Genomic DNA, 144179 nt, shown 5'->3' on the forward strand with positions numbered 1-144179 from the left:
GATTGATATTGCTAAGTGATGACGAAACGATGCTTCGTCTTGCCGCAGGAAACTATGATAAGACGGGGGGTATATTGACGATGGATAAAGAATTATATGAATTTGATTACTTGCAGACAAAATAGTGCAAAGCAGCTGAGTGACCTCCAAAGTTATTGTGTGTTTTGAAAGTAGGAAGTATGAAAATAAAACCTGTAATCTCTCTATGACCAAGAAAATAAAAATCTGTTCACATGATATTTATATGATTAATAATAATATTTACATAAGAATTTCAATAAAGTTAAATGACCTGTAGCAAGAGAGGCAATTATCAAAATAAACAAAAGTTATTTACAATATTTTTTTAATGCAGACAAAACAAATAATAGATTGAAATTACATAAGAGTATGTAATATGTCATATTAAATTAAAAAAAACCACATGTTTATTCAATTAGAGATAAAATTATTATTTACAGATGGTCCTGATCTATGTCTAAGCATAGACTCATCAACAAAGTAAAAAAAAAATTTAAAAGGTACATAAGTGAATACTAAACAAAAGGCTCCCAAGAGCCCGAATTGCTAACCTGGTAAGAATGTGCCATCTGATATTTGTTTTATTTAATGCAATCAAGTATGTTTGCTTTTTTGTAAATATCATTTCGTGGAGTTGTTTTAGATCTAGTATTGCTGATCATTAAGAACTATCTATGAGAGTTTTTCAAATAATTAGCAAAACTTTAGGAATAAGGAGGGGGGGGGGGGGGGGTGAATATAACCATAATTTTTTTCCTCTTATTCCTATAAGTTTGCTAATTATTTGAAAAACTTAATAAATACTTGTAGATCTTATTTTGATGATATGTTTTGCTTTTAAAAGTCTCTCTCTCTCTCTCTCTGATTATATGAGTGAATTTTTCAAGTCCAGTGACCATAACATGCACACAATTATCAGGCCGAAATAAAACTTTTAACTTGACGTGTAACTCATGATAAAACTATATACCAATTATCAATCAATATCTTCAAGCATGAGAAAAAAAAGTGTGGAAAACACTCTTAACATTGAATATTATTAATAATTGTCTAATATTGATATGGTTTAATACAATGTATATATATTTTCAAATTACAATCAACTATGATTAATAGTTCCAAAATATTTTTCTTTCATTTTTCACAAACTAATATAGATTTGTAACTTATTTATAGTGTCAACATCTTTTATCTACACAATGTAATGTAATGAAATATATACCTTAATAAAAATAGATTAGTATCTAATTAAAGGATGCCACTTATTTTATTTTTTTATATATAGCATTCAGAAAATTAGTTTACAAAACAACAAACAACATTTAACAAACGTGGCACAAACTTTTCAACAATTTACAAAATAATTTCTTTAAAAAAATGAGTTATCTCTCTTTGTATAGAAATATGGTTTAACATAGCACTCCAACATAAGATATGGACTTTTTTATAGACCATAACTCTGGACTAAATCATCAGACCGGAACAAAATTCGAACTTGATCTATAACTTGTCATGATAAAACTATATAAAAAATATTAAATCAATATCTCCAAGAAAGAAGAACAAAAGTTTGGAAAGCTGATTTGCAGGACTTACGGATGGACAGACAGACAGACGAACGGAGTTTAAACTTACAGTCCTCTTCGACTTCGACGGAAGGTGACTAAAAATCTGCAAAATTTCCTTAAAACCACTAATTTAGTGGCAGCAACCCAATAATGGGTTGTTCGATTCGTCTGAATATGTCAGGGCTAATTGATCTTGACCAATTTGAACATTTTTACCCCATGTCAGATTTGCCCTAAATGCTTTAGTTTCTGATATATAAGCCCAAAACTGCATTTGACCCCTATGTTATATTCTTAGCCTTGGCGGCCATGTTTGTTGATGGATCAAAACTTCGGAAACAATTTATAAACTAGATACCCTAGAGAACATTTTGTTAAAGTTTAAAGGTATTTGGCCCAGTAGTTTCAGAGGAGAAGATTTTTTAAATAGTTTACGACGACGACAGACGACGGTCGCCAAGTGATGACATAAGCTCACCTGTCGAGCTAAAAAGGATACACATAATCTTCTCAGTGCAATATTTCTTATAAATGTTAAATTAGTTTGCCCTTGTTGACTGTTTTTAGATCTTAATTTGGAGAACATTTTTGCTTATCACAATTTTACTCCGTCTAATACTACTTTTTGAAAATGAGAAAAAAACGCCTTTTAAAGGCAATAACTCCTGTATTTTAGGTTGAGGGATATTTATACATATATGATTTAGTCCATTGTGGACTTAATTTTTAAATCTAATTTTTCTAAACATTTAAAAAAAACCTCTATCTGATGTCTATCTACTATAGTTTCTGCAAAAACTGCCGAAATGTGTTAAAAGTATCGTTCAACGGCTTCATCTCCTTTAAGGGGTCAATTAACGATTTTTGCCAAATTCCTTATTTAAAGATCTTATTGTTATTATTATTATTTTTGCTGTTCAGAATTTCTTTTCATCGGGTGGATGCCAGGTGATGGTAAAAAGTACACATGGCCTTTGAGACTATGTGAACTAAAACATAACTAATAAACCTAGAAAGAGGATAAATATTTACAAAAAACAGTGTTATATTACCTACTACAAGTACACCAACAGACTATCAAGTTACTTTATCATATTCATAATTACAAGATACCTTATGGCAAAATAAAAATGACATGACAATTGTTGTAATCCCATTCTGTACAAGAAGATTTTGAGGATATTTTGAAAATAAGCTCACAAATTCTTTGCAACTTTACTATGGGTAGCAATTTAAGATACCATTTGTGTTGTATTTTAAAAAAAAATCTTTCTAAATATTGAAAACAGGCAAGAAGATATTTACTTATAATTTTTCCTAATGCTTTATATATAATAGATAGTTCAAACATTGTTGCCACTTTACCCAAATTTATCACGCCAACCTCATTGGGATTGTGAATTGTAAGAAATTCATCTATTAAATGAAAATTATGTTTGACCATTAAGTTATTTACTGTAATGTGACATACAGCTTAAGAAACATTATCCAAAATTTTGAACTAGACAGAGAGCCAATAGTCAGTAGTACATACATATAATAACATTTTGCTTCCTTAAAAATAAGGTGTTTTAAATTCATGAGGTCAACCTAATGGATTTTGACTTTTGAATGACATTGCTTTAATCACAGAAACCCTCTAATCAATATATGGTATATTTGAGGTATGACACAAATATTGTGAAATAAATCATAATATTGTGGATTTTTATTCAAAGTTTACTACAAATTCTTCAGATTAGATTATAATGTGGAAGTTGTTTTGACTGCATGTATTTTCAATTGAGTTTGTACTGCTCTTGTAGAAATTTTATTCCACCTGATTGTATTTGCTTGAGAGCTTTTATTAAATTTAATACTGTTGGTTCGCTTGATAGTTTCCATTTTTTTAGAATGTCATATAACTGTTCGTACATGTCTTTGGGATATTTGTACATGGTATCTTGAATACTGGTAAAGCTAAGTCCTAATTCTAATCCAAGTTGAATTATGCAGTTTCCCATTTCTCGAGACAACAATTTTAGAACTTCGTCTGAAGGTATTTCTTGCAATGTACTACTGTCAGTGTCTTTAAAATAAAAGTAAAACACGTATTGGTAAATATGATTAACTCTGTTTGTAATGGATTGCTTTGTTACTGTTGAATGTGGCTACCCATAATCATTCTTTGAATCATATACGGGTTTAAAATAATGAAAATGGTTGCACAATTTTTATAACACAACTAACAGAGTTAACTATCATTTAACCTTACCTAACTATCACGAAAACGTAGCATTTTTTGAAAATTAATGACGAACAAAGAATAAAAAGGCAATACATATGAAATATTGAAAAATAACTAGTGATAACAATACTTGCACTAATTTTTTTAGTTTGGTGAGATAGCAATGTCCATAGATATTTTCGGTAAAAGGTACTTTTTTATAAACATAATGACTTTGTCAAATGAGTTTTTTTTTTGGTTGACTTTTTGTGATGTGTGTGTGTGTGTCTCATTTTTAAAGTACATCCACGTGGTTTTATTCTAATTGTAAGGTTATTAATTTCACTAACCTATCAAATTAGAGTCTTCTTTTAATATCTGTAAAATATAATGTTTATTATTGATATGGATATCTATGTTATATGTTTTATATTTCTCAAATTTCTTAAGTTTTGTAATGCATGCAAAACTTAAAAGACAGTTCAAAACCCAACATTTCAAACCTTAGATTCAAAAATAAAGAATATGTCAATAGTTAACGGATGCCCCACTCGTACTATCATCTTCCATGTTCGGTGGACCGTTTGGTAATTAAATTAGAAAGATCAAATCTTAAGAAACATGTGTACTAAGTGACAAGTGGATTTGACGTCAACTTCATCAAAAACTACATTGACCAAAAACTTTAACCAAAAACTTCAACCTAAAACTTGCACTATCATTTGTTATATAAAAAAGAAGATGTGGTGTGATTGCCAATTAGACAACTATCCACAAAAGACCAAAATGACACAGACAATAACAACTATAGGTCAACGTACGGCCGTCAACAATGAGCAAAGCCCATACCGCATAGTCAGCTATAAAAGGTCCCGATAAGACAATGTAAAACAATTCAAACGAGAAAACTAACGGCCTTATTTATGTAAAAAAATGAAAGAAAGAAAAATGTAACACATTAACAAACGACAACCACTGTGTTCAGTAGACTGTGGAATTGGGGTCTAAAACCAAATTTGGCATTGAAATTAGATAGATCATGTCATAGGCAACATGTGTGATAAGTTTCATGTTGATTTGACTGTAACTTCATCAAAAATTACCTGGACCAAAAACTTAAACCTGAAGCGGGACAGACGGACAAACGAACGAAGGGATAGACGAACGGACACACAGACCAGAACACATTATTCCCCTCAACTATCGTAGGTGGGGCATAACATATAACTAGAGGCTCTAAAGAGCCTGTGTCGCTCACTTTGGTCTATGTGAATATTAAACAAAGGACACAGATGGGTTCATGACAAAATTGTGTTTTGGTGATGGTGATGTGTTTGTAGATCTTTCTATAAAGAACTTGGCCCAGTAGTTTCAGAGGAAAATATTAGTGAAAATTTACAAATTTTATGAAAATTGTTAAAAATTGACTATAAAGGGCAATAACTCCTTATGGGGTCATTTTGGTCATGTTGACTTATTTTTAGGTCTTACTTTGCTGTACATTATTGCTGTTTAAAGTTTATCTCTATCTATAATAATATTCAAGATAATAACAAAAAACGGCAAAATTTCCTTATAATTGCAAATTCAGGGGCAGCAACCTAACAACCGGTTATCCGATTCATCTGAAAATTCCAGGGCATATACATTTTGACCTGATAAACAATTTCACCACCTATCAGATTTGCTGATGTGTTGGTTTCTGAGTTATAAGCCAAAAAATGTATTTTACCCCTATCTTCTATTTTTAGCCATGGCGGCCATCTTGGTTGGTTGGCCGAGTCACCGGACACATTTTTTAAACAAGATACCCCAGTGATGATTATGGCCAAGTTTGGTTTAATTTGGCCCAGTATACGTAGTTTCAGAGGAGAAGATTTTTGTAAAAGTTAACAACGACGGACGACGACTGACGACGACGGACGACGGACGCCAAGTGATGAGAAAAGCTCACTTGGCCCTGTGGGCCAGATGAGCTAAACAATAAAGTCTGTCAAAAAATCAGAGCTTTTCATCAGAGAGATTTATTCCTTTATTTCAAATAATTTTCGGCTTCAGAAATAGCAGTGCACCAGCATATTGATATTGATCCAGTGGTAGTAATAACATCATCGCGGTACACATTTTACTGTACAAGAAGCCAATTTCTACCATTAATGACTTTCCAGTGATGTTTGATGCCAAACTATTTGAAAATACAAAACTTAGTAATCATCTAGATGTGTTGGATCGGCACAATTGCCACCCCTCGTAAAATAAAGCTTGACGCCATAATTATTTAGGAATGGAAAAGTCCAAAGTACGTAAAGTCATTCATGGTGGACTCACATACTAAAAATCAGCATGATATGCGAAGGCGTTTAGAAAGAAAGAATGTTATTTTACAAAATTTCCAAAGTCCGAAATTTAGACAAAAGCCAAACATAGATTCAATTAGTAACTCATCGTAGAAAAATCAGCGCATAATGTGAAGGCATTACAAAAAAAGTCCATATAACTGATTGTTGTAGAATGACGGAATGACAGACAAGTTTAAAACTATATGGCCCGACTGAGATATGACCCAGACCTCAGCTGGGCCAAAAAATAGTTGACGCTTAGTTTTTTTCCCCTGCTAGATAGTGTTCTGAATGCAAGTACAATAACTCCAAAACAGGTCAGCATATCATTTTTGTTTTGTGTTATAATTTGTGTTTTAGTAAATATTCTGTAATATATTAACTTATAATGTGTTTCTGTTGGGGAGATTATGTTGAATCACTTAAATATCTTGAAATTACAAAGTTTTAATTCTTGGAAGCTTTGATTTCGTCAAGTTTATGACTGATGAAAGTATAAAAACGATAAAGACAAAGCCTGTCAATGAATCTGAGATTCGCATGAGAAAGATATATTTCTTAATTCAAAATAATTTCCATTTTTATGTTAAAGAAAATTATAATAACACCATATCTTTATTTTCATGCTAGTCCCGAAGTACTGACTACTTAGCTAGGTTACCACCAGGAATAACAGTCCACCAGAAGAGGTATCACCTTCGGTAGTAATACTGACATTCACAACAGTACCAATTTTACTGCACCAAATGTGCATTACGACAATTAATGTCTCTTCAGTGATGTTCAATGCCAAATTATTTGAAATACAAAACTTATCCAAGAATTACGTTTAGTTTGTGTTCCCTTGAATGGACATCTGAACCACCCTTCTCGTGAAATACTGAGAAAATAAAATGCCTGTGTCTTATGTGATATGTGTCCAGCAGGTAAAGGCTATATTCTGGTCTAGGCCCATCACAGAATTGAATATAATACCAGACCCGGAATAGCTCATGTTTCCCAAGCCAAACATAATATCGTAATTTAACCGACATGCACAGGTTAGACAAGATAAACAGACATAAGTTAAAATGAGACATAATACTGGTTTAGGCTTACCTTCCACAGTTTGAATAATTTCTTTGATTATATGAAAACATTGCCAATAAACAACACAAGAATCATAATTAAAGAGCGGTTATAATTCCCCCCGCGTTGCAGATATTTTATCTATCCATGGACAACAAAAACCAACAATATACACAAAGTAAAAATTGTACTTATGGGAGCGCTAACAATGCAATCATCCATTTACTAGTAATCAATATTTTCAAAAGACATCTTTTAAAAATAATTGATCACCACCAATTTTTAAATTTATCTGAGACATTGATGATATCAAGCTATAATATAAGTTTCATAAACAAACTGACAAAAAGTGTACACATGAGAGCGCTTATCATCAATATTGCCAAAGAGCATACCTTTTGCCAAAAAAAAATAATAGATCTGCACTAATTTTCAAACTCGTCAAAGACATTTCTATTGTTAACATATCATATAAGTTTCATTAAATTTTGACAAGAATTGTACACATGAGAGCGATAACGATGCAATTTTCCATATAATCAATATTTCCAAGGAGCGTAACTCTTTTTAAAAAAATGCTTCGCCGAGCTCAGATGGACACGACCGCAGAGATTCAACACTGAACAGTTAGTTTGTACATATAACATTATTTTAAAAATCCTTTTGTATCACAGTGAGTCAGGGGAGGCTATCACGGTAAAAATATAGCAAACAGAAATTAAATTTGTATGGACACGATGAATAGAAGCAAGGTAGATTTAATGATTTAACCGTGTGACGGAATCATTACACCCTTCACAAGACCGAATTGTGATTTATTTGTTTCTTATCTATTCAAATATTTTGCTTTTTAAGAAAAAGTAACTTTTTAAAGACATCATTATAAAGCACTGGGTGAATAAATATACACTTACCTGACAGAGGTAATGAGGCCAAATCTCTATGAAATTCAAAGATTTCCACAAATCTTTGAATCTGACTTGTTGACTGATGGTTTCCTTTTCCGTTTTTAATTCATACATTGCCATCAGTTTTACACCCATCAATCCATTCACATCGTATTGATATAATATATCTTCCCACTTTTTTACGGTTAAACCAAGACATATGATGAACGGGCGAAAATTTGTAATAGAGATTTCATCAACTATTTGCACAAGTTGATGGTTACTAGGACTCAAGGTTTCTGTTGATAAACCTAAAGTAAAACGTATTGATTTGTTATGCCTTTTATTTACTTGTTTTTAATTTATGATGTATTTGTATAATTGTTTAAGCAATTGTTAAAATCACACAGGAGCATCTAATTCATTATGTATGTTTTAACGAATACATGCATGTGTACTCATACTTTTGTTGATAGTAATGTTATGATGTGTTGTCATCTTTATTACAAAAAAATGTATTGCACAAAACATATCATTAATACAATTTGACTTCATTTCTTCACTTATGTACCTTATTATTAACATTTCTTTGAATTCGATGTTGATTTATAAGCATTTAGATAATAATAAATGCAAAACAAACATCATATATAATAATAATCAGTAAAATAGAATAGAATGTTTTATTATGTAATCATTTGTTAAGTTTTAGTTCCTGAATGAAATTACAATGTGCAGGAAATTGTTGCATATCTTACCTTTGCACTCTAAGCTGCAAGTGTTTGTCTGCACGACAAGAGCCTCTTTCTGAAAGTTGTGCAAAATGTACAGAACATTTGTTGAATTTCAAAGAATGATGCAATGAAATTAAATTAAATTCAGACAACAATTTATTCAAGTAACAGGTAATTTAAAAGATATATAAATTTGTTTGTTATGGTCATGTTTGATTCAAATAAACGTTACCTATGTATACCTGGTAAACTATTAAGTCAAGAGATTTCGTAACCATGACTTCCCTTAAACGTTTACTGAATTCTTTCATAGTAACACACATTTGAAGTTTAGATGCATATATAGAGCTCTAATTCAGATTTCTATGATGAGTTTATTATTGCAGAAATGCTGTTTATAAAATCTGTAAATTTAGATGTAAAAAGTTTACTTATTCTTTAAGAATATCAATGTAACACCGTTGTCATATTTTTACATATTGTTTTTTCGGTACTAATATTGATTTGAATTTAATAAATTAACTAAATGTGTTTTACTATCTATTTATGAAAATCTATGGTCCTATATCCCGTCGATAAAAATAGTTAAATGTTTACATTACAAAAGTTCATGCATTTCTCAAGACGGTTTTCATCATAAAAGAAGTCTTGCATCTGAATAAATAAGAATTCAAAGATAATGAGTGCTATGTGTCTATCAGATGAGCATTTTCAGTTGATTATAATATTGTGTTGTCATACTTCCGTACCAGATTAGAAGTGGGTTGGCACTCATAACTATGTTTAACCCCACCACGTTCTACATGTGACTGTTTCACGCCAGAATAAACAAATAAGAAGATGTGGTATGATAACCAACGCGAGATGTAAGCAACTATAAGCCCCCTTACAGCCTTCAATAATAAGTTAAACCTATACTGCATGGCAAGCTGTAAACATTCAGTGACATTACTTAAACTGTGAGTCAATCACTCAGGTCTATTTACATCTTCAACAATAGACTTACTTCGACATTGAGACCCTTTTCATGTAATTTAGATTTCTAAAATGTACACCTTTTCATATATTGCGTAGGTAAAAAATGTATACTTTTTCCCACATTGTTTGGGTTTCATGTGTAATGGTATGTAATGTAAGAATGGAATACCAAAGTTGCAAAAGAGAAAAATTGGTTAAAAAAAACAGCCGGAAACACCAAAAAAATGACAGACGAAGAAGTTATTGCAACTTTATTGACCTAATCATATATTTCTGATTGTTCTCCTGACCTATTCAAACAATTTCAAGCTTGAAAAGGGAACATATTCCAGCGGGACGTCCTACCACCTTGGATATAAGAAGTGCCCCTCCCACCCCCCCCCCCCCGCACATATGTGACTTGTATACTGTTTTTAATTTTGATTTAAGATTAAAATAATAAAATAATATGTTATAAAATTATGATGAAATTCATAAAAACTTTATTGTAGCCAAGGCTTCTAACGAAATGAGAGTACCATAACTTATGTATGCAGATAATTAAAAAATAATGTCTTATTATAATGCTCTTCACCGAACAAAATATAAACCCATTCAAACATGAAAACCAGTGACCCGATTAAAGTACAAGACAGCAAATTGCAGCAAAATGTGATAACAGCAACTAACATCAACCAAAGAATTAGATTAGTCTCATGATTTGGAACAGGCACTTATAAAATGAACAGGGTTAAACATGAGTGCAGTCAGAGTGATGGGGGCTTTTATAGCTGAATTTACAGTATATGTTTTGATCGTTGTTAACGGCCAAGCAGTGACCCACATTTACTTAAATCTCCTACATTTGGACTTTATTGGATAATTTTTCTCATTGGAAATCATTCCATATCTTATTCAATATAGCAAGTGTGCAATGGATTAATACAAGATCCAATTGAAGCTTTACGCTTTTAAAAGAATTTTTTGAATAATGTATGATAGGGATACCTTCCAATGAATTTTTTTTATGTTTTTTTTTCTATCAATACTCCCTTACCTTTTTGAATATCCAGTATAAACAGTATTTTGTGTCATGCTTGATCTTGTTACTAGTATTTTCGCAAACCCAACCTTTTTTGCTTTTGGCGTATTCAAGTGATACTAAACAAGGCTCCTGGTTACATAGCAATCCTACTTCTATTTCAAAAAGACTGACTTCATCAATCTTTATTGATGTCTGTCCAAAGCATTCGTGATAAAAATGTAAAACTCTTTGTAAAGCTGATGTCATACATTCTTGAATACTTGCTGTTACATCTGGTGATATAAGATGCTTTGAAATCCTGTTTGTCAAAAAGACAATTACCCTCTGACCTTTGACTGTAATTAAGAGTTGATTGTTGTCATCAATGTTCAGTACGGCTGATTGGAAAAAAAGACAAGGGCGTCCATCGATTTCTTTCAGAGGCCATATAATAACTGCTGCAGCAATGAGCTTAAAAATCAATGCAGATGGAATAGCACATTCTTTCAGGTGATAAGCTAAGCATATGGTCTTCTGCTCTTCACGGGGGAAAAGATCTTCCGGTAATTTATTTTGGACAACACAAGGTACCATGTATAAGGGATCACTTTTAACTCTGCTTTCATGTTTTGGCCGGACAAGTATATCAAGATGTACAAGAACATTTATAATGTACTCCTTGTACTGATCATTTGGCAAATAATTATTAAATGGTGGCTGTGACCAAAGTTTAAACAGCTGTAGCTTTTGAATTGTGCCAGTATTTGCAGCGTTTTCTAAGATGCTTCTTAAATCTTGTTGTTCCGGCCAAAACATTTTGTCGGTAATAAATGACCTTAAAATATTCACCATAACCGTAGGCTGTACAACTATGAAATTATCAAGCCCTTGAAAATTGAAGTATAGAATTTTTCCAAGAGAATGTTGGATTTTTAAAAATTTATCAATCAAATCTTCGGGCATTGAAAATTCATCGTTTAATCTGTTTAGTTCTTGAATTGTTTCCTTTGGTATAACACTGAAATTGTTTGTACGCATTTCAGAAATTTGAAGTTCAAGTGGGACCCATGAAATTGGCATTCGTTGTCCCCATGTTGATTGTTGGAAAGCAATATCTACCAACTTTTCTTTCAGATGCTCTATTTGTGGATCCTTTGAGTTAGTTGCGTTGATGAAAAATACTTTGTCGTACAAAATGTGTCTATTTTTAACATGGGTTGAAAATAGTTTAGAAAGTTCCAGTGTGAATGTTCTTTCTTTAGCTAACATTTCATCCTAAAACAAGAAGACACATGCTAAAGTTTATTTAACATATAAAAAGCAGATGTATTAATTCATAATTTAATTTAATCATTAAAAAAAGTATTACTATACATTAAGAGGTTTACATAAAAGCGAATAATGGGACTGATTGAGTATCATTAGCAATAATGAATATCGCATTTTGGTCTATTTCTCAATAATCGTAATAACAAAAACATGCAATATTTCTGAATTTACAGTATATTTGGTATAATAAAGTAAGTTTTTTTTAACGTTATAAATTTTAACAATATTAGAAATATCTTTTTTTTCGTTTTCATTGCAACTTAAAGTCATAAGAAACCTCAAATTAAAAAAAATAATGCATATGTTTTTTTATAATTCAATGGAAAGTTTTCATTATAAGACTTGTGTACATATACTTTTTTCTGAAGAAAATTCTTTATTTTATTCATATTTAGAAGAAGTTTACTATATTTTAATTGCTTCCTTCCAGGAAGCATTTCCCCGTACATATTTTCCCTATGCAAAGTGACCTCAGTGTGACCCATCTCGTAAAAATCGGGTGATAGCAATACGCATGGATGTCCTTAAAATAAACTATTATCTGAATTTACATGTTAAACACGTGCTCAATTTCCATGTTTTTGTTGATTTTTTGTTGATTGTTGACGAACAGGTGACAATCTTTAAACTTCCGTTTCAAAACACAAACTTTAATTACTTGCCATATTTTCACAACAACACTGACCGATTGAAAAAGATTTAATTGACGATTATACGAAATTTATGCGAAAAAAATGATAAATTCGTGCACAGAAGACTAAGTTTCTGATGTTTGTATGCATTGGTTCAAGAATTGGAAGAACATTATTTTTCACCGGTCACTCGTTTCTTATGACTTTAATAACTAATACAGACAAAAGAAAATTATCTAAATTTACGACAGGGGCATTAGATTAATTTTTTTTTTTTAAATATGAATTTTTTTGTTTAATCTTTAATGAAAGTAAAATAATATTTTACTTTTAGCAGCCTGTCTGTTTCAATATCACATGAACAGAGAATAAATGAGGTCAAATTATTCTCTTTCATCAGTTTCTTAGCTTATTTTGACAAATTTAGACAAACTGGCTGCTAAAAGCAAATTATCCTATCCCTATTTCAATTTCATTAATGATTACGCAAAAAAAAGCATATTTTTTATAATTTTTTTATTTTCTCGAAGGCTTGTGCCCCTTTAATAAGTTTAAATAATTTTCTTTTGCCTGTTATAGTATTCAAGTTGAAATTAAAATTTCAAAAACTTAAACGACAAAGTGAATATATGTGGACGCCATTGACAGAATGTAGGATAGCTATGAAAGTCACTGGCTGGGAAAAAAATGAGGATATCAAATAGAAAATGACAACAACATAGAAACCATGCAACACTTTTTTGTTGCTGTAGTATATCACAGCTGATCTTCAAACATAGGAATACATTATCCTAATGGTGAAACAAGTGGCTCTCAAGAGCCTGAATCGCTCACCTTTATTTTTTTGGTTAAATCTCTCATCAATGATTATTTTGGCTTTTAAATTTATTTAAATGTTCTTTGAATCGTCCTATTTTCTTCAAAAGCAAAAAGAAAAAATAATTTTCTCCTATGTTCTATTTTAGCCATAGGAGCTATGTTTCTTGACATACAAGGAAATAAAATATACAATTTATACTAGATACTCTGAAACTCATTTAGCCTAAGTTTGGCTGAAATTGATACAGCACTTTCAAAGGAGAAGATTTTTTAAAGTAAGTCAACATGATGAACAAATTCTGAAAAAAGTCTTTAAAGGGCAATAACTCCTTAAGGGGTCAATTGACAATTTTGGTCAAATTGACTTATTTGTAGATCTTACTTTGCTTAACATTTTTGCTATTGACAGTTTATCTGTATCTATAATAATATTCAAGATAATAACCAAAAACTGCAAAATTCCTTTAAAATCATCAATTCAGGGCCATTATACCTGCAAAACCAGTTACCCGATTCAACTGAAAAATTCAGGACAGGTAGACCTTGACCTAATAAATACTTTAACTAATCGTCTTATTTGCTCAAAATGCTGGAGTTTTTGAGATATAAGCCAAAAACTGCATTTTAACATGTGTTCTATTTTTAGCCATGACGGCCATGTTTTTTGACGATATAGAAAATAAAACACAAACTTTATTTTATACACCCTACTGATCATTCAGTTGAAGTTTGGTTGAATTTGGTTGAGTAGTTTTAGAGGAGAAGATTTTATAAAGTTAGCAAATATGATAAACAAATTGTGAAAAATTGTCATTAAAGGACAATAAACCCTTAAGGGGTCAATTGACAATTTTGGTCATATTACCTTATTTGTAGATCTTACTTTGCTGATCATTTTTGCTGTTTAAAGTTTATCTTTATCTATAATAATATTCAAGATAATGACCAAAAACTGCAAAATTTCCTTAAAATTACCAATTAAGTGGCAGCAACCCAACAATGGGTTGTTTGATTCTTCTGAAAATTTCAGGGCTGATAGATCTTGACCTAATGAACATTTTTACCCCATGTCAGATTTGCTCTAAATGCTTTCGTTTTTGAGATATAAGCCAAAAACTGCATTTGACCCCTATGTTCTATTTTTAGCAATGGCGACCATGTTTGTTGATAGATCAAAACTTCGGATACAATTTATAAACTAGATACCCTAAGGAACATTCAGTTAAAGTTTGGAAGTATTTGGCCTAGTAGTTTCAGAGGAGAAGATTCTTGAAATAGTTTACGACGACGACAGACGACGACGACAGACGACGACAGCTGACGACCGACGCCAAGTGATGGCATAAGCTCACATGGCTATGCCAGGTGAGCTAAAAAGTAATGATGTTAGGTAAAAACACAGGAATACTCAAATAGGATAATTTTCTAAACACAGTTATCATATATTCTAAATAGACTCTATGTAAAACTAGCCTATTAACTTACCATTTCCAAAAGGTCACTGTGCGTTGCAGCAAACATTATCATTGGCAACAGATCGTCATCTTCTTTGCAATATACCAGAATTGAATTCACCCAGTGGACAAGGATATCTAAGTTAAAAATTTAAAATAATCATCTTCAATCTTTTTTTTTAATGTTTATTGGCAAAAACGACGCATATAAATAATCATAGTAAGTAAGTCCATAGTACATCAGGAAAATAGAGACAAGTACATATAGTTGATATTTTGAATCATTTGACAAACTTATAAAGTAAATAATAATAGTGTTATTAAAAAAGAAAATCTAACCTGGACAGCATGGATTGGGTAGAGAGTTTTATTACCTAAAAGTTTACCTGTATAATCATGCTATTAGTTGTAGCCAGGAATATGCAATGGTTTATTTTTATAAAATAACATATTATTTTTAAAATAAACAAATTTTCTTTAAGACAAGTTTTTAAGGCTACAATATTTATTTTTACACATAGCATTTTTGTTTTGTTTATACAATATTTAGTTAATAATATCATGAGGTTTCTTATGTATTTTTTTCCCTGTTTTTTTTTCAAATATACCAAATAAGACCATATCTAAATTAAGTGGTAGTTCAATTTGGACTTTTGAATATATCCATTTATGAAGTTCTTCCCAAACATCAAATACTTTTGGACATGTCCAGAAAATGTGTTCTATTATAGTTTCTATACAGAAATTGCATTTATTGTTTTGTGGGACTTAAATTTTGTAGAGTAATTTATTTGTTCTCAAAATTCTGTGATTAGTTATTGGAGCTACTGTAATTTTGAACTTTTAGTCAAATAAAATGGCAGTCTATATACTTCATTCCAAATAATATTATGTCTATTTAGGATCATGAGCCACTTTTCATGTGATGTAATATTTGTTATTTTTTCGTTTAAAACATTGTACATGTCTTTTGACTTGGGACAGACACAAACATACAGAATGTGGCGGGGTTAAACATGTTAGTGGGATCCCAACCCTCCCCTAACCTGGGACAGTGGTATAACAGAACAATATAAGAACGGACTATAAAAATCAGTTGAAAAAGGCTTTACTCTTCAGATGGACACAAATACAAGTGGATGTGGCCGGGTACTTGTACATCCCAACAACAAAAAGACACTAGGTACAGATCTGAGAGTACTCGCAGTTAACTGACAGCTTGTTCAAAGCCACTAACAACTAAAAACCAGATGCTCCGCAGGGCGTAGCTTTATACGACCGCAGAGGTTGAACCCTGAACGGTTGGGGCAAGTATGGACACAACATTCAAGCTGGATTCCACTCTAAATTTGGATTGTGATTAAATAGTTGACACAGCATAGGTTTCTGACACAGAATGAATGTATTCAAATGAATTTAAAATTTTTGTTTTCTCTTAGAGCAATTCACTATGCTGTTGAATATTAATCCTCTCAAAAAAATGTTTGAAGAAATTTTCTTTTTGTTTATGAAATTTCAAATGAGAAAAATTTAACCCAATTTTTTATTCACATCCCCCTTTCCCTTATTCCAAAACTAATTTCAATTAAAATATTCTAATGGAGTTTGCAACAATTACTACTCATTTAAATACATCATAAAATATTAAGATGTAAAAAAACTGCTTGTTATCACTGAATGGTAAAGATTATTTAAATTTACCAGTTGGTAGTAAAAAGTGAATATACATTGTATATTGTATATAACAAAGATTTAAGTTGATTCTGGACAAAGAAAGATAACTCCAATTAAAAAAAAATCTTGCAGATATTTCTTGCTTACTATACTGGACAAAGAAAGATAACTCTTAATTAAAAAAAAAATTTGCTATTTCACAATATTGTGAAATTACATATTTCTTGCCATTGCACAATACTGTGCAATTGAAAAGACTTGCTATTGCACAATACTTAATATAATAAAATTAGATCCTGATTTGGACCAACTTGAAAACTGGGCCCATAATCAAAAATCTAAGTACATGTTTAGATTCAGCATATCAAAGAGGCCCAAGAATTTAATTTTTGTTAAAATCAAACTTTAAATAGTTTAATTTTGGACCCTTTGCACTTTAATTTAGACCAATTTTAAAACTGGGCCAAAAATTAAGAATCTACATACACAGTTAGATTTGGCATATCAAAGAACCCCAATTAATCAATTTTTGATGAAATCAAACAATGTTTAATTTTGGACCCCGATTTGGGCCAACTTGAAAACTGGGCCAATAATCAAAAATCTAAGTACATTTTTAGATTCAGCATATCAAAGAACCCCAAGGTTTCAATTTTTGTTAAAATCAAACTAAGGTAAATTTTGGACCCTTTGGACCTTAATGTAGACCAATTTGAAAACGGGACCAAAAATTAAGAATCTACATACACAGTTAGATTCGGCATATTAAAGAACCCCAATTATTCAATTTTGATGAAATCAAACAAAGTTTAATTTTGGACCCTTTGGGCCCCTTTTTCCTTAACTGTTGGGACCAAAACTTCCAAAATCAATACCAACCTTCCTTTTATAGTCATAAACCTTGTGTTTAAATTTCATAGATTTCTATTTACTTATACTAACGCTATGGTGCGAAAACCAAGAAAAATGCTTATTTGGGTCCCTTTTTGGCCCCTAATTCCTAAACTGTTGGGACCGAAACTCCCAAAATCAATACCAACCTTCCTTTTGTGGTCATAAACATTGTGTTTAAATTTCATTGATTTCTATTTACTTTAACTAAAGTTATTGTGCGAAAACCAAGAATAATGCTTATTTGGGCCCTTGTTTGGCCCCTAATTCCTAAACTGTTGAACAAAAAACTCCCAAAATCAATCCCAACCTTTATTTTGTGGTTATAAACCTTGTGTCAAAATTTCATAGATTTCTATTTACTTTAACTAAAGTTATAGTGCGAAAACCAAGAAAATGCTTATTTGGGCCCTTTTTGGCCCCTAATTCCTAAAATGTTGGGACCAAAACTCCCAAAATCAATACCAGCCTTCCTTTTATGGTCATAAACCTTGTGTTAAAATTTCATAGATTTCTATTCACTTTTACTAAAGTAAGAGTGCGAAAACTAAAAGTATTCGGACGACGACGACGACGACGATGACGACGACGCCAACGTGATAGCAATATACGACGAAATTTTTTTCAAATTTTGCGGTCGTATAAAAATCATGCATCTAAGACTAAAATCATGGATCTAAAACTAAATGTCTGTATGTCAAAGGATTAATAGATTCCATATATGATAATATGCATTTCTTTCGAAAACTTCATTTGTAACTGTTTTCTGGAATAAAGGCATTACAAGGCTAAATTTAACTTTTTTTTTATTTATGCTCTATAGAATTACTAATAAAGGTTTTAATAATAATTAATTGATGAATTTTTTTTTTCCATATTGACCTTATTCATTTATTGGTTGTAAAAGTTTCATTCTTATCAAAGATGTCTTATTGAATAAACACACTGTGTTATGTAATTTCATATGCGTTGTACATACCTTTTCCAGTTTCTCCTTGTGGATATTCGTCAAGCGGTTTATGTAACTCATATCTCCCATCAAACATCAGAACAAAAGTTCCTTTGTGTTGAATGAATAATTGATGTGTCATATCAAAGCATCTTTGTCCACCAAAGTCTACTAAATCTGATGGAGCTATTCTTATCTTATATTCACCAGTCCTTATCTCTTCTAAGATATCACTCTGAATTGTAAGAGCTTTGTGCTTTGGATGCATTTTAGGATAATATGGCAAATTAGTTTTGACATTTTCAGTCATTGAAGGAACAGTGGGGTTTTCATCCTTTGTTTTGCTAGGACTTTTGTTCTCTTGCTTCTTGTCGATTTCCTTGTCAACAGTTTTCAATTTAGATGATTCCAAAGCTGAATCTTTATGGTCTGTTGCCTCTTCATTGAAATTTCTCGGTTTCTCAACATTTCTCTCTTTTTTCAAAGCAATATTTGGGTTTCCTAATAACAACTTCTTCATAATACTTGTATCAGCTGGAAAAAATAAAGGTCATTAAAAAAAAAGAATTTTTAATTTCACGTAGGGTCCTGTATGACATATAAATCTTCGTTGTATTATATAAGATGACATTAACATATTGCGTCATGCAATTCTGTAACATGTATTATGATTTCAACCCAAGAGATTTATTCATAAATAAGTGCAATGGCCACTTAAAAAGGTATTTTAAGCTTAGAATTCAACTTGTAAAGAACTGTTTTAAAACCTTTCAGATAGTAAATGAATTATATCTTATAAATATAAGTAAAATAGCTTAAAACTGGAATGTCCTAGCAGTTTAAAATATAATGACAGTTGCAACATACTACAATCATGTTCAAATAGCTGATATTTTTGTGATATTTGAAAAGAGTAAAACTGGATTTAGTTGACTTGACAGAAATGCAGAATCAATTTTGTGAAAAGACCTTTCAGTAATCGTATTTCCCTTAGTAATCTCTCAAAAATAATTCCTTTAATGAAGTTAACAAAAAGCATCTGATACAAGAGTGCACACGCTGTAATGTCTCGTCTGGAGGCTAAGGTCAGATGATTATGCCAGACAAGTACACCTTATAATCATTCCAGAGACCAATTATACTTGACCTATTACATATAGTATCTGATGAACAGAAAAAAACATAAAAACTTAATATTGACAAATAAAACCATGAAAATGATATAATGGTCAGATTAAACCTGCTTCAAAGACATTTACACCTTACAATTATCTATATAATACACCCAAAACAGTTGACCTATTGGAATTTCCTTATTATACCTAATAAACAGACAAAACCATGAACTTAACATTGACCAATGAACCATGAAAATGAGATCAAGGTCAGATGGTTATTGTTAGTTCATGTCTGTAATATTGTTTTTTTGTAAATAGTTTTTTTTATGAATTAGGCTGTTAGTTTTCTCAATTGAATAGTTTTATATATTTCATGTTGGGGCCTTTTATAGCTGAATCTACTGTATAAGTTTTTCATATTGTTGAAGGCCTTACTGGTGCCTATAATAGATAACAACCACTTCATTTGAACTTTGGTGTATTGTTTTCTTATTGGCAATCATACCACATCTCTTTATGCATATATATGTACAATCTTACAATAATTCCATATAGCAAATATAGTGAGTGACCTTATTGCTTTAATATAGTATCTGAGAAATAGACCAAAGGGAAAAAAAATAAATTGACTAATGAAAAAAATAAATCAGGTAAAGCTCAACGAAATGTGTCAGTCAAACATGTATATAAAATTGAGAATGGAAATGGGGAATGTGTCAAAGAGACAACAACCCGACCATAGAAAAAAACAACAACAGCAGAAGGTCACCAACAGGTCTTCAATGTAGCAAGAAATTTCCCCCCTCGGAGGCGTCCTTCAGCGGGCCCCTAAACAAATATATACTAGTTCAGTGATAATGAACGCCATACTAATTTCCAAATTGTACACAGCAATGTATATAGCATGTTTATCTATTGTCATAAATTTTCATAATATCTAATAAAATTAGTATATTTAGCTAACAAAATCCTTATATTTGAATAAAGCAACATTAATTTTTAGTGGAAAATTGTTTCAACGTTAATTAGGCTTAAATAAAAAAATTGTTTGCTAGCCCATCTCTGTGATTAATGTAAGATAACTCCAGTCAATTTTCCGAACATTCTATCATTATGGGGAGATAATATAATTCTGTTTTGATTTATAGTCTTTTTCAGAAAAATTAAAAATGTTTTGTGTAGGTTCCAATTATAATTTTTCACTATAGTATTCGGCGTAAGTTAGAAGTTTCTGGGATAAAGTCATGGCTATGGTGTTCTGTTTTTGTGTTTGTGCTTATGTGTGTTTGTGTTAGGCGATATTACAATTCTTTCATGTATTTGTTTTTAGGGATCAAGTAATGCAGATAAATTAAGACAGCATGTCTGCTTCATTTGAGTTCTTACATAATTGTATACTGTGACCATATTAAAGAAAAAAATGCCTTTACAAGTATCAGGATGAATGCTGTTTGAGAATATATGATGCATACCACAACTTGAAACAGTGTATTCCTGACAGCAGAATCAAACATATGTTATTCACCGGCATATTATACCTCAAATTAAAAGTAGAAAGAAAACTTTTTTCCTAATAATTTCCAGAATACAGAATTTAAAAGAGAGCAATTTCATGATTACTTGAAGAAGATGCTCTATCTGTGACACAGGCACTTGTTTCACAAAAAGAAATCCCATATACCTTAATGTTATATTAAGGTATACTAGAACACACCCGAAATCGCGGGCATTCAGAGCGTATTTGAAAGGATGTAAAGTGTTGTAGGAAGAATTTTGTAAAAGATTTAATGACTTGAGAATTTCAGGAAAAGTATCAAAAGTCATAGGTACTTGGGGACAGGAAAATGTTTTTTTTTAACCTTTCTCCTTTTTTTCCAAAATTCCCATTTTTTGTTTTCTATTAATTTCATTATGAACATACATTTAGTGTACATTGCATTATGAACATTCCAGTCAGGAGCCTGTAATTCAGTGGTTCAGTGATATTTGTTTTTCGTTCATTTTTTTTACATAAATAAGGCTGTTAGTTTTCAAGGCTCATTTGAATTGTTTTACATTGTCATTTCGGGGCCTTTTATATCAGACTATGCAGTATCGGCTTTTGGTTATTGTTGAAGGCCGTAAGGTGACCTTTAAATGTTAATTTCGGTATCATTTTGGTCTCTTGTGGAGAGCTGTCTCATTGGCATTTATACCACATCTTTTTTTTGTAAAACATATTTAGTGACTTGAGAATTTCATAAAAGGTATCAAAAGTCATAGGTAATTTGGGACAGGATAATTGTTTTTCTAGCCCGGCTCCGCCTTTTTCCACAAAAAAATCAATATATCTGTATATCATGAACATTCATTAAAGGGGGGTCGGGGCAGAGGCGGATTTAGGGGGCCCGCCCCCCCCCTTTTCTAGAAAATAATTGGTTGCTTATATAGGGAATCACTGAAGCATGACCGGAGCGGGCCCCCTCTTAGGCAGTCAACAGGCCCCTTCTAGATCCGCCACTGCGGAGGGGCCCTGATCCCAATATCCCAGGCTTAAAAACATGAAATCCCGAGGTTCTGAATTTATTATACAAATTAAATATCTACATCACGTAATTCGAAAAAAGAAATCCCGGATCCCGAAATGTCAATCCTGAAATTTTGATCTTAAAAACACCCGTTCTAGACGTCCTGAAAAAGTATTTTCCTTTACACGTTTTAAAATTAATTGATCCACAGCGGTCATTGATATATTATTCAGACCCTCTCTATTAAATAAACCCTGTGACTGCCGTGGATAGTAAACTTGAAAATGATATCAGACAGAAAATGCACTTTATTCGTAGTATATGTATTTGTTTCAAAGTAAAAAGAAAAACACAAACCGGAGGTCTAATCTGACTTAAATCTCGTCCAATGACGGATATAAGACAGAAAATACACTGTATTCGTAGTATTAATGTATGTTCAAAGTATACAGAAAACGCAAACCGGAAGTCTAATCTGACTTAAAAATTCGCCCAATGACAGAAACATATCCGGACGTCTTTTTTCTCGTTTTTCACCCAAAATAACTCAATCTGAATAATCATATGAATATATGACAAATGTGATTATGCACTGTACCTATAGGACACAGAGGCATGATGATTAATTTATTGTTGAAAGAAGTGAAGCGACACCCAAAATGAGGTCTTCTCGTTTAATAGTATAGATAGGAAATTTTTATTTTGAGACACGTGCCTGTGATCTGTGATTTCAGACTAATTTGTCTCTTTGCACTAAGAAACTTATTGATGATGAGGGTAGATTTTACCTTGCACATCTATGACGTTTTTGCACGGTTGGATTTTTTAAATGTAACAAAAATATATTTATAAAATAATAAAATAATTCTTTATGTTGGTATATACTAATTTTAAACATTTCAAAACAAATACATGAAATTTTAGATATACATAAATGTCTTTAATAAACCAATGAAAAATACTACTGTGAAAGAGCAATATTTACATGTTCGTGGGTTTTTAAATTCGTGGATTTTAGTTTTCTAAAAAAAAATTAGAAAAATTAAAGCCATTAGAAACAAAGGTTACAAATAGTTTGAATTGAAGGAAATTGCAAAGTAAACATTGATCCTGTAAATCGTAGTGACAACTCTAATTAACCCAAGATAAAGTAATCAACAGATTAAGGACGATCAAAAATGTTAGTTAGGCCATAAACATGTCACCTAAAGAAAACAGTATCATAAACAAATGATTCTAGCGTATCTATAGTTATCAAATAATTCTTATCAAAATCAAGCCCAGCGTTAAATTATTATTTCGCATATGTACGAGAACTATGAGGATATAAAATGAACACTTTATCATACTTGCATATCAATACCGGAAATCTGACTTTCATCGAAGAAAAACCTTGTTTTATGAAAATTAATAGATCAAAAGTTGTACAGTTTAGGTTATCAAAGATTAAATGGGTATAATCCTGCATACAATTGTAGTTCTGTTGCTGCTATTAGATTATTCTAAGTTTTGAGGTTATTCAATATATTCTCTAGATCATATACGTAGTCAAACCTTCATGGGGATCTTTCCATGTCTTAATTTGGACAATGGTTGTTTTTTTTCGTTGGACACTTAAATTCGTGGATTAAGTCATCCACGAAAACCACGAAAATTGGTACCCCACGAATAAAAGTACTTTCACAGTAATATCTAGCTAGTACATTTACAGATTTTGTGACGATTTTTAATTCAATAAAAACAAGGGTGCACACGCTGAAATGTATCGCCTTCTTTTCTTATCATTGATATTATGTTGATAGTCTTAAATATAAAGTTTTATTAAAACTGTCACATAAACTTAACATTTAAACCAAGATAACTTAACATTGACCAATGAACCATGAAAATGAGGTCAAGGTCAGATGAACCCTGCCAAGCAGACATGAACAGCTAACAATGCTTCCATACAACAAATATAGTTCACCTATTGCTTATAGTTAAAGAAAAATAGAACAAAAACACAAAAATTTAACACTGAGCAATGAACTGTGAAAATGAAGTCAATGTAAAAAATAACCTGCACGACTGACATATAGATCATAAAATAATTCCATACACCAATTATAGTTGACCTATGGCATATAGTATTAGATAAAAAGAACAAAACTCAAAAACTTAACTTTGACCACTGAACCATGAAAATGAGGTCAATGTCAGATGAAATCTGCCCGCTAGACATGTACACCTTACAATCATTCCATACAACAAATATAGTAGACCTTTTGCATAAAGTATGAGAAAAACATACCAATAAACAATAAAGGGCTGCGCTTTAGCACATGATACGCCCGTTGCTCTTTTAACTTGTCTTTTATGCTTTAAATTGGAAAATCCCCCTTTTTTTAAGCATAAAAATTCATAACACAGAAATGTAAAATCTGAAATTTATAAAAATTGAAAGGGAGCTTACATCAATAGATATTAACAATTCACCAAAGTTTCATTGACATTGGTGAAAGCCTTTTTGAGTTTTTGTCCGAAGTGTTAAAAATCCCCCTTTTTTTTATGAATAAAGCCCCATAAATCCAAAACTGAAAATCTGAAATTTAAAAAAAATTGAAATGGAGCTTACATCAATAGATATAAACAATTCACCAAAGTTTCATGGACATTGGTGGAAGCCTTTTTGAGTTATTGTCCAAAGTGTTAAAAATCCCCCTTTTTTATGAATAAAGCCCCATAAAATCCAAAACTGAAAATCTGAAATTTATAAAAATTGAAAGGGAGATTACATCAATAGATATAAACAATTCACCAAAGTTTCATGGACATTGGTGAAAGCCTTTTTGAGTTATTGTCCGAAGTGTTAAAAATCCCCCTTTTTTTATGAATAAAGCCCCATAAATCCAAAACTGAAAATCTGAAATATATAAAAATTGAAAGGGAGTTTACATCAATAGATATAAACAATTCACCAAAGTTTCATGGACATTGGTGAAAGCCTTTTTGAGTTATTGTTCGAAGTGTTGAAAATCCCCCCTTTTTTTATGAATAAAGCCCCATAAATTCAAAACTTAAAATCTGAAATTAAAAAAAAACGAAAGGGAGCTTACGTCAATAGATACAAACAATTCACCAAAGTTTCATGGAAATTGGTGAAAGTGTTTTTGAGTTATTGTCCGAAGTGTGGACGACGGTATACCATACTACGTCCCGTCAACGACGGGCGTATAAAAACTTATATAATAACCACTGAACCATGAAAATAAGGTCAAGGTCAGATGACACCTGCAAGTTGGACGTGTACACCTTACAGTCCTTCCATATACCGAATATACTAGACCTATTGCTTATAATATCTGAGATATGGACTTGACCACCAAAACTTAACCTTGTTCACTGATCCATGAAAGGAGGTCGAGGTCAAGTGAAAACTGTCTGACGGGGCATGAGGACCTTGCCAGGTATGCACATACCAAATATAATTATCCTATTACTTATAATATTAAAGAGAGAATATAACATTACAAAAAAACTTTTTTTTCAAGTAGTCACTGAACCATGAAAATGAAGTCAAGGACATTGGACATATGACTGACGGAAATTTCGTAACATGAGGCATCCATAAATAAAGTATGAAGCATCCAGGTATTCTACCTTCTAAAATATAGAGCTGTTTTAAGAAGATAGCTACTGCCGCCGCCGCAGCTGGATCACTATGTCAAGCTTTCTGCAACAAAAATACTCAACATGATGATGCTTATGCTATTTCATATTTAAATGGTTCATTGGTCAATTTTGTTTTTGTTGGGTCTGGGTTTTTTTCAATAATCATGAGCAATAGGTCAATTATATTTTGTGAATGAAAAAGTGTTATGTGAATATGTCTGTCTGACAGCATTTATCTGATCTGAGTTTCTGTGATGCTTTTAGTAAAACCTTTATCTTCAAGACTCAACGAAAAGGCAATGTTCAGTAAAGCAGGCAAGACATTTCAGCGTGTGCACTCTTGTAATACATTTACATACATTTCCCAAGCGTAACCATTTTCTTGTCTTCGAGTTGAATACCATTTCTTCCAAAGTAGATCGTTAGCCCATTAGTAGAGTTCCATTTTTTAGAAATTTTTTCACCAATCAAAATGCTAGCTAAACAAGACTTGCCAACATTACAGGCACCTGCCAAGTAAACACGATTTTCGAAGGATTCGTACTCCCCATGAGCTATAAATATCTTGAAATCATTCGGTTCCATCCTTTTGAGTCTATACAACAATAATTCTGATTCCGTCTACAAAACACAAGACAAATTGTTACTATACTATATAAAAATATTAATTTTGGAGAACCATTTAGGTCACGAAATTCCATCAGATTTCTAAGAGTAAGGAGAGTTGAACAAATAACGTAAATACACAGAACCCAAATCCAAATTATCTTATGCTAAAAGAGTTCATCATTCCATGTTTTGAATCTACTAAGAACATTCCATTAATCTATAATTCTGATTAAAGTTGCCAAATCCAGCTGTAAAAATAGATAATGGTATAAGCATCCCCCTGATTGGTTGAACTACTGTGGTGATCTTCAGAATTTAGTCGCCTCTAATAAACTTTCCTTTCGCTTAAATGTAATTCTATGTGAATTATACTGTTAAAGATATAGTATTGTTTTAGATTGATTGATTGTTGGTTGCTTTACGCCACATTAGCACGTATTGTTTTAGATATTAACGAAATGTATGTCTGACATGTGTTTGTATATTCTTTTTAATTTACGCTGAAACGTAGTTTAATGAAAAAATGTAATAAAAAATTCTGTTCATTGGACGAACTTTAAACCCCAAATATATTTAGCCGCCTCACAAACGGAAATTTTCCTCTATGTAAAGGAATGCAAAAATTCCATTCATATGTTGAACTTCAGACCTCATAGATTCAGCCAACTCACAAATAGATTTATTTTGCGCTCAAATGTAATTCTAAGTGAAGTTTACTCATGATACTGGTAAAGTAATATTCTATTTTTAGACAAAAATATATATAATTAATGTATTGTCATGCCTTTGCATATTTACATTTATTTACGCTGATATATAGTTAAATTTAATTCTATACAAATTTTGTTTTAACTTTAAAGTCAAGCAATATGAGTCAGAATCTTTTGCCAAAACAAGAAAATAAGCTGCACACTTATTATCATTATCATCTTGACATTTATAATAGAATATAGCGTTTTAGTATTACCAATTTTTGTATGTATTTAATGAGTGGCTATTATCTTTTTTGACTTTATTGAACCATAAAACTAATTTTTGACTTTTCACATTGAATAATCCGCGAAGTGGATTATGTGAAATGTGAAGAGTCAAAAATTAGTTTTATGGTTCAATAAAGTCAAAATAAATTATTGCCATTCATTATAAATAAATTTCTATCAAAAATAAGGCTCAAAGGACTTTTATATTATTTATATTAACAATAACAATGTACACACATGTTGGCGTATGAATACACAACGGGAGAGGGCGTGTTGCCATCAAAATTGACAACATTGAAAATAAAACTAATAATTTTAACCAATCAGAAGATAGTAAAAACACCAAATTTATTTATTATTTATGGTTGTTAAGGTTCTCTAGACCTTCAAATGATGCCAAATTTAATCCCATTTTATAGATCATACCCCCAATGACAGAAATGTCAACCCAGTCGATTTGAGTCATGGGTGAAAATCTGATCTATTTGATGACATTTAATTTTTTAATTAACTGTACATGCAATATTTGGTTATTTTTGTTTAAGATTGTGAAAGATAAATGGCTTCTGCATGTGTGAATTGTGCAAGAATTAACATAATAGCATGGCGGACGATAAAAGATTGTGAGGTCATTGTCAGATCACATGACATTATTATTTATTTGTTACAACAAACGGGCTCCCAATGTAACATGTGTCGGCATTATCCAAACAAGTTGCAATCAATCTTATATTTCACCAGTTGATGTTATTTCTTCATCTCTGTTAACCTCTGTTAAGGTAATATTTTGATCTTGACAAAGATGTATATAAATAAAACGTATGCCATGCTTATATATAAAAAAGAAGATGTGGTATGATTGCCAATGAGACAACTAAAAGACCAAAATGATACAAACATTAACAATTATAGGTCACCATACATCCTTCAACAATGAGCAAAGCCCATACCGCATATAGTCAGCCTTAAAAGGCCCCAATAAGACAATGTAAAACAATTCAAACGAGAAAACTTAAACAGCCTTATTTATGTAAACTAGAGGCTCTCAAGAGCCTGTGTCGCTCACCTGTTATTGTATTTACTGATGTCAGCCATCTTTGTTGGCAGGCTGGGTCATTAGACACTTTTTTTAATAGATATCCTAGTAATGATTGTGGCCAAGTTTGGTTAAATTTGGCCCATAGTTTTAGAAAAGAAGATTTTTGTACAATTACAACTAGAGGCTCTAAAGAGCCTGTGTCGCTCACCTTGGTCTATGTGAATATTAAACAAAGAACAGATGGATTCATGACAAAATTGTGTTTTGGTGATGGTGATGTGTTTGTACATCTTACTTTACTGAACATTAATGCTGCTAACAATTATCTCTATCTATAATGAACTTGGCCCAGTAGTTTCAGTGGAAAATATTATTAAAAATTTACAAATTTTATGAAAATTGTTAATAAACAGCTGCGCCATGAGCGCATGATACGCCCGACTTCTTGAGTGGAAGTTTTGTGCAATAATCATAAATAGTTTCTGAGAAAGTTTGAAGCAATAACCATATATTGTTTTCCAGACACGACAGGACATGTGAAACCCCCAAACCTGTTTTTTTTTTTACAAAAAACTAAATATCACTAAAATAAAATTTTGAATCAAAACCAAAAAGTATACAGATTTTTAGATTAATATAAATTACCTATTCACGGGCAGCAACCCAACAACGGGTTGTCAGATTCATTTGAAAATTGTAGGGCAGATAGATATTAATCTGCTAAACAATTAAACCCCATGTCAGATTTGCTCTAAATGCTTTGGTTTTTGAGTTATAAGCCAAAAACTGCATTTTACCCCTATGTTCTATTTTTAGCCCATGGCCATCTTCTTGTCTTCTTTGTTGGTTGAACGGGTCACGCCACACATTTTTAAAACTAGATACCCCAAAGATGATTGTTGCCAAGTTTGGATTAATTTGTCCCAGTAGTTTCAGAGGAGAAGATTTTTGTAAAAGCTAACGAGGACGGACGACAGCGACAGACGCCGGACGCCAAGTGATGGGAAAAGCTCACTTGGCCCTTTGGGCCAGGTGAGCTAATAATATTCAAGATAATAACCAAAAACAGCAAAATTTCCTTGAAATTGCCAATTCAGGGGCAGCAACCCAACAACGGGTTGTCCGATTCACCTGAAAAATTCAGGTCAGATAGATCTTGACCTGATGAATCATTTTACCCTGTCAGATTTGCTCTAAATGCTTGGTTTTTGAGTTATAAGCCAAAAACTGCATTTTACCCCTATGTTCTATTTTTAGTTGTGGCGGCCATCTTGGGTGGTTGGCCTGGTCACGCCACACATTTTTTAAACTAGATACCCCAATGATAGTTGTGGCCAAGTTTGGTTTAATTTGGCCAAGTTGTTTCAGAGGAGAAGATTTTTGTAAAAGATTACTAAGATCTACAAAAAATGGTTAAAAATCGACTAAAAAGGGCAATAACTCCTAAAGGGGTCATTTGACCATTTCAGTCATGTTAACTTATTTGTAGATCTTACTTTGCTGAACATTATTGCTGTTTACAGTTTATCTCTATCTATAATAATATTCAATATAATAACCAAAAACAGCAAAATTTCCGTAAAATTACCAATTTAGGGGCAGCAACCCAACAACAGGTTGTCTGATTCATCTGAAAATTTAGATAGATCTTGACCTGATGAACATTTTTACCCCATGTCAGATTTGCTCTAAATGCTTTGGTTTTTGAGTTATAAGCCAAAAACTGCATTTTACCCCTATGTTCTATTTTTAGCCATGGCGGCCATCTTGGTTGGTTGGCCGGGTCACACCATACAATTTTTAAACTAGATACCCCAATGATGATTAAGGCAAAGTTTGGATTAATTTGGCCCAGCAGTTTCAGAGGAGAAGATTTTTGTAAAAGTTAACGACGCCGGACGCCAAGTGATGAGAAAAGCTCACTTGGCCCTTCGGGCCAGGTGAGCTAAAAATGGTTAAAAATTGACTAAAAAGGGCAATAACTCCTAAAGGGGTCAACTGACCATATCGGTCATGTTGACTTATTTGTAAATCTTACTTTGATGAACATTATTGCTGTATACTGTTTATCTCTATCCATAATAATATTCAAGATAACCAAAAACAGCAAAATTTCCTTAAAATTACCAATTCAGGGGCAGCAACCCAACAACAGGTTGTCCGATTCATCTGAAAATTTGAGGGCAGATAGATCTTGACCTGATAAACAATTTTACCCCATGTCAGATTTGCTCTAAATGCTTTGGTTTTTGAGTTATAAGCCAAAAACTGCATTTTACCCCCATGTTCTATTTTTAGCCATGGCGGCCATCTTGGATGGTTGGCCAGGCCAAGGGACACATTTTTTTAAATAGATACCCTTATGATGATTGTGGCCAAGTTTGGTTTAATTTGGCCCAGTAATTTCAGAGGAGAAGATTTTTGTAAAAGCTAACGATGGACGACGACGACGACGGACAACGGACGCCAAGTGATGAGAAAAGCTAAAAATGATGAAATGTTGTTCAATATTGACTATAAAGGGCAATAACTCCTTAAGGGATCCTCTGACAATTTTGGTCATGTTGACTTATTTGTAGATCTTACTTTGCAGAACATTATTGCTGTTTACAGTTTATCTCTATCTATAATAGTATTCAAGATAATAACCAAAAACTGCAAAATTTCCTTAAAATTACCAATTTTAGGGCAGCAACCCAACAACAGGTTCGTTGTCGGATTCATCTGAAAATTTGTGAGGGGACAGATCTGATTCTGATGGACATTTAAGGATGTTCGCTGCTCAGTTTCAAAATAAATAATTTTTCAGAAAACTATTAATATGCATTGATAGGGAATAAATTGAGGAATCAAAAAAGCAAAAAAAATATAGGGATCAATGTGCTTGTTTTCGAGATATTAGCCATTGGAATTTTGGCGGAAAAATTTTCTCTCTTAATTTTTCGTAGATTTATCATTGACTAGTTAAAGTTCTCAAATACTATCAAAAAATAAATAAAATTTTATATGACTTTTACAAATGACTTATAATAATACATGTACAAGATTTATAAAAAGAAAAATGGGGGTTCATGGGGAAAAAATTTAAAGGCATTCAAAAGGATAAAGCCAGAGGATTCTGAAAATCTGACAAAAATTCCAAAATATGACAAGCAGACATCCTTAAATGTCTTAGTTTCAAAGATATAAAGCAAATACAGCATTTTACTACTATGTTCTAATTTTAGCCATGTCGGCCATTTTGTTTGGTAGGCAGGGTCATCAGACACATTTTATAAACTATATACCACAATGATAATTGTGGCAAAGTTTGGTAAATTTGGCTAAGTAGAAGAAGAAAATTTTTTGTACAAGTTACAAAAAATGACGAAAAGTTGTTAACCAGATGCTTCGCAGGGCGTAGCTTTATACGACCGCAGAGGTTGAACCCTGAACGGTTGGGGCAAGTATGGACACAACATTCAAGCTGGATTCAGCTCTAAATTTGGATTGTGATTAAATAGTTGACACAGCATAGGTTTCTGACACAGAATAAATGTGTTCTAATGAACTTAAATTTTTTGTTTTCTCTTAGAGCAATTCACTATGCTGTTGAATATTAATCCTCTCAAAAAAATGTTTGAAGAAATTTTCTTTTTATTTATGAAATTTCAAATGAGAAAAATTGAACCCAATTTTTTAATCACATCCCCCTTTCCCTTATTCCAAAACTAATCTCAATTAAAATATTCTAATGGAGTTTGCAACAATAACTACTCATTTAAATACATCATAAAATATTAAGATGTAAAAAAACTGCTTGTTATCACTGAATGGTAAAGACCATTTAAATTTATCAGTTGGTAGTAAAAAGTGAATATACATTGTATATTGTATATAACAAAGATTTAAGTTGATTCTGGACAAAGAAAGATAACTCCAATTAAAAAAAAATTCTTGCAATAAGATATTTCTTGCTTACTATTCTAGACAAAGAAAGATAACTCTAATTAAAAAAAAAATTGCTATTTCACAATATTGTGAAATTAGATATTTCTTGCCATTGCACAATACTGTGCAATTGAAAAGACTTGCTATTGCACAATACTTAATATAATAATTTTAGATCCTGATTTTGACCAACTTGAAAACTGGGCCCATAATCAAAAATCTAAGTACATGTTTAGATTCAGCATATCAAAGAGGCCCAATAATTTATTTTTTGTTAAAATCAAACTTAGTTTAATAATGGACCCTTTGGACCTTAATGTAGGCCAATTTGAAAACGGGACCAAAAATGAAGAATCTACATACACAGTAAGTTTTGGCATATCAACGAACCCCATTTATTCAATTTTTGATGAAATCAAATAAAGTTTAATTTTGGACCCAGATTTGGACCAACTTGAAAACTAGGCCAATAATCAAGAATTTAAGTACATTTTTAGATTCAACATATCAAAGAACCCAACCGATTCATTTTTTGTCAAAATCAAACTAAGTTTAATTTTGGACCCTTTGGACCTTAATGTAGACCAATTTGAAAACAGGACCAAAAGTTAAGAATCTACATACACAGTTAGATTCGGCATATCAAAGAACCCCAATTATTCAATTTTGATGAAATCAAACAAAGTTTAATTTTGGACCCTTTGGGCCCCTTTTTCCTAAACTGTTGGGACCAAAACTCCCAAAATCAATACCAACTTTCCTTTTATGGTCATTAACCTTGTGTTTAAATTTCATAGATTTCTATTTACTTATACTAAAGTTATGGTGCGAAAACCAAGAATAATGCTTATTTGGGTCCCTTTTTGGCCCCTAATTCCTAAACTGTTGGGACCTAAACTCCCAAAATCAATACCAATCTTCCTTTTGTGGTCATAAACATTATGTTTAAATTTCATTGATTTCTATTTACTTAAACTAAAGTTATTGTGCGAAAACCCAGAATAATGCTTATTTGGGCCCTTTTTTTGCCCCTTATTCCTAAACTGTTGAAACCAAAACTCCCAAAATCAATCCCAACCTTTCTTTTGTGGTCATCAACCTTGTGTCAAAATTTCATAGATTTCTATTAACTTAAACTAAAGTTATAGTGCGAAAACCAAGAAAATGCTTATTTGGGCCCTTTTTGGCCCCTAATTCCTAAAATATTGGGACCAAAACTCCCAAAATCAATACCAACCTTCCTTTTATGGTCATAAACCTTGTGTTAAAATTTCATAGATTTCTATTAACTTTTACTAAAGTTAGAGTGCGAAAACTAAAAGTATTCGGACGACGACGACGACGACGACGACGCCGACGACGACGCCAACGTGATAGCAATATAGGACGAAATTTTTTTCAAAATTTGCGGTCGTATAAAAATTGACTATGAAGGGCAATAACTCCTTAGGGGGTTGACATACAATTTTGGTCATTTGACTTATTTATATGTCTCACTTTGCTGAACATTGTTGCTGTTTACAGTTTATCTCTTTCTATAATAGTATTCAAGATAATAACCAACCAGATGCTCCGCAGGGCACAGCTTTATACGACCGCAGAGGTTGAACCCTGAACGGTTGGGGCAAGTATGGACACAACATTCAAGCTGGATTCAGCTCTAAATTTGGATTGTGATTAAATAATTGACACAGCATAGGTTTCTGACACAGAATGAATGTGGTCTAATGAACTTAAATTTTTTGTTTTGCCTTTGAGCAATTCACTCTAGTCCAGTCATTCTATGGTTATACCTCAAACTAATTGCAACAGAATGTTTTTGCGGAATTCGATAGAAACATAACGTATAAGAAACATATCAAAAATCGAGAAAAATCGAAATAGGGGAAAGTTGTGAATTTTGCCCCCAAAAAAATCTAGATTTTACCTCAAATATCATGGAAAGATATCATGGATATGGCGCCCGTAGATTGAGAATGGCGATATGGGAGACAACTCGTAATGGTCAATAGCTGCAGACGACGCATCTAGGTTCCATCCTTTTCATTCTGGTAAGTTAATATAAAACTTATATATTTTTATACGTATTTAACATTCTTCAGAGTTGAAGCTACCATATTTCAACTGAGAAAAGACACTACATCGGAATAATTAATTGTTTATAAATCAACATATATCTTTTTTGATATTGTATTCAAAACAAATCTAATATGATAAAAATAATATGCAAGCAAAATCAAAATAATTGAATCTCAACTTAACAGTTTTATCATTTTTTAGGTAATGATGGATGCTTGTGTTTTTTGTCGGGTGTCTCTAAAAAATGGTGAAGAAATAACACAACTAAGAGAAAAAGGATGCGACACTGTTAATAGGGCCAGCCAAATCAGAAATGGTACAATCGATTCAAAAGCTGTGTATCCGTCTTTTGTTGATATAAACTCAGAGCAAAACATTGCCTTTGTCCCAGATTCGTTACAAAAATTACTACGTGCATTATTTAGTCAAAACGACTCTACTGTTAAAGTTGCATCTGTTGGCCAGGCTATTATTCAGGCTTCCCGACCTAGAACACTTATTGCACCGCTTCAAATTACCCTCAGTGTACAAATGCAACATCACTTTGGATCATGATTTTAATTGGACACTTTGAACACTCTTTTTTTTGCTTGAGGTTCAACGTTTTGAACTTAATGCTGCTGCTGCTGCTCATGACAGAACCGACACACAGTTTGGGAATGGCACTTTCATCCAGTACATAGCTGATAATGTAGACCATAATCTGCGAACTTTAGATGGTGGTCATGGAACATTTCATGGTATGGGTATGATTGCAGCTGTCACTCCGGGATTCAGACTTGACAAAGCTGTCCCTAGGCTGTCTCGCACACAAAAGGAAGTCTCTGACCTTGCAAAATTTAACATAGAATGTCATAAGATGCAATCTAAACAATCGTTACAGGCAGAGTTCGCAACCATGAATTATGAGCCAAATATGATAGATACAACGTGGAAGTAAGACCTTCTGTCAAAAGTATGATTGCCTTTGACATGCAACCGACCCAGTTGGTCAGCAACTATGCACAAAGTGATGGTCGGTGACTACCCGGGAAAATCATCTGTTGTTTTTTTGCCAACGATAAACATGAATCCTAGTGATCTCACATGTATAAATTCAACACTTACCTTCATAGGCAAGCAAGCAAAGGCTCAACAGGGTGTACCTATTTTGACATTTGATCAACCCCTCTATTGAAGACAATGACCATTATTAAAAATGAACCATCGAACAGTCCTTTAAAGTCAGTTATCTTAAGACTTGAAGGCTTCCATTTAGAAATGAGTTTTGTAGGCGCCATTGGTCACTTGATGGAAGGATCAGGAATTATTGAGCTACTTGAAACAATGTATGCACCAAATGCAGTAACTCATATGACTAGCGGAAAGGCTATTGCACGAGCAATAGGGCACATTTTCTGATAAATAAAAATCTTACGTCAAGATTGATTGATTGATTGTTGGTTGCTTAACGTCCAGTGGAAAGTATTTCATGCATATTCAGGCCAAGAACTAGTTCACAATAAATGAGGTAGGTCTTGTCATAATAGAGGCCATAAGGGATGATAGTCGGGGGAAATTTCGACTGCCACTGGAAAATGAGGGTATATTGGATAGGGACAGCAATATTGCCTTACAACAAACCACCTACGTTCCCTCAATTGAAATGAACGAAAATTACGAAACTCAGTATGTCATTGATGGCGGCTCTCTTCTCCATCGTATACACTGGCAAAGCGGACTTTCTTTCGGTGAAATTTGTCAAAGGTACGTTGACAGCGTTGAACGGAAATACAGTAATACTATAGTTGTATTTGTCAGATGGATATGCTTCGGGTCCAGATAATAAAGGTGCCATTCACCAGCGGCGCACCAAAGGAATCATAGGCACAAAATTTTCACAGATAGAAATCCTTTCAAATCTAAATGATTTACTTGTAGAAAAAAACGGACTTAAATGTAGCTTGTGGCGAATGTAAAGGAAATGGTTGTACAAATTCGAGCAAAACAGTTGACATGGACAATTAAGTGACAATCAACTTCAAAAGATTTATGTAGAATACGCAAAAAACATTATTAGCACAATTAAGGGGTTTTGGTCAAACATTGCATTTTTTTGTTATCATATAGAGTAAATATTTTGGTTTCAAAAAAAAGTATCATATCTGTCAATCGGCTTTTATAGTTGTTATAAGATCTATTGAAATAACGAATTGATCATTATTTGATCCATCTTAACACTTTTAAACATATATAAAATTAATTTGAAGACTCATGATATACTATAGTAATTTGATATTTATTACGAAATCATAAAGTCCCAGTTTTTAATGATTTTTCCCCAAAATTTTTACTTCCTATACTTTAAAATTTGTCATAGTTTAAAAAAATTCATTACTGTTATAAGATCTATTGACTTGATCAAAAATTATGTACGTTGCTATTTTCGTTTATTAGTCACAACAAATTTCCAGTTTTCAGCGATTTCTTTCATCAAAATCCAAGTCTTTCACCCAAAATTTTCGATTTCCAGAACTTTGCAGTTCATCAAACTTTAAAAAAAAAAGATAACTGTTACAAGATCTATTGACTTGCTTAAAAATTGTGTACATTGCTGTTTTAATGTTTTAGTCACGGCAAATCTCCAGTTTTCGGCGATTTTTCATCAAAATCCAAGGTTTTCACCCAAAATTTTCAACTTCCTGTACTTTGAAGTTCATCATAGTTTTAAAAATTCATTACTGTTTTAAGATCTATCGACTTGATTAAAAATTATGCAAGTTGCTATTTTTGCTTTTGAGTCACGGCAAATTACCAGTTTTGAGCGATTTTTCACCAAAAATCCAGGTTTTCACCCAAAATTAACAATTTCCCTTTATCCAACCATTTTCAATTTTTTTTATGTTCAACAGTAGACCTAAAGCAGCTAGAAAAACTAGAAGAACATTCTGTTGCAATTAGTTTGAGGTTTGGTCATATTTTGGCTAGAATGACTGGACTACTATATATGCTGTTGAATATTAATCCTCTCAAAAATATGTTTGAAGAAATTATCTTTTTATTTATGAAATCTGAAATGAGAAAAATTGAACCCCTACCCCCAATTTTTTTTTCACACTCCCCTTTCCCTTATTCCAAAACTGATCTCAATTCGAATTTCTAATGGAGTTTGCAACAATTAAACTACTCATTTAAATACATCATAAAATATTAAAAAAGTGCTTGTTATCACTGAAGGGTAAAAATTGTTTTAATTTATCAGTTGGTAGTAAAACATGTAAAAGTGAATATACATTGTATATTGTATAAAACAATGATTCAAGTTGATTCAACTACTATTCTGGACAAAGAAAGATAACTAAAAAAAAATTGAAAATTTCTTGATATTGCGCAGTATTATGCAATTATATATTTCTTGCTATTGCGCAATACCGTGCAATTGAAAATACTTGCTATTGCACAATACTGTGCAATTGAAGATTTCTTGCTATTGCGCAATACTGTGCAATGGAAAATGTCTTACTATTGCACAATACTGTGTAATTGAAGATTTCTTGCTCTGGCTGAATACTGTGCAATTGAAAATTTCTTGCTATTGCTCAATACTTTATATAATAATTTTGGATCCTGATTTGGACCAACTTGAAAACTGGGCCAATAATCAAAAATCTAAGAACATGTTTAGATTCAGCATATCAAAGAAGCCCAAGAATTCAATTTTTGTTAAAATCAAACTTAGTTTAATTTTGGACCCTTTGGACTTTTATGTAGACCAATTTGAAAACGGGACCAAAAATGAAGAATCTACATACACAGTTAGATTTGGCATATCAAAGAACCCCAATTATTCATTTTTAGATGAAATCAAACAAAGTTTAATTTTGGACCCCGATTTGGACCAACTTGAAAACTGGGCCAATAATCAAAATTCTAAGTACATTTTCAGATTCAGCATATCGAAGAACCCTAAGGATTCAATTTTTGTTAAAATCAAACTAAGTTTAATTTTGGACACTTTGGACCTTAATGTAGACCAATTTGAAAACGGAACCAGAAATTAAGAATCTACATACACAGTTAGATTTGGCATATCAAAGAACCCCAATTATTCAATTTTTAATGAAATCAAACAAAGTTTAATTTGGACCCTTTGGGCCCTTTATTCCTAAACTGTTGGGACCAAAACCCCCAAAATCAATACCAACCTTCCTTTTATACTGTCATAAACCTTGTGATAAAATTTCATAGATTTCTATTTACTTATACTAAAGATATGGTGCAAAAACCAAGAAAAATGCTTATTTGGGCCCCTTTTTGGCCCCTAATTCCTAAACTGTTGGAAATTTCAGGGCATAGAGATCTTGACCTGATCAACAATTTTACCCCATGTCAGATTTGCTCTAAATGCTTTGGTTTCAAAGATATACAAGCCAAAATACACATTTTACCCCTGTTTTCTATTTTTAGCCATGGCGGCCATCTTGGTTTGATGGCCAGGTCATCGGACACATTTTCTAAACTAGATACCCCAAGGATGATTGTGACCAAGTTTGGTTAAGATTGGCACAGTAGTTTCAGAGGAGAAGATTTTTGTAAAAGTTTACAGACGACGGATGCGGGACGATGGACACCAAGTGATGAGAAAAAATGAACAAAAAACAAATATGTAACACATAAACAAATGACAACCACTGAATTACAGGCTCTATATTAAACAACACTGAAATATTTTTTAGTGAAATTCTAAACAATTGTGTTATATAAATCAATATTGAATAAATTGATAGTAAGTAAGGATTTGATAGAAAGTAAGGGTCTAGCTATTGTGCCATTTAAAAATCCATGAATTAGGCATGTCAACGATCTTCTTAAAACTTTATATAAATCTTCCAAATTTTTATGGCTCCTGACACACGAAAATGTCTCTCTTCTGGAAAAATTAGCTTTTATATTGGAGAGTGTTTTGAACTAGAGACTCTAAAGAGCCTGTGTTGCTCACATTGGTCTATGTGAATATTAAACAAAGGACGCAGATAGATTCATGACAAAATTGTGTTTTGGTGATAGTGATGTGTTTGTAGTACATCAGTGTCGCTCACCTTGGTCTATGTGAATATTAAACAAAGGAAGCAGACAGTTCATGACAAAATTGTGTTTTGGTGATGGTGATGTGTTTGTACATCTTACTTTACTGAACATTCTTGCTGCTTACAATTATCACTATCTATAATGAACTTGGCCCAGTAGTTTCTGTGAAAAATGTTACCGGTAGTAAAAATTTACAAATTTTATGAAGTGTATAAAATTGACTATAAAGGACAATAACTCCTTAGGGGTCGATTGACCATTTTGGTCATGTCGACTTATTTGTAAATCTTACTTTGCTGAACATTATTGCTGTTTACAGTTTATCTCTATCTATAATAATATTTAAGATAATAACCAAAAACAGCAAAATTTCCTTAAAATTACCAATTCAGGGGCAGCAACCCAACAACACGTTCTCTGAATCTGATTTATCTGAAAATTTCAGGGCAGATAGATCTTGACCTGATTAACAATTACATCCCATGTCAGATATTTTGCTCTAAATGCTTTGGTTTTTGAGTTATAAGCCAAAAGCTGCCTTTTACCCCTATGTTCTATTTTTAGCCATGGCGGCCATCTTGGTTGATTTGGCGGGTCAGGCCACACATTTTTTAAACTAGATACCCCAAAAATGATTGTGGCCAAGTTTGGTTTAATTTGGCCCAGCAGTTTCAGAGGAGAAGATTTTTGTAAAAGATATATAAAATCCAGGGGCGTAGCTACCCGGAGGCACGACAGCACGTGCATCCACGTCGTTTTCACAAAAAAAAAAAAAAAAAAAAAAAGAGAGATTCAGAGAGATGAGTTGGTCAATCTGAATCGGACAGCGTGATGTATGTATTAACTAAGAATATTATGATTTTGATATTTGTTTAACGTTCGGAGAATGTTGGTGTCTTTTCCATCTATCCCGGATATAAGTTTGACAACCTAGTTACAAGTGTTCGAGTCATGCAGAAAAAGATCGTAGCTCCCTATACACTAACACACAGTTGCGTGCACATTGACTCGGCATGCAAGAGAGAAATGGCAAAATAAAAATTTATAAATTGAATGTTAAAGGAAACACCTATGTTGTCACTTTTTTAATTGATGAAATATCATTAAATAACGACATTCGATTTCAAAATATTTTTTTGTTGAGATTATGACAAAATCGGAAGGTAATTTGTATCTTTTTACAAGATTTGAATTTGTAATACTCAGTCTAAGACATGTAATTTTGAAGAAAATTTTACAGTGTACAGTTCATCAGTTTGGAATGAGATGTACAAACTGCATTTTACCCCTATGTTCTATTTTTAGCCATGGCGGCCATCTTGGTTGGTTTGGCGGGTCACACCACAAATATTTTAAACTAGATACCCCAAAGATGAATAGAGAGTATTAATATTACTGAGAGTTTATAAGATTTACCAGATCTTCTTACAAATTTGCTATATTTCCAGCATTTGAAATAAAAGACTTTTAATGTTTGCCAATACTTCTAGACCTTTTATATAATAAACAAAAAAGTTTAACATAAGAAAAATAAATTCAAAATAGGAAAATACATGTAGTCTTAACTTTGTTTATGTATTGCATTGAAGTAGTAAGTGTAATTGTTATAAAATTCCTAAAAGCTTAATTGTCAATAAGAGTTACAATATATTGTATTGCCACAATATAGCCTTTTTGTGCTAATGCAGCGAAAAGCAACCAAAAATTAATCAATCAATTTATGTTGAAATAGATAACCATTGATTCGTCATAATGGTATGACATCAAATAAAGTAATATTTTAGTGCCTATACTTGAATTAGTATGAAGCTTTGAGATATTTATTAACTTTTAATGTATAGACAAATTTTCACAAACAGTGGATTGTTGTACAAATCAGTGTGGAACTAAAGAAGAATACAAAATCATTTTGATAATCAACCAATGCATGGAAATTTTTATTCAGTAGTAGATACATGTATTCAAATTTTGCCACTAAAATGTATATTGTTTATGATTTTAAAATCTCAACAATCTTCTTGTTTTTACTAATCAGAGGATCAAAGACTTCTAATCAAAGAGACACAGACTGTGTTTTGATATCAATTAAGTATAATTAATTATAAGTGAGAGATTTATTCACTATATATCTCCCTAGGTTGTACATTATTCTCCATTGACAGTTTTATTAGGTGTATAATTAGGAGGATTATCCAAACAAAGGGATGAATTCATTCATTTTATTATAAATTTCCATGTTTTAAACTTAAAAAAAAAATTATCTATATTTTTTTTTTTAGAGGAAGGAAACCTCTCTCATTGCCAAGAATAAATTTTATTCAAATATATATCTGATAATAATAAGTTATTCTTATATAAAACTGAAGTCATTATAACAGAAAAACTTTGCAAACCGTTGAGAAAATTAACTGCAATATTAAGAAGCAATTGATGCAATGGTTGCATGTGCATGTTCTCATACATGTTGATCATCACTCATTTAACATTTTTAGATAGTTGAAATACTCTAAAAGAGCTTCCATCTAGAAAACAACTGTCAAATAACATTTTAAAAACCATACTTTTGAAGCTGTTTTTGTAATGTTCTAAACTTCCACTCTAAATAAGTTGAGCAACATAGTTGTGTTTAAACTTTGTTCATTTTTTTTAAAGTGTGTAATCGACAGTTATCGAAAAGTAATGTAATCACTTTTGATAAAGTAATCGATTGTAATCGATTACATACAAAAATTAGTGTAATCGATTGCACAAAAATCCCTCATGTAATCGATTATTAATAATAATATTTGTCAGATGGTCAGAGGATAATTGCAAGACAGACATATACACCTGACAATCATTCCGTACACCAAATATAGTTGACCTTTTGCTAAAAGTATAAGAAAAACAGATCATTGAGCACTGAACCATAAAAATGAGGTCAAGGTCAAATAAAACATACTTGACTGACATGTTCATCGTAAAATATGTTCATACACCAAATATAGGAGACCTATTGAATACAGTATTAAAACAACAGACCAAAACACAAAAACTTAACTAAAATCAATGAACCATGAAAATGAGTTCAAGGTCAGATGACACCTGCAAGATGGACATGTACACCTTACAATCATTCCATTCACCTTATATAGTAGACCTATTGCATACAGTATTTGAAAAACAGACCAATACACAAAAACCTAACTTTAACCACTGAACCATGAAAATGAGGTCAAGGTCAGATGACACCTGCCAGTTGAACATGAACACCTTACAAATATTCCATACACCAAATATAGGAGACCTATCGCTTATAGTATATATGAGTCTGCATCATATGGACTTAACCACGAAAACTTAAAACTTGTTTACTGATCTACACCTGTATGAATTGAGGTAAAGGCCAAGAGAAAACTGTCTGACGGTCATGAGGACCTTGCAAGGTACACACATACCAAATATAGTTATCCTATTACTCATCATTAGAGAGAATTTAAGAATACTAAAATTCCTAACTTTTATTTAAAGTAGTTATTTAACCATGAAAATGATATCAAGAACAATGGACATATGACAGACGGAAACTTCATAACATAAGGCACCTGTATCACTGGGGTAAAGCTGATGACCGTAACTGCATTCACGGTCATCCCAAGATGTTGGATGAAAAATTAGGTCAGTATTTTTATTGTCTGTTAAGGTGTTTCTACATCATTTTCTTTACAAAGCATACTTTGGTACGATGTAGCATACATTGGTACGATGTAAATTTATAAAAGATTCACACGGAATTCACAAATCTCTACCAAGGAACGTGTATAAAACGGGAATTTGGATTTGAAAAATTCGCTAGGATGACCGTAAATCGTAATCGAGATGACCGTAACAGGATTAGCGATTCATAACAAGGCTGACCGTAATTGGTTAAAAGATGACCGTAAATTGTTAAGGATGACCGTAATTTATAAAGAATGACTAAATTTAAAAGGACTTTCGTCAATTGAAAGAAATATCCATATTTGTATGCATTGTTTTTTGTTGAGTTTGTCGCAATAGGGGCTCGGTTAGTTCTTTTTAACTATTTGGCGTATTTTGATTATATGAAAATGGTAGTAAAATAGTATAATTGATGTTGTGACTAATTTTGATTTAAATGGACACTATAGACAATAGACACCTGCAAACAATAGGTGATTTTAACTGTGTAACTGAGTGGACCGTATCAAATGAAACTCGTATGTCTGTTTATTTTGCTATCTTCTGCATATTTAAAAAAAAATGCAACTCAAAAACTAGGTTATCTAAAGGTCCTGCCATGCTTTAAGGTTTATGAACCCTTCTGTAGCCATTTTTGTACGAATTTTTTAAACATCAATTGTATCAAATTTAAAACTACAGATATAATGAATAATAGATAGTCCATTTTAAACATATACTAGGGGGAAACTTGATGCAAAGCATTATTATTTACTGTTGCATTGCATTTAATAGAAAAAGAGTACTTTATGGCAAATAAACCAAGATTTTTATAGAAAATCCACAGCCTTTAATAAAGAGATTTTTGTTATAAGATTTGAAACATAGATTACTCTCTTACTTTTCTATGATGTGCTAGTATTTATTTTTTACAAAAAGTTCTAATCAACCTGTAAATTTCAAAATACCTCGTGCAGAGTAACTAAAGTTGAGCGCACCCTAAAAGGTGTACTTGATTTGGTCCATATTTTTATCTGTTCTAACCAATAACTACATTAATAAACTTGTTTTAAGGAAATCAATGCTAGCACTGCATGTAATAATCCTATATCTATCGGTCATCAAATTGCCAAATATGATAGAACAAGGATAAAGGCTGTGGATTTTCTATAAAATTTCCATATGTTTAGCATTGAAGCAACACAAGGGTACAAAATCCTTAAAACTTTCCTAGATGCATCAGTTTGTCTGTTCTCTTAATAGATATGTGTGTGTAAAAACGGCCATATTTTTCAATTCATTCATATGAACCTAAAACATTATGAATATCCGGTAATTGAGCCCATGTGTATGGAGCAGAATAAAATCTTGATTTGTCTTGATATATAAAAAAAACCAATTCTGTTTTCTGTTTATACAAATAAAATTAAACAAGAGGCTGTCACAACGACAGCAAACCGGATTTATTAACATTTATTTGTGTCTTGGCAATATCACAAGAACCATTACTGATGAATGCTGAAAGTGAAAATCATCAATATCAAATTTGACCTCCATTTTGTAGATTAAAATTTAAAAAGCTTAGATTGAATGGTTCATTAGTAAATGCAACAACGTGAATGGAAACGCCATTTTACGATCTTTCAAGAACCATAACTCCTGAACGGTAAAAGTCAAAATCGTCATTATTGTGCACTTGACCTCTATTTTGTCATCAGTAACAACATATAAAAATTTCAAAAGCTTTTGTTGAATGGTTTATGAGGAAATGCACGGACACGACTGGAAACACCATTTTTCAATCTTTCAAGAACCATAACTCCTGAACGGTAAAAGTCAAAATCGTCAATATTGAACTTGACCTCCATTTTGTCATCAGTAACAATATATTAAAATTTGGGAAGCTTTGGTAGAACAGTTCATGCGTAAATGCACGGACACGACTGGAAACTCCATTTTTCAATCTTTCAAGAACCATAACTCCCTGAACCGTAAAAGTCAAAATCTTCATTATTGAACTTGACCTCCATTTTGTCATTGGTAACAACATATTAAAATTTGGGAAGCTTTGGTAGAACAGTTCATGCGTAAATGCACGGACACGATTGGAAACTCCATTTTTTAATCTTTCAAGAACCATAACTCCTGAACGGTAAAAGTCAAAATCGCCATTATTGAACTTGACCTTCATTTAGTTGTCAGTAACAACATATAAAAATTTTAAAAGCTTTGGTTGATCGGTTCATGAGTTAATGCATGGACAACATTTGATTGCCGCCCGCACGCCCGCCTGCCCGACCGACAGCCCGGCCGCCCGCCCGTCGTACATCCTCAAATCAAAAAAGATTAAAAAAAATTGAAATTCGCTATTTATACAAGACTATTTTAGGATCTATTTTGCTGGAGCTCACCTTCACTAGTTTGGTAGGAGTATTTTAAAAACCTTTTCTGTTATTTTACTTACAAGATAAAATGGAAGACCAATCAACAGAGACAATAAATGACGGTTATATTATGAAAGTTACGGTCATCCTTTATAAGTTACGGTCATCCTTTATAAATAACGGTCATCCTTTCGAAATTACGGTCATCATTTTACCAATCACGGTCATCCTTTTTTTATGTTACGGTCATCTTGAAAATATTTTAAAGATGATTTACGGTCATCTTAGCGATTTTTTCAAATCCAATTTCCCGTTCTATACAAGTTCCTCGGTAGAGATTTGTGACTTCCGTGTGAATCTTTTATAAATTTACATCGTACCAATGTATGCTTTGTAAAGAAAATGATGTAGAAACACCTTAACAGACAATACAAATACTGACCTAATTTTTCGTCCGACATCTTGGGATGACCGTGAATGCAGTTACGGTCATCAGCTTTACCCCAGTGTGTATACAAAGTATGAAGGATCTAGGTCTTTGACCGTTTGAAATATTAAGCTTTTATGAGTTTAGCTAACGTGGCGGTCTTGTCTTGCTTTTCATTTTTGATTATCTAAGTTTCTATCTATCTATTATAGTTTTTATCATATAAGGAAAAACGAAAAAAAATGTTAAATATTGTCATTAAAAGGCAATAACTACAATAATGATTCATTTGTCCTAATTGTAGATTGAAAACAAGAGGCTCTAAAGAGCCTGTGTCGCTCACCGTGGTCTATGTGCATATTAATCTAAGGACACAGATGGATTCATAACAAAATTGTGTTTTGGTGATGGTAAAGTGTTTGTAGATCTTACCTTACTGAACATTTTTGCTGCTTACAACTATCTCTATACATAATGAACTTGGCCGATTATATAGTAACACAGGAAAATATTATGTAAAAATTTACAAAAATTTACAATTGATTGTGGAAAAGTTTGGTTAAATTTGTCTCAGTAGTTTCAGAGATTTTTGTAAAAGATAACAAAAATATACTTAATTTTGTAAAAAATTGACCAAAAAAGGCAATAACTCCTTAAGGGGTCAACTGACCATTTTGGTCATGTTTACTTATTGGTAGATCTTACTTTGCTGAACATAATTGCTGTTTACAGTTTATCTTTATCTAAAATTATATTCAAGATAATAATCAAAAACAGCAAAATTTTTCTTAAAATTACTAATTCAGTCCTCGGGGCAGCAACCCAACAACAGGTTGTCTGATTTGTCTGCAGATTTCGGGGCAGATAGATCCTGATAAACAATGTGACCCCATGTCAGATTTGCTCTAAATACTATGGTTTCAGAGATATAAGCCAAATTCTACATTTTACCCCAAGCCCTATGTTGTATGTTTAGCCATTGCAGCCATCTTGGTTAGTGGGCCGTGTCATCAGGCACATTTTATACACTATATACCCCCAATGATGATTGTGCTAAGTTTGATTAACTTCAGCCCAGTAGTTTCAGAGGAGAAAATTTTTGTAAAAGTTAACAACAGACAACCGACAGCAAGTGATGAGAAAAGCTCCATGGCCATTTTGGGCCAGGTAAGGTTAAAAAAACTAGAGGCTCTAAAGAGCCTGTGTAGCTCACCTTGGTATATGTGAATTAAACAAAGGAAGCAGACAGTTCATGACAAAATTGTGTTTAGGTGATTGTGATGTGTTTGTACATCTTACTTTACTGAACATTCTTGCTGCTTACAATTATCTCTATTTATAATGAACTTGTCCGTGTAGTTTCAGTGGAAAATGATTTTATGAAAATTGTTAAAAATTGATTATATAGGACAATAACTTCTTAGGGGATCAATTGACCATTTTGGTCATTTTGACTTATTTTTTAGTCTTAAATTGCTGTACATTATTGCTATTTACAGTTTATCTCTATCTATAATAATATTCAAGATAACCAAAAACAGCAAATTTCCTTAAAATTACCAATTCTGGGGCAGCAACCTAACAATGAGTTGTCCGATTCATCTAAATATTTTCTAAAAATCGACAAAAATTTATGAAAAATGTAAAAAATTTACTATAAAGGGCAATAACTCCTAAAAGGGTCAACTGACCATATCGGTCGTGTTGATTTATTTGTAAATCTTACTTTGCTGAACATTATTGCTGTTTACAGTTTATCTCCATCTATAATAATATTCAAGATAATAACCAAAAACAGTAAAATTTCCTTAAAATTACCAATTTAGGGGCAGCAACCCAACAATGGGTTGTCTGATTCATCTGAAAATTTCAGGGCAGATAGATCTTCACCTGATAAACAATTTTACCCCATGTCAGATTTGCTCTAAATGCTTTGGTTTTTGAGTTATAAGCCAAAAACTGCATTTTACCCCTATGTTCTATTTTTAGCCATTGCGGCCATCTTGGTTGGTTGGCAGGGTAAAAAAACACAAATTTTAAACTAGATACATCAATGATGATTGTGGCCAAGTTTGGTTTAATTTGGCCCAGTAGTTTCAGAGGAGAAGATTTTTGTAAAAGTTAACGCCGGACGACGGACAACGGACGCCAAGTGATGAGAAAAGCTCACTTGGCCCTTCGGGCCCAGTGTGCTAAAAACAGAAATCATGCATATTCCATTGGTTTGAGGATGAAAATTTGTCTAACAATCTTTTATTTCCCGGCATCTACTTGAATTTCCATTTTCATTCCATACAAAATTTGCAAAAAATGCACATGCACTATATATATTAGGGAACTGTATTAGAACGAGTTACTTCTTGATTAAATAATACTTAAAACTTGTTAATAGACAAAATTATCCTTTGAGCAATGGATTTCAAAATATTGTTTCAATGGATTTTAAAATGTTGTTTATTTAATCAATATTTAAGAAGTTAAGTATCATTTATCTTTAAAGTAACATTCAACTTAAATAACATTTGTGCAACCCAGTCTTAGCACACAGACAAACTTTGCCTAGAAGTCATAATTCAAAGTTAATATTTTTTATAACTTTTTTAAATTTGTACATCCAGTCCTAATTTGTTTTATTTTCAAAACTAGAAGAATAGACCTTATCCATGCAGAAGGCACTTAATTAAGATTTACATCTCTTTATTGTGGTACAGGAAATTAAGTGATAATAAAATATCATTCATGTTAAATATCAATATACAAACCTGTTCATGGTTCCAAACCTTCCAGTTGAGTTTAATGTTGTCACCATGGTTACAAACGCACTCATCAGTTTTTAGATCAATCCTTTCTTCTGGAATGTAACAGATAAATCTAGAGCAGGAATACTCAATGTGAAATGGTAGTTGACAGCTGACTTTTTTATGGACAGTGGACTGATAAAATTCTGAAATCCTCTCCAATGTTGAATGCAAAAATTCTTTGACACTAGAGGCTATCTCAGGTATTATCAGGCCCTTTGAGCGCTTGTGGACTAGGTACAATAAGATCTTGTTGCCTTCTACACAGACAACGATATCATGCTCTTTATCAATTGATAACCCAACAAACCCAGAAAACATAAGTTTTTGTCCTTGATATTCTTTTAATGTCCACATACTGAGACATGCGCATATGAGACGATTTGGTAAGGCTGGAAGTATGATGGTTCCTTTGAAAATAAAGGCCAAACTGAGTGTCCTCTCTGGTGTACATTCTTGTGTCAAGAAATCTGTATTGTTTCTTTGTGTTAGCATACAGGGTACAAAGAAATTTTCTATTGGTAACTGAATTCCTGTGTTTGTATCATTTATCTGCTGTTTAGATATGATATCTAGGTGTATCAGCATATCAAATATGTAATCTTTAAATGGTAAAATCTGACAGAATTCTTCTTGCTCCCAAATCTTGTAGAGGTCTAATTTTTGTATCATTCCATTTTCAGACATCTTTGTGAAGGTTTTTCTTGTATTATCTTCTTTTGGCCAGAATTCAACATCTATAAACAGAAAAAAAAATATTTTGAGATTGAAAATATACTTATATTAAAAGGTATTACTTATCTATAATAGCTATGTTGCCTACCTTGATCAGCACAGGAAAACAAACTTTTAATAATTCTATAAAATGCCCTATTTCAGAACAAATTAACTTTCCGTAATCAAGGCATTTGATGATCAAAATTGAATCCTTTCTCATATTATGGAAAAATGTTACCATATCAAATATATATTTAAGAAATAATTCATGGGGGCTTGAATATATCGTGATTTTACCACGGGTTGGCCCTTTATGACAAATATTTTACCCTGAGCGATAGCGAGGGGTAAAATATCGGCATAAAGGGACAACCCGTGGTAAAATCTAGATATATTCAAGCCCCCATGAATTATTTCGATTCTAATAAGACAAATACGGCAATTCTTTTGGATCGAAGCGCTCTAGGTGGAGGCAAATATTTGCCGTTCCCATAAATTAACGCACTTTTAGATTGGCGGTAAAGAACAAAGCAAACAGAATCAGTGACATGCTCAAATTATTTACAATAACATATTTAGATAGATTTGGATGAATTTGAATGATAATTTACTTATATATCTTCTTTGTATATAAAACAAGAGGCTCTCAAGAGCCTGAATCGCTCACCTTAATTCTTTTGGTTAAATCTCTCATCAATGATTATTTTGGCTTTTCAATTTATTTAAATGTTTTTTGGATCGTCCTATTTTCTTCAAAAGCCAAAAAAAATAATCATTTTCTCCTATGTTCTATTTTAGCCATAGTAGCTATGTTTCTTGACATACAAGGAAATAAAATATAAAATTTATACTAAATACTCTGAAACTCATTTAGCCTAAGTTTGGCTGAAATTGATACAGCAGTTTCAAAGGAGAAGATTTTTTAAAGTAAGTCAACATGATGAACAAATTGCGAAAAAAAGTCCTTACAGGGCAATAACTCCTTAAGGGGTCAATTGACAATTTTGGTCAAATTGACTTAATTGAAGATCTTACTTTGCTGAACATCATTGCTGTTTACAGTTTATTTCTATCTATAATTATATTCAAGATAATAAACAAAAACAGCAAAATTTCCTTAAAATTATCAATTCAGGGGCAGCAACCCAACAACAGGTTGTCTGATTCATCTGAAAATTTCAGGGAAGATAGATCTTGACCTGATAAATAATATAGCCCCAGGTCAGATTTGCTCTAAATGCTTTGGTTTTTGAGTTATAAGCCAAAAATTGCATTTGACCCCTATGTTCTATTTTTAGCAATGGCGACCATGTTTGTTGATAGATCATAACTTCGGATACAATTTACAAACTAGATACCCTAAGGAACATTCAGTTAAAGTTTGAAAGTATCTTGCCCAGTAGTTTCAGAGGAGAAGATTTTTGTAAAAGATTACTAAGATTTACAAAAAATGGTTAAAAATTGACTATAAAGGGCAATAACTCCTAAAGGGGTCAACTGACCATTTCCGTCATGTTGACTTATTTGTAAATCTTACTTTGCTGAACATTATTCCTGTTTACAGTTTATCTCTATCTATAATAATATTCAAGATAATAACCAAAAACAGTAAAATTTCCTTAAAATTACCAATTCAGGGGCAGCAACCCAACAACGGGTTGTCTGATACATCTGAAAATTTCAGGGCAGATAGATCTTGACCTGATAAACAATATTACCCTGTCAGATTTGCTCTAAATGCTTTGGTTTTTGAGTTATAAGCCAAAAACTGCATTTAACCACTATGTTCTATTTTAAGCAATGGTGACCATGTTTGTTGATAGATCAAAACTTCGGATACAATTTATAAATTAGATACCCTAAGGAACATTCAGTTAAAGTTTGAAAGTATTTGGCCCAGAATTTTCAGAGGAGAAGATTCTTGAAATAGTTTACGACGACAGACGACGGACGACGACGGACGCCAAGTGATGGCATAAGCTCACTTGTCCCTTCGGGACAGGTGAGCTAAAAAGGGCTTGTACCACATTTTAGCATCGTTTGTTTATGTTTCCTTCTTGTGATGATTTCGGTATCAGAAGCGTGTATTTTCCTGTAAAATGATTAAATTACTACGTTATCATTCTATGACGTCGTGTACTCCATTCATAAACAAATATATGACGTGGGACCACAACCGGAACAGCCCAACCAATATATTCATATTTTACCACGGGTGTGTACTCAAAGCGTTTGAAGGACGTCGTCATGTTAGAATTTATATTTATAAACCATGAAATTCTAAAGTTATCCATATACCTGTATAACTATTACATATCAGTTTCAGTTTTAACAAACAAGAGGCTCTCAAGAGCCTCAATCGCTCACCTGTTATTTTTTGCTTAAAATCGTTCCATGATGATTTTGCTTTTCAATATATATTAATGAGTGTCTTAAAAATTCCATTTAAATGTTCTTTGTAAATGTCATATTTTCTTCAAAAGCGAAAAAATGCATTTAACCCCCTATGTTCCATTTTAGTCATAGTGGCTATGGTTTTTTTTACATACAAGAAAATAAAATACAAAAATTTTATACTAGATATTCTGAAACTCATTCAGCCTAAATTTTGCTGAAATTGATTCAGCAATTTTAAAGCAAGCAAACAAGATAATAAAAAGTTCTGAAAAAACAACTAAAATAGTTATCAAAGGTACCAGGATTATAATTTAGTACGGCAGACACGCGTTTCGTCTACATAAGACTCATCAGTGACGCTTATATCAAAACAGTTATAAAGCAAAACAAGTATAAAGTTGAAGAGCATTGAGGATCCAAAATTCCAAAAAATTTTGTCAAAATTGAAAAAGAAGGACACCAGTTAACAGTCCCCAGTGTTATTAATGGCTGGTAAACAATATTTTGGTATGTTGATTTTTTACCAGCAAAATAATCATTACTCAATGAAAATATATACACACCAGTAATGAAAGATCTCATAACTTCCACCATAAGGAGGGGACTTATGATAACAGTATCTCTTAGCTGTGGGGTATCAAAATAAACAATCTTCCCTAGAGAATGTTGAAAATGTAGAAAATCTGTTAGCTGTTCAGCAGACAGGACAGACACCTCGCTGATGGCATTTAATTCTTTAACTTCAGCCAATGACATAATTTGTTTTCCTTCTGCCACCAGTTCAGCGATCTCAAGCTCTAGTGGAACACAAGCATTGGGCATTCTTTCACCCCAACATGGGTGGTCGAATGTAAGTTCTGTAATTGTTTTCTTCAGAACTTCTATTTCTGGGTCAGCTTGATCTTTGGCATTGACAAATATTAGAGGCCTAAGGACCAGATGATGTTGTCCCTCATGGTCTTTAAACAACTCCTCAATTCCTTTGTAAAGCTCTTCACGTCGTGTCTCAACATTCTCCTGTTAAACATAAAAAAGATAAATACACTTGAGGCTTAAAGAGCATGTATTGTACACCATGATCTATGTTCATCTTCAATGATGGAACAATCAAACTAGAATATAATAAGATTTATCTCAAATTTTCAGAGTAGATACATCTACTCCCACAGGTTAAAAAAAACACTTATACTTTTTAAGACAACAGTCCTATAACCAGTTGTTAAACTTTAAATTTAAAGAGAAATAAAGGGATCTTTGCAATATTTGTTTTGAAAGATAAACTTGCTATTGACATATTTTTTTGGAATTTACACTGTATTACCTGCTTTTAGAAACACTTGAAAAATAAGTTACATTATAATAAATTGTAAACAAATCTAAAACATGGCAATTAATAGCATAGTAGCCAGTTTTTCTGTATTTGCGTGAAAATGCGGATATTGTATACTTTAAAATTGTAGTTATAATAAAAGATTAGACTTATTTTCAAATAAAGCATGTATTTTCCTCGTGAATTCTTTCTCCAGATTTGGCTGTATTTTTGGTCTATTTTGTTTTTGTATTACATTTTGGACTTTCAAATATTTTTGCCTCTAACATCCTTGAAATGACGTATTGTTGAGAAGTGCATCTGATGCAGTACGCATCTGATGCAGTACAACTAATGCTAAAGTTTCTTATTGACACCATATGTTTTCTATTGAAATAAAACTGACTCAAATACAAATTTTAACATTTAAACTGAGCAATGATTTTTAGTTAATAGATCATGACTGACAGTCAGGCAGGGCCAAATAATCTCCATGAAATTGAGATGTATCAAATTGAAAATTGATCTTTTACTTATCTATTAGTGGTTCTTCATATTTTTTACTCTTACTTAAAGGCCCCGCAATCTGATCTTTAGTGTATTACCCACAAATCAATAGGGATCTTGTTCTTTCAATTTGTAATTTCACAAAAATGTTGGTCAAGTTAATACATATGGTCATGACATTATTATGTAAGCATAAGATTTTATTAGGCAAATTTGTACACACTATTAGTGTAAAACAAATGGCAATAACTCACTATTAAAAAGCTAACATTATATCACTCACCCTTGGTACTTTATCTTTGTGAGTGGCAACAAACAAGATCTTTGGAATGCCTGCATATACAGCCTTACAATAGGTCAGGATGGAATTGACCCAATATTGCAAGATTACTACAAAATAAAATCAAAATTTGTCATAAACAAGAGGCTCTCAAGAGCCTGAATCGCTCACCTTAATTTTTTTGGTTAAATCTCTCATCAATGATTATTTTGGTTTTTCAATTTTTTTAAAAGTTCTTTGAATCGTCCTATTTATTTCAAAAGCAAAAATCATTTTCTCCTATGTTCTATTTTAGCCATAGGAGCTATGTTTCTTGACATACAAGGAAATAAAATATAAAATTTATACTAGATACTCTGAAACTCATTTAGACTAAGTGTCAACATGATGAACAAATTGTGAAAAAAGTCTTTAAAGGGCAATAACTCCTTAAGGGGTCAATTGACAATTTTGGTCAAATTGACTTATTTGTAGACATTACTTTGCTTAACATTTTTGCTATTAACAGTTTATCTGTATCTATAATAGTATTCAAGATAATAACCAAAAACTGCAAAATTTCTTTAAAATCATCAATTCAGGGGCATTATACCTGAAAAACCAGTTACCCAATTCGGCTGAAAATTTCAGGACAGGTAACCTTGACCTAATAAATACTTTAACTTCTTGTCTTATTTGCTCAAAATGCTGGAGTTTTTAAGATATAAGCCAAAAACTGCATTTTACCCTGTGTTCTATTTTTAGCCATGACAGCCATGTTTTTTGACAAAATAAAAAATAAAAAACAAACTTTATTTTATACACCCTACTGATCATTCAGTTGAAGTTTGGTTGAATTTGGTTGAGTAGTTTTAGAGGAGAAGTTTTTTTAAAGTTAGCAAATATGATGAACAAATTACGAAAAATTGTCATTAAAGGACAATAACCCCTTAAAGGGGTCAATTGACAATTTTGGTAATATTTAACTTATTTGTAGATCTTACTTTGCTGATCATTTTTGCTGTTTACAGTTTATCTTTATCTATAACAATATTCAAGATAATGACCAAAAACTGCAAAATTTCCTTAAAATTACCAATTAAGTGGCAGCAACCCAACAATGGGTTGTTTGATTCATCTGAAAATTTCAGGGCTGATAGATCTTGACCTAATTAACATTTTTACCACATGTCAGATTTGCTCTAAATGCTTTCGTTTTTGAGATATAAGCCAAAAACTGCATTTGACCCCTATGTTCTATTTTTAGCAATGGCGACCATGTTTGTTGATAGATCAAAACTTCGGATACAATTATAAACTAGATACCCTAAGGAACATTCAGTTAAATTTTGGAAGAATTTGGCCTAGTCGTTTCAGAGGAGAAGATTATTGAAATAGTTTACGACGACAAACGACGGACGACGACGGATGCCAAGCGCTGGCATAAGCTCACATGGCCCTGTGGGCCAGGTGAGTTAAAAGTGAAGTATGAAAAAAAGTATATACATTCTGCATTTTTAAAAGTAGCGATCCTACACAAGTTTTGCATTGTCTTTTGTCTTGTTAACCCGTTAGGCCACGTTTTTTTAATTTGCTGGTTTACGGATTTTTCCCATAAAAAAGTCGGGTCGGTCGGTCGGAAAAAAAAAGAAAAAAATTTATTTCAAAACAGAAAAAGTATGCAAAATAAATATATATTTCACTTCACTAACAAAATGTTTGTCTTATATGCTGCTTTGTCATCATTTCCTAACATTTAGTTCGATGAAATATTATTGATCAGTGATCGTGAACATCGCATGACATCGTTTAATAACTTCCTGTAAACTAGAGGCTCCAAAGAGCCTGTGTCGCTCACCTTGGTCTATGTGAATATTAAACAAAGGACGCATTTGAATTCATGACAAAATTGTGTTTTGGTGATGGTGATGTGTTTGTATATCTTACTTTACTGAACATTATTGCTGCTTACAATCATTCTATCTATATTGAACTAAGCCTAAGAGCTTCAGTGGAAAATGTTAGTTAAAATTTACAAATTTTATGAAAATTGTTAAGAATTGACTATAAAGGGCAATAACTCCTTATGGGGTCAATTGACCATTTAGGTCATGTTGACTTATTTTTAGGTGTTACTTTGCTGTACATTGTTTCTCTTTACAGTTTATCTCTATCTATAATAATATTCAAGATAATAACAAAAAACGGCAAAATTTCCTTAAAATGACTAATTCAGGGGCAGCAACCTAACAGCAGTTTGTCCAATCCATCTGAAAATTTCATGGCAAATAGATCTTGACCTGATTAACAATTTTACTCCCTGTTAGATTTGCTCTAAATGCTTTGGTTTTTGAGTTATAATCAAAAAACTGCATTTTGCCCCTATGTTCTATTTTTAGCCATGGCGGCAATCTTTGTTGGTTGGCCGGGTCACGCCACACAATTTTTAAACTAGATACCCCAATGATGATTGCGGCCAAGTTTGTTAAAATTTGGCCTGGTAGTTTCAGAGGAAAAGTGGTTAAAAATTGACTATAAAGGACTATAACTCCTAAAGTGGTCAACTGACCATTTTGGTTATGTTGACTTATTTGTAGATTTTACTTTGCTGAACATTATTGCTGTTTACAGTTTATCTCTATCTATAATAATATTCAAGATAATATCAAAAAACAGCAAAATTTCCCTAAAATTACCAATTCAGGGGCAGCAACCCAACAAGAGGTTGTCCGATTCCTCTGAAAATTTCAGGGCAGTTAGATCTTGACCTGATGAACATTTTTACTTTACGTCAGATTTGCTCTAAATGCTTTGGTTTTTGAGTTATAAGCCAAAAACTGCATTTTACCCCTATGTTCTATTTTTAGCGGTGGCGGCCATCTTGGTTGGTTGGCGGGGTCACCGGACACAATTTTTAAACTAGATACCCCAATGATGATTATGGCCAAGTTTGTATTAATTTGGCCCAGCAGTTTCAGAGGAGAAGATTTTTGTAAAAGTTGACGACGACGGACGCCGACGGACGACGCCGGACGCCGGACGCCAAGTGATGAGAAAAGCTCACTTGGCCCTTCGGGCCAGGTGAGCTAAAAAGGGGGGGTTGCATGGACAAAGACGAAATTAGTCAAAAACTGATAAAGAAAACTAGAGGCTCTAAAGAGCCTGTGTCGCTCACCTTGGTCTATGTGCATATTAAACAAAGGACACAAATGGATTCATGACAAAATTGTATTTTGGTGATGGTGATGTGTTTGAAGTTCTTACTTTACTGAACGATTTTGCTTCTTACAATTATATCTATCATGAACTTTGCCCATTAGTAACAGAGAACTATATTTGGTAAAAATTTACATAAATTTACCAAATTAATGAAAATTGTTAAAAATTGACTATAAAGGGCAATAACTCCTTAAGGGGTCAATTGACCATTTAGGTCATGTTGACTTATTTTTAGATCTTACTTTGCTAAACATTATTGCTGTTTACAGTTTATCGCTATCTATAATAGTATTCAAGATAACCAAAAACGGCAAAATTTCTTTAAAAATTACCAATTGGAGGGCAGCAACCCAACAACCAGTTGTCCAATTCATCTGAAAAATTCAGGACAGATAGATATTGACTTGATTAACAATTTAACTTCTTGTCAGATTTGCTCTAGATGCTTTGGTTTCATAATTATAAGCAAAAAACTGCATTTTACCCCTATGTTCTATTTTTAGCCGTGGCGGCCATCTTGGTTGAATGGCCAGGTCATCGGACACATTTTTCAAACTAGATACCCCAAAGATGATTGTGGCCTAGTAGTTTCAGTGGAGATTGTGTAAAAGATTACTTAGATTTATGAAAAATGGTTAAAGATTGACTATAAAGGGCAATAACTCCTAAAGGGGTCAACTGACCATTTTGGTCATGTTGACTTATTTGTAGATCTTACTTTGCTGAACATTATTGCTGTTATAAGCCAAAAACTGCATTTTACCCCTATGTTCTATTTTTAGCGGTGGCGGCCATCTTGGTTGGTTGACCAGGTCACGCCACACATTTTTTAAACTAGATACCCCAAAGATGATTGTGGCCAAGTTTGGATTTATTTGGCCAAGTAGTTTCAGAGGAGAAGATTTTTGTAAAAGATTACTTTAATTAACGAAAAATGGTTAAAAATTGACTATAAAGGGCAATAACTCCTAAACGGGTCAACTGACCATTTTGGTCATGTTGACTTATTTGTAGATCTTACTTTGCTGAACATTATTGCTGTTTACAGTTTATCTCTATCTATAATAATATTCAAGATAAAAACCAAAAACAGCAAAATTTCCTTAAAATTACCAATTCAGGGGCAGCAACCCAACAACCGTTGACCGATTCATCTGAAAATTTCAGGGCAGATAGATCTTGACCTGATAAACATATTTACCCCATGTCAGATTTGCTCTAAATGCTTTGGTTTTTGAGTTATAAGCCAAAAACTGCATTTTACCCCTATGTTCTATTTTTAGCCCTGGCGGCCATCTTGGTTGGTTGACCGGGTCACGCCACACATTTTTTAAACTAGATACCCCAATGATGATTGTGGCCAAGTTTGGTTTGATTTGGCCCAGTAGTTTCAGAGGAGAAGATTTTTGTAAAAGTTAACGACGACGGACGACGGACGACGGACGACGGACGCCGGACGCAAAGTGATGGGAAAAGCTCACTTGGCCCTTCGGGCCAGGTGAGCTAAAAAGCATGAAAAGTACATTTTATTCTGAAAATCGGCAAAATCGGGTCAGCGGTTCCATAAACCAACAAATAAAAAAACCGTGGCCTTATTTGAAAAAAAAATAATGGCTGAATACTTTGTCAACCTCATACAGTTGATTAAATTTTTGTATTTGTTCTTCAGTCTATTTCATTAACATATAGTTAAAGGAAAGCATATTACAATGCTTAAGACCTGAATACAATTAAAATTTATACAATATAATATTTCACACTACAAAAATAATGACCAGGTCAAGTAGCCGTCCTGTAAAAGATGTTATAGAATAGCCCTGGGATTATATATATGTTTGTTTTATTGCTATCTTGCTTTTTTAATTATCATTTATGGCCGAGAAGACAATCATTTCGTAGTGTATTTCTTCATAAATAACGCAAATTGAAAAATTGCACCTGCTATATCCAAAAAATCTATCAGCTCTACTTAAAATATGGAAAATGTCAGGTTAAGGGGGTCTATAATAAAGTTTGACAGCTTTATTCATATACATTAAATTTTACCTGTTCAAACTCAACCAAATCACTACTTTACCAAAATGGATGTTTAAAATTATTTTTACATGTAATTTCATCCCCCTACTAACTATTTTATGCATAAAATATAAAGAAATAAATTTAGCATGTTGTATGGAAGACATTTGCAAGTTAAACACTGTCCACGTTAGGGTCTCTATTTAACTGTGTTCCTGGACCTGCTAACAGATATTTAAAGGAGGTAATATCGTTAACTGGAGGCTCTAAAGAGCCTGTGTCGCTCACCTTGGTATATGTGAACAAGGGAAGCAGACAGTTCATGACAAAATTGTGTTTAGGTGATTGTGATGTGTTTGTACATCTTACTTTACTGAACATTCTTGCTGCTTACAATTATCTCTATCTATAATGAACTTGTCCGTGTAGTTTCAGTGGAAAATTTTAGTAAAAATTTACAAATTTTATGAAAATTGTTAAAAATAGATTATCATGATTATAAAGGACAATAACTTCTATCTATAATAATATTCAAGATAATAACCCAAAACAGCAAAATTTCCTTAAAATTACCAATTTAGGGGCAGCAACCTAACAACGAGTTGTCCAATTCATCTAAAAATTTCAGGGCAAATAGATCTTGACCTGATAAACAATTTTTACCCCATGTCAGATTTGCTCTAAATGCTTTGGTTTTTAAGTTATGAGCCAAAAACTGCATTTTACCCCTATGTTTTATTTTTAGCCATAGCGGTCATCTTGATTGGTTTACCCGGTCACAAAACACCATTTTATAAATTAGGTAGCCTAATAATGATTCTGGCTATGTATGGTAAAATTTGGCACAGTAGTTTCAGCATAGAAGATTTTTGTTAAAATTAACTAAGATTTACGAAAAATGGTTTAAAATTGACTATAAAGGGCAATAACTCCTTAAGGGGTCAACTGACCATTTTGGTCATATTGACTTATTTGTAAATCTTACTTTGCTGAACATAATTGCTGTTTACAGTTTATCTCCATGTAAAATTATATTTAAGATAATAACCAAAAACAGTAAAATTTCCTTAAAATTACCAATTTAGGGGCAGCAACCCAACAATGGGTTGTCTGATTCATCTGAAAATTCAGGGCAGATAGATCTTGACCTGTTAAACAATTTTACCCCATGTTGCTCTAAATGCTTTGGTTTTTGAGTAATAAGCCAAAAACTGCATTTTACCCCTATGTTCTATTTTTAGCCGTAGCGGCCATCTTGAATGGTTTGCCCAGTCACAAAACACAAATTTTAAACAAGATAGGTTAATAATGATTCTGGCTATATTTGGTAAAATTTGGCCCAGTAGTTTCAGAGAAGAAGATTTTTGTAAAAGTTAACTAAGATTTACGAAAAATGGTTAAAAATTGACTATAAAGGGCAATAACTCCTAAAGGGGTCAACTGACAATTTTGGTCATGTTGACTTATTTGTTAATCTTACTTTGCTGAATATTATTACTGTTTACAGTTTATCTCCATCTATAATAATATTCAAGATAATAACCAAAAAACAGTAAAATTTCCTTAAAATTACCAATTTAGGGGCAGCAACCCAACAATGGGTTATCTGATTCATCTGAAAATTTCAGGGCAGATAGATCCTGACCTGATAAACAATTTTATCCCATGTCAGATTGCTATAAATGCTTTGGTTTTTGAGTTATAAGCCAAAAACTGCATTTTACCCCTATGTTCTATTTTTTGCCATGGCGGCCATCTTGGTTGGATGGCCGGGTAAAAAAACACCATTTTTTAAACTAGATACATCAATGATGATTGTGGCCAAGTTTGGTTTAATTTGGCCTAGTAGTTTCAGAGAAGAAGATTTTTGTAAAAGTTAACGCCGGACGCCGGACGCCGGACGCCAAGTGATGAGAAAAGCTCACTTGGCCCTTCGGGCCCGGTGAGCTAAAAAGGAGTCAACATTTACTAAGATTTATTTTAAAAAAAAATAATTTAAGAAATCAAAAATGAAAACTAAAAAAAACTCATTTTTTCCAGAATTTGATCTTAATGATCAAATATTCCATATAAATTTTGACTAATTAAAGATCTAAGAAGGTTACATTGTATAGAAATATTAAATTCTATGAAATAACTGGAAATGTGGATAAGTGGGTTTCTTACGATGTTTGTTGTTCAGTACAGATTCAATATAATCATACTGAAATCATGAAGTGAACAAAGTTCCAAAACTCAGGAATTACATCATTTGAAAATTATATAAATCAAAAAGAAGCTTTACTCCTAGAATTAAAACATGCGTTAAAGAACTGATAAAAAGATTTTTTTTCTTTTTGTATGAAATATTGATGGATCAAACTACAATATATCATATGCTATGATTTGTCTAAGACAGCTAGGTTTATATGAAAGTGTTCATTTTTGGATCAGACAAAGCAACACCTTCAAAATACCAATGTAATGAATCCTTCTTATCAAAACTATTTTTAGTCTTTGGGTAGATATTTTGAGAAATCAGTATTTTTTTTTAATTACCACCTTGCTGTTATAGAAAGATATAAAGATACCCTGCTTGCATTATCGGTCTATACATAACTTGCATATTACCTGCTGGAGTAGGTGTCATGTGCTGCCCTGGAAAACACAACACATCGGGGACCTGTTCATGCAAATCTTTGCTCCCATCAAATACTACAAGATACAATGCCCGGAACGTCATGAAGGTCTGGTGTGTTGTTAGATAAACATATTGTCCACCGAAATCCCAGAAGATAAGACGCCCAACTTTCATCTTATACTTCCCACTTTTGAGGACTTTTTCCATTTTCTTTTTTATTTCCTCTTTAGTCATTCTTGTTCTCCTTTTCTTTTCCATCTGTTTTACCGTGAGAGGCACATTGGAGGATTTCTTTGGTGGTAGAGATTGTGCTGCTGCAGACTGTTCTGAGGGCAAAGAGGAAAGTAAGGCTTTGGTATAACCAGTTGGGCTTGTATCTGAAGCTTTGTTGAACTTTGTGGCTAGTTCACTTTCCTCCTCTTCTTCCAGAGAGGCCATTAAAACCTTATTGTAAACAACATCCAGGGCATTATAAGAGTCTGAAATTATATTTAATACATCAGGCAAATCAAATCCAAAACAGCTACAGGCTGTCAAAACCAAATAAAGAATATACGAAAAATCAGAATTAAGATAAAAAGCAAATCTTATCAAGTGTAACATTCACATAATGCTATAAATGTATTTTAAAGAGAGTCATGTTTTAACTGATTGATTGATGACCTTATTGATAACCGAAAATAACATTTAAATTCAATTTGGATTAACTTAATGCCTGAAAAAAAGTCACAACACATATGGCTATAATGTGATGTTATTAAAATCAGTGCTATAACATGTCTGCTGATAGTGAGGTCCACACAACAGCATGAGGTAAGATGTTTCTACTTGTGTATTTTCTCACCTGGATCAATTGGAATCCACTCTTTCGTCTCAAGATCGAGAGATATGCCATCAGTTGGATGTCGACCATCTGGTATGGCATCCCCAGCTAACAGCTTCACAAGAGTCGATTTTCCAGCAGAAAACTGGCCAGTGACCATGCATCTCATATCAAATGATTCATAGCTGCCCTTCCCTAATAAACGATTTAACATGGCAGACTGTTGCCCATTTCCGATGGAATCTGAAAAAAAAAAGTTTGAAAGTTTAAATTTCATCATGTTTGTGAAAAAAAAATGTATGGATACACACACTTGTAGATAATTTCTCCTTTTTTGTCTCTGACACTGGACAATCTGTCAAAGATAAATTTTCTCTATTTGTCTTGTGACATATTTCCTATAAAGTCACATTAGTCTAAATAGCATTAATTTGATAGCCTTATTTTGAAGTTTGCTTCCAGCTATCTCTCAGTCATTAAAACAATAAATGAGTATGTTATTGTTTTGATCTGTCAGAGTGTCGATATGTCAATGTGTTGATTTATCAGTCTATAAATGTGTTGATATGTCCATGTGTTGAAGTTGTATGAGTCTGTTAATGTGTAGATATGTCAGTGGTGTTAATTTGTGATGTTTGAATCTGTTAATGTACTAATATGTCAGTGTGTTGATATGTTATTGTGTTGATGTACAAGTCTTGTAAAACGTTTGATAGGTCAGTGTACCAATGTACATGTGTTATTGTGTTGATCTGTCAGTGTGTTGATATGTCAATGTGTTGATGTGCAAGTCTTGTAATACGTCTATATGTCAGCGTGTCGATTGGATGTACAAGAGTTATTGTGTTGATCTGTCAGTGTGCCGATATATGAATGCATTGATTCTTGAGTTTGTAAATGTATAGATCTGTCAATGTGTTGATGTATCAGTCTATAAATGAATGTGTTGATATGTCAATGTGTTGATGTTCAAGTCTTGTAATACGTCAATATGTCAGTGTGTTGATGTACAAGAGTTATTGTGTTGATCTGTCTGTGTGCCGATATATGAATGCATTGATTTTTGAGTCTGTTTATGTATAGATCTGTCAATGTGTCACTATATCAATGTGTTGATGTACGAGACTTGTAATATGTGGACCTGTCAGTGTGTTGATGTATGCGTGTTAATGTGTTGATTTGTCAGTGTGTCTATATGTCAATGTGTGAATGTATGAGTCTGTTAATGTGTCGAAATGTCAACTTGTTGATGTTCGAGTCTGTTAATTTGTTGATTTGTAAGTGTGTCAATATATGTCAACTTGTTGATGTATGAGTTGGTTAATATGTTTATATGTCATTGATTCATTATGTCAATGTGTTAAATATGTCATTATGTCTATGTCTATGTGTTGATGTATGAGCCTGCTGATATGTTGCTCTGTCAGTGTCTTGACTCTTTCAATTTTTAATACTTGTATTGTGAATTGTTTTTCTAAAAATGTAAAATGAATTCCACGAGAAGAAAACGAGCAAGCAGTTTATTTAAGTCGAATCGTCGATATTGACAATTGGGGGACTTCAGATGAATTTTTTGACTTTATAGATAATTTATGGGGTCCTCACTCCATTGACAGGTTTGCAAATATTGAAGAAAAAAAAACTGCTTAGATTTAATTCTTTATATTGGAATCCGGGTTCAGAAAGTATAGATTCATTTACATGTAACTGGCATGAAGAAAATAACTGGTTAGTACTGGCACCTAAAGTCATTACTTATTTAGTCAAATGTAGAGCTGTTGGAACTCTGATAGTTCCAAAGTGGTCCTGCATCGCCGTTACATTATAAACCATATGTTGAAGATGTTTTTGAGTTTTTTGAGGCAAATAGAATATTTGTTGCTGGAAATAATGTAAATTCTATTTTTGCTCAAGGTGATTTTAAAGGAACTGTTTTAGCAGTGAGCTAAAATGGTTTAGATATGTAATATTATATATATATTTTACAGATTATCCATATTGGTCACTGGACAACCGTTTTTAATTTGGTAATGATGGTCACTGCAGGACTGTTCATGATTTGGCATAGAAACCTCACTGGACACGCACTTGTTTATTGTGTTATGTTTGTCACTGGACATATGATTTGTAATGGTCACTGGACCAATAGTAATGTAGTCGTTGGACTATGCAGTTAAGGTCGCTGGACCGCTTAAAAGGATAAGAATTTACAAGGTAATTATAGATTTATTGTATGATTAATTACTGTTTAATTATTATTTCCGTAATTTTCTTTTATTACAGAAAATTTTTACAACTGGTTTTTGGAAACAGAGTCACATAATTTCTCACCCACAGTTGAAAATGCTTTTTCAAAAACTTTCATCAACAGTATTAGATTCAAAGGCTAAAACTACAGTATCAAAGTACATTGGGTATTTCAAAAGATTTGTACTATGGACACGAAAATATTCAGAGATAACTTCGATACTTCTGTGTAATGAATTACATGTCAGTTTATATTTGCAACATCTAATAGATACCAGTAGTCATTGCAGTGTCGTTAAGGCTGCATTTTATGGTATTAAGTGGGCACATCATATAGCAGGAGTAAAGAATCCTTGTGATTACTCAATGCATCGAAACGCATGTTTCTAGACCGATTCAGAAAAAGACACCAGTGGATCCAGAAACTATGAAAAATCTTTTTAAATTGTATAACAAGAAGTCGAGATCACTTAAAGATTTGCGTTTATTGTGCATGTGTGATTTAGCTTACACTGTTTTTTTCAGATAAAATGAACTATGTAATATTAAGGCCAAACATATTTCTTTTACTGTCGAATATGTAGACCTTTTTATAGAAAAGAGTAAAACTAATTGTTATATATAAAAGGAAAGAATGTTTATACTTCTAAATTAGATAGTCCTCTGTGTCCTGTAAAAATTTTAAAGTCTTATTTGGCAGAAGCTTAAATTGAGATGAATTCTGATATGTACATTTTTAGGTCGTTAACATTTTTTAGAAAATCCAATATATTTATGTTACGTTCTAAGAATGAGAAATTATCATATACACGAGCAAGAGAAATATTTAAAGAGGCTCTTCATAGTATTGGATGTTCCAAAAAAGATTTCGGCTTACATAGCTTTCGTTCAGGTGGGGCTACCATGTCAGCTAGAAACGGTCTCTCAGATAGACTTTTTAAGATACACGGCCTCTGGATATCAGACTTGGCAAAAGATCGCTATGTGTTTGAAGATATGAAAAAGCGTTTATCTGTTACAAAAAAATCTTGGTTTATAACCACTGCTTTCTTTGTGCATCGACATGGTCACTGTGCTGGACAAAATCAGAAATGTGTTTCTTATTTTATTACAAGTATAATATAGTATACAGTTTGGGTTTGAAGTAGGGTTTAAAAAAATAAGTAGTGAGCTGCACATAAATACTTTATGTTCGTTTGAACAAATGAATTAGAACATAATTGATATGTCAGTGTGTCCATACGTCAATGTGTGAATGTTAAGGTCTGTTAATGTGTTGATATATTGATATGTCATGTGTAGATTTATGAATCTGTTAATGTGTTCATCTGCCAGTTTGTCAATATGTCAATGTGTTGGTGTGTGAGTATGTTAATGTGTTGATTTGTCAGTGTGTCAATATGTTAATGTGTTGATGTATGAGTTGGATAATATGTAAGTGTTTTGATATGTTTATGTGTTCATCTGTCTGAGTGTCTATATGTCTATGTGGTGATATATGAGCCTGTTAATGTGTTGATCTGTCAGTGTGTTGATGTAAAGTCTGTTAATGTATTGATTTATTAGTTTGTCATTATGTTCATGTGTTGATAAATGATCCTGTTTAAGTGTTGATCTGACAGTGTGATGATGTAGAAGTATGTAAATGTGTTGAAAAATTATTCTGCAAATATGTTGATTTGTCTACATGTTGATGTATGATTCTGTTAATGTGTAGATCTCTCAATGTGCATGATGTGTCATTGGGTAAAAAGCTTTCGAATTGTCAATGTATTTATATGTCAAAATGTCAATTTGTTAACTGTTTATTGTGTCGATATGTCTATGCATTAATGTTTGAATTTGATGCTCTTTTGACACAACAAGTTTTATATGTTGATCTGCCAATGTATTAATATGTCGATTTGTTGATAGGTCAACTGGTCATTGTGTCTATCCTTCTATAGGTCAACTGGTCAAGGTGTCTATCCATCTATAGGTCAACTGGTCATTGTGTCTATCCTTCTATAGGTCAACTGGTCAATGTGTCTTATCCATCTATAGGTCAACTGGTTATTGTGTCTATCCTTTTATAGGTCAACTGGTCAATGTGTCTATCCATCTATAGGTCAACTGGTCATTGTGTCTATCCTTCTATAGGTCAACTGGTCAATGTGTCTATCCATCTATAGGTCAACTGGTCAATGTGTCTATACGTCTATGTGTCAATGTATTAATATGCCAAAAACTACTTATTCTGTATAATCCAGTTGAGCCGATGGCTGGATTTGGTTGTCAACCGAACAGGTAAAGAATGCTATATAAATCAGGTGAGAATGAATTTAAGTTTAATGTGATCTGTTATCAACAGGTTGATGAAAGCATAAATCGGATGAGAATGAAAGGTGTTTATTTTAAGGTTAATATGTCATAATGATCTGTAATCAATCAATTTTCATCAATAGCCTACTTTACTTTTCCCATTATTTTTTTTTTTATTTTTTATTATTTAGTAACATTATACCCAGATATCAAGGTTTCCATTCATTAGAATTAAGTAACTTTAAATCATTCCAGTGTTCATGTACTAGTAATAAGTAGCTTTAAATCATTCCAGCCAGTATATATAATAATAAACATTAGATGATTGCCTTGTGTGATGAACGCAGTATGAATGATAGTACCGACATTGTATTAAGCAGACATCAACGTTTCCATATATTAGAAACAAATAATTATTATTTCAGTCAGTATCTGAATAATTAATATTAGATGATTACCTCCAACTACTGGTGCTGCAGGTTCCTGTGATTGGTTGTCAGGAGTCAATTCTGGAGGTGTCTTTGACATGACAGTCTACAAAAGAAAAACATGTAATAAACTATCATGTCTCATGTGAAAACTTGTTTAATAGCTGTATTGAAGGCCGTAGAGTGACTTTTCATTGTCAATTTCTGTTTTATTTGGTCTCTTGTGAAGATTTGTCTCATTGGCAATCGATACCACATCTTTTTTATCATACACCTATCTAAAAGGTCCATTTTTGCCACTGAAAATAAAGATTATAAGAACAATTATAAATTTGCCCATAATTTGCACATAATGTTTGGACATGCATATTAGATCATGAAATACACATGTCAGACACATTATTCTGACAACCAGTCTTTGTGGAGAAGGTGGGAATACATATTTTAAAGTTGTTGGTTCGACCAAGCTGGTGATACAACCCACACTACCCGACATTTGAGGCAGGCACCGTACTAAAAGACCACATACATGGTTGTGTTACAGCGATTGGGGTCATAAATCTGAATAACCAAAATAAGGGACGACAAATATTATTTTATTAAAATTTTGTAATGTTCTATCCTTTTTCAGATTATTTATATTTTCATTTAATTTTTTTTGGATTTCTTTCAGAAGCAGTTATTGCCAAGTTCAAAACAGTAGTGTTATCAACCATACTCATAATGGAGAAAATGCATAATTTCTTAAAGTATGTGTTACTGTATTTGTTTTTATTTCTCCCATTGTTGAATTGTAGAAAAATGCACAAGTTCTGGTTTTTGGCTTCAATCTGCCGATATGTGGATTCGCCAAACAAAGTGTGATAATTTGGCAACTTTTATTTGAAATGATCAGTATAGAAAAAAAATCAATTGTTTTCTGATTTTTCTGATTCCATGTTTATTGCTTTATAGGTGTCAGACCACCAATTCAAAATCCCTATCTATTCCAACATTTTTTTAATTTTCACAGCTATCTAAATTTTTTACATAAGTATAACTTCATAGAAAGCAGGTGTATACTGAATTGTCCATGTATCATCTTTCTACCTGCCAATTCTAATTCATGTTTTATGTCTTGTAGTAAAATACCAACAGCCGAAGGTAACTACTAAACATAGCCCCTGGTTTTTCTGGAAATCTTAAATAAATATAGTATGGATCACATTAGTCCTCAATTTTTAATGCAAACTCATGAGCAAATAAATTATGTCTAAAAATGGTTTAAATATATTTCTCTATCACCAAAATTTTCATTTCTGCAAATTTTTTGGTTAGTTTAGGTAAACAATAACATCAAGCATGTTATAAGTCCTCAACTCTCTAAGACAATCCAAAAATGTTTTAAAAAACAAAACAACATTATTTTTTCTGACCTTGAACAGATAAAATATGTACAACACAGGGGACATTGGAACTCTGTTCTTTTATCTTAAAATAACGAAGGGTTTGAAATATTTATTATGCAAAACTTTCAATGTTATATACAGATTTCAAACCTTTGACTTTCACATATACCAACTTTTATATTAGGTAACAAGCTTGGAATTGTCATTTTACATTGTTAACTGACAAAAAATACCACAGTGACATTGAAAACTAAAGTCAACTGTTTTATTGTCACTGCTTTGTACCAAGATTGTTGTGTCTCTAACAAATTTGTGAATATCTCTTTTTAATTAAGATAAAATATTTACCTTAAGGAAGTCCATCACTTCTTTCTTCTTCCTTTTCTTCTCTTCAGAATCATAGCTTTCTATTGTAACCAAATCGTAAGGAGTCTGACCCTGAAATACAATTAAATTATATTTCATTAATCATACAAATATACACAACCTGTAAAACATTAAATAACGGGAAATTGTTGCATTAATCTTACCTATACAATGTAAAATATTGTCTTATTTATATATATTTGACAAATCAAATTAAAACCAGTGAACCTAAACTATCAACAAATATGAAATAACATTATAAAGAGATAAATGAATTAAAGAACCTTAGTGTCAGCGCGCTCACATACCCCACGTCCCCACATTGTCACTGGGCAAATGAAATAACTGTAAGAAAGAAAAAAAAATGAATAATAATTTCATGTCGATATGCACATCTACATAGTATGTCCTTATAATGTAAAAGGTTTCATGAAATTCTGTTGAGTGGTTTCAGAGGAGTTTTAATGACAAACTGTTGCAGTAGTATATTGAGGCAAAGAAGTTCAAAGGGGCATAACTCCTAGAATAAAACCTGAATCATAATTTCCTGTCGATATGCAAATCTTCATAGTATGTCCTTATTATCTACAATATTTCATGAAATTCTGTTAATTCATTTGTTTTTCACATCCCCCTTTCCCTTTTTCAAAAATTGATCTCAATTCAAATTTCTAATGGAGATTGCAACAATAACTACTCATTTAAATACATCATAAAATATTAAAATTGTTATCACTGAATGGTAAAGATTGTTTTAATTTATCAGTTGGTAGTAAAAGTGAATATACATTGTAAATTGTATAAAACAATGATTTAAGTTGATTCAACTACTATTCTGGACAAAGAAAGATAACTTCAATTGAAAATTTCTTGCTATTGCACAATATTGTGAAATTAGATATTTCTTGCTATTGCACAGTACTGTGCAATTGAAGATTTCTTGCTATTGCTGAATACTGTGCAATTGAAATTTCTTGCTATTGCACAATACTTAATATAATAATTTTGGATCCTGATTTGAACCAACTTGAAAACTGGGCCCATAATCAAAAATCTAAGAACATGTTTAGATTCAGCATATCAAAAAAGCCCAAGAATTCAATTTTTGTTAAAATCAAACTTAGTTTAATTTTGGACCCTTTGGACTTTAATGTAGACCAATTTGAAAATGGGACCAAAAATTAAGAATCTACATACACAGTTAGATTTGGCATAGCAAAAAAAAACAATTATTCAATTTTTGATGAAATCAAACAAAGTTTAATTTTGGACCCCGATTTGGACCAACTTGAAAACTGGGCCAATAATAAACCAGATGCTCCGCAGGGCGTAGCTTTATACGACCGCAGAGGTTGAACCCTGAACAGTTGGGGCAAGTATGGACACAACATTCAAGCTGGATTCCGCTCTAAATTTGGATTGTGATTAAATAGTTGACACAGCATAGGTTTCTATCACAGAATGAATGTATTCAAATGAACTTAAAATTTTTGTTTTCTCTTAGAGCAATTCACTATGCTGTTGAATATAAATCCTCTCAAAAAAATGTTTGAAGAAATTTTCTTTTTATTTATGAAATTTCAAATGAGAAAAATTGAACCCAATTTTTTAATCACATCCCCCTTTCCCTTATTCCAAAACTAATTTCAATTAAAATATTCTAATGGAGTTTGCAACAATTACTACTCATTTAAATACATCATAAAATATTAAGATGTCAAAAAACTGCTTGTTATCACTGAATGGTAAAGATCATTTAAATTTATCAGTTGGTAGTAAAAAGTGAATATACATTGTATATTGTATATAACAAAGATTTAAATTGATTCTGGACAAAGAAAGATAACTCCAATTAAAAAAAAATCTTGCAGATATTTCTTGCTTACTTTACTGGACAAAGAAAGATAACTCTTAATTAAAAAAAAAATTGCTATTTCACAATATTGTGAAATTAGATATTTCTTGCCATTGCACAATACTGTGCAATTGAAAAGACTTGCTATTGCACAATACTTTATATAATAATTTTTGATCCTGATTTGGACCAACTTGAAAACTGGGCCCATAATCAAAAATCTAAGTACATGTTTAGATTCAGCATATCAAAGAGGCCCAAGAATTTGATTTTTGTTAAAATCAAACTTAGTTTAATATTGGACCCTTTGCACTTTAATTTAGACCAATTTTAAAACTGGACCAAAAATTAAGAATCTACATACACAGTTTGATTTGGCATATCAAAGAACTCCAATTATTCAATTTTTGATGAAATCAAACAATGTTTAATTTTGGACCTCGATTTGGGCCAACTTGAAAACTGGGCCAATAATAAAAAATCTAAGTACATTTTTAGATTCAGCATATCAGAGAACCCCAAGGTTTCAATTTTTGTTAAAATCAGACTAAGTTTAATTTTGGACCCTTTGGACCTTAATGTAGACCAATTTGAAAACGGGACCAAAAGTTAAGAATCTACATACACAGTTAGATTCGGCATATTAAAGAACCCCAATTATTCAATTTTGATGAAATCAAAACAAAGTTTAATTTTGGACCCTTTGGGCCCCTTTTTCCTTAACTGTTGGGACCAAAACTCCCAAAATCAATACCAACCTTCCTTTTATAGTCATAAACCTTGTGTTTAAATTTCATAGATTTCTATTTACTTATACTAACGCTATGGTGCGAAAACCAAGAAAAATGCTTATTTGGGTCCCTTTTTGGCCCCTAATTCCTAAACTGTTGGGATAGAAACTCCCAAAATCAATACCAACCTTCCTTTTGTGGTCATAAACATTGTGTTTAAATTTCATTGATTTCTATTTACTTTAACTAAAGTTATTGTGCGAAAACCAAGAATAATGCTTATTTGGACCCTTTTTTGGCCCCTAATTCCTAAACTGTTGAAACCAAAACTCCCAAAATCAATCCCAACCTTTCTTTTGTGGTCATAAACCTTGTGTCAAAATTTCATAGATTTCTATTAACTTAAACTAAAGTTATAGTGCGAAAACCAAGAAAATGCTTATTTGGGCCCTTTTTGGCCCCTAATTCCTAAAATATTGGGACCAAAACTCCCAAAATCAATACCAGCCTTCCTTTAATGGTCATAAACCATGTGTTAAAATTTCATAGATTTCTATTCACTTTTACTAAAGTTAGAGTGCGAAAACTAAAAGTATTCGGACGACGACGACGACGACGACGCCGACGCCAACGTGATAGCAATATACGACGAAATTTTTTTCAAAATTTGCGGTCGTATAAAAATCTAAGTACATTTTTAGATTCAGCATATCAAAGAACCCCAAGGTCTCAATTTTTGTTAAAATCAAACTAAGTTTAAATTTGGACCCTTTGGACCTTTATAATGTAAACCAATTTGAACCAGATGCTCCGCAGGGCGTAGCTTTATACGACCGCAGAGGTTGAACCCTGAACGGTTGGGGCAAGTATGGACACAACATTCAAGCTGGATTCCGCTCTAAATTTGGATTGTGATTAAATAGTTGACACAGCATAGGTTTCTGACACAGAATGAATGTATTCAAATGAACTTAAAATTTTTGTTTTCTCTTAGAGCAATTCACTTTGCTGTTGAATATTAATCCTCTCGAAAAAATGTTTGAAGAAATTTTCTTTTTATTTATGAAATTTCAAATGAGAAAAATTGAACCCAATTTTTTAATCACATCCCCCTTTCCCTTATTCCAAAACTAATTTCAATTAAAATATTCTAATGGAGTTTGCAACAATTACTACTCATTTAAATACATCAAAAAAAAAACTGCTTGTTATCACTGAATGGTAAAGATTATTTAAATTTATCAGTTGGTAGTAAAAAGTGAATAGTAAAAAGTGAATATACATTGTATATTGTATATAACAAAGATTTAAGTTAATTCTGGACAAAGAAAGATAACTCCAATTAAAAAAAATTCTTGCAGATATTTCTTGCTTACTATACTGGACAAAGAAAGATAACTCTTAATTAAAAAAAAAATTGCTATTTCACAATATTGTGAAATTAGATATTTCTTGCCATTGCACAATACTGTGCAATTGAAAAGACTTGCTATTGCACAATACTTAATATAATAATTTTAGATCCTGATTTGGACCAACTTGAAAACTGGGCCCATAATCAAAAATCTAAGTACATGTTTAGATTCAGCATATCAAAGAGGCCCAAGAATTTAATTTTTGTTAAAATCAAACTTAGTTTAATTTTGGACCCTTTGCACTTTAATTTAGACCAATTTTAAAACTGGACCAAAAATTAAGAATCTACATACACAGTTAGATTTGGCATATCAAAGAACCCCAATTATTCAATTTTTGATGAAATCAAACAATGTTTAATTTTGGACCTCGATTTGGGCCAACTTGAAAACTGGGCCAATAATCAAAAATCTAAGTACATTTTTAGATTCAGCATATCAAAGAACCCCAAGGTTTCAATTTTTGTTAAAATCAAACTAAGTTTAATTTTGGACCCTTTGGACCTTAATGTAGACCAATTTGAAAACGGGACCAAAAATTAAGAATCTACATATACAGTTAGATTCGGCATATTAAAGAACCCCAATTATTCAATTTTGATGAAATCAAACAAAGTTTAATTTTGGACCCTTTGGGCCCCTTTTTCCTTAACTGTTGGGACCAAAACTCCAAAAATCAATACCAACCTTCCTTTTATAGTCATAAACCTTGTGTTTAAATTTCATAGATTTCTATTTACTTATACTAACGTTATGGTGCAAAAACCAAGAAAAATGCTTATTTGGGTCCCTTTTTGGCCCCTTTTTTCTAAACTGTTGGGACCTAAACTCCCAAAATCAATACCAACCTTCCTTTTGTGGTCATAAACATTGTGTTTAAATTTCATTGATTTCTATTTACTTAAACTAAAGTTATTGTGCGAAAACCAAGAATAATGCTTATTTGGGCCCTTTTTTGGCCCCTAATTCCTAAACTGTTGAAACCAAAACTCCCAAAATCAATCCCAACCTTTCTTTTGTGGTCATAAACCTTGTGTCAAAATTTCATAGATTTCTATTAACTTAAACTAAAGTTATAGTGCGAAAACCAAAAAAATGCTTATTTGGGCCCTTTTTGGCCCCTAATTCCTAAAATGTTGGGACCAAAACTCCCAAAATCAATACCAGCCTTCCTTTTATGGTCATAAACCTTGTGTTAAAATTTCAAAGATTTCTATTCACTTTTACTAAAGTTAGAGTGCTAAAACTAAAAGTATTCGGACGACGACGACGACGCCAACGTGATAGCAATATACGACGAAAATTTTTTCAAAATTTGCGGTCGTATAAAAACCAGACCAAATATTAAGAATCTACATACACAGTTAGATTTGGCATATCAAAGAACCCCAATTATTCAATTTTTGATGAAATCAAACAAAGTTTAATTTTTGGGCACCTTTTTCGTAAACTGTTGGGACCAAAACTCCTAAAATCAATACCAACCTTCCTTTTATGGTCATAAACCTTGTGTTAAAATTTCATAGATTTCTATTTACTTATACTAAAATTATGGTGCGAAAACCAAGAATAATGCTTATTTGGGCCCCTTTTTGCCCCTTAATTCCTAAACTGTTGGGACCTCAACTCCAAAAATCAATCCCAATCTTCCTTTTGTGGTCATAAACTTTGTGTTTAAATTTCATTGATTTCTATTTACTTATACTAAAGTTATTGTGCGAAAACCAAGAATAATGCTTATTTGGGCCCTTTTTTGGCCCCTAATTCCTAAACTGCTGGAACCAAAACTCCCAAAATCAATCCCAACCTTCCTTTTGTGGTCATAAACCTTGTGTCAAAATTTCATAGATTTCTATTTACTTAAACTAAAGTAATAGTGCGAAAACCAAGAAAATGCTTATTTGGGCCCTTTTTGGCCCCTAATTCCTAAAATGTTGGGACCAAAACTCCCAAAATCAATCCCAACCTTCCTTTTGTGGTCATAAACCTTGTGTTAAAATTTCATAGATTTCTATTAACTTTTACTTAAGTTAGAGTGCGAAAAATAAGTCTTCGGACGACGACAACACAGACGACGCCAACGTGATACCAATATACGACCAAAAATTTTTCACATTTTGCGGTCGTATAAAAATGCTTTTTTTGGCCCCTTTTTGCTTGACTGTTTGCCCCATTATACTTAAAATAAATCCCAACGTTCTATTTATAAAATTAAACATTGTGGTACAATTTCAGAGCAATTGAAATACTTATACACCACTTATTGTCCTGAAACTAGATAAATGCTTGTTTTTGGCCCCTAATTCCTAAACCTTAGGGACCATAACCCCCAAATCAATCCAAACCTTTCTTTTGTGGTTATAAACATTGTGTTAAAATTATATTCATTTCTATTTACTTATACTTAAGTTATTATCTGGAAACCATCCGTTTTTCGGACGAAGCTGACAACAACAACGACAACTACTAAGATGTGATACCAATATACGGCCGCAAAATTTTGGGGTCATATAAAAAGGTTAGCCCCTCCATGTAAACATAAAGCAACAAACTGATTTCTTCAAATTTAGTTGAACTGTTTATGATACAGGTATTTCATCATAAAGTTGTACTTCATTATATATGATCAAACTGCATCTGTTTACCCTCAACTATTGTATTTGTATTTATGTTGTAATTGTACTTTCTCTGTTGACCTCTAATTAGTTTTCAGAGAATAAAATATCTATCTATCTAATAAGATTAAAACTGAATGTTACCTTTAATGATTTCACCCAAGGACTGCATCCTTGATCTATTAACCATTTTGTTGTCTCAATCTGTCCATACTTAGCAGCCCAATGTAAAGCTGTTAGTGCACCCTATAACCATACAAAAATATAAACATGTTAATGTTGTGTGATAATAAATCAAGAGAGGAGTCAAACAATTTATCAAAATGTTAGAAATATAACATCTGGTAATAAAGAAAACAATTATACTTGTGTATAAACTGCTAAATGGTAGATTAAGATACAGTCGAACCTCGTTGTGTCGAACTTGGTTGTGTCAAAAACTGGGATGAGTCGAAGTAATTTCTCGGTCCCGGTAAAATTCCTGTTTGATCAATGCATAATTACCTCTGATTAGTCAACTCAGTTGATTCGAATACTCTTAAGTCTAGTATATTTTACAGTCCCGTCAATGTAAAATTTATGTAAATTGACAGGGATGACTTGAAGTTCGAAAGTAAGAATTTTCAAAAGATACAGACCTAATGATCAAAATTCAAATCGGATGTATTTCTTATGTAACCTTATCATTTTCCAAAGAGATTAACGCTGAGTAAACAAACTTGTTTGTATAACAGTTAAAATGACATGTTTATGGTGACTGATAATTAACACCTTTGTTGATTGTTCAAGCAGAATGTTTATAGTGTGTTGAACATTTTTCACAACAGATAACTAGAGGCTTTCAAGAGCCTGTGTCGCTCACCTGTTACTGTGTTTACTGATGTCGGCCATCTTTGTTGGTAGGCGGGACCATAAGACACTTTTTTTTTTAAATAGATACCCTAGTATTATGATTGTGGCCAAGTTTGGTTAAATTTGGACAAGTGGTTTTAGAAAAGATTTTTATACAAGTTACAAAAAATGACAAAAAGTTGTTCAATATAGACTATAAAGGACAATAACTCCTTCAGGGGTCCTCTAACAATTTTGATCATGCTGACTTATTTGTAGATCTTACTTTGCTGAACATTATTGCTGTTTACAGTTTATCTCTATCTATAATAGTATTCAAGATAATAACCAAAAACTGCAAAATTTCCCCAAAATCACCAATTTTAGGGCAGCAACCCAACAACAGGTTGTCCAATTCAACTGAAAATTTGTAAGCCGATATATCTTTTTTCTGATGGACATTTCAATCTTGAAAGATTTGCCCTAAATGTCTTAGTTTCAAAGATATAAAGCAAAAACTGCATTTTACCACTATGTTCTAATTTTAGCCATGTCAGCCATTTTGTTTGGTAGGCTGGGTCATCGGACACATTTTTTAAACTTTAAACCACAATGATAATTGTGGCCAAGTTTGGTTAAATTTGGCAAAGTAGTTTTAGAGAAGAAGATTTTTAGAAAAGTTACAAAAAATGACAAAAAGTTGTAAAAAATTGACTATAAAGGGCAATAACTCCTTAAGGGGTCGACTGACAATTTTGGTCATGTTGACTTATTTGTAGTTCTTACTTTGCTGAACATTATTGCTGTTTACAGTTTATCTCTTTCTATAATAGTATTCAAGATAATAACCAAAAACTGCAAAATTTTCTTAAAATAACCATTTCAGGGGCAGCAACCCAACAACAGGTTTTCCGATTCGTCTGAAAATTTCAGGGCAGATAGATCTAGACCTGATCAACAATTTTACCCCATCAGATTTGCTCTAAATGCTTTGGTTTTTGAGTTATAAGCCAAATACTGCATTTTACCCCTATGTTCTATTTTTAGCCATGGCGGCCATCTTGGTTGGTTTGACGGGTCACGCCACACACTTTTTTAAACTAGATACCCCAAGGATGATTGTGGCCAAGTTTGGTAGAATTTGGCCCAGTAGTTTCAGAGGAGAAGATTTTTGTAAAAGTTTACGGACGACAGACGACGGACGACAGATGCAGGACGACGGACGACGGACGCAGGACGACGGACGCCAAGTGATGAGAAAAGTTCACTTGACCTTTCACGTCAGGTGAGCTTAAAATGAAACTAATTTAAATGACCCAAGCCGAGATAAAATGAATCGTCAGATTTAAAACTCATTTATTACAATAAATAAAAGGATAAGGACAATTATGATAAATTCATGATTATTTAATGTAAAGCAGACAACCTCTGGCTCATCAAAGACTGTTCAGAACTTAATTCGTTCCACGAGTGATTTCATAATTTATAGTGACTGACCTTTGTAAATATTTGTGTAGGCTATTGATTTTATTTGTGCATGATTTGTAGCTGTACTTGTGTGTTTAATTTTTATGAAGGACCAAAAATGGAGATTGAATACACAATCATAAAGTGTCATATCGAAAAAAAGGCACACTGTTCATTGTATCTAGTTTACACTGAATTAACAGTATCTGACTAAAGATGTTAACACAACTTGTTCTCATCAACTTCTCATTAAAATCAGATGTTTACAAATAATTCTTCGTCAGGAAACAAAATAAAACCTTTACTATCTGATTCAGTTCTGTGTTACGAATAAATGTGACACCACTTTATATATTTCATACATGCAATTCTTTCGGCAGGAGTTAAAATCTCCCGCTTTTCAGACCCTCTTCTGTCCCTCCCGTTATAATTTGAAATCTTCCGCTTTTTGATGTCAATCTCGTAAAATTTTCAGTACACATTTTTGTTTACAAAACCGGTAGGGACAGAGAAAAAGTCCGAGAAACTCATAATTGATATGGGAAAGGTCAGAGAAAAACGGAAGTTTCCTCTTGTGTCAAAGGTAAATGAGGTCGTAAAATAGGTACAATAAGCCTGAGGTGTTAAGGATTAAACTGTATATACAACAATAAATTAAAGATAAAAGGCATTAAGACACAAGCCTGGTTGATTAAAAGTGAAATACTGACAAAAGATTAAATTGACTAATTGTACAGATGTAAACAACGATTTATTTGATACTGTTGAAAACATGGAACATTTACTGAACCTCAAAGACAAATGAAATCAACTCAAATATGATATTGATGGCTTGCTATCTACCCAAGCCAATGGAATACCTATATAAATAGTTGTGCTGGACTTTTCTGAAATTTTAGAACTTGGCAAAATGCAAACCAAATTTTATCACCAAATACCCCACTAGCAAATAAAAGAAGCCCAAGTATCTAGCCAAATTCAACTCTGCCTGCAGATCTGATTTCAAATGGTACAGATCCAGTACCAAGAGTCAAGACCATGCTTACTACACTTCATACAAAGCTGACTTTGGTGACCCTAATGACTGGATCAAATTTATGGAGACAGCTACCAACCAGCAAGCATACAACTCTATGATCAATTTAACACCTTCTGTTACATTTAGCATGTTCAGTAGTGGTACCAAAGTTGACAATGTAGCTTATTATTAATCAGAGATACTTTCTGCCAACTATGTATGATGGCTGATCACTTTATTTTGAATTATACATAATGAATAAATATTTGAAAACCCCCTATCCTTTATTTTTATCAAGTAAAAATTTGTAAGGGTTCCGCGGAACCCAGTGTCTCGCTTACTTTTGCTGTAAATTGCAGGCTCAACAAAAATGAGGAAAAAAATAAATAAAAATTTTCCTCTTGATACCATCTTATGATTGTAAGAAGCTTCTGTCTAAGTTTGGTAAAAAACTAGGATAGTCAATAAATCTAATGAATGTTTTGAAAACTTTAACTGCAAACTGTATGTAATGAAAATCTAAGTCCATTTAAAAATAAAATACAGAAAAAATGGAGTTATCTTTTTACAAAATTTACTTCTGGATACTATTTTATGATCATAAATAAGCTTCTGTCTAAGTTTAGTACACACCCAGGATAGTTTAAGAAAGTTATTAAAATTTTAAAAACTTTAACCACAGAGTGAATGTAATGTTTCCCCACAGAAAAACTAAGTCCATTTAAAAGTAAAATACAGAAAAAATGGAATTTTATTTTTACAAAATTTACTTCTGGATACTATCTTATGATCATAAACAAGCTTCTGTCCAAGTTTGGTAGAAATCCAGTATAGTTTAAAAAAGTTATTAAAATTTCAAAAACTTTAACCACACTGAGAGTGAATATTTGTTGACGCCGCCGACGACACTGACGACGACGGAATGTAGGATCACTTAGTCTCGCTTTTTCGACTAAAGTCTAAGGCTCGACAAAAATGGATATGCAGGTGTTGAAAGGTATGGAATTATTGTTCTTTTAACAAAAAAAAGGAAGATATGCAGTTTAAACACACAAAAAAACATTGCATACGTCGATAAAAAGGTCGATAAAAAATCTCCAGTTATGAAACCCAAACTCCAGCTGAAAATTTCAAAATCTCCAGTTGTGGCTTGACAACTCTGTCACATGTCTGATAATTCTAACAAATATTTGTTGTCCATTAAACCTGTCTGATTAACAACATGATTTTGAGTAAATTCTGTATAAAGTGGTGTTTCCTCAGAGTAAGGTGAATATATCTATCATTACCCTGGATGTGGCCTCTAACTGACTGCCGTTACTGGTGAGGTACATCACCACCTCCAGGTGTCCTCCCTCAGCGGCCCACATTAATGGTGTCTTTTCTTCCTGTAATATCAACATATAACAGACATCAAAACTTGTGTCATAAACTGAATAATGTTGTGTAATAAATATAAACAAAATATGTTTCACATGAATCAGTGGTCAAAACTGAATAAAATGACCAGTCACACTTGTATTTATATTCTACATAAACAACTTATAAACAACATGTTTTATTGTGAGATGTCAGAACTTTCATCAGAACTGTCAGTTTAAAAAAAAAACTTTTTTCAAGAAACAAACGATATTAATATCAATGAACTCAGCTGGACAAGACAATTTAAATGAGACCCAACTTAATGTAATTCTAACAAGTATTGGTGTTCATTAAACCTGTCTGATTAACGATGATTCAGTAGAATGATGGAAGTGAGAAAAAAAAAAATTGTCAAGAAACAAAATAAAACCTTAACTATCTGATTCAGTTCTGTGTTAAGAATAAAATAAGACCCCACTTTATATAATTTTAACAAATATTTGTTGTCCATTAAACCTGTCTGATTAACAACATGATTTTGTGTAGATTCTGTATAAAGTGGTGTTTGGTCAGAGTAAGGTTATTATATCTATCATTACCGCCCGGTCTGTAACGTCTAACTGACTGCCGTGAGTGACGAGGTACGTCACCACCTCCAGGTGTCCTCCCCAAGCCGCCCACAATAATGGTGTCCTTCCCCACTGTAATATCAACATATAACAGACATCAAAACTTGTGTCATAAACTGGACAATGTTGTGTAATAAATATAAACAAAATATATATCACATGAATCAGGTCAAAACTGAATAAAATGACCAGTCACACTTGTATTTATATTCTACATAAACAACAAATAAACAACATGTTTTATTGTGAGATGTCAGAACTTCCATCAGAACTGTCATGTTAAAAAAAAACTTTTTTCTTGAAACATAAACAATATTTATATCAATGGACTCAGCTGGACAAGACAATTAAAATAAGACCCCACTTTATATAATTCTAACAAATATTTGTTGTCCATTAAACCTGTCTGATTAACAATGATTCAGTAGAATAATCAAAGTGAATTTTTTTTTCTTCAAGAAACATAAAAACGAGTTATATTTTCTGATTCAGTACGAAGAGACAAGAAAAATAAGACCCCACTTTATATAATTCTGTCAAGTATTTGTTATTTTTAAAAGATGTTTTACATTAGATCTGTAGAATTAACATTATCTGTCTAAAGATGTCAACACAACTTGTTCTCATCAATTTCTCATTAAAATCAGATATTTACCAAATAATTTTTCGTCAGGAAACAAAATAAAACCTTTACTATTTGATTAAGTTCTGTGTTAGGAATAAAATTAGACCCCACTTTATATAATTCTGTCAAGTATTTGTTATTTTTTTATTAAATCTGTCTGATTAACAATGATGATCAAAGTTAAAATAAAATAAAAATAAAAACAAATTATAAATATTTTCTGATTCAGATTAATGAAACAGGAACTAGAGGCTCTAAAGAGCCTGTGTCGCTCACCTTGGTCTATGTTAATATTAAACATTGTACACAAATGAATTCATGACAAAATTGTGTTTTGGTGATGGTGATGTTTTTGAAGATCTTACTTTAATAAACATTTTTGCTGCTTACAATTATCTCTATCTATAACAGTAGTTTCTGTGGAAAATGTTAGTAAAAATCTACAGATTTTGTGAAAATTGTTAAAAAATGACTATGAAGGGCAATAACTCCTCAGGGGGTCATTTGACTATTTTGGTCATGTTGACTTATTTTTAGTTCTTACTTTACTGTACATTATTGCTGTTTACAGTTTATCTCTATCTATAATAATATTCAAGATAATAACAAAAAAACAGCAAAATTTCCTCAAAATTACCAATTTAGGGGCAGCAACCTAACAACCGATGATCCAATTCATCTGAAAATTCTAGGGCAGATAGATCTTGACCTGATCAACAATTTTACCTCTGTCAGATTTGCTCTTAATGCTTTGTTTTTTGGGTTATAAGGCAAAAACTGCATTTTTCCCCATGTTCTATTTTTAGCCATGGCCGCCAATTTGGTTGGTTTGCCGAGTTACCGGACACAATTTTTATACTAGATACCCCAAAGATGATTGTGGCCAAGTTTCAATTAATTTGGCCCAGTAGTTTCAGAGGAGAAGATTTTTCTAAAAGATAACTAAGATTTAAGAAAAATGGTTGAAAATTGACTATAAAGGGCAATAACTCCTACAGTGGTCAACTGACCATTTTGGTCATGTTGACTTATTTGTAGATCTTACTTTGCTGAACATTATTGCTGTTTACAGTTTTTCTCTATCTATAATAATATTCAAGATAATAACCAAAAACAGCAAAATTTCCTTAAAATTACAGATTCAGGGGCAGCAACCTAACAACAGAATGTCAGATTCATCTGAAAATTTTAGAGCAGATAGATCTTAACCTGATAAACAATTTCACCCTTTGACAGATTTGCTCTAAATGCTTTGGTTTTTGAGTTATAAGCCAAAAACTGCATTTTACCCCTATGTTCTATTTTTAGCCATGGCGGCCATCTTGGTTGGTTGGCAGGGTCACCGGACACAATTTTCAAACTAGATACCTCAATGATGATTGTGGCCAAGTTTGGTTAAATTTGGCCCTGTAGTTTCAGAGGAGAAGATTTTTGTAAAAGTTAACGCCGGACGACGACGACGGACGACGACGACGACAGACGACGGACGCCAAGTGATGAGAAAAGCTCACTTGGCCCTTCGGGCCAGGTGAGCTAAAAATGAGATCCTACTTTATATAATTCTAACAAATATTTGTTGTCCATTAAACCTGTCTGATTAACAGTATTTTATCAAAGCTTAAAAAAGAATTCAGTGGTATTTCATGTAAAATGTTGGTATGGTGTATAACAGTAAATTCATATCATAGGTGCTATTGTATATTATGGTAATATAGCAATGGCGTATATGTTGTGTTGAGTATAAGGGTAATATAGAAATGGTGTATGTTTGTGTTGAGTATAAGGGTAATATAGCAATGGTGTATGTTGTGTTGAGTATAAGTGAAGAACCTCAAGAAGCCCTGTTTTTACTTTTTGTTTGCGTTGCCTATAAATGTGATATGTCACTGGTTTGTGAGCAGTGTAAAAGTGTCATTGCTATGTCACATGTTGGTGTTAAGTATAAGAGTGTCACTGATATGTCATATTTTGGTGTTTAGTATAATAGTGTCATTGCTATGTCACATGTTGGTGTTGATCATACAAGTGTCATTGCGATGTCACATGTTGATGCTGAGTGTAAATATGCCATTGTAATGTCACATGTTTGTGTTGAGTATAAGAGTGTCATTGTAATGTCACATGTTGGTGTTGAGCATAATAGTGTCATTGCTATGTCACTTGTTGGTGCTGAGTATAAGAGTGTCATTGCTATGTCACATGTTGGTTCTGAGTATGAGTGGCATTGCTATGTCACATCGTGGTGTTGAGTATAAGAGTGTCATTGCTATTTCACATGTTGGTGTTGAGTATAAGAGTGGTATGGCTAAGTTACACGATAGTGTTGAGTATAAGAGTGTCATTGCTATTTCACATGTTGGTGTTGAGTATAAGAGTGTCATTGCTATTTCACATGTTGGTGTTGAGTATAAGAGTGGTATGGCTAAGTTACACGATAGTGTTAAGTATTAGAGTGTCATTGCTATTTCACATGTTGGTGTTGAGTATAAGAGTGTCATTGCTATTTCACATGTTGGTGTTGAGTATAAGAGTGTCATTGCTATTTCACATGTTGGTGTTGAGTATAAGAGTGGTATGGCTAAGTTACACGATAGTGTTAAGTATTAGAGTGTCATTGCTATTTCACATGTTGGTGTTGAGTATAAGAGTGTCATTGCTATTTCACATGTTGGTGTTGAGTATAAGAGTGGTATGGCTAAGTTACACGATAGTGTTAAGTATTAGAGTGTCATTGCTATTTCACATGTTGGTGTTGAGTATAAGAGTGTCATTGCTATTTCACATGTTGGTGTTGAGTATAAGAGTGTCATTGCTGTCACATGTTGGTGTTAAATATAAGATTGTTATTGCTATGTCACATGTTGTGTTGAGGATAAAAGTGTCAGTGATATGTTATATGAATGTGTTGAGTATAAGTATCATTGCTATGTGACATGTTGGTTTTGAGTTAAAGAGTGTCATTGTAATGTCACATATTGGTATTGAGCATAATGGGGTCATTGCTATGTCACATGATGGTATTGAGTATGAGAGTGTCATTGCTATGACACACTTTTATGCTGAGTATAAGAGTGTCAATGATATATGTTATATGATTGTGTTGAGTATAAGTATCATTGCTATGTCACATGTTGGTGTTGAGTTTAAGAGTGTCATTGATATGTCACATATTGGTGTTGAGTATAAGAGTGTCATTGCTTTGTCCCTTGTTGGTACTGAGTATAAGAGTGTCATTGCTATGTCACATGTTGGTGTTGAGTATAAGAGTGGTATGGCTAAGTTACACGATAGTGTTGAGTATAAGAGTGTCATTGCTATGTCACATGTTGGTAATGAGTATTATAGTGGCATTGCTATGTCACATGTTGGTGCTATGTATTATAGTGTCATTTCTGTTGGTATAAGTATGTCATTGCTATTTCACATGTTGGTGCTGAGTATAAGAGTGTCATTTCTATTTCACATGTTGGTGCTGAGTATAAGAGTGTCATTGCTATTTCACATGTTGGTGCTGAGTATAAGAGTGTCATTTCTATTTCACATGTTGTGCTGAGTATTTGAGTGTCATTTCTGTTGGTGTTAGGTATAAGTGTCATTGCTATGTCAAATGATGGTGTTCAGTACAAGTATGTCATTGCTGTCACATGTTTCTGTTAAATATAAGAGTGTTATTGCTATGTCACATGTTGGTGTTGAGGATGAAAGTGTAAGTGATATGTTATATGTTGGAGCTGAGTAAAAGAGTGTCAATGATATGTTATATGAATGTGTTGAGTATAATTATCATTGCTATGTGACATGTTGGTGTTGAGTTGAAGAGTGTCATTGATATGTCTCATATTGGTGTTGAGTATAAGAGTGTCATTGCTATGTCACATGATGGTGTTGAGTATAAGAGTGTCATTGCTATGTCACACGTTTATGCTGAGTATAAGAGTGTCAATGATATATTATATAATTTTGTCGAGTATATGTAACATTGCTATGTCACATGTTGGTGGTGAGTATAAGAGTGTCATTGCTATGTCACATGTTGGTGGTGAGTATAAGAGTGTCATTGCTATGTCACATGTTGGTGTTGAGTATAAGAGTGGTATGGCTAGGTTACACGAAAGTGTTGAGTATAAGAGTGTCATTGCTGTGTCACATGTTGGTGCTTAGTATAAGATTGTCATTGCTATGTCATATATTGGTGTTAAGGGCATACGATACAGTTTTGATCCTGTATTTACAAGTTCATAAAAATTTGCATATAGGCTATTTTTTACCTGATTAAATCAAATATGTAATAAAAAGTATACCTTCATGTGCTACTTTTTGAGTAAAATGTGGTCGAAATTTTGTATATTTGCTCAAAATTCAGATTTGTGGCCGTATGATTTCTTTTTCGAAAGAAAGACATAAATTTTGTGTTTTAAAAGATAAACACAAATTGTTTTTTGTTAAATAATCGGTAATTTCTGTATTTTATAAATATCCTAAAAAAATATTAATTTTTTTATCCAGAAATAACTCATATTTATCAAATGTTCATGAATTGAGGAAAAAACGTCATTTTTTACTGCATGTTTATCAAAATTTAAAAAAAATCTTCTATTTACAGTTTTATAAAATTTGGGTTACATAAACTCCCTGCAAAATGAAACAAAATGCCGTTTTGAAAAATAGGGGTCCATGAACTCGTTTTTCAAATTAAATCAGTTTGAATGAAAAAAATCAGTCAAAAATGCATCTTTTCCCGATATGTCACAGTTTGACGTCGCGAAAATAACAAATTACGTTAGCAACGTCATTACCTTCCCTGTAACTGTATTGTATGCCCTTAAGGAAAAGAATGTCATGGGTAGGTCAGATGTTGGTGCTGAGGATAAACATGTCATGGTTATGTCACGTGTTGGTGTTGAGTATTTAAGTGTTATTGCTCTGTCAGGTTGGTGTGGAGTATAAGAGTGTTTTTACAATGTCACATGTTGGTGTAAGTATGTCATTGCTATGTCACATGTTACCAGGATACCCATGTCATGTTTAGTCAGGGGTGTGGAAATGCTATGCCCGACTCGCCCGACTCGTACATTTGAACAACCGGACAAGTAATTATTTTTGTCTTGGTTGCCCGTGGACAAGTAAAAAAATACACAAGACAAAGTTCAAATCCAACAAAAGATAAAATTAATTTCAAAACGTATAGAGATGTTAAATTTATGTAAGAGAAACCAATGTTCAGCAAGTAAAACATCAATGTTCATGACGATAAATATTACATGATACCGGAAATAGATCGATTACCAAAATAAATAAAAATAAGTATGCGAACCCGAGCCGCGTAACATTGCATTGGCTTTGTCCATTGACCCGGGATCGTCGATTAGGTTTTATCCCTCATTTGCCGGAAGTGTCATTTCTTTTAATTTTGTATCGAGATTCAGATTGATAAATAATAAATAAAAAGCTGGGCAAGCAAGACAAAAAGAGTCATGAGTCGAGTAGAAAACCTTAAATGCAAATGGAGGACACAGAGTATTTAAAAAATAAAAACGGAAGCGAGAATTTCAGACATCGTGGATATCAGATTGCCCCTGGCTATCTATGGAAATTCGGAAAATAAATTAAGTTTTTGTCTTATTTTATAATAGATGAAAGGTCAACATTATTTGTTGTCAAAGTGGTAAAAAGAAGGGACGCTTTAATTGCCCATCAAGACAATAATGAATAATCCAGAAAAAAACAAGTGTGTCAGTTGAGAGAAACACCACAAAATCAATAGTTTTATCTATTATTTATAGTTTACATTTCTTCAAATTATCAGTCACTCTCCTCAAATTTAGTATATGTACCTACTGGCTACAATTTTTATCAAAACTGCTGCAAAATTGACCTTTACATGTCATTTCATTGGTTGGTTTGCTGTTAGGTTTCTGTCCCATTGATGTTAACCCATTTCCTACTTTCCTATTTTTTTTACACATATAAACAAATGGATGATGCACAACAGTGCGAAGTAAGAATCATATATTAGCTTACAAGAAATACTTTAATATTTATTGAGATCAGCAGGGCAAGTAAATATTTTTCCGGACAAGTAAAATGTTAGGTTTCACTTGCCCGGGGACAAGTGCTCACAACAAATATTTCCACACCCCTGTTAGTACAGGAGTGGTAAATACAATACAATACAAATATGTTTATTATAGTGACATTGTGTATGACAAAATATATGATGATCAGTACAGGAGTGGTAAATGAAAATATATGATGATCAGTACAGGAGTGGTAAATGAATTCTGTATGATCAGATGTCATTATGCATATCAGTACAGGAGTGGTTAATAAATGTTGTATGATCAGATGTTACATATCATGTTCAGTACAGGAGTGGTTAATAAATGTTGTATCACCAGAGGTCACTTGTCATGTTCAGTAGAGGAGTGGTTAATAAATGTTGTATGATCAGATGTCAGATGTTATGTTCTGTACAGGAGTGGTGACTGAATATTGTATAATTAGGTGTCATATGCCATGTTCAGTACAGGAGTGGTTAATGAATGTTGTATAATCAGGTGTTACATGTCATGTTCAGTACAGGAGTGGAAAATGTATATTGTATGATCAGGTGTCACATGTCATGTTCAGTAGAGGAGTGGTTAATGAATGTTGTATAATCAGGTGTTACATGTCATGTTCAGTACAGGAGTGGTCAATGAATGTTGTATAATCAGGTGTCACATGTCATGTTCAGTACAAGAGTGGCAAATAAATGTTGTATGATCAGGTGTTACATATCATGTTCAGTACAGGAGTGGTTAATAAATGTTGTATCACCAGAGGTCACTTGTCATGTTCAGTAGAGGAGTGGTTAATAAATGTTGTATGATCAGATGTCAGATGTTATGTTCTGTACAGGAGTGGTGACTGAATATTGTATAATTAGGTGTCATATGCCATGTTCAGTACAGGAGTGGTTAATGAATGTTGTATAATCAGGTGTTACATGTCATGTTCAGTACAGGAGTGGAAAATGTATATTGTATGATCAGGTGTCACATGTCATGTTCAGTAGAGGAGTGGTTAATGAATGTTGTATAATCAGGTGTTACATGTCATGTTCAGTACAGGAGTGGTTAATGAATGTTGTATAATCAGGTGTCACATGTCATGTTCAGTAGAGGAGTGGTTAATGAATGTTTTATGATCAGGTGTCACATGTCATGTTCAGTAGAGGAGTGGTGGATGAATGTTGTATGATCAGGTGTCACATGTCATGTTCAGTACAGAACTGGTCAATGAATGTTGTATGATCAGGTGTCACATGTCATGTTCAGTAGATGAGAGGTGGATGAATGTTGTATGATCAGGTGTCACATGTCATGTTCAGTACAGGAGTGGTTAATGAATATTGCATGATCAGGTGTCACATGTCATGTTCAGTAGAGGAGTGGTAAATAAATGTTGTATGATCAGGTGCCACATGGCATGTTTAATACAGAACTGGTCAATGAATGTTGTATGATCAGGTGTCACATGTCATGTTCAGTAGATGAGAGGTGGATGAATGTTGTATGATCAGGTGTCACATGTCATGTTCAGTACAGGAGTGGTTAATGAATATTGCATGATCAGGTGTCACATGTCATGTTCAGTAGAGGAGTGGTAAATAAATGTTGTATGATCAGGTGCCACATGGCATGTTTAATACAGAAGTGGTAAATGATTGTTGTATGATCATGTGTCATGATGATTTCAGCTGTATACCCTTTGACATACAAACTGGAGTGGTATTCATTAGTGTAATAAAGTATTTCAAGTTATTTTGTTTGTAGCTGTTATTTGTCTTTTCGTCTGGTCATGGCATTCCACTTCTACTTCGTGTACTTAATGTGGTTTTTCACTTTTTTACTTGGGTATAGGTGTTGAATACAGAAGCTGTATATGTTGGTGGTGTATTGTTTCACACTGTTTTTGTTGAATACAAGAGTTCTCTATATACATTCAGGTGGCGTAATGATGTTTCTTAATATTTTGAGACAAGAGTATTTTCAATAACCAGAAATTAACATTGAATCACTGAACACTAACAAGGGTTATGCCTAACTGATCCACATTGTGTGTACTATATATATATATATATAATAAATCACTTTTTATGTGTTAAACATTTTACTTTACTTACACCATCTTTATATTCCAAATTAGCTCCGTTCTTTACACATAATTCTACCTCTTTTATATTCCCCTCCCTTGCAGCTTTAAGAAGTTTCTGTAAGCAAAATAAAGTTTTTACAATTTCCTTTAAAATATACAAATGTATTATAAATGTAATAATTGAATTAAATAAGCTACATGTTTACAGTTTCAATAGCTTATACTAAATACAATGACTATGAAGAGGGAATGAAATTGTCTATAATTTCAGAGGTTTTTTAAGTTAAGACTTTAAACAACTGTAGTATACATCAGTTTTAAGATCAGCCTCGGTTTTTTCTGGGGTTTGTATTGCTCTTGTCTTTACATTTCTATACAATGCTTTGAAGACTGTTGTTTATATTTCTATTCAAGCTATTGTTTTTCATTTTTTGCCATGGTTTTGTCACTTTCTCCTTCATTTAAAGAGTTGTGAATATCCTTTGATATCTTACAGTCAGGGGTACTACTTGTAAAGGTTATTTTAAATTACTTGAAGAAGTAATATTAATATACTTACATAAGTAAATGTGTAGGATACTTATACAAGTGAATTTTATTTACTTGTATAGGTAAAAAAAAATATTGACTGAGTTAATTATGTCCCTTAGACATTCAGATTTTTTTACTTGTAGAAGTAAAAAAGTCATCCTATCTTCTTTTATTGAATTCTTATGATTTCTTTGCTCTAATAGACTTTTAAATTATCTGCCCTTTGCAAATGTCTTTACTAATCATTTAAGTGTAATTTCGTGGACAATGAAAATCCCATTTGTCTGTTATCTTCAGAACACTGCTCATTTACAAGGCCCCAAGGAGCAATTTTTGAAGGCCTTGGCAAATACTTAAGATCTTTGCGCAATCAGTTTCTTTGTTGAATTAATGAGACTAAACATTGAACTCTTATAAAAAAAAAATGAGGCAAGCTGGGAAAAATCATTAAAGGCATGAATTGACATCTCAAAACTTGAGGACTTTTGTGGGATTGTAAGAAAAATTTACTTATACAAGTAAATTTTTGAGAAAATTAAGGGGAGATTATTTAAACATTATTTATTTACTTATATATGTATATTTTTTTTACTTCTTCAAGTAAATAAAAATAACTTGTACAAGTTGTACCCCTGACTGTCTTGCATCTCTTTTTTTGTTACCTGGAATTTTGTATATTAAAATTCTTTTCACTGTAATGATATTGTTTTTCTCCTATTCTACTTCTGAGAATACTACACGCCTGTATCTTTCTGTACAGTTTATTGACAGCATAGGTCACATGACCATTGACTTTTAGGAAGAAAATCTTACCTGATCCCAACTTGCCATTATATCCTACAAAAGAAAAAAGATTTTTTTTTATCATGTTTGTACACAGGAGTTGTAATTTGACGAGGAATATTGTAATTGTAATCATGATGTCATATTTAGGTTTTTCTCCGAACTATGATTAGCATCCAACCTTGTCTTATTACATACAATCATATAACATATACATGATATATATAACATGTATAAAGTTGTATTAGATAATTTTAGAACAAAATCACTTTTTTTTTTAAAATAGATGTTGTACTTTCAGATTTTGCATACATTTTAGTGTCATTGTTAGAACAATCAAGGGCTATAACTCCTGAGCAGTATAAGCATGATAAGTGAAAATTGGCACTTTCATAATTGAATGCAAGTTATTACACAGAAATGTCATAAACAGTTATTTTTCAATCAATCAGGACAATAGCCCTTTTAAAATCAGAAAAATGAAAATGTAAAAGTCTTTGTAGCAACCATTTGTCTAAATTGGTTCAGTCATTTTTAGTCCCTGGTGGAGAGTGGTCCCATTGGCAATCATACCACATCTCTTTATTTTTATATTGTTAAACATCTTCAGTTTCAGCATGTGTTCAGCATAAATCATTAAAAAAAAAACTTAAAATAAAGTAAAGCCCCTGTCTTAACAATGCTTAAGCTAATTATCAATTTTATTAAATACCCAAAGTGAAATCTGTTGGTCCAAGTTCTGCAAATGTCAATAAAGGATTACACATGGGCCTTCATGAACTCTAATTTCAACTTCAGCATGTTATGTAAAGTCTGTCTTCATGGCCTTAATGCCACTTTATATTATATACCCCTTCTGCCAACAGTCAATTAGCATGATAAGAAACTGCAAATAAAGTTTTATAAAAAATGTTAAACAAATACACAGATGAAAAACTGTAAACAAAAGTGCACATTCTAATTTGTCTGCTTAACTGATTATCATTGAATTTTATTGTGTTGAAAGTGTAACGTGTAACCAGTAATGTGTTTATAATTAAATCTTAAGCAATTCGTTCCAGTCAAGCTATCCATAAACAATATATATATATGGCAACACCAAAAAACTATCTATTAATGCAATTGACAGTCTGTCACTACAAGACAGTGCAGGCTGGTACAGCTTGTCCTCCCTGAGTGGGACAGTCTGTCACTACAAGACAGTGCAGGCTGGTACAGCTTGTCCTCTCTGAGTGGGACAGTCTGTCACTACAAGACAGTGCAAGCTTGTACAGCTTGTCCTCCCTGAGTGGGTCAGTCTGTCACTTAGTACAAACAGTGTGGGTTGTACAGCTTGCCCTCTCTGAGTGGGACAGTCTGTCACTACAAGACAGTGCGGGCTGGTACAGCTTGTCCTCTCTGAGTGGGACAGTCTGTCACTACAAGACAGTGTGGGCTAGTACAGCTTGTCCTCCCTGAGTGGGACAGTCTGTCACTTAGTACAAACAGTGCGGGTTGTACAGCTTGCCCTCTCTGAGTGGGACAGTCTGTCACAACAAGACAGTGCGGGCTGGTACAGCTTGTCCTCCCTGAGTGGGTCAGTCTGTCACTTAGTACAAACAGTGCGGGTTGTACAGCTTGCCCTCTCTGAGTGGGACAGTCTGTCACTACAAGACAGTGCGGGCTGGTACAGCTTGTCCTCTCTGAGTGGGACAGTCTGTCACTACAAGACAGTGCAAGCTTGTACAGCTTGTCCTCCCTGAGTGGGACAGTCTGTCACTTAGTACAAACAGTGCGGGTTGTACAGCTTGCCCTCTCTGAGTGGGACAGTCTGTCACTACAAGACAGTGCCGGCTGGTACAGCTTGACCTCCCTGAGTGGGACAGTCTGTCACTTAGTACAGACAGTACGGCCTGGTACAGCTTGTCCTCTCTGAGTGGGACAGTCTGTCACTACAAGACAGTGCGGGCTGGTACAGCTTGTCCTCCCTGAGTGGGACAGTCTGTCACTACAAGACAGTGCGGGCTGGTACAGCTTGTCCTCTCTGAGTGGGACAGTCTGTCACTACAAGACAGTGCGGGCTGGTACAGCTTGTCCTCTCTGAGTGGGACAGTCTGTCACTACAAGACAGTGCGGGCTGGTACAGCTTGACCTCCCTGAGTGGGACAGTCCGTCACTTAGTACAGACAGTACGGCCTGGTACAGCTTGTCCTCTCTGAGTGGGACAGTCTGTCACTACAAGACAGTGCGGGCTGGTACAGCTTGTCCTCCCTGAGTGGGACAGTCTGTCACTACAAGACAGTGCGGGCTGGTACAGCTTGTCCTCTCTGAGTGGGACAGTCTGTCACTACAAGACAGTGCGGGCTGGTACAGCTTGTCCTCTCTGAGTGGGACTGTCTGTCACTACAAGACAGTGCAAGCTGGTACAACTTGGTCCAAAAATAAGATATTGTTTGTTTCCCCTCACCCGACTCACCCGTTAAAATCACTGCGACCCGAAAAATTTTATTGGCATTTCTTGTCCACTATTTCTTTTTTGCTATGTTGGTTATCATGGTTATTGGTGATATCTCTCCAATGCTGAAGTCAACGAGCGTTGGGTTTTGGTGATACCTTTCCGATACTGTAGTCAACGAGCTTTTTAAATCAAGGTATTTTTTCATTGAAGTGTCTACATGATTCGGAATCAAGGAAAACAAACAAAATGCTTTGCCACACAATTTGTTTGTGTGCAAGGGTGATCTTTTTTTAATAAAATTAAAGAACCTTAGTGAGCACGCTCACATACCCCACGTCCCCACATTGTCATTGGAGAAATTAAATAAGTGTAAGAAAAACAAATTGAATAAGAAAAATTAATTTCCTGCCAATATGCACATCTAAATAGTATGTCCTTATTATCTACAAAATTTCATGAAATTCTGTTGTGTGGTTTCAGAGGAGTTGAGATGACAAACTGTTGCAGAAGTACATTGAAGCAAATAAGTTCAAAGGGGCATAACTCCTAGAAAAAAAATTGAATCGCATTTTCCCGTCGATATGCACAACTACATAGTATGTCCTCATTATCTGAAAAGGTTTCGTGAAATTCTGTTGTGTGGTTTGAGAGGAGTTGCGATGACAAACTGTTGCAGTAGTACATTAAAGTAAATAAGTTGAAAGGGGCGTAACTCCTAGAAAAAAAATTGAATCGCAATTTCCCGTCGATATGCACAACTACATAGTATGTCCTCATTATCTGAAAAGGTTTAGTGAAATTCTGTTGTGTGGTTTGAGAGGAGTTGTGATGACAAACTGTTGCAGTAGTACATTAAAGTAAATAAGTTCAAAGGGGCGTAACTCCTAGAAAAAAAATTGAATCTCATTTTACCGTCGATATGCACAACTACATAGTATGTCCTTATTATCTGAAAAGGTTTCGTGAAATTCTGTTGTGAGGTTTGAGAGGAGTTGCGATGACAAGAAACAGGACTGACGGACAGACGGACTGACGGACTGACGGACGGGTCAAAAACATTATACCCTCCGCAACTCGTTGCGTGGGGTATAAAAAACTGAGGCATCTTTCAACCCGCTGAGTGCATCTTGATTTGCTTTGTGTCTAACCTCTGCTCCTGTTTAAAAGATAAAATCTTAATCTGACTTGTGCTTTAAAATCTATCTACCTTGCCTTTGAACAGGTTGGGCACAAGTCAGGAAATGTGGGATATATTTATTCCCTGCTTTCAGGGAACGTCCCTGTTATCTGGTGTAAAAAAAACGGTTGAAATGGGATTTCCTTTTTCAATTTATGGCATGAAAATTACAAAAGGGCACATTTTAACGTTTAACTGCATCAGTAGAATTCGTAAAAACTTATTAAAAGTATTTTAAGAAATACAAAACATGAATATAAAGTGAAACCTTGTTTCTTCGAGAACTCGAACTTGAAAAAACATACAAATCTTTGTTTAGGAATCAATTTACCAAGCTGCATGATCCAGGTGTAACTGAACATAACTGAATTATGTTCACTTCTATTGAAAAATTTTATTCATTGAATTTTAATTCCCAAGTGATTAACATACATGTATCTTTTTGTCATCTCATAATTGATGATCAAGGTATGAATTGGTGAACAAAAGAATTGTTTTGTTGTGAGTTATGCATCAAATTAGACTTGAAATAAGCTTGATTTTTTAACTTGGCCCAGTAATTACAGTGAAAAATATTTTTTTTAAATTTACAAAAATTTATGAAAATTTGTTAAAAAATTACTATAAAGGGCAATAACTCCTTAAGGGGTCAACTGAACATTTTGGTGATGTTGACTTATTTGTACATCTTACTTTGATGAACATAATGGCTGTTTACAGTTGATCTCTATCTGTAATAATATTCAAGATAATAACCAATATATAACAGCTGCGCCATGAGCGCATGATACGCCCTACGTCTTGTGTGGAAGTTTTATGCAATAATCATAAATAGTTTCTGAGAAAGTTTTAAGCAATAACCATATATTGTTTTTGAGATACGGCGGGACATGTGAAACCCCCAACCCTGTTTATTTTTTACAAAAAAACTAAACATCACTAAAATAGAATTTTGAATCAAAACCAAAAAGTATACAGATCTTTAGATTAATATAACAAAGAAGTGTGTAAAGTTTTAAGCAATAATCATAAATTATTTTTGAGATACGGAGCGACATGTAAAATAAACCTCCCCTGTTTAACAAAATACTCAATAACTCCAAAATAAAGTTTTAAATCATCACCAAAAAGTATACAGATCTTTAGATTGATATAACAAAGAAGTGTGTAAAGTTTTAAGCAATAATCATAAATTGTTTTTGAGATACGGCACAACATGTACAAAAAAACCTCCCCCTTTTTTACAAAATACACAATAACTCAAAAATGAAATTTTGAATCATCACCAAAAAGTATACAGATCTTTAGATTAATATAACAAAGACATGTGTAAAGTTTTAAGCAATGATCAGAAATCGTTTTTGAGATATGGTGCGACATGTAAAAAAAACCTCCCCCTTTTTTACAAAATACTCAATAACTCAAAAATAAAATTTTGAATCATCACCAAAAAGTATACAGATCTTTAGATTAATATAACAAAGACATGTGTAAAGTTTTAAGCAATGATCAGAAATCGTTTTTGAGATATGGTGCGACATGTAAAAAAACCTCCCCCTTTTTTACAAAATACTCAATAACTCAAAAATAAAATTTTGAATCATCACTAAAAAGTATACAGATATTAAGATTAATATAACTAAGAAGTGTTTAAAGTTTTAAGCCATAATCAAGAATCGTTTTTGAGATACGGTGCGACATGTGAAAAAAACACACCCCTGTTTTAGTTACAAAGTGCTGTAACTCAAAAAGTTTTAATCTTATTTTCACCAAAAAGTATACAGATCATTTGACCATCATAAGAAACAACTATGTACAGTTTCATGAAATTTGGATAAGTCGTTCTCAAAGTAAGGTGCGACATGTTTACGCCGGACAGACGGACAGACGGACGGACACCGGACATTTGTATACCATAATACGTCCCTTAAAAATTTTGACGGGCGTATAAAAACTGCCAAATTTCCTTAAAATTACTAATTCTGGGGCAGCAACACTTTGGCTGTTTTGTCTGCAAATTTCAGGGCAGATAGATCTTGACCTGATATACAATTTAACCCACCATCAGATTTGCTCTAAATGGTTTGGTTTCAGAGTTATAAGCCAAAATCTACATGTTACCCTATGTTCTATAATAAGCCATGGTGGCCATCTTTGTTGGTTGGCAGGGTCAGGGTCACACCGTACATTTTTTAAACTAGATATCCCAATGATGAGTGTGGCCACGTTTGGTTAAATTTGGCCCAGTAGTTTCAGAGAAGAAGTTTTTTTAAAAGAATACTTAAAATTTAGAAAAATGGTTAAAAATTGACTATCAAGGGCAATAACTCCTTAATGGGTCACTTGACAATTTTGGTCATGTTGACATATATTTAGATCTTACTTTGCTGAACATTATTGCTGTTAACAGTTTATCTCTATCTATAAGAATATTCAAGATAATAACCAACTAGAGGCTCTAAAGAGCCTGTGTCGCTCACCTTGGTCTATGTGCATATTAAACAAAGGACACAAATGAATTCATGACAAAATTGTATTTTGGTGATGGTGATGTGTTTGAAGTTCTTACTTTACTGAACATTCTTGCTTCTTACAATTATATCTATAATGAACTTTGCCCATTAGTAACAGAGAACTATATTTGGTAAAAATTTACATAAATTTACCAAATTAATGAAAATTGTTAAAAATTGACTATAAAGGGCAATAACTCCTTAAGGGGTCAATTGACCATTTAGGTCATGTTGACTTATTTGTAGATCTTACTTTGCTGAACATTACTGCTGTTTACAGTTTATCGCTATCTATAATAGTATTCAAGATAACCAAAAACGGCAAAATTTCTTTAAAAATTACCAATTGGAGTGCAGCAACCCAACAACCAGTTGTCCAATTCATCTGAAAAATTCAGGGCAGATAGATATTGACTTGATTAACAATTTAACTTCCTGTCAGAATTGCTCTAAATGCTTTGGTTTCATAGTTATAAGCCAAAAACTGCATTTTACCCCTATGTTCTATTTTTAGCCGTGGCAGCCATCTTGGTTGAATGGCCAGGTCATCGGACACATTTTTCAAACTAGATACCCCAAAGATGATTTTGGCCTAGTAGTTTCAGTGGAGAGTTTTGTAAAAGACTACTTAGATTTATGAACAAGAGGCTCTCAAGAGCCTGAATCGCTCACCTTAATTCTTTTGGTTAAATCTCTCATCAATGATTATTTTGGCTTTTCAATTTATTTAAATGTTTTTTGGATCGTCCTATTTTCTTCAAAAGCCAAAAAAAATAATCATTTTCTCCTATGTTCTATTTTAGCCATAGTAGCTATGTTTCTTGACATACAAGGAAATAAAATATAAAATTTATACTAAATACTCTGAAACTCATTTAGCCTAAGTTTGGCTGAAATTGATACAGCAGTTTCAAAGGAGAAGATTTTTTAAAGTAAGTCAACATGATGAACAAATTGCGAAAAAAGTCCTTAAAGGGCAATAACTCCTTAAGGGGTCAATTGACAATTTTGGTCAAATTGACTTAATTGAAGATCTTACTTTGCTGAACATCATTGCTGTTTACAGTTTATTTCTATCTATAATTATATTCAAGATAATAAACAAAGACAGCAAAATTTCCTTAAAATTATCAATTCAGGGGCAGCAACCCAACAACGGGTTGTCTGATTCATCTGAAAATTTCAGGGCAGATAGATCTTGACCTGATAAACAATATCACCCCATGTCAGATTTGCTCTAAATGCTTTGGTTTTTGAGTTATAAGCCAAAAACTGCATTTGACCCCTATGTTCTATTTTTAGCAATGGCGACCATGTTTATTGATAGATCAAAACTTCAGATACAATTTATAAATAAGATACCCTAAGGAACATTCAGTTAAAGTTTGAAAGTATTTTGCCCAGTAGTTTCAGAGGAGAAGATTTTTGTAAAAGATTACTAAGATTTACGAAAAAATGGTTAAAAATTGACTATAAAGGGCAATAACTCCTAAAGGGGTCAACTGACCATTTCCGTCATGCAGACTTATTTGTAAATCTTACTTTGCTGAACATTATTCCTGTTTACAGTTTATCTCTATCTATAATAATATTCAAGATAATAACCAAAAACAGCAAACTTTCCTTAAAATTACCAATTCAGGGGCAGCAACCCAACAACGGATTGTCTGATTCATCTGAAAATTTCAGGGCAGATAGATCTTGACCTGATAAACAATATTACCCCATGTCAGATTTGCTCTAAATGCTTTGGTTTTTGAGTTATAAGCCAAAAACTGCATTTGACCCCTATGTTCTATTTTTAGCAATGGCGACCATGTTTGTTGATAGATCAAAACTTCGGATACAATTTATAAATAAGATACCCTAAGGAACATTCAGTTAAAAGTTTGAAAGTATTTGGCCCAGTAGTTTCAGAGGAGAAGATTCTTGAAATAGTTTACGACGGACGCCAAGTGATGGCATAATCTCACTTGTCCCTTCGGGACAGGTGAGCTAAAAATGGTTAAAAATTGACTATAAAGGGCAATAACTCCTAAAGGGATCAACTGACCATTTCGGTCATGTTGACTTATTTGTAAATCTAACTTTGCTGAACATTATTGATGTTTACAGTTTATCTATATCTATAATAATATTCAAGATAATAACCAAAAACAGCAAAATTTCCTCAAAATTACCAGGAGCAGCAACCCAACAACCGGTTGACCGATTCAACTGAAAATTTCAGGGCAGATAGATCTTGACCTGATAAACATTTTTATCCCATGTCAGGTTTCCTCAAAATGCTTTGGTTTTTGAGTTATAAGCCAAAAACTGCATTTTACAACTATGTTCTATTTTTAGCTGTGGCGGCCATCTTGGTTGGTTGACCAGGTCACGCCACACATTTATTTAACTAGATACCCCAAAGATGATTGTGGCCAAGTTTGGATTAATTTGGCCCAGTAGTTTCAGAGGAGAAGATTTTTGTAAAAGATTACTTTAATTTACGAAAAATGGTTCAAAATTGACTATAAAGGGCAATAACTCCTAAACGGGTCAATTGACCATTTTGGTCATGTTGACTTATTTGTAGATCTTACTTTGCTGAACATTATTGCTGTTTTCAGTTTATCTCTATCTATAATAATTTTCAAGATAATAACCAAAAAACAGCAAAATTTCCTCAAAATTACCAATTCAGGGGAAGCAACCCAACAACCAATTGACCGATTCATCTGAAAATTTCAGGGCAGATAGATCTTGACCTGATAAACATTTTTACCTCATGTCAGATTTGCTCTAAATGCTTTGGTTTTTGAGTTATGAGCCAAAAACTGCATTTTACCCCTATGTTCTATTTTTAGCCGTGGCGGCCATCTTGGTTGGTTGACCGGGTCACGTCACACATTTTTCAAACTAGATACCCCAAAGATGATTGTGGCCAAGTTTGGATTAATTTGGCCAAGTAGTTTCAGAGGAGAAGATTTTTGTAAAAGATTACTTTAATTTACGAAAAATGGTTAAAAATTGACTATAAAGGGCAATAACTCCTAAACAGGTCAACTGACCATTTTGGTCATGTTGACTTATTTGTAGATCTTACTTAGCTGAACATTATTGCTGTTTTCAGTTTATCTCTATCTATAATAATATTCAAGATAATAACCAAAGAACAGCAAAATTTCCTCAAAATTACCAATTCAGGGGAAGCAACCCAACAACCGATTGACCGATTCATCTGAAAATTTCAGGGCAGATAGATCTTGACCTGATAAACATTTTAAACCCCATGTCAGATTTGCTCTAAATGCTTTGGTTTTTGAGTTATGAGCCAAAAACTGCATTTTACCCCTATGTTCTATTTTTAGCCGTGGCGGCCATCTTGGTTGGTTGACCGGGTCACGTCACACATTTTTCAAACTAGATACCCCAATGATGATTGTGGCCTAGTAGTTTCAGTGGAGAGTTTTGTAAAAGATAACTTAGATTTATGAAAAATGGTTAAAAATTGACTATAAAGGGCAATAACTCCTAAAGGGGTCAACTGACCATTTTGGTCATGTTGACTTATTTGTAAATCTAACTTTGCTGAACATTATTGATGTTTACAGTTTATCTCTATCTATAATAATATTCAAGATAATAACCAAAAACAGCAAAATTTCCTCAAAATTACCAATTCAGGAGCAGCAACCCAACAACCGGTTGACCGATTCAACTGAAAATTTCAGGGCAGATAGATCTTGACCTGATAAACATTTTTATCCCATGTCAGATTTCCTCAAAATGCTTTGGTTTTTGAGTTATAAACCAAAAACTTGCATTTTACCCCTATGTTCTATTTTTAGCTGTGGCGGCCATCTTGGTTGGTTGACCAGGTCACGCCACACATTTTTTTAACTAGATACCCAAAAGATGATTATGGCCAAGTTTGGATTAATTTGGCCCAGTAGTTTCAGAGGAGAAGATTTTTGTAAAAGCTAACGACGACGGACGACGGACACCAAGTGATGAGAAAAGCTCACTTGGCCCTTTGGGTCAGGTGAGCTAAAAAGGAAGCTGATGGATTCATGACAATATTGTGTTATCTCTATTTATAATGAACTTGGCCCAGTAGTTTCAGTGGAAAATGTTAGTAAAAATTGACAAATTTTATGAAAATTGTTAAAAATTTACTATAAAGGACAATAACTCCTTAGGGGGTCAATTGACCATTTCAGTCATGTTGACTTATTTGTAAATCTTACTTTGCTGAACATTATTGCTGTTTACAGTTTATCTCTATCTGTAATAATATTCAAGATAAAATCCAAAAACAGCAAAATTTCCTTAAAATTACTAATTCAGGGGCAGCAACCTAACAACAGGTTGTCTGATTCATCAGAAAATTTCAGGGCAGGCACATCTTAACCTGTTTAACAATTTTACCTCATGTCAGATTTGCTCTAAATGCTTTGGTTTTTGAGTTATAAGCCAAAAACTGCATTTTACCCCTATGTTCTATTTTTAGCCATGGCGGCCATCTTGGATGGTTGGCCGGGTCACCGGACACATTTATTAAACTAGATACCCCAATGATGATTGTGGCCAAGTTTGGTTTAATTTGGCCCAGTAGTTTTAGAGGAGAAGATTTTTGTAAAAGTTAACGACGACGGACGACGACGGAAGACGGACGCAAAGTGATGGGAAAAGCTCACTTGGCCCTTCGGGCCAGGTGAGCTAAAAAGGAGGTCCCTGTATACTGTATTTTGTAACACCAGAAAACTGGGGTGTACACTGAATTAGAATACAGGGAATATGGACCATAATTTGGTATTCGGCCTTTGGTTTCTTTTTGTATCCTTTTTTATAAGTTCTAAAACTTTAACTTTTATTCTGTGGGTTGTGTTGGTGTTAGAATAGTATTAATGGAACAATTGAGTTTTTCGAGAAAAAATTAATACATTTTGATTCACTGTTTACGTGACAGGAAACTTAACAGGAAACCAATCTTTATTTTCTTTATTTTGCACAATATATTTCAAAAGACATAAATGAACACCATTACTAGTGTTACTTGCTTCATGTTAATAATTAAAATCTATTTTCAATGTTAAATTAAAGTTTTTTTTAAACGCGACAGGAAACCATAAGAAACCGAAAGCACTTTTTTAGTTTTATTTTATTGCAAAATCTGCTGAAAATAATCTGAACAGTTTACTTTTTCTTAAAATCCATCTTAAATGTAACAGTATTATAAAACTCCTAAATATGTGCTTGTTTTGAAAACATTTAGTACAATTTATTCAGGAATTTCCATATTTTCGTCATTGATACAGGATACCATAATCGTTGTATCTCGATGTTTTAGCCCAAAAAATGTATTTATATTTGGTTTTGAAATTCCAGTTATATACAATTTATTCCAAATCATTGGCAATGTAAAATTCTTTAAATCCAGTAAAGAAAAAAACTTTTAACTTGGAATTAGAATCTTTAAAATAGGCACCATGTGATATTTGTGACCTGTACACCATCTACATGGTTTCCACATTTTAACCTACTTTAGTGGGCTAAAATCAATAAAGTACTTCCTTTCAAGTCATGCATGGTAAAAGATTACTTTTCCTTTGACAAGTTTATTGCGTTTCTGAAAAGTGTTTGCAGAACATGAATAAACTAGAGGCTCTAAAGAGCCTGTGTCGCTCACCTTGGTCTATGTGCATATTAAACAAAGGACACAAATGGATTCATGACAAAATTGTATTTTGGTGATGGTGATGTGTTTGAAGTTCTTACTTTACTGAACGATTTTGCTTCTTACAATTATATCTATAATGAACTTTGCCCATTAGTAACAGAAGACTATATTTGGTAAAAATTTACATAAATTTACCAAATTAATGAAAATTGTTAAAAATTGACTATAAAGGGCAATAACTCCTTAAGGGGTCAATTGACCATTTAGGTCATGTTGACTTATTTGTAGATCTTACTTTGCTGAACATTATTGCTGTTTACAGTTTATCGCTATCTATAATAGTATTCAAGATAACCAAAAACGGCAAAACTTCTTTAAAAATTACCAATTGGAGGGCAGCAACCCAACAACCAGTTGTCCAATTCATCTGAAAAATTCAGGGCAGATAGATATTGACTTGATTAACAATTTAACTTCTTGTCAGATTTGCTCTAGATGCTTTGGTTTCATAGTTATAAGCCAAAAACTGCATTTTACCCCTATGTTCTATTTTTAGCCGTGGCGGCCATCTTGGTTGAATGGCCAGGTCATCGGACACATTTTTCAAACTAGATACCCCAAAGATGATTGTGGCCTAGTAGTTTCAGTGGAGATTTTGTAAAAGATTACTTAGATTTATGAAAAATGGTTAAAGATTGACTATAAAGGGCAATAACTCCTAAAGGGGTCAACTGACCATTTTGGTCATGTTGACTTATTTGTAGATCTTACTTTGCTGAACATTATTGCTGTTTACAATTTATCTCTATCTATAATAATATTCAAGATAATAACCAAAAACAGCAAAATTTCCTCAAAATTACCAATTCAGGGGCAGCAACCCAACAACCGATTGACCGATTCATCTGAAAATTTCAGGGCAGATAGATCTTGACCTGATAAACATTTTTATCCCATGTCAGATTTCCTCAAAATGCTTTGGTTTTTGAGTTATAAGCCAAAAACTGCATTTTACCCCTATGTTCTATTTTTAGCGGTGGCGGCCATCTTGGTTGGTTGACCAGGTCACGCCACACATTTTTTAAACTAGATACCCCAAAGATGATTGTGGCCAAGTTTGAATTAATTTGGCCCAGTAGTTTCAGAGGAGAAGATTTTTGTAAAAGATTACTTTAATTTACGAAAAATGGTTAAAAATTGACTATAAAGGGCAATAACTCCTAAACGGGTCAACTGACCATTTTGGTCATGTTGACTTATTTGTAGATCTTACTTTGCTGAACATTATTGCTGTTTACAGTTTATCTCTATCTATAATAATATTCAAGATAATAACCAAAAACAGCAAAATTTCCTCAAAATTACCAATTCAGGGGCAGCAACCCAACAACCGATTGACTGATTCATCTGAAAATTTCAGGGCAGATAGATCTTGACCTGATAAACATTTTTACCCCATGTCAGATTTGCTCTAAATGCTTTGGTTTCTGAGTTATAAGCCAAAAACTGCATTTTACCCCTATGTTCTATTTTTAGCCGTGGCGGCCATCTTGGTTGGTTGACCGGGTCACGCCACACATTTTTTAAACTAGATACCCCAATGATGATTGTGGCCAAGTTTGGTTTGATTTGGCCCAGTAGTTTCAGAGGAGAAGATTTTTGTAAAAGTTAACGACGACGGACGACGACGGACGACGACGGACGACGGACGACGACGACGACGACGGACGCCGGACGCAAAGTGATGGGAATAGCTCACTTGGCCCTTCGGGCCAGGTGAGCTAAAAAATTAATTAAAAATTGTGACAAAGATACCAACTTTGTACATTCCAAGTGTAACGGTATATTAACATGTATTTTTTATTAAATTATTTTTATTCACCTAAAATATCCAGTAATATTTACTGCTGAAGCAAAATCAATCCAATGAACATCGGCACCATGATAAGAGACGTAATTTCGATTGAATTTTCCAAGGACCCTTTACATCGTTATTGGGAAACAAAGTGTGCTAAAATGTCGGTCAAATCTGAAATCGAATTTGTCAAGTCATTGGGCATTTATTTTCACACAAGATCGTATGTTACATTATGCACATAGGCAAAATAATAGACCCCCGGCACAATCTCTTTGAAAATTGTATTTTCCTTTTTTAAACAAGACAAACAAGTCTACAGATTATGTTTGCTAACATCCTGTTGGAAACAAAAACAATGTTTATACCTAGTTTTTTGTATATCTGGCTGTAAGGGTGTGATCACATGTTAGTCACATGTTTCACGTATGACAAGAAATGATTAGAACTCAATGACAAAAACAATTTTAATAAATAACTTGACTTCTGTTTCGTGTGAAATGTAACGCATAACGATAACGTCATTTTCTAACTTAATTATTACGAAGAACAAAACAAGAATGTAAATCATCTCTGATTTACCTGTTTGAACATCTCGCGAGAGTTAATATTTGCATATTGTTGCAAAGAATTCTTTTACAACAAAAAGCAGATTACACCATCTTAAATTTGCGTTACGAAATGGGAAACCAAAGTAACGACAGTGTTCTTACACTTGCTACAGAAATACTAATAGTTCTTGGTATTTTCTTCTCACTATTCTTATTGGTCGATGTTCTTTATTATTTGAAAGCAAAAGTTATGAATTTGCAGGTGACGATTATCTATAAATCAGTCAGCGTTATGCACTTAGGAAGCGAAAAGTAACGCGAGAAACGACACAAAAATACGGTTGTATAATCTTTGAAATTTGTTAATTTCAATTTTTTTTTCTAGGGAAGAGTAGCATACACTTGTATGTTGATAAAAATAATGGCATCTATAGATGTAGTTACAACTTTTCTTACAGTAATTCACAATTTTATCACTTTTCTATAGTTATAGGAAACGAGCCCAATAGCAAATTATGGTCCATATGTCACCAGGCTAATTTGAACTTAATTTTAGTTTTATCATTTATTTAGAAATTGGACTTTTGGAAAAGATATTATTTTACAAATTTAAATATTTACATGTATAGACAAATTATGTGTTAATCCTAACTAGTGACATATGATTTTCAAATGTTTGAGACAGATTAATTGAGTTACAGAAATTAATATGAAAGACATTAATTCATACTAAAGGTGTGAAAATTATTGTATATGAAAATGAAAGAATGAGATTATATGAGTATTAAAAATTATAATTATCTTTTGTATTAATTAATGTGAATGCTGTCACTTATAGCTTAAAGTTATGAAATGTCATTTTAATTTGAGTATTGTCATGTTAATTGAGTATTGTCTATTTTAGATATTTAGCATAAATACTTAATGTCAACTATGTAAAATTAGTAGTAGACTTTGAGAAATAGTAAGATCCATTAGATACAGTAGGAGTCATATTGTGTTGACTGAAAATTCCCTAATGACAGAAGTGTTGATTGTCAATTTTGAGAATTCAATATGCCGAATAATTCGTACAATATAGAATTATAGTTTTCCAACCACTCGCTCAACATTGGAAGGAAGTGACGACGCCCCTAAACGCACAAATGACGATGATAAAGGCGCGTATAATTGACGAGTTTTTTCCGGTGACGGATGAACTCGAAAGTGGTCTATTAGTTTTGATGAACTAATTCATATTTTTTTTTATATCATATTGTTTCTAATTGAATTGTCTTTCAGACTAATTCTCAAGATTTTGACCGTGCTTTTTATGATTTTATGAATTTTAGTTCACAGTGGAAAATTTTACAATATCAATTATATACAAGGATGACTTCCGGTCAACTTTTTACCTTTTTAACGTAATGTATTTAAATTTTTCTTTATACCATATTATATGTTATTGAATTGTCTTTCAGAATCATGTTCTTGATTTTGACCAGGATTTTTATTTTTTTGTGAATTTTAATTCAAAGTTTAAAAATTGACTTCATCATTTATATACAAGGGTGACTTCCGGTCAACTTTTTGTCCTTTTATAGTAATATATTTAATTTTTTCTTAATATCATATTATTTGTCTTTTAAATGTCTTTAAGAATCAATTTACAGACTTTGACCGAGCTTTTTATATTTTTGTGAATTTTCATTCAAAGTTGAAAAATTCACTTCAATATTTGTGTACAAGGGGGACTTCCGGTCAACTTTTTTGCCCTTTAATAGTAATATATTTATTTTTTCTTTTATATCATATTATTTGTCATTTGAATGTCTTCAAGAATCAATTGACAGACTTTGACCGGGTTATGTGCTTTTACGTGAATTTAAGTTTCAATGTTAAAAAATGTGTTGCCAGAGTCACACTAAGAATGACTTCCGGTCAACTTTTCGGTAAAAAAGCATATTAAAATATATATATATTTTATTCTATCTTATAGTCTATTACAATAACTTTCAAAATCAGTTTTATTTATCGATTTAGCTTAAGCGATTCTAGAGATATTAGTTACAATACACCCATTTTTCACTTCCGCGTTTTCCACTTCCGCGTTTTAGACCCTCCCTTCATCTTGTGAACAACAATGCTCTAACTATCTAAAAATCAATGAATTACCAACAAATGAACGTTACAAATTGTTTTGTGAATATTCCGATTATATTTAAATAAGTGATTTACCATTTAAATAACGTTTTCTCTGTTTGTGTTCAATATTCTCGGTCCTCGTATCTTTCTGTTTACCTTCACCAAAACCCCGCGGAAATCTCACATGCGTAGGTGCGTTCTAAAAGTTATGTACGTTCGTACAACAAAGTTTACATTAAAAACTGGGGATCATTATTTAGCTATGTTATTTTAAAATAGGCTTGGGCGTTTGGGGTTAGTTAAACATGTTTTCGTAGGTAAATAATATATTGCCATGGAACTTTTTTTCATGAGAGTGTAATAATCTATAGAGTGTTTGGTGGAATAGTGAAATAGAAGTTGATACGTTCTCCATCATGTGTCGCTTTGAAGGTGTCATGAGTGATATATCCTCAGCCTAAGCCATGTGTTACTGTAATTTGAATTTCAACATGACTTAGCGACGTTTTTTTCGACGCACTGGTCAACTCCACCATGGCGAATCACATGACTTAATTTGACAATCAGTAAATTCCAGCGAAAAATATCTTTATAAGTAAAGAATTGTCGTATAAAACCGACCGTGCAAGGGCTGTATAGCCAGTCAACATCGTTAAAAACTTCCATATATATAAGACTAAATACTACATTACACGGGAAATGCCAAAGTTCACGTAGTCTAGTCTGATTCAGTAATAATTTTAAAAAAATATTTTTTTTTATCATTTTTCTCTGATCGATTTAACTGCTATCCTGGGGATGCTAATTTTGTATCACTCTCCTTCTCATATAACCTCCGTGTTACAACTAACACAAAATGCAGGAAAAACACAATTGAATTGGATTTTCATCTGTAACTTTAAACTAATAACAAATATCAAATCAAGATCTTAACAAATATAACTGATTTGACGAACGGACGGCAAATCTATTTTCTGGAAAAATTGGCATGGGGAAAATAGGACACTGGTACTTTTTCCCTCTAACAGAACACGGAACTTCGTGTTTTTTCGCCTGAAAATATCCATTTTTTATTGAATACCCCACTCCGCCAATAAAATTTGCACAGTCCCTATAACCATGCCTCTTTTAGAGGCATACTTCCTAAACTGAGTGAATAGTAAGACTCATTTGCATGCTTATTTGGCGGCATTTTCCTTAGATCTATTGTTTTTTTCTCTTTGATCTTTACTATTTTGGTCAAATCTCACGCATTAATTTGCTTCATGAAAAGTTGGCAGTACTGTATGTATGTACTTCGAGATTCCGCCAATTTAGACGCACCCCTTGATTGACTGCAAGGGTACAACGGATCCATGTACACTCCATATCTGTATCTGTATCTGTGTAAGGAATTCCCTCCTTCAAAGGAGCACTTCTTTTCAGAATCGGTTTAAAAGTTCACAATATATATATTTACAGGACTATATTTACAGGGGTCTTTGGTAAACAAAAAAGTAAAAATTTACGCCCGTGGGGTGAATGCTGGCTACATTCAATGGCCCTTTCGTTTGTTTGACGGTAGAGCTTTCAAAAGTTCATTTCTTTTGGTATGTAACGCATAGCACAGTTTTCTATTTATATACTCCACTTTGAAGCAGTTGTCCATGCATTTGCATCTACAGCCACATGCGCATAATAATCTACTTGGGTCTAAAATAAGCTGTTTATTTATTACTAAGCTGGTTAGGTTAAAGCATTTATCACAGTTTTTAATGCTACGAAGAAAGCAGTCTAATTCATACAATAAGTATTAATTACAATATTATCCCACCACCAGAACAATCCCCACCCGACACCGCCCAAGGGAGCGTGTAGGACACCGGGAAGTCTGTTATTATGGTGGAGGAAGCCGAAGTACTCGGAGAGAACCACCGGGCCACTCGGTGGAAACAGACAAACCAGAGAGATATCAGAAGATTGATTTCCAGGTCAAAGTAGGGGACAACTTTGACCAACCGAGGCCCCCAAAGTACCCATTCTAGTTTAAACTCCGGTCTGGGTACCAGAGATGTGTGTGAGAGGGTGGAAGTTACCCTTCTGATGTACTGATATTTTTAGCACCCCGAGTGAGAATCGAACTCGGGACCTTCAGCACTGTAGCCATCGGTCTTAACCACTAGACCACGAACTGTATAAGCAAGTCATCTTTTTACAAGGGTCATACGACTAAAGTATGTAATATAATATGAATAATAAAATTTACCTTTTAAGAATGACGCCTGAAAATTTTCCTATTACGTGTCGATTCAGTGATGGTGCACCCACTGTTTCTCACTAGACGCTGAGATGGCTATCAAAACGAGACAGTTGTAAAAAGTTCAAAGTTCTTTATTTCCTATGACGGGCACCTGAAGGGGCACGATGACAAAATACATTCAAAGTAATAACACATATAAAACATGATAAACATATAAAAATAGTTGTGAAAATCAAGATAGGAAACTCCTAGACATAGATTACTTGTTAAATTAAAAACATAAACTGTACCAATTTTTGGAACCAGATGCGTTTTTCGACAAACTATATATGACATATATATGTTGACTCTGGAGATATGGAGGATGACATTTATTTCAGTCTATTTCAATGTTTTAAATTTAGTGATGACGGCATTCATCTTTTTCATTTGAAATAACTAAAAGTTGCCCCAATTTTCTAAGCCTTAACTCAATGACTTAAAAACACAGAAGATAAGTAAATTTTTACTGCTGCTGGTAAATTTATTTCTAACAATTGTTAATGGTGAGGCTTTCTAATCACGGGTCTTCAATGCAGCGAGAAACTCCCACACCTGGAGGAGTCGTTCAGCTGGCCCCTAAACAAATATGTAACTAGTTCAGTGATAATGGACGTCATACTAAACTCCGAATTATCGTGACACAAGAAACTAAAGTTCACATGAAAACGGGTTTAAAGAGGTCAAAATATTCACTTGCAAGTGAATAATACATAATCAATGTTTCGTCGCTTATGTTTACAAAATTGAACCATACTGGCTGGAGTGGCTGCTAAAAGCGAATTCTTATTTCACTATTTCACTTTCATTAATGATTGAACAAAAAAAATCTAACTTTAGATTTTTTATATATCTCGTAGGGAAAAAACTTTCAGAGACGAGTGCCTGTGGGAGGAATGTGTGAATAACACAGCTCCTTGAGCACTGCCCCATCGGTGTCTGTTGCAGTAGGGACACCTACATTATTCTCAATACCTATTACTGCAGTAAATGTTATTTGATGTGAATAAATAGTTACCTTTATGTTTGTTTCTCTGCATCAGATACGAGGAAATTTGTTAGAGCTCTTAAGCTCACATTCCTAGAGTCCCTTGGTACTTTTTGCACCTAAACAATAAAATATATATATATACATTTCCTGCATTTCCTGCAAATATATATATAAAAAAAGAATAAAGTCAAAAAGAAATTGAATAAAAATAACAGCAAATAAAATCAAGTGAGAGGACATCATAGTTTGCTACATCTCTAGAGTAGCAACCCTTAAATACTGTTTTTTATTTAACATATAGTATAGTCTGAATCACTCTATATCAATATTTCAGGTGTATTATATGATGATCTTATATGAATGTCATGTAAAATAGTGTTTATATGTTGTAAAGATTATATTTGTTATATGTGTGTGCCCCCCCCCCTTTGGGGACCTAATTTGGAAATAAAATATCTTTAAATGATCTTTATCTTATATGACACTCGGCAATCGTATCGATTTCCTTGTCGCGTTAGTAAATAGTTCTAGAATAAACACACAACTATGATCAAGGCCATATTAAAAAGATTGAATAAAAACCAGTAGAAAATGTTTTGTTAGATTCAACTTATATCAAGAAATCAGTTGATACAGATGAAAGAACCGTTGGAAATTATAATTGACCTATCGGATAACCGATAGAAATGTCGCAATTTTGTATCAAACTTGTAAAATAGACTAAGGACGTATAACTAACACGTACATATCTTATATATACGTTCTTGAATAGACCAACGTATCACTTATTCATGTTCATATCTCACTCCGTTCAGTGTGATACGAGAAATATACATGATGGTCTATTGGTTTTGCTCATTGTTGAAGACCCGCGCACGGTTATGTATTTTGTTCACATCCACGTAATTTTGGACTCCGGTGGATACTTGTCATACCAATTTAAGTCTCTTTACTTTTATATACATACACATAAAAAAATCAAACGGTTGCCGGGTTATTTTACGAATATAATGCCACCCTTTGTAACTGAATCTACAATCTGCATGACAATCTGGGTGAAAAACAAACTTATACAGTTCCAATAAGTTTAAATTGAATCAACAATCCCTTCATTCATAAAAAAAAAATGGAATTTATTACAAAGGATAATCATAAGATATCATGACTTGAATTGTCCTGGACCTCACTTCTGTGATGGGTATATGTAAATATTAATAACCGTAGAGTAGACTGTCTTATATGTATGCTGATGATGTAGTAATTTTTTCAGAAACACAGGAAGGCTTGCAAAAGAGAATTAATATGTTACATGAATATTGTGTAGAATGGTGTTTTGATGTAAATTTAAAAAAGACAAAAAGTATAATTTTTAACAAGCCAGGAAATTTTTTTAAATGCTGTTTACGTTTTGGAGGTGAAGAGATTGAAAGTGCAAAATTATATAGATATCTTGGAATCACATTTACATCTAGTGGTTTATTTAAGCAGTGTAAAGATGAATTATACAACAAATCTTTAAAAGCTTGTTTTAAGCTACAGAGATGCTTGTCATCATCTAACCCTAGTATTGCCACTTTTTTACATCTTTATGATCATACAATTAAACCCATACTATTATATGGCAGTGAAATATGGGGAAAGTTTAGAACGAATTCAGCTGCTTGTAAAAAAGATAATGATTATATATAAGAAAAAGTCTTTGGTCAGGATTCTTCTGAAAAAGATCACACCAAATTTATGAAATACATTCTTGGTGTAAACAGAAAGTCAAGTAATATAGCTTGGTAGATTTCCTATGTATTTAACTATAATTTTATCAATGTTAAAATATTGTCATAGACTGGAACATTTGACAGAAGGACTATTATATGATGTGTGTATATGTTGTAAACAGTTACATAGCTCTAATGTAAATACATGGTATTCTAGTATAGATTATATTCAGAGAGAAATTGAATTACCAAATTTTGACCAATCAATTGGTTCTTTATGTCAGTATGTTAAAAATAAACTATGTAAAAGTTATGTCACATTTTGGAATAAACTGAAGTATCAAACAATTAACTCTGAAAAAGGGAAGCTTGGTACTTATTTTTCCATAAAAAAATGTTTTAAAAAAGAAAAATATTTAGAATTGCAGGACTTCAAAAAAAGGCAGTCAATTTGTAAATTAAGAATAAGTGCTCACTCTTTAAAAATTGAGACAGACAGATATTCAAAAAAGCATATAGAAAGATCTGAGCGTCTTTGCACTAATTGCTCACTTGGTAAAGTTGAAGATGAGATTCATTTTTTATTAGAATGCCCTCTTTATGATATTCAAAGGGACGATTTTTTTCAAGACATTTCTAACAATTGTTAAACTTAAAAAAGATTACAAACTAGAATATTATCTAAATACATCTAATTTTCAGATAAGGAGATTAATCACTAAATTTAGAATAAGTGATCACTCCCTCTTGATTGAAAAGGGGAGATATTTTAAAATCCCAAGAGAGGGACGTCTAAATTGCCATAAATGTAAAATACTAGAGGATGAGAAACATTTTTTACTATATTGTGAGTATAATAAAACTCTAAGAAATGACTTTTTTCATCACATATGTACAGAAAATAATAACTTTAATAATTTAATTGAAGAAGAAAAAGTTCATTATTTACTAAATCCACCATCGCCTTTACAAACAAATAAGTTAGGATCCTTCTTGAAAAAGTCATTAGAACTGAGGGCAGGGGACTCTTAACAACTTGTTTGTTATAAATTTTAATGCTGTTGATATTTTGTATGTTTAATATGTATGTATATATGTTTATTGTGTTTATTGTATTAATATATGTTGGTCACAAACTGTAAAGTTTATATGACAATAAAATATTTGATTTGATTTGTTATAATTTTATAAATTTAAATAAATCTTCTAAATTTTTATGGCTCTTGACCCAAAAAATGTTACTCTTATGGAAAAACTGGGTTGTTATATTTGTGACTGTTTTGAATTAAGGAGATCAGGCATGAACACTGACATTTAGTCAAGTAAATAATTTGAAAATAAATACATATACATGTATAATGTAATTTTACTATTCTATTATTCACAATATATATGTGGTTTTTAGCTTGATTCTGACCAATGCTTATATTCCAATTATATATGTATATGCCTCTATTATTGCTGGTGTTACTTATTATGTAAATCAATTGATTCTGATTTTATGCCCTTTATGTGCCCTGTAATTTGGGAAATAAAAATATTCTATTTTATTCTATAACAGCATAACAGTTAAACCCCTTGCCCCCCTCAGTATAGTTATAATCGTGGTGATAATAAGCTAAAGGGACAGCCTAAAAAGGACATTTTATCGTACATTTTTTAATGTTATATCATTTAAACCATATAAATGATATAACCGTTAAAATTTGGGAATGAAAAATCTTTTTTTTTTTAAATATCTGGAGGTGGAATAATATTACCAAAAAATATCTCTATATACACTTGTGGCAATATTAAGTTAAAGTATCGATGTTTTTATGTTGTATTTTGTATACTGTTGTTTGTCTTTTGATCTTTTTCTTTTTTTGACATGGCGTTGTCAGTTTATTTTCGACTTATTTTGAATGTCCCTGCATGCAGTGATATCTTTCGCCTCTCCTTTGACCAATTAATGATCAAAGTATCCCCTTTGTAAAAGTGTCTTTTACAATGCAAATAGTTCATGCATTTAACTCTTTGATGTCTGTTAAAACGCTCAATATCGAACCAACTGAAGAATGTCCATTTCATAATAAATGGCTATTGGAACACCACACTCAAGGAAAGGAAAACTCTACTGGAAAAGGAAAATTATACTGGAAAAAGGAAAAGGTCGTCCCATTGGTCATACATTTCGATATAAAGACGGCTTTAGAATTTCTAATAAAAAGGTTAGTAGCAGACAACTGTCACTTTACGTGCCTTATTGGGTCCACATTATTATGTCATAGACTCTGTAATTGTATTGATAATGGTCCAAACAGTATAGGTAAACAAAATGTACGTTATTTAAAAACCAAGAGTTTTTCATAACACATTTCAATATTGGGAAAACACACTTTTATATATCAAATATCTTCATCAAAAACAGCTTTGGCAGATGTGTCACGCCATTGTTACTATCCTCATTCTGTTTCTGTCACTTAACGTAAACGCAATGATGAAAATTGTTCTTCTTATTACGGTGATTTTTGCCATCTTGACCTTGAATGATGGTATGTATAGCATTTTATTGTGTGATAAATTGTTTAATATTTGATTTAAATTAACTTTGATTGTTTAAAGTGACTGGTTTTAAATTAAGCTTTTGTTTCAAAGCCCAAAGAAACAATCTGGGTATAGAATATTGGCAATATATTATTTCCAGGGACAATTTGATAAAAGTATTTTTGTTTTTGTTTAATGTTTAAATGCTCGATAGATCGTTAACATCTTTTAGCTGACGTCCAGCTCAATGTTTGTAGTGTTTCAATCGTTGTTCGTCCCTTTGAGTTTCTATTTACATTTTAAATATGTTAACCTATGAGGTCTGTGAACAGTCGCGAAAGTACTTTAGGGGTCGAATCATGTTAGTTACTTCGGTAAATGAAATATTTTTAACACAAAATGTGTTCTAAATTATTGTTCGTCTGAACATGTATGACATTTTTGCCACTGGACTGGAAGCAACCAGTCAATCAATCAAAGCCTTGAAAATTAAGCCTTATATCATTGGTCAACATATAATGATATCATAGTTGACGCAAACTAATATGGCACGGCAGCTAGTTCGTCGTTTACGAATCAACGAGGACATACTTAAGTGAGGTAAGCCAACAGCATAATAAAACCAATAAGATGGAAATTAATGATATTTTCCTTGTCAATCTGCGACCATTATGTAATTAGGCCCAGGCCAAATCAAATATTTTTTCTCTCTAGCTAGTCAGGAAATATTTAAGACACGAAAATACTTTACACATTAATAACTATAAAAACACCATTTTGACTTCTTTTTAACACGGTTTCACATTAAACCTATTTTTAAGTATTGGAAATCTTTCTTTTCAGCAAAAACAAAAGTGAAGACAAAAGGTAATTTAAACGTTAATTTGTCAAATTCGCTAATTTATTTTACTCAGTCCTGAGACTACTATACTGTGTTATAGTAGTCTCAGCTCAGTCGGAAGGTGAAACTGTTTGTCATATCAGACATATGTCTCTGGTCATATCAAAACTTGGTGTGCATTGCATTGTATTTGTTATGTATATTGTTCCACCTTTCGAAAGAATCATCTTCGCGTCGAACTGATATTATACGTAACAAAATATGACGAGAAAACTGAAATAGAAGTTTTTGAAGGTCCTTGTTCAAACCACACTTCCGTAATCAGGTGGACGTGATGCGTAATATGTAGATAATTCTTTATTGAAAAGCACTTTACGCCCATATGGACCAATGGCTTAAAACATTATACATAATATACAGTTTACATAAAACAATGAAAATAAACAATGGACACACTTTGAACTATAATTTGTCTTTTTTTTTAAATAGATTCAAATTATATCAAGGACTCCCTGCCCTCAGTCTTAGTGACTTTTTTAAAAAGGAGCCTAATTTGCAAGTGTCCTGTTTTGTTTCAGGATTGAGAATATGTTTTAATTTATCTATATCATTTAAGTTATAATATTTATTTTCATTTAAAAATTCTTTTCTTAATTGTTCATTTATTTTACATTTAAAAAAGAAATGAAACTCATCATCTAGTACATCACAATGTGTACATAGTCTTAAATCTCTGGGAATTTTCCTGTATCTTCCAGTTTCTATTAATAAGCAGTGGTCACTTATTCGAAATTTAGAAATTAGTTGTCTATATTCAAAGTTTTGAGAAAGTAGGTATGGTTCAAAGTTATAGCTTTTCTTTATTTTTTTAAAAAGTTGGAGTTTGCTATTCTCTTGTAAATTTAAAATTTTATCATTATATAAATTTTCATAGGAGTTTTCTAGATTTTGTTTGTATATCAGCCTATTATTTTTATCCTTATTTTGGTTAACAATTTCTAAATCATTTTGACTTCTGACATGATTTACATAGGAGTACCAAGAATAAATACCTGCATTATGTAAAGTTTTTGCCAAATTTAGTGTCTCTTTTAGTAAGGGACTAGTTTCTTCCCTTAATAGTCTATCATGAAAAAGAAGAGTTGTCTTTTTATAAAGCAATCAATAGGGTAGCTGCCTAATTCAGATCGAGCAGCTATATTGCAAGAGCATTTTTTTACTCCTAAAGTTAACTTATTAAATTTATTTAGTACTTTATCAGGTGGACTTTTGTCAATGAAATTTAGAGTATCTACTTTTTTGTTATTTTTATCTCCTTTAATTGAAGCTTTATAAAAGGATGAGTATGCATCCATATACCATATTTCACTGTTATAAGGCCATAGTTGTTTTTTTATTTGTTTTGCGTCCGCGTGCGGGTACGTTTTCGGCCAATTTGTGTCAAAAACAAACACAAACTGTTTTTTGTTCGTCAGTAGAAAATCCGTATTTTCCGGGTTTTTCCAGCCGTGTTTTTGTGTACTCTTATACTCAAATCTATTTTGCGCTTTAAATAACAAGTACGCTCCTTATTTAAAGCGTTTAAGCGATCTTGACTTCGATACATGTGACAGCAGAAATGGCCAGTATAAATGTGCCGGCGAGCGAGATCGTTTGTGTTTCACTTTTCAAAGAAAGAAGGATCGTTCTGGCTCCATATGCCTTTCCGCTCGCCGGCACAGAAACTTTTTCTCAGATCCTAGAGAGCCTTTACGTAGCCAGCATAAGAGACACGTTAAATACAAGATTCAATGAACCTATCACCATAGGGGATAAAACTCTGATAAAATGTTATGTTTCATCTAGCTCTAACGGGGAAAAAATTGAAATGAATACATCTCTCAAGGCTATAGATGCTGGTGCATATGTAAGCTTTGAGCTGACTGACAAATTTTGTGAAAAAACTAATTCAAATCAACAAAAGAGTGCCTTTGATGTGCTTATGTCTTCAAAAACACCTTTATACTTTAGTTCTCATGTTAAGTTTTGATTTATTTGTTTTAAATTTTGTTTTAAGAATTGTTTTCAATTAATAAAACATTTGAATGTATCAGAGCTTTTATTTAATATTAAGATTCACTAAATTTGATATTGAAAAGATCAACCAATTTCACTGTAATGGTTCTTCCTTGGTACAGGTCTTACAGTAGGCGTTCCTTACTTGCTTGAAGAAAGAGTTACCTCCCATTTGCAAAGTTATCTTATTTTATAATTGAAATAAATTTTTATACTTTTTTAAATGAAAAATAGTAGTTTTTGCAAATATTTCTAATAAATTTCTTTAAATGATATCTACTGTCTGATAGGATAGGATAAATTAGTATGTACATTTTTAATTCCACAAGATATTAAGATATAAAACATAATTTCATTAGTTTATTTTCTGAAAAAAAAGTATGCAGAACAAAATATTAATATATTGCCAAAAAGTTTACATAAAGTATTTAAATTATAGGAAGATAACTCTGCAAATGGGAGATAATTCATGCTTAAAGCATATTATTGATTTGATACAGGGAATTATTGATTATACATAGGTTTTAACACAACATGACACATCTCAGATCAAAACATGTCTCTTCTCAAAGGCTTCAGTATAAATGGGAAATGTTTGAAATACCAAGGCCATTTATGATTTCTCAGAATATAGTCATATCAAGTTTGTACATTGCTAAATTTCCTGTTTGTCATGTTTGCTCTTTCACTTAGATATGACAGTATTGATCTAAAGTCACTGTTAATCAGTCCAGAACTTAAGCAGACTCTTGTGTTATTTTCTTTGTGTGTGTTTTTTTTCCTTGCTGTCTGGTAGGTTTTCTCAGAATCAGTTGACGCAAAACAAAGAAAAAAACAGACACGGCCTAAGTTAATATTGGTCTGACGAGAGAGTTAAATAAATGGTTTGACAAATTTACAGGAGTCTGATGAATCGAATTACAATATGTTTTTATAGAATACATTACTTTCATAGATTTTTTGGCTAATTCTTGTGCTGAATGAATAAGATTTCCATTCTGAAAATATGAACATGATGAAGATTATTTGAATTCTTCAGTTAGCCCTTAAGTGACAACTGAAGATGCGTCAGGGTCAGTTTGGAAAGAAGACCAGAAGCAACAAACCAGTGGCGGATCCCCCCTTTTTTTGGACGATCAATGCATTTGAATGGGGACATATAATTGGACCCCCCTTTATCCTGGGTTGGGAACCCCCTTTTTAAAAATTCATCCTCTGCAAACTGTAAACTCATTCTAATTAATATGCTTTATTCTAATCAATATGCTTTATAATTTCAATCCTGGTATCTATGATGAGTTTATTTACACATTTCATTGACTGATCAATATATTAAACCAATGTCCAACTACTGAGTAAAAGGTTATTACCCTCAGACTGATTACTCTTTTCGATATATATATGTTTAACTTGAAACATAGTTCTACAACAAGTTTAATTGAAAAGAAAAAAATATCTACGGTTACGATGAAAACCTGCAACAATAAAGAAAAAATATTGTTACGTTTAGTTACTTTAGTACTAATTACTGGAACGTATAATCATAACCAGTTCCTAAGTTTTATGATTGCATTTCTACAGCCTCATAGATTTTATCTACCAACTTATTTTGATATATAATAGCTTATTGAATTTAAATCTTCATTTGGATACACAATTTTGCTCATAAATACCCTTAATATTAAGGAAGTGTGCACACACTGAAATGTCTCCCCTGCTGTGTTGATTGTTATTCAATTTTATGATGAAATTCTCTTTAACAATGATACAAGGAAATGGAGCCAAAGTCTGATGAACCCTGCAAAATGGACTCTTTTGAAAGCAATCATTGCATACACTTTGCAATATTACATTCATCATTAGCCGCATACTTCAAATCTAAGATGCATGGTCCATTAATAATTTACTATCCTTATATTATATCAGAGACATTACATGTATGTCTCTGATTATATGTTTCTGGTATAGCATATCTTAAAAGGCAACATTATAGACCTAAACTAATATATATAATACCTAGATAGATTGAATGTTGATTGTTGCTATTTTTATAATAACACCTAGATAGATTGAATGTTGATTGTTGCTATTTTTAGACACTATATATATATATATATATATAAAAAAAAAAAATTCTGTTGAGTATTAAATTAATGTTAAGATCCATTTTGTTACATCTTGTGATCAATTTTATTTGGCAATCGCCAATGGCAGTCAGCAGGGTTAAAGAACATCAGTTGTTCGACCTGTTATTCAAATGTGTTTTGTTTAAATATACTTTTTCACTTTTTTTGGTCTTTATGGAAAATGTTGTTGGTGCTGTTTTTAGACCCTTCTACAACGAAATTTGTTTTACTTGCACATGTATAAAAAAAAAAGCAGTTTTTATCCAACTCAATCATAGGTTTGAACGTAGTTTTCAATTTATTTAAGTTCAATAATGTATCCTTTTTGTCAGCACTATAAAAACCATGTATTTGATTGCTTTTGGTTAATTAATCGTGCATGTACAAAAATGTACCCGAGGACTGTTCAAAATTTTAGAACTAGTGTAAATATTGAACAACACAATATATTCTTTCTATTAATTTGATAGAAGATGTGGTATGAGTGCCAATGACACAACTCTCCATACAAGTCACAATTTGTAAAAGTAAACCATTTTAGGTCTAAGTACGGATGGCGTTACAATAATTATTCTCATGAAAAAAATCATCAAAGGCATATTTGTTCAATATGACCAGGAACATATATATTGACGTATAGATATACTATTTCCAGATATGACCTAGCAGAAGATAATGTTTTTTTAAGACAACCTGACTAATACAGTTCTCATTATCTATTTATAAATTAGATTTGAAGGTGCACTAGTATTGTCACATAAATAAGGTTACTAGTATATACATTTAAGATTAATTCATAAAACTGAAATTATTTTGTATAAATTGTAGGCTGCATACAGAAGTGTGAGAGAAAATGGGTTGGTTACTACCAGTCGTGTGACTCGTGTGAAGAGTACATCACGTGTGTATGGGGACTGAAGTATGACCGGAAGTGTCCTGATAAACTCATGTGGAATGACGATACTAAAGGATGTGACAGAAAAACGCCCACCTGTGAAACTATTTAAAATGATGACCAAATAAAGTTGCAATGCATTTCAAATTGTCTTGTTATTTAATCCGACATTACTATTTACATTTGTGTATATTGTCCTGTGAAAGCAGTTTGTAGAGCTATAGATATAGGAAGATGTGGTATTAGTGCCAATGAGACAATTGAAACCTTCCATCCAAGTCTCAATTTATAAAAGTAAACCATTACAGATCAAGATACAGTCTTCAACACAGAGCCTTGGCTTACACCAAACAGCAAGGTATAAAGAGTCATTAAAAATTACAACACAGAGCCTTGGCTTACACCAAACAGCAAGGTATAAAGAGTCATTAAAAATTACAAGTGTAAAACTATTCAAACGGCAAAAACCGACGGTCCAATATATCAATAAAAATAAATTAAAAAAAAAGAGAAACACTTATGAAACACATCAACAAACGACAGCTACTGAACATCAGATTTCTGCCTAAGGACAGGTGCAAACCTTTTACCTTATTTGAAACATAATACATAATAGGATAATATCATAACATAGAAAGGCACACTTTTAAATATGTTATGGAACGACTTAACTCAATCATAAAACATATTAACACAAATGAACATTCACTGAATGAATAAATTTGATCTATGATGCACTCCAAATACAATCATGAAAAGTCTGATAGTCAATGAGACAACTATCAACCAGAAATACAAAATAAATTGGTGTATAAATATGTCATGGAACCTTATTTTATTAATGATTATAACTTCTCATAGAGAGTTTAATGATTGACTCATTTTCGTGGGTATCAATTTTACTGGATTACTGTAAACTTGCAAATATGTGGATATTTGATTTCGTGGTTTTGCCAATCTCTGTATGAAAATATGTTATTTGTTAAATAATTTGTGGTTCACCTGTACCAACGAAACCTACAAAAATTGGTATCCAACAAATAATAATGAATCCAAAGTATCATATCCATGATGACAAAATGCTCCACTTTCTAATGGCAGGCAAGGTCATCAATGGAAGTATTAAATTTTTGTGAAGAATCTATGATAAGTTGATAGAAAACTAAGAATAAGCCCAATGCGTGCTAATAAATAAATATATTAATAACAAAATATCTTTAAAATCATTTGCGTTCACACTTTATTCTGCATTACTCTTTTAATAGATATTAATCAAAGTTCCTATGATGACAAGGTAGTACCTTCCATTGAATCAACAGTCACAAACAAAATGCTTCTTTAAAATAATATCAGACCATTCTACTGCATCAAGGACTTCGTGATTAATAAACACATTTTTCTTTACATCAAATCCAACCAGATGCTCCACAGGGCACAGCTTTATACGACCGCAGAGGTTGAACCCTGAATGGTTGGGGCAAGTATGGACACAACATTAAAGCTATTTTCATCTCTAAATTTGGATTGTGATTAAATAGTTGACACAGAATGAATGTGGTCTAATGAACTTGATTTTTTTTGCCTTTGAGCAATTCACTATGCTGTAGAATATTAATCCTCTCAAAAAAATGTTTGACCCCCCCCCCCCACAATTTTTTTTTCACATCCCCCTTTCCTTTATTCCAAAACCGATCTCAATTCAAATTTCTAATGGAGTTTGCAACAATAATTACTCATTTAAATACATCATAAAATATTAAAATGTGAAAAAAGTGCTTATTATCACTGAATGGTAAAGATTTTTTTAATTTATCATTTGGTAGTAAAAGTGAATAAACATTGTATATTGTATAAAACATTGATTTAAGTTGATTCAATTTCTATTCTGGACAAAGAAAGATAACTCCAATTGAAATTTCTTGCTATTGCACAATATTGTGCAATTGGATATTTCTTGCTATTGCGCAATACTGTGCAATTGAAAATACTTTCTATTGCACAATACTGTGTAATTAAAAATTTCTTGCTATTGCACAATACTGTGCAATTAAAAATTTCTTGCTATTGCACAATACTTAATATAATAATTTTGGATCCTGATTTGGACCAACTTGGAAACTGGGCCCATAATCAAAAATCTAAGTACATGTTTGGATTCAGCATATCAAAGAACCCCAAGAATTCAATTTTTGTTAAAATCAAACTAATTTTAATTTTGGACCCTTTAGACTTTAATGTAGACCAATTTGAAAACAGGACCAAAAATTAAGAATCTACATACACAGTTAGATTTGGCATATCAAAGAACCCCATTTTTAGATGAAATCAAACAAAGTTTAATTATGGACCCCGATTTGGACCAACTTGAAAACTTGGCCAATAATAAAAAATCCAAGTACATTTTTAGATTCAGCATATCAAAGAACCCCAAGGATTCATTTTTTTTCAAAATCAAACTAAGTTTAATTTTAGACCCTTTGGACCTTAATGTAGACCAATTTGAAAACAGGACCAAAAATTAAGAATCTACATACACAGTTAGATTCGGCATATGAAAGAACCCCAATTATTCAATTTTTGATGAAATCAAACAAAGTTTAATTTTGGACCCTTTGGGCCCCTTATTCCTAAACTGTTGGGACCAAAACTCCCAAAATCAATACCAACCTTTGTTTTATGGTCTTAAACCTTGTGTCAAAATTTCATAGATTTCTATTTACTTAAACTAAAGTTATTGTGCGAAAACCAATAAAATGCTTATTTGGGCCCTTTTTGGCCCCTAATTCCTAAAACACTGGGATGAAAACTCCCAAAATCAATATCAACCTTCCTTTTGTGGTCATAAACCTTGTGTTAAAATTTCATAGATTTCTAATTTTACTAAAGTAAGAGTGCGAAAACTAAAAGTATTTGGACAACGACGACGCCAACGTGATAGCAATATACGACGAAATTTTTTTCAATTTTTGCGGTCGTATAAAAAAGCAATGAACTTCAACTTGGTATTACTAAATTCTTACACAGCCCTTTCCTCACCGTATGCTTAACAAACCAATGCTTGATGCTGGCCTGCACAATTTATTATTGACATCATTTCTAAATGTCTTTTCAAAGTTTAATGTTATTGAGGTAGTTATGGCCTTAATAAGTCTTCCATCATTTTAACATTATTTTGACTTCTTGACAAAGTCTGTTATTTTAGAGTTTTTTCCTTCTGTTTTTCTTCTTTTCTTTGGAGTTCCATCCTCGCTGCCTTTAGTCTTTCTCTTCTCAGTAATACCTAAAACGAAAAAAAAAAAAAATCATAACCAGATGCTCCGCAGGGCGTAGCTTTATACGACTGCAGAGGTTGAACCCTGAACGGTTGGGGCAAGTATGGACACAACATTCAAGCTGGATTCTGCTCTAAATTTGGATTGTGATTGAATAGTTGACACAGCATAGGTTTCTGACACAGAATGAATGTATTCAAATGAACTTAAAAGTTTGTTTTCTCTTAGAGCAATTCACTATGCTGTTGAATATTAATCCTCTCAAAAAAATGTTTGAAGAAATTTTCTTTTTATTTATGAAATTTCAAATGAGAAAAATTGAACCCAATTTTTTATTCACATCCCCCTTTCCCTTATTCCAAAACTAATTTCAATTAAAATATTCTAATGGAGTTTGCAACAATTACTACTCATTTAAATACATCATAAAATATTAAGATGTAAAAAAACTGCTTGTTATCACTGAATGGTAAAGATTATTTAAATTTATCATTTGGTAGTAAAAAGTGAATATACATTGTATATTGTATATAACAAAGATTTAAGTTGATTCTGGACAAAGAAAGATAACTCACATTAAAAAAAATTCATGCAGATATTTCTTGCTTACTATACTGGACAAAGAAAGATAACTCTTAATTAAAAAAAAATTTGCTATTTCACAATATTGTGAAATTAGATATTTCTTGCCATTGCACAATACTGTGCAATTGAAAAGACTTGCTATTGCACAATACTTAATATAATAATTTTAGATCCTGATTTGGACCAACTTGAAAACTGGGCCCATAATCAAAAATCTAAGTACATGTTTAGATTCAGCATATCAAAGAGGCCCAAGAATTTAATTTTTGTTAAAATCAAACTTAGTTTAATTTTGGACCCTTTGCACTTTAATTTAGACCAATTTTAAAACTGGACCAAAAATTAAGAATCTACATACACAGTTAGATCTGTCATATCAAAGAACCACAATTATTCAATTTTTGATGAATTCAAACAATGTTTAATTTTGGACCTCAATTTGGGCCAACTTGAAAACTGGGCCAATAATCAAAAATCTAAGTACATTTTTAGATTCAGCATATCAAAGAACCCCAAGGTTTCAATTTTTGTTAAAATCAAACTAAGTTTAATTTTGGACCCTTTGGACCTTACTGTAGACCAATTTGAAAACGGGACCAAAAATTAAGAATCTACATACACAGTTAGATTCGGCATATTAAAGAACCCCAATTATTCAATTTTGATGAAATCAAACAAAGTTTAATTTTGGACCCTTTGGGCCCCTTTTTCCTTAACTGTTGGGACCGAAACTCCCAAAATCAAAACCAACCTTCCTTTTATAGTCATAAACCTTGTGTTTAAATTTCATAGATTTCTATTTACTTATACTAACGCTATGGTGCGAAAACCAAGAAAAATGCTTATTTGGGTCCCTTTTTGGCCCCTAATTCCTAAACTGTTGGGACCGAAACTCCCAAAATCAATACCAACCTTCCTTTTGTGGTCATAAACATTATGTTTAAATTTCATTGATTTCTATTTCCTTTAACTAAAGTTATTGTGCGAAAACCAAGAATAATGCTTATTTGGGCCCTTTTTTGGCCCCTAATTCCTAAACTGTTGAAACCAAAACTCCCAAAATCAATCCCAACCTTTCTTTTGTGGTCATAAACCTTGTGTCAAAATTTCATAGATTTCTATTAACTTAAACTAAAGTTATATTGCGAAAACCAAGAAAATGCTTATTTGGGCCCTTTTTGGCCCCTAATTCCTAAAATGTTGGGACCAAAACTCCCAAAATCAATACCAGCCTTCCTTTTATGGTCATACACCTTGTGTTAAAATTTCATAGATTTCTATTCACTTTCACTAAAGTTAGAGTGCGAAAACAAAAAGTATTCGGACGACGACGACGACGACGACAACGACGACGCCAACGTGATAGCAATATACGACGAAAATTTTTTCAAAATTTGCAGTCATATAAAAAAAGTACTTGTGATAGCAAAACTGTTCTCTGACAGATATGGACCAGTGATGATCGACCACAATTTGTTGAAGATCTCAGAACAATTTGATCATCTCTTGCTAACCACACTTTTAAATCTTATTTAAGTGTACATTATATTATGGTATACAATTGCTCATTGCTGAAGGCCATACAGTGCCCTGATTTTGATTATTATATCTTTGATGGACAGTTGTCCAAATGGGAATCATATAACATATATCGTTCTCTACATATATTTGACAAACTTTGAAATAAGCAAATTGAATCCAGCAGTCAGAAAAAAATTGTGTGAGAAAGAAAGATATATTTGGTTAACTTAAATTACCTTTACTACTGCCCTCTTTCCTTTTTTTGTATGCCTCAGCCATTCGTTTTATGTTTTTCTCCCTCACTTTATCATGTTCAACTACACGTTTAGGATAGTCTTTCCCAATAATACATCCTGCTTTCTCTTGGACTTTCAATGGTGCTGTCCATGGCTCATAAATGTACTGTGTGGGGAAATTCTTCAATTGTGGTAAATACTTTCTGTAAAATACAAGAGGTTAAGAGATATTTGTTCTAAAAGGTCTCTTATCGGGACCTTTTATAGCTGACTATGCAGTATGGGCTTTGCTCATTGTTGAAGGCTGTACGGTGACCTATAGTTGTTAATGTTTGTGTCATTTTGGTCTTTTGTGGATAGTTGTCTCATTGGCAATCATACCACATCTTCTTTTTTATATTTGCACATTTCTTTCTATGTATTGAGACGGTTACAAAATACAATAAAATTTAATGGAAATCAAGTTAAAGGGTATAGAGAAAATACATGACAAAATCACTTACCAAAAAGAAAAACTAGAGGCTCTCAAGAGACTGTGTCGCTCACCTTGGTCTATGTGCATATTAAACAATGGACCCAGATAAATTCATAACAAAATTGTGTTTTGATGATGGTGATGTGTTTGTAGATATTACTTTACTGAAAATTCTTGATGCTACAATTATCTCTATCTATAATGAACTTGGCCCAGTAATTACAGTGGAAAATATTTTCTAAAAATCTACAAAAATTTATGAAAAATGTAAAAAATTGACTATAGAGGGCAATAACTCCTAAAGGGGTCAACTGACCATTTCGGTAGTGTTGACTTATTGGTAAATCTTACTTTGCTGAACATTATTGGTGTTTACTGTTTATCTCTATCTATAATATTATTCAAGATAACTAGATATCATTGAGATGGAAGCCATCTCTGTGGGCCCCGCTGTCAATAACGTGGGGTAAATAAGTTGTATGGATAATCTGATATGAAGCATTATTTGAAGTTATTACATAGTCTCATGTGTGATTTCAATCTAAGATTTTAAGTAAAAACTGATAAATATTCTCATCTTACTTTCATAGTATAATAGTGATATGACTGCATGATGTGAACTAATTGTTGACTACTCTAAGGTAACTCCTGGATATATTGCTGCCCAATTGATATTTGTCACATATTTTTAGAATTATGCCTTCAATATATTATGACCCACCAAGTATAAAGTATGAAATATTAACGGTTCTCGAGAGGTAGAGCGGACACAATTTGTTAAGAACAACGAACGGATGGACAGACCGACAGACTGACCTAAGACCTAGGATGCATACATTATGACACATTCTCTGGTGTTGGTTTATATATATGTTAAGTTGAAAATGTTTGTCAAGTATAAAGTATGAAATAATAACAGCTGTCCTCTCAAAATATAGTGTGGATCAAATTTGTTAGCGATGGACAGACCAACAGACAGACAGACCTTTGACCTAGGAAGTGGTACATACATCATGACACACCCTCTGTTGTTGGTTAAAATGGATGTCAAGTATAATATTTGAAATCATAATGGTTCTCAAGATATAGAGCGGACACAATCTTCACAACAGGACACAGGATTGTCAACTGAAACCAAAGTTTTTTTGACGTTGACCTTTGACCTAAGACGTTGTACATACATCATGACACGCCCTCTGGTGGTGGTTAAAATGGATGTCAAGTATAAACTTTGAAATCATAATGGTTATCTAGATATAAAGTGGACACGATCTTCACCACAGGACACGGGGTTGTCAACTCTAAACCAAAGTTTTTGACCTTGACCTTTGACCTAGGAAGTTGTACATACATCATGACACACCCTCTGGTGTTGGTTAAAATGGATGTCAAGTATAATATTTGAAATCATAATGGTTCTCAAGATATAGAGCGGACACAATCTTCACCACAGGTCACAGGATTGTCAACTGAAACCAAAGTTTTTTTGACGTTGAACTTTGACCTAGGAAGTTGTACATACATCATGACACGCCCTCTGGTGGTGGTTAAAATGGATGTCAAGTATAAACTTTGAAATCATAACGGTTATCTAGATATGGAGCGGACACAATCCCACAGGACACTGGGTTGTCAACTCTAAACCTAAGTTTTTTTGATGTTGACCTTTGACCTAGGAAGTTGTACATACATCATGAAACGCCCTCTGGTGGTGGTTAAAATGGATGTCAAGTATAAACTTTGAAATCATAACGATTATCTAGATATGGAGCGGACACAATCCCACAGGACACGGGGTTGTCAACTCTAAACCAAAGTTTTTGACCTTGACCTTTGACCTAGGAAGTTGTACATACATCATGACACGCCCTCTGGTGGTTGTTAAAATGGATGTCAAGTATAAACTTTGAAATCATAATGGTTATCTAGATATGGAGCGGACACGATCTACACCACAGGACACAGGGTTGTCAACTAAAACCAAAGTTTTTGACCTTGACCTTTGACCTAGAAAGTTGTACATACAACATGACACACCCTCTGGTGTTGGTTGATAATCATGTTCAGTATTAAGTATGAGATCATAATGGTTCTCTAGATATGGAGCGGACACGAAAGTGTTACGGACGGACGGACAGACGGACGGACAGACGGACGGACGGACAGACTGATCACTATAGGGCGACCCGACTTTTAGTCGGGGCCCTAATAACCCAAAACAGCAAAATTTCCTTTAAATTACCAATTCAGAGGCAGCAACCCAACAACTGGTTGTGTGATTCATCTGAAATTTAGGGCAGATAGATCTTGACCTGATAAACAATTTAACCCTTTGACAGATTTGCTCTAAATGCTTTGGTTTTTGAGTTATAAGCCAAAAACTGCATTTTACCCCTATGTTCCATTTTTAGCCATGGCGGCCATCTTGGTTGGTTGACTGGGTCACCAGCCACAATTTTCAAACTAGATACCCCAATGATGATTGTGGCCAAGTTTGGTGTAATTTGGCCCACTTGTTTCAGAGGACAAGATTTTCGGACGATGCCGGACGCCGTACGCAAACTGATGAGAAAAGCTCACTTGGCCCTTTGGGCCAGGTGAGCTAATAACCAAAAACCAAGATATGGTCCTTTAAATGCTGTTATAACTTTCAACAGGTAATTATGGCCATAGCAATGAGGAGAGATCCAGTACTGGGAGGTAAATTAGTAACACCATATAAAAATTCTGTCCTTGAAAGTTTTTATTGCATTTTAAATCCAAAAGGCAAATGAATTCATTTTATTTATATTTTTCATTTCAAACAAAGACACTGTGTATCAATTTGCATCATGATAGAATTTTACCTGATATAATTTCCATCCTTATCAGTTTTCTTGCCGAAAACTATAGGACTATACACTCTGAAGTACTGGTGGAAGAATGCTGAGGCAGACAGCCACATCCAATTACCAGCATTCAGACACCAATCAGCATCTAACAACCATTCCTCAAATACCTGCAAAAAAATCCAAATACAGTGTAACCTGCCTAATCCAACACCTGAGTATTCCAACATCCTGCTTTAACCGACACATTTGCATGGTCCCAAAGTATATCTATCTTTGCAAAAACAACCTGAGTTTTCAGACACCCTGCTTAATCAGACATTTTTTCTTGTCCCCCAGTGTGTCATAAATCACAGGTTACACTGTATCATGATTGATGGGTGCAACTAGTAGAGCAGGAACTGTTTACTCTTCTGAGCTTTTGTTTCACTAGTTTTTTGTACAGTTAATACTGCTTAATTATCAATTTTCTGTTTATAGTTTCTAGACATATGCTTGTCTATTTTTGTTTTCTTTTAACTGAAGTGTGTAAGCCTTTCTCCGCCTTTCTCCAACTTACGATTGTCCATTAAAAGAATCTATTGAAAAATGAGATTTCTTCATATGCTTATTAATTGCTCAAGACAATACATTTACTTTAGAAGTTCCTTAACCTTGCTCTATTGTAAAATAATGAGACCATTTACTTACCTGCCATCTTTTCAAAATGCCCATCGGGGTTTTGCATGCAATATGGCTGCCATAGTCCTAAAAAAACCTTCAAGGGGGGCTTCAAATACATTTTAATGTTGTTTTTTGGCTTCTTCATACTTTCATAATTGTGGACAAAATTGCTCTTTTAAAATTTCAATTTGGGAACCTCCATGAGGGAAATCCCACGAAAATAGTGACAGTTGGCAGGTATAGACCAACTGATAATAAACATCAATATGCAATAGTGACTTGTAAATCAGTACTTATAGATATAGGTGCTACATACATTCATTCCTTCCTCCCAGTGACACCACAGATCTCCTCGTGTCAGGAAACAAGCCACAGCATGTCTGGCTAAGTGATGGATCCAACCTTCAGTCTTCAATTGGATCATAATAGCATCAATAAATGGGTAACCAGTTTTTCCCTAAATTATAAACAACATATTTTTAATTAATGACAAGAATCAGTGATGTAGTATATCAAACATTGCCATACTGCTCTATTAAATGAAAATGAAACTGGCAAAAATTTGAAGCCAATGATTTATCTGGTGGCAACTTTAAATATGACAACCCGGTCCCTCATGAGTTAAAGCAACTCATTTTGTAGTTAGGTTCATGTTTCTCAGACTTTTTATGGCTGTATAAAATCTCAACTTCAAATTAAAATAATCTTAACACTAACCTCTCTCCATGCATTTAAATATTCTTTATTATCATCCCAGTCGACCTGTGTACAGATCGGATTCCCTTCCATCTTGTCAAAGTTTGGTGACACAGAGGCAATGACATAATAAAACTCCCTCCAGAATAATTGTCCTAATAATGATGTTGGAGGCTGAGTGTGATTCTGAAAAAAATATATTTTTATGATCCTTTAATTCTTAATTCTTTTATTCTCTATCCTACAATTCAAAACATGATGTTTCAAGATGATATTCTTTCGCATTGACCAATATCATTTGAGGCATAAATTTAGTCGAAATAAGTGTAGTTTTAGGTTCCGGTCCTCCATCATAGGTTTCAGGATATCCATAAATCATTGAGGACCACCTAAAATATTTCAGTAACTCCATAGTTTGATTTCAGAATATTATTAAATCATTCAGAACCTCCATAAATTGAATTCAGAATATTCTCAATAAAACAACAGAATCAGTCCTTACATTGTTTATCTAATCATACAGAAGATATTATTTGTGAAATATTGGTATTATGTAATCATTGGTTTCTGATATTTGGTAAGAAACAAAACTTGAGGAAGAAGCTTGGTCCACTGTAAGCAGTTATCAGGTTCAAACTAATTTACTGTTCATAAATATTCTAATCTAGGTACATCATTAAAAAAGATACTCGACTCATCATTCATCTCAACTCTGCTCATTGTTTAACAGATACCTGGACATTTCCTAGTCTCTTTATTCCAACACTTATTTAGTATGTGTCTCAATCTTATTCCAACAGTTATTAAGTACTTGTCTCAATCTTATTCCAACAGTTATTTAGTACTTGTCTCAATCTTATTCCAACAGTTATTTAGTACTTGTCTCAATCTTATTCCAACAGTTATTTAGTACTTGTCTCAATCTTATTCCAACAGTTATTAAGTACTTGTCTCAATCTTATTCCAACAGTTATTTAGTACTTGTCTCAATCTTATTCCAACAGTTATTTAGTACTTGTCTCAATCTTATTCCAACAGTTATTTAGTACTTGTCTCAATCTTATTCCAACAGTTATTTAGTACTTGTCTCAATCTTATTCCAACAGTTATTAAGTACTTGTCTCAATCTTATTCCAACAGTTATTTAGTACTTGTCTCAATCTTATTCCAACAGTTATTTAGTACTTGTCTCAATCCAGTTAGTATAAACAATTAACTGGTCCAAGCTTCATTTCCTGTTGTTCATCTTCAAATTTACCTAGTCAAAATCAAGTTCATTATTGATCAGTTTCCATGGATACCAAGCCTTAATTTCTCATGCTCACCTTGTTTTGACGGTAAACATTCTGTACATCATAGTAGAAGGTTCTTGCAGAAACACAGCCAAATTTCAAGTATGGACTTAACACTGTTGTGGATGGTGCCAAGGTGTTAGGTTCTGTTTTAGGCTTTTCAAACTTGCACACCCAATTCTGAAAAATGTAAGAATACTAACATTTTGATTACATTTTTTTTTAAAGTTTGAATATTAAAGGGGCACTAGCTGTCAAATTCATGGTCACCAATTTGACTCAAATTCTCATATTTGATTAATAACAATGTAAAACATTTATCCAATCTATCAAACGTTTAAAATAAACAGTTTACAGAGCATGGGGTAGATGATATGTAGGTTCGTTTCGCGTGTATTTAAATCCAGACGCCATCTAATTAACTATCGATTTGACCTCAGATGACCATATAAGCGATGTAAACACAAATAAAGATATGAATAGGTTAAACCAGCACGTGCAATTGGATTTTTATAGGTCTGTTTGATTTGAATTTATAGATTAAAAATATAAGTTTCTCATTGTTTTTAACCGTATAAGAATGATTTATGTTGATCGAATTGGTAATCAAATGATTTACCGTAGTTTCACTTTCATTGTTGACATTTTTTTTCTTTAAATAACCAGTTCACGTACAATGCATGCGTTGTCAGTCTCTATCTAGGGGGTTAAATTAAGTTCACATGAATACCGGTTAGAATGATGATGACGTTTTTACTTGCAAGTGAATCAGTCAAATATTATGTATAATCGCTTATTTCAACAAAATTAAAGCAAATTGATTGCTATAAGCAAATTATTATTTCATTATTCCAATTTAATTAATGATTAATCTAAAAAAAAATATACTTTATTTTTTTATATATATCGTAGCTAGTGCTCCTTTAAAAGTGATAGTGGTTGATAGCCAATTTTTGGCCTAAGAAAATGAAGCTTTGATCACTACATCAAATTTGCATATACTGCAGGCAAATGCATACAACCAAAATTATCACATAATTGAACAAGATCTTTTATATGCTATGATGTCATAATACTATAAAGTGGGAAAATGGTTTTTTTCTACTAATTTCAAACCCTCAAATAAAAAAAAAAAAACACTTAAATATAAAAATTGCCAAAAAAAACCCACTTTTACAATACTGAAATTAAACAGGTTTGTGTGGTTGTTGCAAAGTGGGTTGTTGTTAGCTTAGCTTTTTCAGAGGCAAGCATGTCATGTATTTCCAAAAAAGAATTGTTTCACAGCAAGATACAAATAAAATATATAATAAATAGTAGTAGTACTGTTTTTTTCATCATAGTATCCAGTCTTTTCAGACCCTCTGTTTCACCGCCAGGAAACAGTAGGGGTCCACATTCAGAATCATCCTTTCCGAGGTCAGTCATGGTTGGTACACCATACTCTTTATCATGATTGGCTGCTATTTTGGTCTTTATTTCTAAGTAATAAAAAAAAATACATGTAGTTATAATAAATATGTGGAGGAGAATCTGCTTACTGTTCCAGCAACCTTAGAACACTCCAGTTAGTTGGGGTTCATGTAGCTCAGTCTTTGATTTTCTATGTTGTGTGTTGTGTGTTGTGTGTTGTGTGTTGTGTGTTGTGTGTTGTGAGCTGTTGTTTGTCTGTTTGTTCTTTTTAGCCATGGTGTTGTCAGTTTGTTTTTCAACTTATGGGTTTTGGTATGTTTTGCCTCTCTTTTGTGGTTTAAATATAAGATGAATTGAAAATTGAAGATTCAGAAAAATGACAAAGATACTTTGCTCTTACTGTATTAGAGGGACATAAAATTAGAGGAAAAGGAAGATCTATTTATTTTAAAGTCAGCTTATTATGTCATGAATAAGGCAGTATTATAGAAGGTCCTGCTAAATTTATGAAAAAATCAAAAGAAAGTTTCAATATATATCTGCAAATGATTTTTTTTGATACATCAGGTAACATTCATACCATATCCATTCTTTTTAATCTGTTATACCTGTATTTATAATTATTTGTTACACATATTGACAGTGACATACATACTGGATAAAAACCCTCAGCCTCTTTTTTATTTCCAGTGGTGTTTAGACAAAAGGGCAAAATAATAAGCATGTAGAAGGAAGCCTATTAAATATATATGGCAAAGGTCTTGAATTTATTTGTTTTATTTCTATTATGAACATTAGTTAAAAATATTTTTTCTGATTCTTTCCGGATTTATACAAATCATTAATTTCTGTTTGATCAATTTTAATACATGTACACCACACACTGATGAGGGTCTCCACACACCACACACTGATGAGGGTCTCCACACACCACACACTGATGAGGGTCACCACACACCACACACTGATGAGGGTCTCGACACACCACACACTGATGAGGGTCTCGACACACCACACACTGATGAGGGTCTCGACACCACACACTGATGAGGGTCTCCACACACCACACACTGATGAGGGTCTCCACACACCACACACTGATGAGGGTCTCCACACACCACACACTGATGAGGGTCTCGACAAGGGTCCTTCATTTCTTTATTCTATAAATTTTTGGTTCATTTTTCTCTATCTTTATTTATTTTCTCATTATTCTCTATTCTTTAAATTTTTTGCCTATTTTTCTCTATTCTATAATATTTTAATCCTTTAGTCTGCACTTTTCCCTATTATTCTCTATTCTGTAAACCAAATCCAGACCATAATATATTAAACATATAACATGAAATTTCCTGTCAAATCTATAATCGGTACAAAGCACTTATCATTTTCCTCTGTATGATATGAGAAACGGATTCTACCACTTCACCCAGTAAATAACAAAATTTATCCACTTATGATAGTTAAACTTTAAAATGCTATGTTAACATCAATATTTTAAATTTGAAAATCAACAATTTTGAGAGGAAAAATATTTTCCAAAGAGGTAGAGCAGTTTCAATTGTTGACCATTTTTCACAATATTTAAAAAAAAAATCACTTATGGACATGATAGAAGTAAGAATATACTTCTTTGACCAGTATGTTTAATGTCATGACAGGGTTATATTTATTTGGAACTGTGAACAAGAGTATAACAGAAAAGATTAATCTACCTTTTGGTCCCTCAACAGGCTTAGGAGGTGCTCCCATTTTAGAGAGAACTGTTTGTAGACGCTGGTAGGTCAATGGAGGATTTCCACCATTAGCTTTGATAACTCTGCAATAAATTCTAATATTTTAGGCAAGCACATTTCAATTACTGTATTACCTAACATGGAATAAAGGAAAAATAACTGAAGGAAAGCAATGTTCTTGTTAACACACTGGTTGGAACATTTTTGGGGGACAAATGATGCATTCAAATGGGGAAATATCGGTGGGAGATTACATTTATCTTTTGTATCTTATGATTCAACCCTTATGAAAAAATACTAAAATTTCAGCTGCAATACCCTTCAAAAAGGCAAGGTTGACCTTTGATAAGTTTGGCTAGTTTCTAGGCCACCATATTGGATTTGATGCTCTTGAAATATCATTTTGTATTGGGTTTAAATACTTTAATCTGAAGAATTTATGTGCACTTTGATAAGCATCAAAATATTCATAAATAAATGTGCAGCAGTTAAAAACATATATGCCAGGGAAGGAATGGGCAAATCCTATAGAGCATTGGACAATTGAAGATCTTTTTATATTTCCACACCCCTGTGTCTACGGTTGAAATTCCAGTCATCAAAGGACATAGAGCAAGAGGTGAAAGAAAAGTGTCTTCCTCATGATCCATTTATATGTGCAATGGGTTACTGTCAATGACTGTGGCTGAGTTGACCAAACTGACATAAGCAAACATAGTTATGTCTATGGTTTCAGATATGGGCAACCACACAGATCAAAAATTATATCAGGTAGTAAAATAGCATCAATCTTAATTGGGAAAGTGTGACATGGATGTACTATCTATTGCTTTGGGGAACAGGGAAATAGTGACAAAGAAATTACATGTAAATAAAAATAAGCCAATAATGAATAATGTTGTGCAGCCCTTTTACTTTTTCAAAATCTGTTTCATTCCAATTTTGAAAACTGGAAATTTAATATATATAATATCTTGTATACCTCAAAAATCTAAATTAACAAAATAGGAAATAAACGAGTGATCAATATTTATCAGATCAATAAAACTGTTTGATATACATTGTACTGCATTTACTTCTAAAATGTTTGCATGACAGGTGACAGATGTGTTTGTATGTTATATATATATCTATATGTAGGATTTTATTTCCTCCTAAATCAATAAAGAATTTTTCAAATGTTTTTATGTAAAAAGGCCATAAAAATATGTATATTCATGATGTTTGAAGGATACCCAAACCATTTATATTACCATAATTTGGTCAATTTTTATCATTTACGAATTTTGGTCCTCATTATGCTCTTTAATTCCATACATTTTTTTATTTGAGCGTCACTGATGAGTCTTGTGTAGACGAAATGTGTGTCTAGCGCAAATACAAAATTCAATTCTAGTATTCTGATGAGTTTATCTGTAATCATGGTAACCATTGTGAACCTTTTTTTCTTTTAACCTTTGATCATATTGATCATGATAACTCGGATTATTGAAGAATTCTGATAATTATTAATGATAATATTCATGATAATTGTCCATCTATTCTGATAATTATTAATGATAATATTCATGATAATTGTCCATCTATTCTGATAATTATTAATGATAATATTCAATAATTGTCCATCTATTCTGCTAATTATTAATGATAATATTCATGATAATTGTCCATCTATTAACTGAAAAGATATACTATTTTCACAAAATTTATAAAAGGCACCTAAGTATCTGACTGTATATCTATATAGCATTATTACATATAAAGGGAGTTAACAGATATATACATATCCCACATACATTCTGTATTAAAAAATAAAAAAGCAAAACAAATGTTTATCCTTTGTAAAGTAATTTTCATATTCACTTCAAAAATCAACATATTTTAACATTTGTTGCTTCCTCACTTAGACATCATCCCAATAGTTTTTGTAACCTGGACAAAGCATATATTTCATAAGGAAACATAAATTGTATTTTCACTCATCTCAATAGGTGTTACAATAAAGAAAATAGAGAAGAGTCAAAATGAATAGAAAAGAGTCAAAATGAATTGAAAATGCATATAGAATATTTTTTGTAGAAAAGAACAAATAAGTGGGATAAGAAAAAAATCTGTAGTCCATGCTATTGAAAAATCACATACAATAATAAATATCAACAGGAGTTCTGAGAAAGGCTTTGTTTTAATTGGGTGGTTGAAAAAGAATCATGTGATAGCTGCCTTTTCGTATATCTAGTTCTAGAGAATTCAGATAACTTTCCCTTCTCAACTACCTCAGTCTGTTGAAAATAAACCTACTATTAGATGATATAACCAATAAGGTGATATTTGAAATGTATATTTAGACAATGTTGTATTGATCCAAGCCATGTAATATTTTTGACAATATCACAGGGACTTTTTTATGAGAGAAAAGGAAAACTGACTATATGAAAACTTAAGTAAACTCCATATAAAACTTACTTATCAGTATCGTACAGAGTATTGGATACACATGTCATTACTTCAACACCAGACTTTTCTGCAAGTGCCTTAACTGCAGCATCTCTGACCTTGGCATAAGGTTCAATGTCAAATTCAAAGGTCAAGTGAGTGGTCTCCCATTGTTTGAACAGTTCAGGAAAAACCTCTCCTGGGGTACCTCTAATAACATGTAACCTGTAAGTAAATGCATAATATAGTCAGTGAATTTTTCTCGAAATATATACTGTTCACAGAACATGCAGAAAGAAATAAAAAATATGCTAAAAAACTTTGATCATGGTGTTATTAGAATTCTTTTGTGTATATATTACTGCACATATTTTTAATAATTTAAATTACAAAATGAATTACACATGTACCTAGAATTGTATTTTTTCAAACTTTGGTCCAAGTTTTGTAGAGTCTGTATCAGGAAGCGCCATCTATTCACACCAACTCTGGCACTACTGGCAAACCATGGATCTAAGATGAAAATTGGTTTAACATCAACAGCATTCTCACAAGCAGCCAGTAAAGCTGGGTTGTCATGGAGACGGAGTCCTTTGCGAAACCAGTGAATTGATCTTTTAGTCATCTGTAATTGAGAAAAATAACTATATACTTACCATATATGGAGGTTCTCAATATGAAGATCAAACTATGAATTGCATAAATATATGGATTTAAATTTGATTAGGTCAATTCTCATTCAAGCCATCCTACTGTTTATGAGCTTACTGTATCGAATAAGCAGGTTAATTTGACAGCTGTAAAATTTTGCAATTTTCATTGAATAAGATATAAAAAAAAATGGCGGTTATTATTTTAGCCGACTCAAAACTTTTATGAATAAATTTGTATATGCCCTTTAAAATTGGCGGAATTTATTTTTGGCAATTTTGTTCTACCTGCGAAAATAAGCTAAAATTTATACCCTGCAAACATGACCAACGCTATGGTAATTTGACAAAAATTGAACCCAACTGACTAATTTGACTGTTATAGTACCAATGGCACACCATGGTTAGCAGTAAACACATAAATTAACAACTAAAGGTTACTGTACAGCCTTCAACAATGATCAAACTTCATGCATATTTTTATATCTAGACATCACAAATATTTGGACTAGGGACTAGGTAGATTACTGTCGATTACTTGGAAAAATGTAATCAATTACAATCGATTACGATTACCGGTCTCACTAATTAGAGACAACAAGCGTCAACAAGCGACAACAAGAATTATTTAAGCGACAACAAGCGACAAGAAAACATATTTTTTTTAATTAAAATTAATCATTGCAATAAATATTGAAAGAATATGCAAAAGAAAATAATTTTAGCGACAAGAAAGTTAAAATTGATAGAAAAAAAATGAAACATTAGTTACAAATACAAATACAAATTTTTATTGGCACAAACACAATTACAATAATTGGCAAAGGCCCATATTACAGTGCATTACAACAATGAATACAGCATACAGTTACTAATATTTAAATATGTTATAATTAAGAAGCTAAAATCTCGTTTCTATACATCAGACATTTATATATATAAGAACTACTTTCAGGACTTTTAAAGAATTACTATTAAAACAACTATTAATATTTAGCTGATTTTCACTACAACATGTAGGAAGTATATTTAATATCTTATTTTTAAAATTAAATCTATAGTTGGAGAAAATTTCACATTTCAGTAAAAAGTGATTTTCATCTTCTACCTCACCTGATTTACATACATTACAAACTCATTCGTCGGTGGCTAAACCTAAATATCGCCCCTTTACAATAGCAAGATTGTGTGCACTCAATCTAATTTTTCACAGAGATGACCTTTATATTAATCTATTACTTAGAACATCAACATAAGAACTACGCTGCTTTGAATTATGAAATTGTTGGTAAAATTTTAGTTTTGATGAATCATGAATTTTTGATGATTGATCCTGTGTGCACTGATCAATCACTCGTTGTTTAATACTTGGTAGATATTGTTTAATAGAAAAGTTTCCCCCAGCTAGGTTTGAAAATCCTAGATTGTTAAAAATAGAATAAAGTTTCTTTGTCTGTAGTGATATCTTCGTCTAAAATGTTATTAGATGGGTCATTATCTATATTATTTTTTAATTGCTGGAAATGTTCCATTATGGTTTTATGGAAACTACTACAGTTATCATCACTTTTGTTTAACTTTTTAAAGAATTGAACAAAATTGTCATGAGGTATGTCCTGAAAGGAGTCAGCATTGTCATGCATTTTATCCAACTTATTTAACATTGCCCAAAATGATTTTGGATTCTTTTCAATATTATCATTTATATCCTTACAAATTTTTTGTTTATACATTTTTTGTTCATGTTTACAAAGTCTTCTGAATTTTGATCTATATGTATAATATAATTTCCTATATTGTCCATTAAGTGGATTTTTATTAACTAGTTTCTCATAGCTTTTAACTGTATTTCTATTTTATCATCTATTATGTATAACAGCCAGTATTACGTTTAATTATTGTATTATGAGATTACTTTTCCTTGTGTTTTAAAACATTATTTATCTAATAATTTGTTTTTTAAAACTCTTTTCGTGCAATATATATTAAGCTCGCAAAATGAATCATTTGTGCATCATTGTCCTGAAAATATTGACACAAATTTTGAAATACAAAGAACTGAAATCAAACAAGAGGAAAAGAAAAATGAAATGTGAATGTTTTCTTCTTTTTATTTGTTTATTGCCTCATTAAACGATATTTATCATGTTTATGCATATTGATTAAAGATGAAAGGAGATTAATGACAATCTTGAGTTTTCAACAGGTGTTCACTATTTACAATGATTGTATATTCTGGCGCGTGTAATTGTATTGTCTGACGCGTGTACAAAGTTGAAGGTGTTAATTGGATGTTATTGTAGCAATAAAACAGGGGACACGCGCGTCGTTAGTCTCATTTGATGATCCACATTGTGTGTACTGTTATTACAAGAACGCAAAACAAATTTTATCAGACTTATTTGGGGATAACGGTCTGATAGAAGCAGATACGACGGTAGATTTTTCCACTAAGGTTACTGATATTGAAAGAAAATATGAAGACCTCGTTGGTCCATATCTTACGCAAAAAGTTATTCCTACTATAAGGGATTACGTGTACAATGCTCGAAAAACAGAGTCGAGAATTCCATTGCAATGGAAAAACAATAATTGTGAATCAATCAATCACATCTTGAATCTAAATCAAGATTGGAAGCCTGAGAAACTTCCAGAGTTAATTAATAAAATTCACAAAGAAATAAAGTTGCAAGAAAGTCTTGTCAATGGCGCACTTTATGGACATGGAGACTTTGAGCTAAGCTCCTCAGTAAGCCATTTTCAATGCACAAAAGCTCTATGGCAGATTAAATTGGAGAAAGAAAAGGCTTTTGCATTGCAAAATTTCTTGACTCATGGGAGAAAGTTAAACGCAATCCCAGAGTCCACCACTTCAACAGATGGTGGGCTGACAATCCCCAAAACAAGTGCATGTGCACGAAAACCTTGCCAAGGGAAACGTATTAAAAATGCTAAAACTACAACTTAAAAAAGGCCAGAAATACAGTGAACCTTAGTGGTAAAAATCTACGGCTTATCAAAATGGGACCACCATGTACAAAATGTATAAATATTATGTTAGATAGGATTGTACATATTACTATATAATGACTAAAAATAATTAATTTTTTTATTTTTTTTTAAATATATGGACCCCAAGGTAGAACCACGTCCTCTTCGTGGGGTCTGGAAACACGCTTAAATAATAAAGATGGCAAAGCGTGGCTGAGAGTTCTACAAATAAAGCATCCAATTGACATAACAAGAGTACACTTAGAGCATAGTATTAAGCAAATGAATCAAAATATTATATTCCATTATACCCGCTCCATTTATATCTCCATTCGTTTGTTCATACTTTGATTTTGATGAAAACAGAAACATACATTATCTTATACATATTCTTCATATTTAAAAATAAAAAAAAGAAGCTCAATCTCTTTCTTCTTCACAAATGTTTAATTTCTTCATCTACCAATATACTAATATAAACTTCACAATCTCTTTCTTCCTCACAAATGTTTCATTTCTTCGTCTATCTATATAATAAAACATTTTAATTAGACATATCTGTTCGTATATTTAAAAAAAAAACATAACATACAAATTTCTTTACATCTAATAAAAAAAAAATGTTTTCTTGTCACTAAATAGTCTTCTTGTCGTTTGTTGTCGCTAAAATAATTCTTGTTGTCGCTTCTTGACGCTTGTTGTCGCTTATTTAGTGAGACCCACGATTACAGATTAAGATTACCCCATCCCTGACTAGGGTACATGTATAACTCTGTTATAGACTAAAGAGTATATATACTTGCCGTAGCATTTGTAGACTCTGTACATGTGAAATGCATCACCTGAAACTTATACACCTTACAACTTACAACACAGCACAAATGCACACTTATGTCTAATTTGTTAAACCAACTTTTCAGTCTTATGTCTTATACTTTCTTTTGGAGTGTGGACTGGTGCTATAGGAGTAAAGGCTACGGTTCGAGGTAAAGTAGGTTGCAATTATAAACCTAATAGTGATTGATATGTGATTTCGAGGGCGTCCAAAATAAAAACATCGCTCTGGATATCCCATATACCATTGTATACAGATATAATTTAGAGATTTCCATAAGTTTATCCATCAACTCCGACGATAATGATCTTTTGTACAACAAATTTGCTTTAAATATAACCTTTTTGTTTCGTCTATTAGTCTACGACGTGATGTATCTTCTTGTAAACACACCAAACTACACCACAGTGTTCAACCACAAACAAAATACGTTGCGTAACACAAAATATGGCGCGCAAAAATTATATATAATGAGCGAAGACGGAGTGACTAGGTACGAATTCCGTTAATGTAAAGTGTGAAAACTTAACTGGACCCCTGCTGTTGTTTCAATCTTATCTACAAAAAGAAGTGTCGAAGTATCAATCAGCGGGTGGCCAGTTAATGTGAAAACCGGCTTTAAAAATGGGCAATAGCATAGGCGGGTCCTAAGGGGCCCTCCCTCCCCCTTTTTCGTGGGAAAATTTTGATTATATAGGTAATCACTGAAGTATGACTTGAGCGGGCCCAATTGGGTCAGTCAGCGCCCCCCATGTAGTGAAAAGAAAGTTCTGGATTCGCCACTGAGTGATTAGCATAGGCACTTGTGATGTTTCAGATTTTTTTCCTCATTATTTATACCATTATACACAGGCACTTGTCTCGGAATATATTTTTTTTCATATGTACTTAATAGTGCTATATTAGGTGAATGTATAAGCAATTTCTTTATGATCTGTTGTTTTACAGTCTCCGGTTGTAATACATTCATATGGTTTTTATGGATTAGATGGATTTAGGCTGTGAATACATTTCCATAGTGTTATAGAATCTTTTGAGTCTTCAAGTTATCATATCATTATATTGAATACTTCTGTTTAGATGTATCAATGCTATTTTTTGTTCTGTTTCGCGGGGGCTATATTCAGCCCACATTCCCAGTGAAGTATATTAATCTCTCATTATTCTTGCATATGAGATTTCTATGGAGAGGATACATAAGCTCCAAAAACGTGCTGCAAGATTAGTTTTATCTGTTTCTTTTGATTTTCCATCAGCATTAACGTTTTGAAAGCTTGCACGGATAACTAAATTTACGAGGATACACTATTTTCAAACTGTGTTAACAGGTTAATGTTTAAATAGGTGAATGGTCTAGCACATGATTATCTACCTATAAATTTTACTGCTT

The 144179-nt window shown here is 32.6% G+C and overlaps 4 protein-coding genes across 4 annotated transcripts; 1 reads left to right on the forward strand and 3 right to left on the reverse strand.

The window, feature by feature from the left end:
- Positions 1-1284: 1284 nt before the first annotated feature.
- On the reverse strand, positions 1285-8396 carry LOC134684204 (uncharacterized). Its single transcript, XM_063543478.1, has 3 exons — positions 8117-8396; positions 4146-4173; positions 1285-3657 (listed from the first exon to the last, which is right to left on the reverse strand). Exons 1-3 carry the CDS (start codon positions 8243-8245, stop codon positions 3368-3370), a joined length of 447 nt encoding a protein of 148 aa, XP_063399548.1. The 5' UTR covers positions 8246-8396; the 3' UTR covers positions 1285-3367.
- A 174-nt stretch (positions 8397-8570) lies between these two features.
- On the reverse strand, positions 8571-107925 carry LOC134684928 (uncharacterized). Its single transcript, XM_063544246.1, has 20 exons — positions 107833-107925; positions 92130-92303; positions 91448-91471; positions 90132-90218; positions 81310-81411; positions 80638-80736; positions 76177-76278; positions 69399-69488; positions 67693-67768; positions 62708-62929; positions 61854-62342; positions 54033-54139; positions 52497-52950; positions 48784-49556; positions 26188-26449; positions 18583-19086; positions 15070-15176; positions 10838-12079; positions 8848-8896; positions 8571-8587 (listed from the first exon to the last, which is right to left on the reverse strand). Exons 3-20 carry the CDS (start codon positions 91463-91465, stop codon positions 8571-8573), a joined length of 4800 nt encoding a protein of 1599 aa, XP_063400316.1. The 5' UTR covers positions 91466-91471; positions 92130-92303; positions 107833-107925.
- A 7211-nt stretch (positions 107926-115136) lies between these two features.
- Positions 115137-121310, forward strand: LOC134684205 (uncharacterized). The gene is made up of 3 exons (XM_063543479.1): positions 115137-115254; positions 116090-116113; positions 121097-121310. Exons 1-3 carry the CDS (start codon positions 115140-115142, stop codon positions 121273-121275), a joined length of 318 nt encoding a protein of 105 aa, XP_063399549.1. The 5' UTR covers positions 115137-115139; the 3' UTR covers positions 121276-121310.
- A 2917-nt stretch (positions 121311-124227) lies between these two features.
- Positions 124228-143242, reverse strand: LOC134683407 (cryptochrome-2-like). The gene is made up of 11 exons (XM_063542689.1): positions 143130-143242; positions 138724-138938; positions 138344-138538; positions 135860-135963; positions 134058-134212; positions 132765-132911; positions 131461-131625; positions 131060-131200; positions 130099-130250; positions 126778-126980; positions 124228-124443 (listed from the first exon to the last, which is right to left on the reverse strand). The coding sequence occupies exons 2-11, from the start codon at positions 138936-138938 to the stop codon at positions 124331-124333; spliced, it is 1590 nt and encodes a 529-aa protein (XP_063398759.1). The 5' UTR covers positions 143130-143242; the 3' UTR covers positions 124228-124330.
- Between the last annotated feature and the right edge of the window lie 937 nt (positions 143243-144179).

Source organism: Mytilus trossulus, chromosome 9 (genome assembly GCF_036588685.1).
Source record: "Mytilus trossulus isolate FHL-02 chromosome 9, PNRI_Mtr1.1.1.hap1, whole genome shotgun sequence".
Lineage (NCBI taxonomy): Eukaryota > Metazoa > Mollusca > Bivalvia > Mytilida > Mytilidae > Mytilus > Mytilus trossulus.

What these genes read in the sequence shown, in the direction of transcription:
- LOC134684204 (XM_063543478.1), bottom strand. Translation starts at nt 8,245, where the DNA reads ATGGGTGTAAAACTGATGGCAATGTATGAATTAAAAACGGAAAAGGAA. An exon ending in GGCCTCATTACCTCTGTCAG is followed by an intron (nt 4,174 to 8,116) that starts GTAAGTGTATAT and finishes TATATTTTACAG; the next exon opens with ATATTAAAAGAAGACTCTAA. An exon ending in AGAAGACTCTAATTTGATAG is followed by an intron (nt 3,658 to 4,145) that starts GTTAGTGAAATT and finishes TTTATTTTAAAG; the next exon opens with ACACTGACAGTAGTACATTG.
- LOC134684928 (XM_063544246.1), bottom strand. An exon ending in TAGACGTTACAGACCGGGCG is followed by an intron (nt 80,737 to 81,309) that starts GTAATGATAGAT and finishes TTGATATTACAG; the next exon opens with GAAGAAAAGACACCATTAAT. An exon ending in TGCAGCACCAGTAGTTGGAG is followed by an intron (nt 62,930 to 67,692) that starts GTAATCATCTAA and finishes TTTTTTTTTCAG; the next exon opens with ATTCCATCGGAAATGGGCAA.
- LOC134684205 (XM_063543479.1), top strand. Translation starts at nt 115,140, where the DNA reads ATGTGTCACGCCATTGTTACTATCCTCATTCTGTTTCTGTCACTTAAC. An exon ending in CATCTTGACCTTGAATGATG is followed by an intron (nt 115,255 to 116,089) that starts GTATGTATAGCA and finishes CTTTCTTTTCAG; the next exon opens with CAAAAACAAAAGTGAAGACA. An exon ending in AACAAAAGTGAAGACAAAAG is followed by an intron (nt 116,114 to 121,096) that starts GTAATTTAAACG and finishes TATAAATTGTAG; the next exon opens with GCTGCATACAGAAGTGTGAG.
- LOC134683407 (XM_063542689.1), bottom strand. Translation starts at nt 138,938, where the DNA reads ATGACTAAAAGATCAATTCACTGGTTTCGCAAAGGACTCCGTCTCCAT. An exon ending in ACTGGGAGGAAGGAATGAAT is followed by an intron (nt 130,251 to 131,059) that starts GTATGTAGCACC and finishes ATTTTTTTGCAG; the next exon opens with GTATTTGAGGAATGGTTGTT. An exon ending in GAAAGAGGGCAGTAGTAAAG is followed by an intron (nt 124,444 to 126,777) that starts GTAATTTAAGTT and finishes TTTTCGTTTTAG; the next exon opens with GTATTACTGAGAAGAGAAAG.